The following is a 144,179-nucleotide window of genomic DNA, read 5'->3' as shown; positions in this document are numbered from 1 at the left end:
GGGAACCGGAGTTGTAGCTAGATGACCTTTAGCTCATTCAGGAAAATGAGGAGGTGATATGTAGGAACTACAGACAGGTAGTCACCCCAAAGTTGCAGGAGACAGATAGCTTGCTGACTGTTAGGAGAGGGAAAGGGATTAGGCAGCTAATGCAGAGTATGTCTTTCAATAATAAGTATACCACTTTAGAAACTGTTGGGGGTGGGGGAACAAGCTACCAAGGGAAATTTGCAGTGACCAGATCTCTGGCACTGAGGCTATGTCCACATTACACTGTATAAATCTGTAACTGAAGCTTTTTCTTTTCATTTTAACTCTCCGTTCGCACTAAAACGGTGTTTTCGTCCCCCAAAACTGGAGCTTTTCAGAAATGCTCTCCGGGGTGTGTAATTTTGAAAACGCTGCTTGGGCAGATCAGTGTGGACGGGGTAACCGGAGAAATCTGAAAATGCTGTCAGACGGCAGCGCGCCATTTCATTGTTTTCTTGAATGCAACCTAACAATTTCAGAACAGACGGCAACGAGACTGAAGCCAGAAGAGTTAGAAATGTACTCGCCAAATACTTTGACCCATAACTTACTGAATAAATAAGTATACTCAGTTTGCCCTGTTTTCTGTCCTTGCTTGTATGAAGGTGGTTTACCTATTTATGCAAGTACTTCTCTGACAATAGATGTGTAACAGCCTAATGTAACATTGTATGGAAATACAAGATAATACTGATGCAGACATGTTTTATACATTTAACAAGGTGCTTTATTAATGCAACAGAGCTAGTCAGTTTTTCAATGTTCATCATCAGCCGGGTCATACTGTCCGTGAGCTCCCAGTTTGTTGCCACCATACGCTCCAGTATTTGTTTTTTTTTAGTTTTAAATCCAACTGCGCGAGAGCCAACAGCTGCCTGTCGTTTAAGTTTTTCTAGTCTGTAACTGAACAAAATTATCCAGTCTAGTGTGGATGTAGCCTGAGTATGGCTCCATGACTCAGAAAGGAAGAGGGTAAGGTCTCATTGTAACCTGTTGAATATTGAAAGCTCTAGATAGAGTGGATGCAATGTTCCCTGTAAGGTGTGCGCATTTGCGTGCAAACCCATCTTTTGCTACTAGCACACAAAGGATTTTAAACTGCACACAAATGATTGTCATCCTCTACCTCGTTGGCATTTAAGAATATTTCACGATCGTACACAATCACATTTCCTGTTTTGGTTTCTGATGCGGAAGGTGTTGACAACGTGCAGTTTGCGATGACTTTTCTGCAGATTTTAGAACTGGCTTATTTATACTGTTTTTATTGAAGGAATTCTTCAGCACACACATGTTGCTGTCACTGGGCAAAAAATTGCACAGCACAGGATTTTTGTGCACACTAGTCATTACAAATTAGTGGGAACACGGAGTGGAAAGGGAGAGGATGTTTCCTATAGTGAGAGAATCTAGAACCAGAGGGCACACCATCAGAATAGAAGGACATCCAATTAGAACAGAGAGAAGAGGAATTCCTTTAGCCAAAGGGGTGTGAATCTGTGGAATTCATTGCCACAGGCGCCTGTGGAGGTCAAGTCATTGGCTATATTTAAAGTGGATGTTGATAAGTTCTTGATTAGTAATGGCATCAAAGGTTATGGGGAGAAGGCAGGAGAATGGGGATAATAAATCAGCCATGATGGAATGCCAGAGCAGACTCGATGGGCCACCTGAATTATATTCTATTTTCTTAGTTCCTTTGTCTCTGCAGCATCCGTTCCCAGGATGAGGCTTTCCTTTCCAGGATACCATAAACGTCCTCCTTCTTCAAAGAATGGGGTTTCCCTTCCTCCACCATTGATGGTGCCCTCACCCGCATCTTCGCCATTTACAGACATCCGCACTCTCTCCGTCTTCCCGCTGCCTTAACAGTGATAGAGTTTCTCTTGTCCATACCTACCAACCCATGAGCCAACACATCATTCACTACAAGTTCCACCATTTCCAAAGAGATCCTACCACCAAACACATCTTTACCTCCCCCAATTCTCCACTTTCCTCAGAGATCACTCCCTCTGCGATTCCCTTGTCCATTCATCCCTCCCCACTAATCTCCCTCCTGGCACTTAACCCTGCAAGCAGCCAAAGTGCTACCCCTACCCGTTCACCTCCTCCTTCATCCTCCATTCAGGGCCCCAAACAGCCCTTACAGCAGAGGCAACACTTCACCTGCCAATCTGTGGGTGTCATCTAATGGATCTGGTGCTCCCGATACGGCATCCTCTACATTGGTGAGACCCATCATAAACTGGGGACTGCTTTGTCAAACACCTCTGCTCCATCAAAAAAAAGCGGAACTTCCAAGTGTCCGACATTTTAATTCCCATTCCCATGGAGATGGCAGTCCATGATCAGTCCAGTTGTGCCACAGTGAGGCCACCCTCAGGGTAGAGGAGCAACACCTTATATTCTGTCTAAGTAACCTACAAACTAGTGTTATGAATATTGATTTCTCCTTCCAGTAACAAAAACTTTCCCTTCCGCTCCCCTCTTCTTCTATTCCCACTCTTCTCTGTCTGCCTAGCACCGCACTTCCTCCTGATGACCCTTTTCATTCCCTTTCTACGATGCAACACACACAAAATGCTGGAGGAACTCAGCAGGCCAGGTAGAATCTATGGAAAAGAGTAAGCAGTCGACGTTTTGGGCCGAGACCCTTCATCAGGACTGGAGAAAAAAGATGAGAAGTCAGAGTAAGAAAGTGTGGGGGGGGGGGGGGGAAATGCCAGGTCGTAGATAATAAGTGAAACCAGGAGAGGGGAGGGCTGAAGTAAAGAGCTGGGATTGGTGTAAGAGATAAAGGCCTGGAGAAGGGGGGAATCTGATAGGAGAGGACAGAAGGCATGGAAGAAAGGGAAGGGGGAGGAGCACCGGGGGAGATGATGGGCCGGTAAGGAGATAAGGTAAGGGAGGGAAATGTGTAGCTCTTTCACCAATACCAGCTCTTTATTATCAGACTTCCCCTTCTCCAGAACTTTATTTCTTCCCAGCTCCTTACTTCATCCCTTTCCTTCTCCTGGTTTCACCTGTCACCTGCTACCTGGTATTTCTTCCTCCCCTCCCCACACTTTCTTTCTCCGAGCTCTCATCTATTTTCCCCAGTCCTGATGAAGGGAATCGGCCCGAGACGTCAACTGTTTACTCTTTTTCATAGATGCTGCCTGACCTGCTGAGTTCCTCCAGCATTTTGTGTGCGTTGTTTGGATTTCCAGCATCTGCAGATTTTCTTTTGAATATGATCGGACCCTTTCTCCTACGGTTCACTCTCCTCTCTTATCAGATTCCTTCATCTCCAGCCCTGTATCTTTCCTACCCACCTGGCTTCACCTATCACCTTCCAGATATCCTTCTTCCCCTTCCCCTATCATTTTATTCTGCCATCTTCTGCCTTCCTTTCCATTCCAGAAGGGTCTTAGCCTGAAAAGTTGACTGCTTATTTCCATGGATGCTGCCTGACCTGCTGAGTTCCTTCAGCATTTTGTGCGTGTGTTGCTTTGGATTTCCAGTATCTGCAGAATTTTTTGTATTTATAATTCTACTCCTTTGCCCTATGACTCAGGTTACGGTTAATCATCATCTTCGATCATGTTTGGTGGACTCTTGTGTTTTCAGCACAAAGTCGCAGAGTTCAGACACTGAAGATTCAGATCAGGATTGTGAGCGGACACACAGTTCTGACCTAGAGGCAGCAACTGTTAAGCCTTAGCAAGACATAAAATGGGTAGACACTTTATTGATCGCAAAGGAAATTACAGTGTCACAATAGCACTACAAGTGCATGGATATACAAATATTAGAAGAGAAGTAAGAAAGAATAAAAAATAAGTTACCTTAAACAATCTAACAGTTGGGGGTCATTCCTTCCCCGGCTATAGGTCGACTCATTATAGAGCCTAATGGCCGAGGGGAAGAATGACCTGATATAGCACTCTTCGGAGCCGTGCAGCTGTCTTAGTCTATTACCAAAAGTGCTCTTCTGTTCAGCCAAGGAGGCATGCAGAGGGCGAGAAACATTATCCAAAATTGCCAGGAGTTTCCGTGGGGTCATTTGTTCTACCACAGCCTCCAGTGTGTCCAGTTTGACTCTTATAACAGAGCCAGATTTTCTAATCAGTTTATTGAGCCATGTTGATGCCATTGCCCCAGCACACCACTGCATAGAAGGTTGTACTGGCGACAACGGACTGTAGTACATGTGAGGGAGAGGCCTGTATACTCCAAAGTACCTCAGTCTCCTCAGGTAGTAGAGGTGAGTCTGGCCCTTCTTGTACACTCAAGTCTGTCATCCAGGTGCACAACCACTGATATGCTAGATCAGAAATGGTCCAGTGAACCCACTTAGTACTGAGAACAAAATGATAGATGCTAATTTCTGCTGGTTTAGTATTCACTTTTGTTGCTCATAGAGGGGAGTATCACCCTAATGTCTTCCCACTATAACTGTTGCAACTGTCCAATACTACAAGTCAGGACCAATTCTGAAAGCCATTTCTCTTCAGCAGTCCAGACCTTCCTCAGTCCTTAAACATAATATTCAGTCAACTCCTTATGTGGGATTTGAAGCCACAAGATGCTCACAGCAAAGCAAAGAGAACTAACAATGAGTTCAGTTGACATGCATGGGACCTACATGACTGGGTTATCTGAATTTGAAACTACACTTTTCCCAATGTATATCTGAGACAGGAAGGGAAATTCCAGAAAAATGTCTTCTGACAAAGTATAGAATAAGTATGTAGTTACACATTTGCCTCCAGGAATGTGGAAGCTGGAACAGGATTTCTGGCATATTTGTTAGAAGGCAGCAATTATGACCTTGAGAGGACCTTATGTTCTTTCAGTCCTGATATCATTAAAGGAAGCATGCTTAGCAGGATGAAATGATTTACTAGAATTCCTAGCAATTTCATTTCATTGTGACTAAGTTCCAGAAGTTGGTATATATAATATGTTAGGATTTCATCCAGGCCAATGAAAGGCTGAGGAATTTTTGACTGGCTGTATTGAAGAGGACAATCCTTTGAACCATTTGGACTCTAGAAGGTAAGGTGCCTTCTACCAGCTCTATGATACATCAATGCATTGACATTAAAGATTCATTTACTTTGACAATCGAAAGGAAACTCACCTGCCTGCTAACTGCACAATACCCATTACCTCCACTACTTATTCTAATTTACATTACTGAGAATTAATTAGAATCATTACTAAAGCTAGTCAGAAGCCAGAAATCCTGTTCTATTGATGACGATGAATCTTGACACAGAATTTACTTGCAGGTGAGTAGTAGAATCTAAAGGGACATGATGGGAATGTGGAGAGAATAAATTGACTACAGATTAATGAAAAAAGATGCCAAACAATCAATGGGTTGAAAGGCCTTTTTCCTTGTGGTATGACAATGTGACTCTATGTACATGACAAGGAGACACATTAGTCAAAAGGAAAATCTGAAAACATTAAAGACGAGAGCCTGCAAATTCTCAGAGTTTGGAAATGGGAAGTAGAACTGGCATCAAACTGTTGAAATAGTTTTTTTCATGTGGTGAATAGCTAAAAGCTCTGTGGTCTATCCAGGGATTTTGGAGAATACTCCACAGGGAGACCAAATGGGTCAGATAAACCAGCTTGTGTAAAAAAACACACTCCAGCTGCTTCAAATCTAACACCTGCTACAGGAAACAGGAACAAGAGACCAGTCACTGTTTTTAGCAACAATGCCCTTTCACCATTAGCTTAAAGGTTAGAATTGACATTCATTGCTTTACAAAAATAGCTGTTATTGTTTCGAGGAAGAAAGACAGAAAATAATTGCAATGTTGGCCCCAGTCATATCAACCAAACACATCAGGAGAAAGCAGAGTGAAGAATTGCAATTTTCCCTCTTTAAAAATATTCATATTCCAAATACTTTTCAAATTGACACAACTGAGCTTGCAATTGCAACATCTCTGCCATGCCAAATTGGATTCAATCGCCCTCATTGATTTTCTCTGCTATGGTCAACAACATGCTATGACCTCTCATATAAAACATTAACAAAGAACAATCTGCTTTCAAGAGAAAAAACAAAAATGGCTATTACTACTTCAATAACCTTGAATGCAAACTAAACATAAGTACATGTGTTAATGATCACACTGCTGTTTCCTCTTTTCATTTTAACAGTAAAACCTAACAAGAATATTTGCTAAATGCATCTTTTTGAAATCATCTAAAACATTTAGATTATACTTAATTACTGGAACAATTTTAAAACCTTAAAATACATAGAATAAATAGGCATCCAGTTTAATATATTTTCATTCATCAAGAGGGATTTCGTTATGAATATTCGATGTGAACGAAAAGTAATTGAAAGGTAGTTACTAAAACAACTGATTGTATATCACCTTGAAGCCAAGCACCTAGAGTTCCAGGCCATTTCTCTATTGCCCTCTTACAACACAGCTGTTGTTCTCTGGATGATAGGTTTAATGCAAACAGAGAGTCAGGCAGTGCATTTACACAGGCCACATCAGAAACAACACCCAGCTCATGGCCTCTTCTCATTGCTACCATCACGAAAGAGGTACAGGAACCTGAAGACACACACTCAACGTTTCAGGAGCAGCTTCTTCCCTTCCGCCATCGCATTTCTGAATTGACAATAAAACTACGTACACTACCTCAGTATTTTCAATCCCTCTTCTTTTGCACTATTTAATTAATTTAAGATTTTAAAATTTGATATATACTTATTGTAATTTATAATATGTTATTATCATTATTGCAATGTACTGCTGCTGCAAAACAACAAATTTCACTACATATGCCTATGATTTTAAAACTGATTCTCATTCTGATAGAATACTACAATATGTCATTCTCCATAACCTTTGTCATTAAGCACATCTTTCCCTCTCTCAGCCTTCTGCTTTCCATAGGAATCATTCTCTACATGACTCCCTTGTCCACTTGTCCCTCCCCACTGATCTCCCTTCTGCCACATATGCCTGCAGGTGGGACAAGTGCTACACCTGCCCTTACACCTTCTCCCTCACCACCATTCCGGGCCCCAAACAGCTCTTCCAGGTTAGGTGCTCCTTCATCTGCAGTGGTCTATACTCTACTAAATCTGGTGCTCATAGTGCAAACATGAGGAAATCTGCAGATGCTGGAAATTCAAGCAACTCACACAAAATGCTGGTGGAACGCAGCAGGCCAGGCAGCATCTGTAGGAAGAAGTACAGTTGACATTTTGGGCCGAGACCCTTTGTCAGGACGGTCCTGATGAAGGGTCTCGGCCCGAATAATTGACTATACTTCTTCTTACAGATGCTGCCTGGCCTGCTGCGTTCCACCAGCATTTTGTGTGTGTTGCTCATAGTGCAGTCTTCTCTACATTGCTGAGACCCAACACAAACTCAGATTGGAGGAACAGGACCTCATGTTCTGTCTGCGTAACCTCCAACATGATGGCATGAACTCTGATTTCTCCATTTTCTGATAATCCCCCCACCCCATCTCTCCTTTTCATTCCCCATTTGGGTGACCCTCTTACTCCTTCTCTTCTCCTCACCTGCCCATTATCTCCCTCTGGTTCATCTCTTCATTCCCTTTCTTCCATGGTCCACTGTCTGATCAGACTCCTTCTTCTTCAGCCCTTAACCCCTTCTATCTCTGCCCTCCTCGCTTCTTAGTTGATGCCCCCAGCCCCACCTGGTCTCACCTATCGCTTGCCAGTTTGCACTCCTTCCCTTCCCCCCACCATGTAATTCTGGCTTCTGCCCCCACCTTTCCAGCCTTGGCCCGAAACATCGACTGTTTATTCCTCTCCATCTGTATACTTGGGGATTTCAGAAAATTGAGGGGAGATTGGAGTTTAGAAATTTGAGGGGACACTTAAGCTCCTGAAGGGACATTATCGGTAGATGTTGTGGGAGAGCCTTGTATGAAATTGGCGAAGTTCCTGAAGGCATGATTTTTAAATTTAAGTTTTTATTTTATTGACATACAGCCCTCAGAGCCACGCTGCCCAGCAATCACCCAGTTTAATCCTAGCCTAATCATGGGACAATTTATAACGGCCAATTAACCTATATGTCTTTGGAAAGTGGGAGGAAGCCGGAGCGCCCGGAGGAAACCCACACGGTCACAGGGAAAACGTACAGACTCCTTACAGGCAGTGGCATGAGTTGAACCGGGGTTCCGTGGAATCCAGGGAGAACCAGATGGATTCAAAATTGGTTCAGAGGTAGCAAATATAGAGTGGTGGTTGAAGGATGTTTCTCGGAATGGAGGTAGGTGACTAGTGGCGTGCCACAGGGGTTGATGCTCAGACCCTTGTTATTCACTATTTATATAAGTAGTTTGAATGTGAATGCATCAGGCTTGATTGGAAATTTTGTGGATGACACAAAATTAAGAGGCTTTGTTGATAGGGAGGAAGGTTACTTTAGATTTCAGGGGAATGCTGATCAGGTGGTGAAGTGGGCCGAGAAGTGGCAAATGGATTTCAATGCTGATAAGTGTGAGGTGATGCATTTTGAAAAGTCAGACCAGCGAAGGACTTAAACTGCGAATGGTAGAGTACAAGGGAGTGTAATGGAACAGCAGGACCTAAGACTGACTACAAGTTCATATTTCATTGAAAGCAGCATCACAGGTAGACATGGTGGTGAAAAGTGTGTTTGGCATATAGGTGTTTATTTCTCTGGGCTCTGGGTATAGTGCTCAGGACATTATGCTGCAATTGTAGAAGTCATTGAAGAGACCCCACTTGGAGTACTGTGCGCAGTTTTGGTCACCCTGTTATTGTAAATGTGTAGTTACACCAGAATGAAGGCAACAACGATTTACGAGGATGTTGTCAGGCATAGAAAGCCTCAATTATAGGAAGAAGTTAGTCAGGCTATATTTTTATTCCTTGGAATATTGGAAAATGAGGGGTGATCTTACAGAAATTTTAAAATTATCAACGTTTCATGGTGACAGTTTTTACCCAGGGTAGCATCGTGCTTAGCACAATGCTTTATAGTACCAGCGACATGGGTTCAATTCTTGCCACTGCCTGTAAGGAGTTTATAATTTTTCCCTGTGAAAATGTGGATTTTGTCCAGGTGGTCCAGTTTGCTCCCACATTCCAAAGATGCACCGGTTGGATGGTTCATTGGTCAAACTAGTTGTCCTGTGATTAGGCCAGGATTAAAAATTGGGAGGTTGCCGGGCAGCAAGACTCGAAGGGCCTATTTTGCGCTGTATCACAATTAAAGAAAATAAAACAGAACTAGGTGGCATGGGTTTAGGGGGAGATGGAAAAGATTTAAAAGGGTCCTGGCAGACAACATTTTCACACAGCAAATGGTGAGTATATGGAATAAGCTGCCGAGGAAGTAGCTGAGGCAGGTATGAAAGTATCATTTAAGAAGCACTTGGACAGGTACATGGAAGGTTGGGGCTTGGAGGGAAATGGGATGAACACAGCTGGGTGGACAATGTGGTCAGCATGGGCCGTTTGGGCTGAAGAGCCATAACTGTGCTGTATTGCTCTATGAGGCTAAGTGAAGGGGACAGAATTAGAAGAAATATTCATTGCTTTTCACTCATCTTTGTGCCATTTGCACGATTTGTTCTTTGTGCGTTGGGGGTTTGATATTTTACTTTGAACAGGTTCCATGGTTTTCCTTGTTTCCTGGTTGTCAGTTGGAAGACAGATCTCAGGGTTGTATATTGCATACTGTACATACTTGGTTAATAAATGTACTTTGAATCTTTGAGTTTTGAATAGCAGGCAGTCATACAAACTGAGGCACGTCAGAATTAGGGTGATTCTCTGGACTGTGGAAGGTACGTCATATGTACTGTGTAACGAAGGGGCAAATAATTTTTTTGTAAGATCAGGGAATTGGGGTGCTGATGAAGAGGATGAGATGTGTTGAGGCCTGGAGCAAATTAGCTGAAATCATATTGAATATGAGGGGAGGCATAAGGAGCCAGCAGCTATTTTCTTGTGTTGCAGTTCATCCATATCTCCAATTCCCAATGCTTCTCCAGAGGGGTGGAATACCATCAGGGTGGGAGGTGATTTACTTGCTGTTCCACTTAATTCTTTCCACTTGATGGTCCTAATATAGCCTCAGCAAACTGGAAACCACACACAGATGGTTGGCTTTGCAGAACACACGGGCTACCCAAAGCTTTCAGTTCTATGTCATATTAATTCCTCACCCCATTTCTGATCTTTCTGTCTTTGGTATTTTACACTACTCTAACAAAGCTCAATAAAGTTGGAAGAACAACACCCCAACTTTTGACTTGGCACCATATGATCTTCAATATTGGTTTCAACAACTTCAAATAATTAGGTATGGTACTTCATCTCATATTTTCACCATGCAGTTCTTGCTTGCTGTCTCTGGCTCTGGAATTCCACATTTCATTTACCTTCCTCAGACGTATACCTCACTCAGGTACACTTTTATCATCTTCTTTCAGTCAGCAGCACTACTATATACAGCATATCAGCTCTCTTGATCCGGAACCTAACTCAGACCTCTGTTCTCTTCTCTGAAATTTAATATTTCTTTCATTTTCCAGTTCTGATGAAAGGTGATCAACCAGAAATGTGTATTCTATTTGTCCTTCTGCATTTGCTGCTTCACCCGCAGAGGTTACAGCATTTTTGGTTTTCATTTCGGATTTCCAGCATCTGCAGTAGAACTGCTTTGCAGCCAAGCATTCCATTCTCTCCTATCTAGTCTTCAGTAATGCCTTGTTCTACCCAAGGTTCTGTTTCTGCCTCTGTCCTATTCTCAGCAATATTGTTTCCCAAAAAATGTCAGCTTCAGTTTTCACATGGCTTTACTTCACCGCCATCTTGTCCTTCATTGTCTCTAACTTGTCAGCCAGTACTGCAGTGGTTGCACAGAACTGTAAGAGAAAATTTCTACCTATTATGAATTGTGAAGACCGATGCAGAAGTTGTATGCTCATTTCATTAAGTACAACTCTCCCATATTTGGCTTCAAACCTAATGTAAACTTGGTGGAACTGGATAGCAAGTGAAGAATTTTCATTGATTGGCAACTTATAAACCATGCTTCCAAAACACACAGAAGAACATGCAAAATATAAAGGTAATTTAGCAGTCAAACTTTACCCTATTCCTGTAAATGGCAGGGATCACAAGGTAATAATTAGGATTGGGAACATTGTCACTTTTCTACCCTATAGTTTAAAGCACTGACATTATTAGGCTAATTCAACACACTGACTGTCAGTCAAACTTAGTTTTTAAGCTTTGAGATGGTGAAGTATCATTGCTCTTTAGGCAAGTGGCTTGCTGATACAGCTGCGGTACCATCTGACAAGTTAGACTCATTTCTATATAAAATTCACCTGCATAAGGTGCACCAAGCATTTGGTAGTGCCTAGCCTCGGGAATAATTTGTTGTTTTTATAAGAGGAGGACAGGGGATAGGGATAATATAAGACAAAATGTTAAATCAAAAAGCTGTCTTTATAGTCAAATACAAAAAGGTCCACAAGCAGTCTCACTGGCATAGCCCCACTAGAAACTCAACTGAACCAGTCACAGGAGCAGATTTATGGAATGCAGTTCTGGGAAGTTCAAAGCTGTCAAGGCAAAGCAGCCTGCATAATTAATACCTCATCCGCTGCCATATCGTTTACTTCTTCCATCAAGGTTACAGTGTGTACAATCTACAAAATGCTTTGCAGTTACTCACCTCAGCCACTAAATAGCACCTGTAAACCTGTGACAAGGTGGACAATATTGAATAACTTGCAAATACTAATCATCTTGTCAGCTGGATAAAGAATGACCATATGGTCAAGCTGTCAGTAGCCAATCTGTGCTAGCAGAATTAAAATTTGCCTAAACTTAATGCCTTGAGGAAAAGAAGAGGAAGAAAATGAAAAGAACATGACTGGGAACTCAAAATGTAACTATAATGTATTGCAAAGTAGTGATTTCTCAGTGTTATTCACAAGTGAAAAGGACAGGAGACAATAACATAACCTCTCTTTTATTTGGAACTGTTGTTTAGCCAAATGAATGATCAAATGTACAGTTGAGCAAAACTTTATTGGCTGATTACGTATAAAGAATCCTTGATTTGAACTCAATATCTTTTGGCCAGACAACAGAGTGCTTATTTCAATTAACAGACAAAGGTGCCTTTTGAGAGATTTATAGCTAGTAATGGAACAATCTAAATATTCCTCACCAGAGTTGATTGTTTTTCAAATTCCTGCATTTTCTGCGTAATTTTTTGAAAGCTATTGGCTCCATATCACTTGAGGGAAGATAAGAGTGTGGCAAGTAAGGGAGTTTAATGTCTTATCAATGCTTGTGATGAGGGTTTGAAGGCTAATGAAAGAGGGCCCAGACAATAAAGTACTTTTGTCCAGAGCACAGCTGAACATCAAAAGAGCTATGAGTAATTTCTGAGAGGTTGTGTGTACTGGATTATCACTTTCTTGTATACTTCTTCAGCCAAGGAATTTCCACTTTTTGTTAGCTGTCTGGAATCCATAATTCTGCATTGAAGAAGTCCACACAGTCCATTATATTTATGATATTTAATTGCAAAGACAATCTATTTAGTTTTATCTAAACTTCCTTTCTCAAAGTCGCATTTCAAATTTCACCAGCTTCTCTTTTAAATGTGGGTATTAATTCTGCTTCAATTACTGTTTATGCAGGTGTGTTGCTCTTCTAATAATCTTCTTGACAATAAAAATCCATTTCAGTCTATTGCTCCATTTGATGACTATCTTCAATGTCAACCAAGGAATACAATATTCTAAATGAACTACCTCTTTGTTTTCATAGACCCATATTTACAAAATATATTCTCTTTTTTATGCTCTATCACGTATTCCTGATACTTATCTTGTCTTCATTGCTAGCTGCCACGCTTTCAGCTGTAAGACCCAACGGTCGGAAAATTCAGTCTCTAAACCTCCCACTCACTCTTTCTCTATTCCTTTATGACCATCTTGGAACTTAATCATTTGATTAAACTTTTAAACATGTGTCCTTATGTGGTTCATAATCCTCACTAGCTGTGCTTTGTATACTTTATTATAACAAACATATTAAGTAAGGCAAGTTGTTGAATTTGGTAACCTCCTAAGTTCCTCTGCTTCCTTCTTCTATTTATCCAGCAGACTATGCACTGTGCTGCATCTTGTGAAAAATGATAGGTGATCATTTCCAAGGCATCAGGTAACTCTACATGTGCATAATCACAACAGGGAAAACTGCTGAATGGCTAAAACTAAATGAATTACTGTAAGAATGCAGCTTCTTCTACTTTATACAGGTATCATCAAATTCTACCATGCATGCAAATTTTTCATATATTATGTGCTCACTTGCCAAACAGTAACGTGAGCACAAATTCTAAGTAAGCAAACTGGAAAAATGATCATGATGCCATATCAATCAAGCAGGAATTTTGCATCAAAAATGATCATTTTATTCTTTAACTTGATACATACCTATTCAAATATTGAAAATCTTGTACACTTCTCAAGTCTTCTTTAAGTGCACAGTAAATATTAACTACCTGTTAGATTTTTCATTGCAATTTATTCTGTTATTCAGGATTCATTTAGTTCATCATGGCGTTGTTCCTTAAAAAATGGCTTATTTGTTGCAATTAATCGTGTTAATTCTGATTCAATCCACTTAACTGTGTTGTGATTATGTTCTTAGTGGTTCATCAGAAAGCAGCTTTAAATTGTTGAAAGTGCTTACTGACCGAAAAGTTCTTTGGCAGAGAGGAAGGAGTATTAAACCTGTGCTACATGTTGGGGTAATAAAGGATTTCCTGAAGGTTTCCTCTGCAAAAATTTAGTGTGCAACTAAGTAGCATTATATCAATTTGATTTATTTATTATAACAATTATAAAGACTTTTTTCCTACCTGAGAATCTGAAAGGACCCTGACTTTACTGTGCAAAGGACAACACAACTACCCGGTAATAACAAAACGCTCCTTCAATACCAGATTCATGTCAATCGAATTAATGTTCTGGAGTAGGACTTAATCCTACAATTTTGTGATCAATATGCAGGAATGTTGTCACTGAGCCAATGCTGAAACTAACAGTTTCAACAAAACAGCTTATGCTTTGTAAGTGCTTTAAGCAATTTAAACTGGTTCCAATCTTCTGTCATGAGGATGGCTTTAGGCCTTTTCTGAAAATGCTCGGACGGATTCCTGACTGTGTGTTCCAAGGCTTGATTTGGAAGCCTGTTTAACGTATTCAAATCATGTAGAATGCTTATACTGAAGTTGCCAATGTATGGACAAGAAATACAAGTTAAATTGCTTTATTATTGTTGCATTTACTGAGGGACATATTGTTCAGACAGATCAATTCATTACAACGGTGCATTGAGGGAGCACAAGGTAAAACAATATCAGAGTGCAAAATAAAGGGATACAGTTACAGGGAGAGTGCAGTGCAGATAGATAATAAGGTGTAAGGTCATAACGAGGTAGACTGTAAGGCCAAGAGTCCATCTTATTGTAAAAGGGAATCATTCAATCATCTTACAACAGTGGGATAGAAGCTGTCCTTGAGACTGATGGTACAAGCTTTTGGGTTTATGGCTTCTGCCCAGTGGAAGGGGTAGCAGAGAGAACGTCTGGGTGGATGGGGCCTTTGCTTATGCTTTGTATCAAATGTAGACAGAGCCCACAGAGGGGAAGTTGTTTTCAACTGATGCAAGAAACTGCAGACAGTTGTGCTGAGCCAAGTCTTCAGTTTCTTGCAATTGCACTTACATTGATTAATTAAAACACTTCTTAACTCAATGTTAGCAACATTTCTAGGGTCAGGAAGGCATAATTAATAAAGGGTTGGCATTTTCATTCTTCCTCATGATTTTCCTTCTGGGTTGGGGGTTGGAGCTATGACGCTGACTGCAGACAGGCATTCAAATGGTGTTTTTGACAGTGGTTTGACTGTTGACGAATTTGGCAAGAATATCTCAGGTGCATTAATCTTATAGCTGCTGTGGAGATGGGGTCAGATGAACACTGGTGCTTCTGTTCTTTTCCCTCCCTTTACTTTTATCCTGCTTTGTGGTGATGATGCAATCAGATTCAACTCATCTGTGGCAAGGTTTGCGTGCCATTACTTCCTATGAAAGGGCCTTAGCCTAAGATGTCGACTGTTCTTTCCCATCCATAGATGCTACCCGACTTGCTGAGCTCTTCCAGCATTTTGCATGTGTAGATTATAAGTGACTCTGATGCTTCACTCCTCCATGAGCTCAATGCCTTTTATGCTCACTTTGAAAGGTGAACTAAACCTGTGCAAATCCCTGCAGTATCTGATAACCCTGTAATGTTTGTCTCAGAAGCCGATGTCAGAACATTTTCCAAGAGGGTGAGCCCTCACAAGGCATCACCTCCTAATGGTGCACTGAAAATCTGTGCCAGCCAACTGGCTGGAGTGTTCAAGCACATCGTCAACCTCTCGATGCTGCAGGGTTCCAGCTTCAAATGGATTCAATCATGTGAGTGCCCAAGAAGAGCAGGGAGAACTACTTCAACAACTATCATCCTGTAGCACTCACATCTACTATGAAGAAGTGCCTTGAGAGCTTGGCCACGGCTAGAATTAACATTTGCCTGAGCAAGGACATCGGCCCTCTGCAACTTGCCTACCACCACAACAAATCTACAGCAGGTTCCACCTCACTGGCTTTCCACTCAGCCTTGGACCTCAACACCAATACCTATGTGAGACTGCTGTTTATTGATTACAGCTGAGCATTCAATAGCATCAGCTCCTCTGTACTAATCAACAAGCTTCAAAACCTGGGCCTCTGCATTTCCTCCTGCAAAAGGTTCCTTGACTTTCTCATTATGAGACCAGTCAGTGCAGATAAGAAATAACATCTCCTTCTCACTGACAATTAGCATAGGTGCCCTTCAAAGATGTGTTCTTAGTCTACTGCTCTACTCTCTCTACACTCATGACTATGGCTAGGCATAGTTCAAATGCCATCTATAAATTCACTGATGATGGCACGGTTGTTGGTAGAATCTCAGACTGTGAAGTGGAGGCATACAGCCATCAGATAAATTGGCTGGCGGAGTGCTGTTGCAACAACTTTGCACTCAGCATCAGTAAGCCCAAGGAATTGATTGTGGACTTCAGGAAAGGGAAGTTGGGAGAATACACATTAAGGGGTCAGCAGCAGAAAGGGTGAGCAGCTTCAAGGTCCTGGGTCCCAACATCTCACAGGATCTATCCTGGGCCCAAAATAAAAGGAATATGAGGGTGTTGTTCCTCTAATCCGCATATAGCCCTGGACTGGTAGTAAAAGAGGCCATGGACTGAGGTCAGTGTGGAAATGGGAAGTAGAATTAAAATGGCTGGTTACCGAGAGATCCTGACTGTTCTGGTGGACAGAGTGAAGGTGCTTGACAAAGTGATTGTCCGATCTGTGTCCGATCTCATTGATGTATAAGAGGCTGCATGGGGATCTTAAAGTGAAAGTTTCTGGTCCTTAACTGTTCTTTTATAAAATTTTGTTTTCTTTCCCATTGAAGACATGAAGGCCAATTTCTATTGCTATTCCCAATTTGCGACATTTCTACAAGGAAGGAGGGGAATTTTCTCCACATTTGCTGCACACTCATTCTCTGCTATTTTGAGTAATCTGAGAAGGAAGGGAAGGCGGTTTAATTTAAATAAAGTTTTTAACCATGTGCAAAATTTTTGTTGGAACACTGTGCAGATGTAGTAGCTTGTTTTGATGTCTTCGCTTCTTTTTGGTTTTCTGGATTCATAAATCTGCTGGGGTGAAATTCAATTTTGGCAAGTTGCAAAACAAGCCTTTTTGTTATATCCAATGTAACAGGAAAAAAAGGCAGAATGCTAACAGGCAACTGATCAGTTGCCACCAACATAGCACCACCCACTTCTGGTTTTATTTTGGTCTTTTGCACATTTCTATTTTTGTGCAGCAATCTGCTGGAGCGTCAGGCAGCATCTGTGGAAGGAAAGGAATTGTTGGTATTTCAGGTCGAAACCACCCAGCTCCATCCAATTAATTCCTCCAGCAGATTGTCTTTTGCTCCAGATTCTAGCATCTTGAGTCTACTTTCTGTTTTTGTTGTCTGTGTTTATTTCTTCATTTCTTAACCATTCATGTGTTTTATTAATGCCATTATTTTTCTTCTCTGAGCAGAATTTTAAATATCATTTACTAATTTAATCTATTTACAAGTCATTGAACTCTTCAGCTTCATGAGTACAAGGGGCTGATTTGAGCCTGATTCAAACTGGCCACCTGTATTTGATGGTCCCCATACAGCCACACTTAACAAGGGTGAATGAGGTGGGTCGAATGTGCTGACAACCTTTGCTCTGCATCTGGGAAGTGCTGGTGAAGCCTCATCGCTGGATATTGCTGAGGCGCTAGCTTTTAAAAGCCCTGAAAGCATTTGAGAGGAGACAGGTTAGGACTGGAGTTTCAACCCCTGACAACTCTATCAAGGATTTGTAATAGTTTTTCCAATGTTACTGACAGTTAAGAACAGCCAACATTTTGTGTATTTCTGCTATGCACTGCATTTATGAATGATTCAGGAGAAAGAAAATATATTGGTTTGCTAATGATATTATGATGTACTGCATCATAAGCAATGTTGGTGAAAGCATAAAATTGCAAAGATATGAAAATCTACAAGAAAATAATGTACGAGGGGAAATTGATAAGTTTGTGGCCTAAGGTAGAAGGAGTCAATTTCAGAAAACCTAGCACATTTATTTTTCAACATAGTCCCCTCCTACATTTACACACTTAGTCCAGTGGTCATGGTGCATACGGATATTGGACCTCCAGAAAGTGTCCACAGATGGGTGATTGATAAGCTCGTGGCCTAAGGTAGAAGGAGATGAGTTATACAGCTCTTGTTACATCCACATGCAGGTCAACTCTTTGAGTGATTATGCAGAAAGTTTGTAGTTAATAACTCATCTCCTTCTACCTTAGGCCACAAACTTGTCAATCATCCCTGATGAGTTATTAACTTCAAACTTTCTGCATAATCACTCAAAGAGTTGACGTGCATGTGCATGTAACGAGAGCTGTATAACTCATCTCCGTCTACCTTAGGCCACGAGCTTATCAATCACCCATCTGTGGACACTTTCTGGAGGTCCAATATCCGTATGCACCACGACCGCTGGAGTAAGTGTGTAAATGTAGGAGACTATGTTGAAAAATAAATGTGCTAGGTTTTCTGAAATTGACTCCTTCTACCTTAGGCCACAAACTTACCAATCACCCCTGGTATACAAAAATGGAGTCAATATTGTGCTGCTTTGCTCATTTTCCTAGATTATTTCTAATCAATTAGTTCTTTGAAGGGATGATAGGTTTTCCTTTTGATTAAATTGACCGTGTTATGTTTGTGGTACTGGGAAGCTGGGTGTCTGTGAATAACACACACAAGATGCAGAGGTGAGGAGCAAACATGCTGTTTATTTTAATAGTAAGTCATCTACCCAGAATGCCCTCCCACATTACGCAAAATATAGGGAAGCTTGACAGCAATCTGTAAGGGTCAAAATACGTATGAATATATAACAGACAGAATTTCGATTTTCCAGGATGTTGTGAGAAAGGAGTCCTTTCCTGTACATCCATATAGAGGCTTCAGTTCCATCAACTGACGGATCTTTTTATGTCCAGAAAATGACTCCAAGTCTGTCTGCCTCTTGTAACAGCGGATAGATAGAATAAGACAATCAATTTTATGCCTTACCAAAATATTGCTAATGATTGAATCATATAGGTTTGTAACCACATGAATGAAAGCACATGCAGTGTATCCCTGAATTACAAAAGTAGGTCTTCACTTAACTTCTCTCTTATTTCTGGAATTAATTTCCTAGATAGCATTGCTTGGGATTCTGTGTCTAGTACTTAGTGATTCATATGCTAATGTGACGTCATCTGCATATATTCACTCAGTGAACTGGAGCAGGCAGTTAGCCATGGGAAAGCTTCGACCTGCCATTTTTAGAATCAGATTTTTTTCCAGATCTTTTGATGTTCACTGTAACTATTTGGAAAATTGGTGAAATATTTTCCCTTCTATGCCATCTAGTTCTTTCTATACATAATGCATAAAAAATTATTTTGCCTTAAAACTCAATATGCTGGTCAAGATAGCACCTGTGCACAATGCTCCCTCATTCAACGTCTTGTGGATAGGCCACAAAACTATTTATTTCACCTTTTTTACATCTGTTTTTCATCTTGGATGTGTTTCCGGAACTGCTGTGGCCTGCAATTTGTAGTTTGGAGATCGTTTCAGAGATCCAGTGCTTTGCTGTCTCTGAGAGTATTCTGGGAGGCAGCAAGCGTGAGCCTTATGGCGGGGAGACTGCAGGAGAGGGAGCAAGCCGATGTTCGACTCCATTTCACCAATTAAAGCTTCCATTGCTCACCAATTTAAGCGACGAGGGAGATTGATACATCAGGGCAAAGGAGGAGGGCAAGCTCTAACTAATGCCTTCTGATCACTGGTGGGATTGCTCTGCTGTCAGCGACAGGAGCCTGTGTGGCCTATTGCTGTGCCTGGCATGTAGGCCTCTGGGTCTCTCACATTCGAGATGTTGGAGGATGTTACTAAGGTTTCCTGCGATTATGGATTTGGACTATGGACTTTCTTCAGTGTTATGGTTTTTAAATTCTGTTTTTGCCTATTCTTTATCATTATTTTTGTGGAAGGGGAGTGGAGATTTGGAGGCTGATGTTCTTGTTGCATTTTGTGTGGAGGGAGAGGAGTTTTGTTGCTGTTCTTGTGTGTGTGGGGCACGAGCACGGTGGTGGGGGGGGCACCAGCGGCTGTTTCTCTCTATACCTTCTGCCCAGCCTTGTGATGATGATCGTCATCACCCATTGTCCTTCCAGACAGATGGATGCCAACCACCACAATATAGTCACTTATTGACGATGTATAGGCACAAATTTTGTGAAGTAAATGTATATATTTTATCTATTGCTTCCTTTTGGTTTGAAGATAGGCGATGCTGGTATTTATTACCCATCTTATAGATGTGCTGAGAAGGCATGAGGGAGCTTTAGTTTTGAACTGATAATGGAGACTTCGGAGAAGCCTGAGGAGACTGCAAATTTACTCTCCTTTCTTGATCTTTCTACCTCCACTGATATTTACTCCAAACATACTGACTCCTACGGTTACCCAGATCACACCTCCTCCCACTTCATCTTTACTTAGAGTGTCATTCTTTTCTCTCAGTTTTTCTATCTCCATCCAGGGCTCCAGGTAATCTGAAATGTTTTTCTGAAAAAAGGACTATCTCTCACTGTGGTTGACGGAGATCTCACCAGCGGCACTTCTATTTTCTGCACTTCTGCTTTTACACTAAGACCACCATGGAAAATGCTTATTCTGGCTCTTTAGTGGCAACTACATATTATTTACAATAATCCCAAATTATATAGTGTGCCACTTTATGTGACATTCCATTGTGTGATGCAGTTTGTCTGAAGATTCTCGAAAGAGGAATTGGTTCAGTTGCTGTGTGTGTGGCCTCTGTTGGTCGTGGTCTGGTAGTCACTGGTTTGTTGAGCAGCGTTGACAGTGGCTATTGAGGCTGATCCTGGAACGGTAGGCTCTGCCACCGCTGCAGCATGTGTAGGGCATTGTGGAATTGTTGTCCGCTGTCTGCTGTGCTCTCCGTTTAGCTCTCTGCTCCTTAAACTGACTCAGGATCACTCTTTTGCCTTGCTCTAGGTCAGGGATTCCCAACCTGGGTTTCACGCACCCCTTGGTTAATGGTGGAGGTGCATGGCATTAAAAAGGTTGGAAACCCCTGCTCTAGGTGTTGTTGAAGAGTACCTCACTATTTGTTGCAGTCTTCTGTGGTATCCTCTCAGCATTGTATCAGCGATGAGCTCCATACAAGGGATGGAAACGGACTTCTACAGAGCTACCTTATATTTTCCCATGATAAAAGCATGAAAATATGTTGTGGAACAACAGGCAGGTCACTGCTCCATAGCCATCTTCACCTGCGTCTGTAATGAAACTAAAACTAGCGATATGACGATTAGTACAGTAGGCCCTCCTTATCCGTGAGGGATTGGTTCTGGGACCCCTCGCAGATACCAAAAAACATGGATGCTCAATTCCTTATTCAACCTGTCTCAATGTGGTGGACACTAGGATCCGGCGGCAGAGATCTGAAAGAGGTGAAACGCCATTGGTCATTGGAAAAGCGTTAGGCTACATTCGGTCAACGATCGGAACAATTTTAAAGGATAAAGTGAGAAAGGCCCTGCCCCGATGAAAGCTACAATTATTCTAAGCAATGCAGTGGTTTAATTATTGGGTTTTGGGGTTTTGAGTTTTTGATCCTCCACATCAACCAGACACGGATGGACAGTGCTCGGGAGCGATCTGTCGCTGGATCGAACTTGGGAACTTTTGTTCCCGAGCCCGGCGCTGAAACATACATTCTTAAGTGTTTTATATGCATAGAAAGGTAAAATATATACTATCTACTAAGACAAGCGTTGGACTAAATGACGTTAAATAATACCGATGTACCTGTTCTGACTTACTTCGTAGGAGAACTTCCAATTTTTTTCGATCCCGATCCACGATAACCTACACACATCCTCCCATATACTTTATATCATCTCTAGATTACTTATAACACCTAATACAATGTATACTGCATTGTTTAGGGAATAATGACAAGAAAAAAAGTCCGTACATGCTCAAGCAACAAGTGCTGGAAGAGCACTTCCGTGTTTTCTCGATTCGCGGTTGGTAGAATTCGCGCATGCGGAACCCGCGGATAAGGAGGGCTGACTGTAGTAGTGTTGGCAATCTTAGTTATTTAAGCATATACAAGTGGTCAACAAAAAAAATCACCCCCGGCCTACTTCCTGGTTCTAACCAGACTAATCTGATTTAGACGAGGAGTGAATATATTACCATACAAATTCACTTCTACCACACCCAACTCAGGTGACAAATAACAAACATGTAGCACAAAATACAATAGAGACAGATGAAAATAGATACATGGCTCCTACATCCCAGCCCCTAATTATTACACTATAATCATTACAACAACATACAACTAAAAATAGGAGACATTAAATCTTAACATTCATATACATGTCCTTCTCCTTCTTTATTCTTCCAGACAAGTCATGCAACAGTTATCTAGGTCAGAGGTTACCAGTATTTAGCCCAGTACAGAGCGACTTTTACCGTCACTCTCTGTCAAGTCAAAGACATGAAGCTTCTAGAGCTGAAGCACCTCAAATCTCTGCCTCCTGTAGAAGACTGATCTTGGTTATAGGCCTGTCCAGTCAGCCGGCCTTGGTCTTGATACGTAGCTATTGTACAAATCCTCTTCTGCCTAGAGACTTGAATGTCTGTTTGCATGATCCATGAGCTTTGAGGCGCTATGTCATCAGCTATAATCAGTCTCCTGGGAGGAAATTGAGTTTTATACCCGACTATTTCTGATGTTTCTGTAGCTGTGGTAAATACCCCTTGACCCACTATTTCCAAAGCAAGTTTGGCATGTATTGGACCTGCTTACATCTGTGACAACCACAAACATCTTCCCTTTGGGATTTAAAAATTCATCTGGAAATCTCTTTCTTTGGCAAAATCCAGTGATCTCTATTTCAGCCTGTCTGAGCTCCTCCACTGAGAGGCCATCTCAGCCAATCTGACCTTTGGCCTTTTCAATTTCTCTCTCCAAAGAATACACTTGTTGCTTTTCATCTAAGTCAGACTGAGCAAGACTGATGCTTTATTGCTTCCTCTTCTTCCTCAAATGGGTACAAGATGAGATGTGATGGATTATATGTGTTAGCATGTTCAACTCTTCAATCTGCATGGCATTCATTGTAACAATCCTCTTGACTTCCAGATCATTTAGTCGAAGTTTTCCAGAACAATCTGGATTCACAGGCCATTCTCTTTCAAGCTGAAGAAGATAGTGAGACCCTGACACCCACGTCTCATTTTTCAGGAATGCCCTCACCTTCAACCCTCTATGGGTCACATCTGCTGGGTTGCTTGAAGTGTTTACATACCTCCATTGAGATGCTTGTGAGACCACAAGAATATCTGAATCTCTATTTGCAATGAAGGTTCAAAATCTGGAAATTTCATTCTTGATGTATTTTAGAACAGAAGTACTATCGATCCAAAATACTGAGTCCTGAAGCTGCATGTGCAACTCTTTCCTCCACAGTGTGTTCATATGGCTTGCCATTGTAGCAGCGATGAGCTCCATACAAGGGATGGAAACTGACTTCTACAGAGCTGCCTTATATTTTCCCATGATAAAAGCATGAAAATATGTTGTGGATCAATAGGCAGGTCACTGCTCCATAGCCATCTTCGCCTGCGTCTGTAAAGTGGTGCAACTGTGTAGCAGTAACTTCTCCAAAGTCCAAGGGTTTCAAACATCTACCATCCTTGTAGTCTTCCAACTGGCAGAGTTCTTCCAGCCAGCTTGTCCATTCATGACCCACTGATGTTGGTATAGTGTCATCCCAGCCAAACCCTTTCTTATATAGATCTTGTATGATTTTCTGTGCAGATAGAACCACCAGATTAAAGATTCCTAAAGGATTATAGATGGAACTAACTGTGTAGAGGTTTCCCTTTCTTGTGAGTGGTCTATCTCAGATTGTGATCTTAAACTTGGAAGTATCAGACTGAATGCATCACTGCACACCCAGTACTCTCTCCACCAAAGGTAGATTTCGATCCAAATCCAAATCCTTCATGTCTTTCAGTCTTTGCTCCTCCACTATGACAGCTAGCACAATATGTCTGTTGCTTATCCACTTTGTGAGTTCAAAGCCACCTTGAGCACAATTGTACACAAGGTCATGATAGGGAGTCATCGCTTCTTCCTCAGAGGACACTGACACAAGGCTGTCATCAACATAGAAGCAATGCAAAACCTTATCCACCATCTTGAGACCGAACTGTTCTTCATTGTCTTCTGCCCATTTCCTAAGAGTAAAATTGGCACAGCTTGGTGATGAAGTTGCTCCAAAGAGATGTACCAGCATTCTAAAGTCCACCATCTCTTGGCTAAGATCACCACTAGGCCACCAGATAAGCTCCAGCAGATCTGCATCTTTTGCTGGTACTTAACCTGCTGAAACAATGATTCGATATATGCCATGTTCACCACTGGTTCTTTTCTGAATCTTGTTATGATCCAATCAGTGAGCTAGTAAGATATGGTCCCAGTAAAAGATGAGAATTAAGTGATATTCCCTGAAAATTCTCTCCACAGTCAAATACAACATGAAGTTTGGTAAACACTATGATGTGGGATATACCAGACTTTCCCATCAGTATGCTTCAGATCCTCTACCTGCACTCATTTGGCATAACCTTTAGAGATGACATCCTTCATGAAAGCTATGTAGTCAGTGTAAAATATCAAACCTTTTTTCAACCTCTTCGTTAAACTTAGAGCATGCTGTTCATCAATCTTCCTATTATTCAGCATGTTAACTTCCTTATTTCTCAAAGGTTAACTAATCTAGTTGTGACCATCCACCAGTTTTGCAGAATTTGCAACCGGCTCTGTGAACTTGTGTTCTCTCGATGAACCAGGTAGTTAACACTGACTGCATTCAGGTAAGACTGCCTTGAACTGCTGCTGCCAAAGCTCATCCAAGTTCAAAACTGAGATCCTGTTAACTGTCAGCTCTGTCTGTGCAGTCTCTTCCATCACCATGATCTCCTTTCAGTGGTCCATGCACATTCCAACCCAACATCGTTCTAGTTGCATCGGGTCAGTCATTAACATCACAAATCACTTGCAATGGCTCTAATGCTTTTGGCACATTTGTCGCTCTCAGCAGCTCGATTTCTGATTCAATCTCTGGCAAATGGACATGGTTCAGCTGAGACCATCCCTGGAGATCCCTGTCATGCAATGTTCCGTCTGTGCACAGGTATACTTTCCTGCGTATAGATGTTAGGTAGTTCACAATAGTTTCACCATCTAAGCCAGCCCTTCCAGTCCTGAAACAATGTAGCTACTCACAATCTGCTCTTGATCCATGGTGCGTAAGTGAATGTGTGTCCTTTTTCCTGTGATGTTCAGCTTTCATGAGGCTCACTGTGCAGTGCATTGCTGTACTTCCTTGATCTAGGAAAGCATAAGTAACCACTGTCTTGTTAACGTATTTAAGCAGTCAATGAAAATATACCACCCCCAACCTACTCCCTAGCTCGAACCAGATTAAACTGATTTAGACAAAGTGTGAATACATAACCATACTCATTCACTTCTCCCACGCTCCAATTCATTTTACAAATTACCCATAACAAATGTGCAACACAAAATATAATACAGACAGAAAATAGATACGTAGCTCCTACACCAACACAGACCCTTGAAGAAGATCAGTAGTTACCAGCAGCCAACCATAAAAGCAACCCTTTATTTCCACTTTTTTCCTTCTGTCAAGCAACCAGTATTCAAACTATGCTGGAAGTCCCTATAATACATGGATTTGTATCCTGTTTGGAAGCCTCACCTGTGGCACTTTGTTAAAGGCCTTCTGAAAATCCTAGTATAAAACATCCAATGACTCTCCTTTGTCTATTTTACTTGTTACTTCTTCAAAGAATTCCAACAGAATTGTCAGACAAGATCTCCCCTTAAGGAACCATGCTGATTTTGGCCTACCGTAATTTATCACATGCTTCTAATTACCCCAAAACCTTGTCCTTACCAACCACTGCCCCCCCCCCCTTAAAGAATGGAGTGACTTTTGAGATTTTCCAGTCCTCTGAATCTATTTCTGAGTCTAGAGATTCTTCTAGAATGCTTCCACAGTCTCTTCAGCTACTTCTTTCAGAAATCTAGGGTGCGGTCCATTTGGTCCAGGTAATATCACCGTCAAACCTTTCAGTTTCCCAACACCTTCTTAAAAATAGTGACCATACTACTTCTGACCCCTGTCTCCTTCAACCTTTTGGCATGTTGCAGGTATCTTCCACAGTGAAGATGGTCTCAAAATACTTATATAGTCTTTCCAACATTTCTTTGTCTTCCACCAATACCTCTCTAGCATCATTTTCCAGCAGTCCGATATATACTCTTGCCTCTCTTTTTATATATTTAAGAGAAAACTTCTGTAACCTTTTTAATATTACTGGCTAGCTTACCTTCACATTTCATCTTTACTCCCTGTATTGCCTTCTGTTAGTTTTTAAAAGCTTCCAAATATTCTAACTTCCTGCAAATTTTTACAATATTGCATGCCTTGTTTTTTGCTTTTGTGCTGTTTTTGACTTCCTGTATCAACAACGATTGCCTCATTTTCCTTTTAGAATACTACTTTACAGGATGAAATGATCCTATATCATCCAAAATACTCCCAGAAACTCCAGTCATTACTGCTCCACCTCATCCCTGCTGGGTCCCCTTCCAATAAATTTTAACCAGCTCCTTTCTCATGCTTCTGCAGTTACCTTTACAGTCATCCAGTCAAAGAAAAGTGCAATCAGAAACAGGCTGTTCGGCCCATCTAATCCATGCCACAGCCATTTAAACTGGCTACTGTCATCGACGTGCACCAGAACCATAGCAATCCATACCCATACTATCCATGTATCTATCCAAACTTTGCTTAAAAGTTGAAATCGAGCTCGAATGCACCACTTGTGCTGGCAGCTCATTCCACACTCTCACGACCCTCCGAGTGAAGAAGTTTCCCCTCATGTTGCCCTTAAACTTTTCACCTTTCACTTTTAACCCATGACCTCTGGTTGTAGTCCCACCCAACCTCAGTGTAAAAAGCTTACTAGCATTTACCCCGTCTATACCCCTTATAATTTTGTATACTTTTATCAAATTTCCTCTCAGACAGCCATGTTCTAAGGAATAAAGTCTTAACCTATTCAATCTTTCCTCACAACTCAGGTCTTCCTGATCCGGCAACATCTTTGTCAATTTCTCTGTACTCTTTGAACCTGTAGGAAGGTGACGAAAACTGTGCACAATATTCCAAATTAGGCCTCACCATTGCCTTCTACAACTTCAACATAACATCCCATCTTCCATACTCAGTATATTGATTTATGAAGGCTAATGTACCAAAAGATTTCTTTACAACCCTATCTACCTGTGATGCCACTTGCAACAAATTGCGGGCCTGTATTCCCAGATCCCTTTGTTCTACCACACTCCTCAGTGCATACCTCTCACTGTGTAAGACCTGCCCTGATTGGTCCTACTGTAATGCAACACTTCACACTTGCCCGCATTAAATTCCATCTACCAGTTTTCAACCCATTTTTTCCATCTGATCCAGATCCCTCTACAAGCCATGATAGCCTTCCTTGCTGTCCGCCAAACACCAACTCTTGGTGTCATCTGAAAATTTGCTGATCCAGTTGACAACATTATCATCCAGATCGTTGATGTAGGTGACAAACAACAATGGACCCAGTATCGATCCCAGTGGCACACCACTAGTCACAGACTTCCAGTCAGAGAGGCTTACTACCACTCTCTGGCTTCTCCCACAAAGCCAATGACAGTTATTACCTCATTTTGAATGCCAAACAACTGAACCTTCTTGACCAACTTCCCTTGCGGGACCTTGCCTTAGTAATGTCCATGTAGACAACATCTACTTCCTTGCCTTCATTCATTTTCCCGGTAACTTCTTTGAAAAACTCTATACAATTGGTTAGACATGACCTACTATGCATGAAGCCATGCTGACTATCCTTAATCAGTCCATGTCTATCCAAGTACTTATATATCTGGTCCCTTAGAATACTTCCAATTACTTCCCCACAACTGATGTCAGACTCACTGGCCTCAATTATGTTTACAGCCTTACTTATACAGTGGAATAACATTGGCTATTCTTCAATCCTCTGGTACCTCTCCTACCGCTAAGAAAAATTTAAATACAGTATCTCTGCTAGGGCCCTGGCAATTTCTGCATTTGCCTCCTGTAGGGTCTGAGGAGACTTCTTGTCAGGCCCTAGGGATCTATCCACCTGATTTGCCTCAGGACAACAAACACCTCTTCCTCTGTAATCTGTGTAGGGTCTATGAAATTGATGCTGCTTTTCCTCTCTATAGATTCTGTGTCTGCCTCTTGAGTAAGTACAGATGTAGAGAATTCATTTCAGATCTCCCCATCTGTTTTGTCTCCACACATGGATTACCATTCTGATGTTCCAGAGGACCAATTTTATTCCTTGTGATCCTTTTGCTCTTAACATATCTGTAGAATCCCTTCGGATTCTCATTCACCTTGTCTGCTCAGGCAACTTCATGCCTTCTTTTAGCCCTCCTGCTTTCTTTCTTAAGTGTTCTCTGGCCTTTCTTGTACTCCATAAACATCTCATTTGTCCCTATACTTGCTATGCACCTCCTTTTTTCTCCCTCAATGTTTCTTGAAAACCAAAGTCCCCTACACTTGTTATCTTTACCTACACTCAAGTATAAAACGGATGCATCCAATTTTAGCTGCTTCCTCTCAAACTGCAGTCTGAATTTTATCATATTATGGTTATTGCCTCCTTAGGATACTTTTACGTTAAGTTCAGTAACCAAATCTGATTCATTGTACAACACCAAATTCAGAATTGACTTTTTCCTCATGGACTTGACCTCAAGCTGTTCTAAAAAGCTATCTTGTACATATTCTACAAATTCCCTCCGTTTGGGATCCATTACCAACCTGATTTTCCCAGCCTAACTGCATTTTGAAGTACTCCCATAACCACAGAATGATCAGCAGAATGAAAAGCCAGAGAAATCGCATCTGAACAATCAGATGAAGGAAATTGTCACCAGGATTGAGAAAATGATAGTCACATTTAATAAATATTTTGAGTGTGCCTTCACTCAGAATGGTACAAAGAACATGTCAGAAAGTGTGGAAAACCAGAAGTATATTTAGAATGATCAACTTCATGTAATTAAAGAGGAAATACTGGTGAAATTTCTCCTTTCCTCGTTTGTTGCAATCATCGACTCCTGAGAAGATTGAACTGGTGACTCTTGCTGTTTGCCGGCTGAGGTTTGCAATAGACCAGAGACACAGATCTATCGTTCTGCAATCCTGCTTCTTCAGCTGAATAAGTACAACAAAAATAGAAAGCGAATATCCACAAAATCAGAACAGACCATCTAGAAATTCAGGCAAATCTCACTTGTGTAATCTTCATTAGAAGTAAAAATTAAAAAGTAAGCCAATATTATAATCAAGTTGGAGAAATGAGTGGGAGATGGTGGCAGAGTCAACAGATATCACTATCAGAGGGAGTTAATTGCTGGAATAATAGGCATGCTGCCCAATAGAAAATAATAAGATGATTTGAATTATTATAAATAAGAAAAGAAATAGATTCAAGGAATAAAATTGTTCTTGAACAATTTAAAAGGACATATTAAAAATAAGGGAATCTGTATTTTGCAGAAAGAAAACAATATCTCTCAGTATTTAACTGTAGAATAGTGGTCGCCAACCCATCGATCATGATCGACTAGTTGATCTTTGTGACTTTCCCAGTAGATTCCAAAAAAAATGTAAAATAAATACACAAATACTGTTGAGAGATTGTTTCCGGGTTGCGGGGTTTTAGTTCCGTTATTTTTGCCCAGCACGTATGCGTGTATCTCCCCCACACTACACAGTGTAATTCAGTGGTCCCCAACCACCAGGCCACGAGGAAACGATATGAGTCAGCTGCACCTTTCCTCAGTCCCTGTCACACCCACTGTTAAACTTGAACACACGTGAGGTTATCAGGCACCTAAATGCAGTGATACTTTCGTGCCAGGGATCACTGGTTGGCCTCGTGTGGCCGGCGGGAAGTGCAGTTGCTACTGGCCCAGAGCGCGGACAGATGGGCGCCGCCTCTAAACCTGTTTACCACACTGAATGTTTGTGGGGAACCCAGTGCTAAAATACTCACAGATGACCTAATTCGGGCTCAGGGTTTCGTAAGTAGCAGAGCAGCTACCTCACTGCCATCTACTGAAACAAACGTTTGTCAGCAGATAGATCCTACAAGGGGGGCGGGCTCGCGTCCTGTCGCACTCCTCGCTCGGTCGGTCACTCTCTCCGGACTGCGACTGCCGGGGCCCTGGCACGGGGACCTCCGGCCCTGACCTTGTCCTCTCACCCCACCCCTGACCAGCCGTACCTGGCCAAGGCAGCGGGCAGGCGGGAGGCTGCAGTTTGGGCCCGGAGGCTGTCTAATGAGGCAATGAAGCGCTCAAAACTGCTTCGGTACCTTAAGTCCAAGCACCCTGCACTTAAAGCCAAATCCGTTGAGTTTTTGCAGCGGAAAAAAACGTGAGCAAACGGGACAGCAGCTGAGAGCCGAAAGCCGCGAAAACTAAATTGCGGAATAGACTGGACATAAGGAACCTGCTTCGAGTATCGCTGTATTCCTGTCGTGTTTAACCACCCCCTCCTGTCAGCTGGTCCGCAAGAATATTGTCAACATTAAGCCGGCCCCCAGTGCAAAAAAAAGGGTGGGGACCCCTGGTGTTCATACATTATTTTTGCTTCCACGTTGTGGGGTTTTACTTCCGGTCTTTTCTGCCCCGGTGTGCATGTGTGTAACTAATCGATTTGGGGTCGATCTTGCCTTTCACTAAAGCCGAGGAAGAGGACCTTGGGCTTAGAAAGGTTGGTGACCACTACTGTAGAACAAATAGGTTTTCAAGGTTTACTGACTCTCAAAGTTACTGAATTATGGGTTATATAGGCTGTACTCAATCAGAAATTGTTTCAATCAGCGTGGAAATTCTCAATACTACGTAATGTGCAACAGAGTCTAGCTGCCCACATATATTTGCCCCATCTATGCTAAATCATAATTTTATGCTGTTACAATAGGTGGATATTTCTGCATAAAAGTTCATTTTAACCAATTACAGTTAAGACTGAAGACAGTAACTGAAGTTCATTGTTGTCCAGTGACAACAATGAACAATGCAATACTGTATTGAGGGAAAGGCAACAACCCACACTTTGACATAATTAGCTTAAAGTACAATTCAAATACAGACTGCCCTTTAAAGAGACTACCATGGAAACAATAATTCAGATGTCAAATACTATATTTATTGCACTTAATGCAAGAATACCTGCTGGATTTAGAAGTATTATTGAACAACATAATTGGAAATGATATAATTTCCTGGCTGAGGCATATTCCTTATACCTATTGTAGTGCTTATTATTTTTCAACTTACGACTTCAGTTTTAGCTTTTAATATATTTAATGCAGGCAGCTTTAGCACAAATAGACTAACAACTCTAAAAGGTACAGAATCTATGTGGCATTTCTTATAGAATAGGAGTTGACCCAGTAGTATGTAGATGTGTAATTCAAGTTATTTAATAGCTATTGGCTAAAATCTATTACTGACCATCAATGCAGCATTAGCTGGATGGAGCGGTTTCCTATGTAGACCTGGTAATGATGAAGCACTTAGACCAGCGATGGGGCCACCCTACTGTCATTGCCAGCAGTGTTTTGCTTCTCTTTTTGAATATTGTTTTCAACAGAGGTTTTGTCTTCCAGCTTGTTTTTTAAGTGGGATTCAAATGTTGTTGCCGTGCGAAGTTGTTTAGAGGGCAAAATGCCACCATCTATGTTTATGGATCTGAAGAGACATCCTGCATCCGATTGCTTGAACGAGACAAGTGCTTGTAAGCTGCAGTATTTTTGCACCACTCAAAAGAACACAAGAAAGTAGAAACAAGAGTCGGCCAACAAGTCTGTCCAACAACATGCCTGTCCATCATTTAATATGATCATGACTGATCGATGCTGGCCTTTACTTCATACACCTTTGTTCCTTGATCTTTCAAACATTACTTGAACTCCACTTTAAATACTTCTAATGATCCGGCGTCCATCACCTGCCAAGACAGTGAGTTCTGGGATTCACCATCCTCTGAAAGTTTTACGTACTTCAATCTTAAATGACTTGTTGGAGACTATTTGGCATGAAAACATTTCAATATCTGCAAACACCTGGTAGGATCTTAAGATTTTGAATAATATCTCTCTTTATGCTTTTATGATGATCTCAATGCCTGTTTTGAACAAGTTGAAAAGGGGAATAAAACTACATCTGAGCAAATCCCCACAGCATCTGGTGTCTCTCTCTCTCTCTCTCTCTCTCTCTCTCTCTCTCTCTCAGAGGCCAATGTCAGAACATCCTTCAAGTGGATGAACCCTTGTAAGGTGTCAGGTACCGACGGTGTGCTTGGTAGGCGACTGAAAATCTGTACCAACGAACTGGCTGGGGGTATTCAAGGACATCTTCAACTTCTCACTGCTCCATTCAAAGGTAGCGCTCACATCTACTGTGATGAAATGTGTTGACAATGCTTTGGTCAAAGCTAGAATTAACTCTTGCTTAAGCAAATAACTGGACCTGTTGCAAAATACCACAACAGAACTACAGCAGATGCAACTTCATGGGCTCTCCACTCGACCTTAGACCAGCTGGACAACATCAATACCTGCATTAGGTTGCTGTTTATTGGTGACTACTGAGCATTCAACACCATCATCCTCTCAGTACTCATCAAGAAGCTTCAAAACTTGGGCATTTGTACCTCCCTCTGCAGCTAGCTCCTTGATTTCATTCTTGAGAGACCACAGTCAGTGAGAATTGGTAATAAAATATCCTCCTTGCTGATAATCAAAAGTGGCTCACCTTAAAGATATGTGCTTAGCCTAATGCTCTATTCTCTCCACACTCACGACAGCAGCTAGGCACGGCAAAAACTATAACTATGAACCATTGATAAATATGCCAGTGGCACTTCTGTTGTTGGCAGAATCTCTGATGGCATCGAGGAGGTGTACAGATCGCTGGTCGAGTGGTGTTGCTGAACATTAGCAAGACCAAGGAATTGACTGTGGACTTCAGAAAGGGGAAGTTGCAAGAATACATACAATTTTCATTGAAAGGTCAGTGGTGTAAAGGGTGAGCAGCTTCAAATTCTTGGGTGTAAACATTTTAGAGGATCTAAACACATTAATGCAATTATAAAGAAGATACGCCAGCAGCTATACTTCATTAAGAGTTTGAGGAGGTTTGGTATGTTACAAAGATTCTCAAAATCTCTATAGCTGTAATGCAGCGAGCATTTTGACTGCTTGCAACACCGCCTGGTATGGTAAAGGCAGATACTCTCATATCATTGAAAAACATATCTTGACCAGCACTTGAATTACCAAGACATTGAATGATAATGGATCAAATGCTGGTAAATGGGATTATTATAGATTAAAATTTTATGATTAGCATAATCATGGTCAAAGAACAAAAGGGTCAGTTTCTCCACTGTCTGACTCAATGACTGTATGTGCAGACAGCCGGTAAGTTTATTTGGAGTGGACTAAAGTTGTTACAACCAGGGGATTGAATAGGCATAAGTTCCCACTACCTATTAAATGCTCCCAACAGCGTGCCCCTAGCATCATACACCAGGGTGCTTGCTTCAGTTACCTGATGAGGTAACTGTGGCCTTTGGCCAGGAGCATATATTGTCAGATAATGCCCAACCTTCATAAAGTGTTTCAACCTGTAACCACTACACTCTCCAGTTGGTGGGTCAGCAGTGGTGGGCAAGTCACTGTCCATCTGCTTCCGACTTCCAGCTCAACTCCTCCCACCTGCTCCATATCCAGCAAGAGGCTCTTTCTGCTTCCTCCCCCATCCTGCGAGCTTCTGGTTTCTTGTTCCATCATTGCTGCATTAAACCACTTTCCAAGACACTTTACTGGGTTGTCCTCTATGGATGGAATGACTTCTCCCTGTACTTGAAGACTGAACTTGCTAGAAACCTTGCCCTTTTTGATCACCATTCATCTGGTCTTCCTGGCCTTGAGGGTCATCTTAGCCCAAGTAGCCATGTTGTTCAGGGTCCAGGATATCCACCTTGCTTGGACATGGGTTACAGTGGTTACTGTGACGTCATTCATCAACCCGTAAGGTTGTTATAGCCGGAGGTGGTAATGGGGAAAAACTCCTACTACCCATTAAATGGTGTGCGCCTCAAATAGCCTCTAACAAGTAAGTCCATTTCATGCCCTTCACATGTGGCTTAGCTACTAAGCACAGTGGAACCATTTCTACAAACAGGAGAAGGGGCAAAGGTGGGTTACTGGTGTCTTAAAACCTTTGGGCAAAGGTGGGGCTCGTCAGCCAAGGTTGGTAGCTCACCTAGAAGGAGGAAAACTCTGATCTCAAATACCCGCAGTCTTGTGGCTATACCCACTCATGGGGCAGGCTTTAGGAATAAACCCAGAGGGAAAAATCTGGAGCTGGAGTCCCTAAAGCAGTCCTAGGTTCAACACAGACCAGCAACTCCCGTGACACTGCTGGTGTCAAACTGTATCAGTCTCTGCCATTCCTTTGGGTTCATCAGATGCATAGGCAGCAGCTTGTTCTCCACATCGTACTGCCCGGGCTTGCATATAGTCTGCTAGAATGCAACATGCATAGTCAACCCTGAACAATGGAATCCTATTGAGTTGACTAGAACAGAAAGAAGACGTCATTATTGCTGCTTTGGGATCTAGCATAAACCTGCAGAACTATCTTTCTATGATTGCAACCAGCTTGCAGGCAGCTTTGTTTTCTCCAGTAGGATACAGATATGCCAACTGCTCTGTTCAACACAGCAGAAAGTTGTGAATGAATCCTGGTCTGTTGTAAAAACCACAATTCCTTCCATTGACTCTGTCCGTACTTCCTGCTGTCTCAGGAAGGACCCAATATAATCAAGAAAGCTTTCACACCTATCATTCTCTCTTCCCCCCACCCCCTGACTTCCCTTGGGCAGAAGATATAAAACTTGAGAACACGTACAACTAGGTACAAGTGCAGCTTCTATCCTGGTGTTACTAGCCACACAAATGGATCTCTTATACAATAAAGAAGAACACTTCATTCCTCAATCTACCTCATCACAAACTTTGCACCTTATTTGTCTGCACTGTCTACTCCCTGCTATGGTAACATTATTCCAATATTCTGCTATTGTTCTCCTTTTGTTCCACTGTGACTTGCTTATGGAATAGTCTGCTAGCATGGTATGGCATGGTTAGAACACTTTACACACAATCAGGAATGCTTACCAACACCTCCACTTTCTGAGGAGGCTGAGGAGAGCTGGACTATGCACATCAATAATCATGTCATTCTACAGATGCACAGTAGAGAGCTTGGTATGAAAACTGCACTGCAGTGAACTTGAAGGCCCTACAATGGATAGGAAGAACTGCCCAACACATCAACACCAACCTACCCACCATCAAGGACATATATACAGAAAGGTGCTGGAAAAGGGCCAGTAACATCATGAAAGATTCCACCCATCCCGCTCATGTTCTGTTTGTCCCACTGCTATCAGGGAGGATGCTGTGTAGCATCCATGCCAAAACCACCAGACTTGAAAAACTGTTACTTTCCCCAAGCAGTCAGGCTGATTAACACCGCCACCCACTAACCGACTTCTCTACACCCTACACCCCCAAACACCACTACTTTGTCATTTTTTGTCAGTCACGTAATATACAGACTCTCCAGGTGCCTAGCATCACCTTATGGACATAGAATCAATCAACATATATAAGCTATCTTGCGTACAGTATATGTACTGTTTTGTGATTTTTTTTTTGTTATTATTGTGTCCTTTATCTTATTGTGTTTTCTTTTGTGCTGCATCAGATCTGGAGTAACATTCAATACTGGAAATGGCATTAAACAATTTTGAATCTTGAATATGTGTGAAAGCTTTTCAGAGAATGTCAGTACATGTGACAATAATAAACCAACTACTAATTACCAGTACTTGGTGTCATATGATGCGATACCCAGAGGCCACTTTGGATGCTTGTGAATGAATGTGCTAAAGAAGTTTATCCTCTGCCAGTGAACAACATGATGTTGCTTTTAGAGGAGCAGCCTGTTTTGTTACTGGTCTCCTCAGGGTGCCATTTTGTCATAGCGAAACAGTATGCAGCTAAAGCAAACATGAGAAAATCTGCAGATGTGGAAATCCAAGCAACACACACAAAATACAGGAGGAACTCAGCATGCCAGGCAACATCTATGGAGAAGAGTGAACAGTCGATGTTTCAGGCCAAAACCCTTCTTCAGGGGAGAAGTAGAGAACTTCTCTCAAGTTGATTGGTGAAAGAGATAAAGGGCTGGAGAAGAGGGATTCTGATAGGAGAGGCTCGAAGACCATGGAAGAAAGGGAAGGGGTAGGAGCACAAGAGGGAGGTGATGGACAGCTAAGGAAATGAGGTGAGAGAGGGAGGTGGGAATGGGGAATGGTGAAGTGGGGGGGAGTGGAATTACCAGAAGTTTGAGAAATTGATGTTCATGCCATCAGATTGGAGGCTATGCATACAGAATATAAGGTATTGCTCCTTCAACCTGTGCGGCATCATCTTGGCAGTAGAGGAGGCCATGGACTGACATGTTGGAATGGGAATTGGAAGTAGAATCGAAATGGGTGGCCACCAGGAGATTCTGCTTTAGCTGGCCTCCAATATACAGACAGCCACACCAGGAGCACTGGATACAGTAAATGACCCCAATAAACTCACAGGTGAAATGTCACCTCACATGGAAGGACTACTGAATAGTAGTGAGGGAGGAGATATAGGGGCAGATGTGGCACTTTTTCTGCTTGCAAGGGTAAGGGACAGGAGAGAGACTAGTGGGGAGGGATAAATGGACAAGGGAGTCACATAGGGATCGATCCCTGCGTAAAGTGGTAAGTGTGGGGGAGAGAAAGATATGCTTGTTGATGGGATCCATGTGGATTTGGAGTCTGCTTTGCCAAGCACCTATGCTCCATCTGCCAGAAAAAGTAGGATCTCTTGGTGGCCACTCAATTCAATTCTACTTCCCATTCCCGTTCCTACACGTCAGTCCATGGCATTCTCCATCGCCAGGATGAGGCCACATTCAGGTTGGAGCAGCAACAACTTATTGTCCACGTGCTTAGCCTCCAATCTGATGGCATGAACATCGATTTCTTGCACTTCCGGTAATGACCGCCCTTTATCATTCAGCATTCCTGTTTCCCTCTCTCATCTTTTTCATTACCTGCCACCACCTCCCTCTAGTGCTCCACCCTCTTCCCTTTCTTCAATGAAGGGGCATCTCATTGAAACCTATCTAATGTTGAAAGGCCCAGACAGAGTGGCAGTGGAGAGGATGTTTCCAATAGTGTGCAAGTCTTGGACCAGTGAGTGCAGCTTCAGAATAAATTTAGAACAGAGAAAAGGAAAAATTTCTTTAGCCAGAGCATGGTGAATTTGTGGAATTCATTGCCATAGATGGCTGTGTGGGCCAAGCCATTGAGTATACCTAAGGGAAAGGTTGATAGCTTTTTGATTACCGTAGATTCCGTACTACAGAGCGCACCTGATTAAAAGCCGCAGACTCTAATTTTAGAAAGAAAATCAATTTTGTACTTGTACAAGCCGCACCGGATTTTAAGCCGCAGGTGTCCCACGTTGTAATATGAGATATTTACACAGAAAGATATTACACGTGAGGATTTTTTAACTTTTAATTAAATCCGTATGGTAACATAAACAAATACATATTGCAAATGCTTTTTTTCGAACCGTGCCTGTAACACGGCTACTTTTAAATATACATACGTATCGGTAACACACAAATTACGTTGGGTATACTTTTTTACTGAACAGTGCACGAACAACATTCCAATATCTCCTAACGACTGGTAAAAAAATACATACTGCAGCCTACCAGGAAAAGTTATTGATCGCCTTTAACTTAAAAGCTGCATCATCGCGCGGGTCTAATGCGCTCGTCCCCACCTTTCCGTTTATCGCAAACCGGTATTTCCCCACAAGACGCGGCGAAACCGGATGTGACGTCATAGCATCCCGGGATGTAGTACAGAAAACAAATATACTTAAAACACTTCTAACTTTAACTAGAAAATACTAACAAATGAATTACTAAGCGAAAATATTATAAACTAAATAACTGCCATAAAGGCAGCACAATGCTTTTCTTCGAGTGTTTTCCATGTTGATGAGGGTGAGTACAAATGACTGATTTACAATAATTTAATTGTGAAAGTGCGCTTGATTTATCGTACAATTTCATTGGACCTCTGTGAACTACTCAACAATTTTACTGGTCTACTGTTACGAGGCAAAATGTTTTTGGCGGCATGAAAAAAAACCATGCATTAGCCGCACCGTAGTAAAGGCCGCAGTGTTCAAAGCTGTTCAAAGTGTGGGAAAAAAGTAGCGGCTTATAATCCGACATCTACGGTAATCAGGATGTCAAAGATTACCAGGAGAAGGCAGGAGAATGGGGTTGGGAGGGATTATAAATGAGCCATCTCAATTTCTGCTCCTATACCTTTTCGTCTTAATGTCTTTTTTTCCCCAGAATCATACAAGGAAGCAGCTATGAGCCTTTAGTTATTACCGTTAACTCTCTAGCCTATTCACAGCTTGCACTCTGGTTTCAGTCTGGAAGCTCAAGAAGCCAATGTGCAACCTTGTTTAAAGTCCTAACCTCATGTTAATATTCCCTTAATAAATAACTGCTGGATAGAAAATGACAAACTGCTTTTGCTGAATTTCTTTTCATGAGCCTAATATACATGTCTTAAATATACAACAGCGTGTTAGTATTGGCTTTCAGATGCTTTATACTTTTAAGCCTTTTTAAGTCTTCTGCCTAATCCAAAGCCTCATTTGTTCAAAGTTTTTAAAAATATGTGGCTTTGCTCTTAAGAACGATAAAGCTATTTCCATTATAATAGATAGAACTCTATTGAAGTACTTTGTTTATAATGACACCTGTGATATCCTGAGGTTGTAAAGGGCAATTTATGGAAGTTTATAGTTTCATTCTGTTTCCGAGTTGAAAGTGACAATTGTCGGTGGAATGTTATGAAACCATATCTACTCTGAACTTGAATTTCCAAACACATTACAATTAAAATTCTTACAGCAAGTAAGGGAATGGATTTTTATTGTACCTAATTATAAATGGTCACACAAGAAATGAGGTAACAAAAAATGAAAATACTGAAAACACTGAATCTATAATCTAAATTAAAAAGGCTGGAAATGTTTAGAGCAGTCAGTGTCTATGCAAAGAGCAAAATGAGTTCTGTGTTTTCAGGTTCCCCTGAAGCTTTAAAAGATTCAACACTCGTTACACAAAGTTGCACTGAATAACATGCTGTAACACACGGCAGCTTTAGCATTTCAGCGTTAAGGAATGTGAGCTGGTTTCACTGTGTAATGAAGCATAATGCATGCTGTTTAATCATCAGTCATATGAACAATCTAAATCCAAACCATTTTATGCCCATTTTCATTCTCTGAAGAAACATTTCATTTCAAGCCTGCACTTTATGTTCTCTCCTTCAGCTTATGTTGTTGCTAAAATAGCTAGTTCTCCAAATCTAATGCAAGTATTGGTCTACTTCACTCAGAACAAGCCAATAAGTTGCTGACTGAATTTGATTTTACATTTTAGCAGAATCATGTTTATCATAATGTCTTTGCCATGAATCCCTGATAAAAAATATTTGATACCATTCATAAGGGTGATTAAGTCCTTATAATTTAAGGTTAATGTATGGAATTACAAATGTCTGAAAGAGTTTCCTTGAAATTCCAGTTAAAAAAAATTAGTGCTCCTCCACCTTCTTTTGGTCTTGATGAAATAAGTGGCAATCCAGAGCAGCCAACTCTTCATAGTTTTCCATTGCTTGTTTTCGGTTATGCAGAGGATGGCACACATCAACCGAGCACGGCAACATCTCTAGCATATCCCCAATTTTCATCTCACATAACACTTAACTGCAAAAACAATTAACTTGAAATTCACGACTTAATAAAATCTCAATTTGCAAACAACAGCTAGATGCTGCCTGACTGATGATATAGACTTGGCACAGAAAGATATTGATTGTTGTATCTTTACGTTTCAGTATGTTCCTTTGAGATTGGGAGTCTCATTCACTTGGCCAGTCCCTAAACAGTTTAAAAGAACTGACACTCTCTTAAAGAGACTCTGAAATGACCTATTAAAACAAGGTATGTGCCAATATGAATAATCGAATGGAGGTTTTCCATTACAAGAGTATCCAATGACTCTCATATTCAACTAAAGTTATTTGCATGATTAGGTAAAGGCTTACCATTCAGGACGGAACAACCTGTAGTACCCATCAGTGTGAAGATCAGAAAAGCGATGAAATGTTATTAAGTGCTTTTGATTTTGTTTTCAAGCAAATGCAGGTAGGCCCTCAAACCTTATCGATACCTTACCTGGTGAACTTCCCAGCATTTTGGAGGTGGCCATAATTCTAGTCTTTTAATCACAAGGGATTTCTCTAGAATGAATAATAAGTACAAATTGAAAAATAACTGCTGTGGTAGAAGTCACTCATACTTGGAGTTGGAGTCGTACTGGTTGGAGTGAACTACTTGGAGGGGAGAAGATGGGAGGAGTTCCAATGTCTGTCCAGCTAGCCCAGTTTCAAGAGTGGATCATTCTAAGCATGAAGCCAATCTGGAAAGGTCAAGAATGACATTTTGGGCAGTGTAATTGAGGTCTGAAGTGTATCTCTTGGTAGCATGTTCCAGGCCTGGAGTGATTTCCCACAGCAAGGCCTGGGTCCTAAAGCGAGGTACAATATGCTATTTGGACAATCTAAATACCAGTCTAGGTATTCTGGAAGGCAGGGTGTTGGGCAAGGTTGGATCACTCTGTGCGCTTAGCCGATTTGGAGAGGTCAAGAATGGCTTCTGCGGTGGTGAAATTTAGGCTGTGGCAGGGCCGGGTCTTAGTGTGAGGTTCAGAAAATTTCAACACTGGCCCAGATAGTCTAGGGCTCCTCTCCCTGCAATGCTAAAGCTGTGAGACTGTCCCAGGTTGCTGTGCTTCATGTCTGCAAACTTTGCAGCAATTTGCCCCGCTAATATGATGAACCGAATACTGAGGCTTTGGGCCTACTCTGGGCTGCTCCGGGGATTTGGATCGAAGGACACAATTTGGTTTGGAATGCTGTTGCTGTCACTGGCATCTATTGTTTGCATGATTTGTTTTGGGTTTTTTTCTCTTTCTTGGTGGGCACTGGCAGTTACCGTAGATGTCGGATTATAAGCCGCTACTTTTTCCCCACATTTTGAACAGCTTTGAACACTGCGGCCTTTAATACGGTGCGGCTAATGCATGTTTTTTTTCATGCCGCCAAAAACATTTCGCCTCGTAACAGTAGACCAATAAAATTGATGAGTAGTTCACAGAGGTCCAATGAAATTGTACGATAAATCAAGCGCACTTTCACAATTAAATTATTGTAAATCAGTCATTTGTACTCACCCTCATCAACATGGAAAACACTCGAAGAAAAGCATTGTGCTGCCTTTATGGCAGTTATTTAGTTTATAATATTTTCGCTTAGTAATTCATTTGTTAGTTAAAGTTAGAACTGTTTTAACTATATTTGTTTTCTGTACTACATCGCGGGATGCTATGACGTCACACCCGGTTTCGCCGCGTCTTGTGGGAAAATGCCGGTTTGCGATAAATGGGAAGGCGGGGGGCGAGCGGCGGAGCGGCGGAGCGAAAACGCTGCTTTTAAGTTAAAGGCGATCAATAACTTTTCCTGGTAGGCTGCAGTATATATATTTTTTACCAGTCGTTAGGAGATATTGGAATGTTGTTCAGTAAAAAAGTATACGCAACGTATATTTAAAAGTAGCCGCGTTACAGGCACGGTTCGAAAAAAAGCATTTGCAATATGTATTTGTTTATGTTACCATATGGATTTAATTAAAAGTTAAAAAATCCTCACGTGTAATATCTTTCTGTGTAAATATCTCATATTACAACGTGGGACACCTGCGGCCGAAAATCCGGTGCGGCCTAAAATCCGGTGTGGCCTAAAATCCGGTGCGGCCTGTACAAGTACAAAATTGATTTTCTTTCTAAAATTAGAGCCAGCGGCTTTTAATCAGGTGCGCTCTGTAGTCCGGAATCTACGGTAGTCTTACTATTTTTTAAATTGGGTTCTTCTGGGTTCCTTGCTTTGCAATTGCTTGTAAGCAAACAAATGTCAATGATGTATAATTTATACATTCTTTGATAATGAATGCACTTTGAATCTTTTTAAATCTAGAAATTACTTCTAATGATGTTAATGGAGTATGGTTCTTTTTATGGGCAATTTTAAATGTGCCTTGAGTTGAGGGGAAGCAGAAAGTCTACTCCAGAAATGAGGCCGAGTGTAATTCATCTCCTGGGCCTCACATAATTCCTACTGGTTATTGTCCACTTATAACTGTCAAGAACTGGCAGGGTGCAACAAAGAATTGTACTGGTTGTCTGATAAATCATCTCACCCTAGTTGTACATTTGGGTTAGAGATGGTCTCAGCTTTGCTTTTGGATTCTGGAGGAATACTGCCTACCTAGTAGAGTATAATGAAATCCTAAATGATGGGATCTGGGTAGCTTTGTGTTTGTAAATAACACAGGTAGTTTTAACTGCGTATGAGCAAACTGAAAGATCACATGGAGTTGGTGTTTGAAATAACGGGCAATTTATTAAAAACTGGTGCGCACCAGGAGACCAGCCAAAGCGGGTCTACCTGAGTATGTGTCTGATACATTTTTTACATTTTCAGTTGACGAGATTACTGGTAAAACTACATTTTGTTAACAGAGTGGTGGCTACTAGGAAGTCTCAATTAAGCAACAGACTGGATCCAGATTACAGAATAAAATGATCATCCACACATCTAAATCTAATTTTTTTACAACAATGGATGCATGCTATAACATAATTTAGTCAAGTTCTTAAAACTTGGGTGTCGTCGCTGCTACATTCCATGTCTCTATTTCTGTCTGTGGTTCCTTGTTACCACATTAGCATGATTCACATCCCTTTTTACTTGTTATTACCCCTCACTATTCTTTCCCCTTCAACAATGTGTATTAAGTTCCTGAATTTGCAAATCTCAGCGATGCTTTTAAAAATGCAATCCATGTATGATGTGCTGAAATTAAACTATACGGTGTAAGGACTATTGAAATAAAACTAGTCAAAATGATCACACCCAGGAGCAGTTCATATCCATTCGAAAATATGTGATGGTGAAGAGATTACATCTTATCTGAAATTCATCAAATCAGCTCACGTAGGTTGATTTTGAAAGAAAAAAAAGTGAAAACAGAAACATTTCTAAATATGAAGAGCGATTAGCACCTGTAAAAATATGAGCCATAATTTTCAGCACTGGACCATGTATTTTCTTTATCATGTTGGAAAAACAAAACCTCAAGCAATCACTTGAAAGTTTCAGTAAAGATTAAGGCAGGAAAAGGATTGATGGATGCAGCAATTACATGTGGATGATTTAACAAATTCAGTAATCAATTCATTAATTTAGAATAAAACTGCTTGATTGCATAAAAGTGATACAAAATGAAGACTTATATAAAAAAGGTTCCAGTGAATGATCATAGTTTTCAAATTGACAATTGACTGGGAATGCTGAGTTGTCATTTAGTGGCAGAAAGCTGCTAAAATGTATTACTAATTTCATAAAGAACAAGATTTCAGACCATGGATAAATTCACCATGGGTTAATAGCAATTGACTTCTGCAGTTTTACGGTACGTATCTTACTTGCATTATTGAAGTGCAAGCATGGACAGAGAAGCATAAATCACAACAGTCACACAATAATCCATCTCCAAAGAGGGACACATCCTCTATCAAGACAGCAATCAAGAACTAAAACTTCCCTATCTAAATCCATGGACTGAAGCAATTTGCAGCTTCCTACACCGTGACTTGTGTGGATGGCAGCAGAAGGCTTACTCTGGGGGTGAAGGGAATTAGATACTCACTCGTGGGTGAGGCCTGAAGTCTTCCCGGAACAATTGTAACACCAATAAGATCATTAGACCTTTCAGGAGAGAATGACATTGGAGCAAATACTGAACTGAACTTTGAAAGTAAGAAGTCTGCATGAGTAATTGATTACTCCCTTGGTAAAGTGGCCTTAATTCCATGTGAAAGTAGTTTTTGAACTTTTAGCCCAACCGTTTTCTGTGGCAGGTGTTTGGAGGTTCTTGTTACAGCAGCTGTGTCGTAATGAGCTGAATAGTTCACTGTGGACTGAAATAGCTTGCTTCTTTACGATGGGAATTAGAGAACATTTATTTGGTTGGGAACACCAGTGGCAGAAGAGTAAAAGCTGTTCTTAGTCAGGATTTAGAATGAAGTATCTGGACCATCCGATCCACTTTTCAAACAAACTCCCATTGATTATTACTTCCGGAAAATGTGGATTTTTTTTGGAATCATGCATCACAGGACCATTCAGCAAATTATGTTTATGCTAGCTCTTTAGCAGTGCTTTTCAGGACGCACTAAAAACATTGCCTGTTCAAGTACTTACATCATTCTCTTTTCAAAGCTGTTACTGAATCTGTTTCCTATATTGCTACTAGCAGTGCCTTCCAGATGCACTATATTCAGCTCAGTTTGCCAATTACCTTAAGTCTGTGTCCTATCTGAACACCAATCATCCTGTTAAGGAATTTTAATCTTAATTGCTTCATCAATCTGCTCCATGCTTTTGAACAACTCTTATTTTGCTGGTTGCTTTGTTCTGAGGAGGACAATCCCACCTTCTCCTCACACAGGTCCTCCTTTCCTAATGCGCACCCTACCTAAAATGTAGCATCCAGAATTGGACACGATGTTCAAGCTGAGATGTTTAATATAACTTACTTGCATAATGCAAATAGTAGTTCCTTTAATGATTTAACATTACCACTGAGAAATGTCAATGATCCTGTTGAGATGGGATTGCTGAGGAACATATCCATCAAAAGCACAAATTCTTGCTATGCTCTTACTGAGAACCTTGCTCAGTTTGTTGCGAGTTGAGCTAAAACCACACATTATGGCTTGCATTACCCCAGTGGTTGAATTTCTCTGAATTCCATTATTGGAAATTGCCAGTTCAATGTAACAGAACAGAATCCAAATCATTCTCTGTAATTGGGTAGGAGTTGGAAGGCTGACTTTGACAATATCAAGGTTAAGTAAATTAAGCAGTGTGTGAGCTGAGGAAGAGGCAGAGGCAGAGGCAATGTCATGGGGATAAAACAAGGCATTCTTTATGATGGAGAAAGTATGCTGTTTGAAGCAGTTCATTGCTCATACCCAAATAGAATGCTAAACTTCAGGAAATGGAATTATTGTTAGGTGACCGAGATGATGGTTTTTGGCTGTCCAGCATTAAAGATCAAGCAAAAGCCAGCCAAATAAGTTATATTGCCAATAAATAAAATGATAAGCAAAAATTGAATCCAAAGAAAATAGCGTACAGCAAGTACTTGGATAGTAGGGAATACTAAGTCAGGAAAGAAGGAAGAATAAACAACTTAGAAAGTCAAAAAGAAGTAGCCTTAAACTATTGCAGAATATATAAACAAAGCCTCCTATCAAGGCATAAATAATGAAAAAGAATAATGAATGAACTTCAACAGAAGAGAAGGATAACGAAATAACGGAATTTTGGGTGGAAATAGAAGAGCTAAATGATGAATGAAACTTAGAGGATGAAACTCAAAATCTCGGTTGATTGTATCCAAATGTACCGAGGGAAGCTGAGGAAAAGATCTGTTATATTGCATGTAAACAATAATTCACTCAATGTGGAAGATGACTTTAAGGTAAGCTACTATTAACATTACTAGTTGCAGCAAAGTACGATCTTCTGCAGGGTGAGATAGTTAACCAGGATGAATTTTAATCCCTGTCTTCATGAAAGCACATTGTGCTTGCTTGGAGATGTAACCTTTCTGCTATAATAATAATCTAAGTAAACCAGTTACTGAGAGCAGCTGCAGTTCAGGGCAAACAACACTGACTGGTAAAACAGAATTGTTATTGCAACTGCAGTGAAGAATCCTTCTACATCTGAGTAGTCAAGGAGAGACGGAAATGGAGGACCTTCACTGCTGCCCTAAACGCCAGCGGGCGTAATGTGCAGTAAGTGAGAGAAGCTGCATTGGTACTAATGCACAACTGAACTAGAAGGATTGAAGTAGAGTTAGATCGTTTAATACAATTTGTCATGGAAGCAGCATGCTGCTTTAAACCACAGCATTATACAACACAATATGCCCGGCCCGTTGAGTTCTTCCAGCATTTTGTGTGTGTTATAGAACAAGATCCATTACCTATTTTGAATGAGTTCAACTTCTAATTGTGGGATTCTGTCTCTGAAACTGGATCTGGGTTGTATTTACAGTAAGAAATGGTGTCTTGCATGAGTTTGTATCTTCAATCAAGATTTTGAAGAATGATGTTTGCCACTGTATTGTGCCTGTGCAAGTAATCAGATTGAGTTAAGCTGTTAGAGGATCCTGTCATGTGCTGGGTTGTTTCTGATATCTCTTGGCATTTTCTACATTTATCGTCTTAAGTTTGTTGGTCTTTTATTATGTATTTTTGATTTTTTTTGTGTTAGCCACCTTTTCTTTTATTGCCACAAAGAACCCTTCTATTTCTGGGAAATTGTCTCCAGCTCTGAGCCAAGCATTCAATGCTTCCTTGTCGATATCTAGTGTGCTCAGATCATGGGGATGTCTTCCATAGAGGGTCATGCTCTTCCATTGGTTAACAACTTCTTCAATAGTAATAATTTCTTCATTTTTCTGGGTTGTGCCCTCAATTAAGGTTAGTGGTGTGTGCTTCTTATCAGAATTGCATATGCTCATGTGGAGTGCTGAATCCTGTTTTCATTGATGAAAATACTGTATATCCTTTGAAGTTTTATCTGACTGGTGTGTAATTTTTAATGTCTGTTATTCATCTTCCGCCTTCTGTCCTAGGTGGTGTTAATCTAAGTGTGCTTAAGTGTACATAATGTTTTCTGAAATTTTTCATTTCGGTTTTATTTTTCCATGTAAATTTTCCAGATTGGGTTTCCACCAAGATATTATGCCAAAAGAATACATTAACATGGGTATAGCAAAAGTGTTTATTGTCTTTGTTATATTTTTACTGTTGAGCACTATTTGGCAGATTTTCTTAAGCCTTGAAGTAAATTTTGTCAAAAGTTTTCGCTTTATCACACTATGATCTATTTTCTTTGCTTGTTGATATCCCAGATACCTATATGTTTCAGATTCATCCTTCGGTTGTGTTGTATCCTGCCACTCTGCTTTGTATTCCATTAGCTCTTTTGCACCTTTCGTTATGTTTAAAGATCTGCACATCCAGTCCAAAATTCATTTTTATATCATTCAAAAGTAGTTCTACTATTTGAATTAATTGCTTTGGCTTTATTGATGAAGGAGCATATAATTTCAAATCATCAATGGATAGAAGGTGTTTCAAGATATAATTCATTTCATTGTTTCTGATTTGATACCTAATTTTCATCTGATTCAGTAAATTAGAGAGTGAGTTTAAAGCTAGACAGTGGATTTAGAGAGTTGCTCTGGAAAATGCCCCGGTTATATTTTGATAACGGTGGGTATTCTTTTTAAGATGTTAATAGATAGGGTGATTATAGTATGCCAATGCTTCATCAGACGTGGAAGGAAGTATTGGATGCAGTTTATATATATGAAGAACTTCTATTAATCACTAGGGTGAGACTGAGCCAAATAGTTTTTGGAAGTCAATACAGCAACGTCAAAGATTTCTGCTTTTCCACTGGGTGGAAAATATTATTATTATCATTTCTATCTTATGGTATTTTCCCAGTTTATTGTCTTTTGCACACTGGTTGCACACCCAGTTGGTGTGGTCTTTCATTGATTCTATTATGGTTATAGGATTTATTGTGTATGCCATCACAAAATTAATTTCTGGGTTGTAAGGTTGTTACAGCTGAGGTTGGTAATGGGGATAAACTCCATGACCTATTAAATGCTCCTAATGGTGTGCACATCAAATAACCTCTGACAGCCAAGTGCTGCTCTTGGCCTTCATGAGTGGCTTAGCTACTAAGCCCAGCAGAACCATTTCTACTGACAGGAGAGGGGCAAAGGTGGGTGACTAGCGCATTAAAACCAGTTGCTTCAGGTTGATGGGGCTTGTCAGCCACGGTTGGCAGCTCATCTAGGAGAAAGGAAACTTTGATCTCAAACCTCCGCTGCCTTGTGGCTATACGCACTCATGGGAATGGCTTTAGGAGTAAACCCCGAGGGGAAAATCCGGAGCTGGGGTCCCTGAAGCAATCCTACATTGAGTTTATCGCTGACTGGCAACTCCTGCGATGGTGCTAGTGCCAAAATGTATTGGTCTCTGCCGTTCCTTTGTGTGGAGAGGGGGAGCCTGTTCTCCATATTGTACTGCCCTGGTTTGCACATCTAGACAGTTAGGATGCAATATCCATGGTCTACGCTGACCAACGGAGGCTAAGATATGTACTTCGATAATAAATCTACTTTGAACATTGAACTTGCCTGCTCCGTACCCACAGTCCTGTGAATATTTCCGTTTCAATTCTCCGGCCAATTAACAGGCTTACAGTCACGGCACTGTGGGCACATGGTTGGTTTGCGAGTGAATACAAACGTCAAATGTTGACAGCTTTGGCAAGCAGCCTGACAACCTTATGCCTCGGTTTCCCAATTGGTCTGATCAATTGATATAAATCCAGCCAGCAGCTGTGGACCTGTACCTTAATGAAACTCTAACCCAACATCAATCAGCATTTTCCAGAAAGTAAAACATTCATTGTAAGAAAAAAAATATTGATATGAACTTCCTTGGGCTTACAGGATATGTCAGTGATAAAAATGCATCATAGTCTTGTGGTGAACTACATATACCTGTCTGGACACCCCCCCCCCGCTGACTGCTCCTGTGACTCCTCCCACAGACCCCCTGCTGACTGCTCCTGTGGCTCCTCCCACAGACCCCCTGCTGACTCCTCCCACAGACCCCCTGCTGACTGCTCCTGTGGCTCCTCCCACAGACCCCTGCTGACTGCTCCTGTGGCTCCTCCCACAGACCCCCTGCTGACTGCTCCTGTGGCTCCTCCCACAGACCCCCTGCTGACTGCTCCTGTGGCTCCTCCCACAGACCCCCTGCTGACTCCTCCCACAGACCCCCTGCTGACTGCTCCTGTGGCTCCTCCCACAGACCCCCTGCTGACTGCTCCTGTGGCTCCTCCCACAGACCCCCTGCTGACTCCTCCCACAGACCCCCTGCTGACTGCTCCTGTGGCTCCTCCCACAGACCCCCTGCTGACTGCTCCTGTGGCTCCTCCCACAGACCCCCTGCTGACTCCTCCCACAGACCCCCTGCTGACTGCTCCTGTGGCTCCTCCCACAGACCCCTGCTGACTGCTCCTGTGGCTCCTCCCACAGACCCCCTGCTGACTCCTCCCACAGACCCCCTGCTGACTGCTCCTGTGGCTCCTCCCACAGACCCCCTGCTGACTCCTCCCACAGACCCCCTGCTGACTGCTCCTGTGGCTCCTCCCACAGACCCCCTGCTGACTCCTCCCACAGACCCCCTGCTGACTGCTCCTGTGGCTCCTCCCACAGACCCCCTGCTGACTGCTCCTGTGGCTCCTCCCACAGACCCCCTGCTGACTGCTCCTGTGGCTCCTCCCACAGACCCCCGCTGACTGCTCCTGTGGCTCCTCCCACAGACCCCCTGCTGACTGCTCCTGTGGCTCCTCCCACAGACCCCTGCTGACTGCTCCTGTGACTCCTCCCACAGACCCCTGCTGACTGCTCCTGTGGCCCCTCCCACAGACCCCCCGCTGACTGCTCCTGTGGCTCCTCCCACAGACCCCCTGCTGACTGCTCCTGTGGCCCCTCCCACAGACCCCCCGCTGACTGCTCCTGTGGCTCCTCCCACAGACCCCCTGCTGACTGCTCCTGTGGCTCCTCCCACAGACCCCTGCTGACTGCTCCTGTGGCTCCTCCCACAGACCCCTGTATAAAGGCGATTGGAGGCACTGCTCCTCCCTCAGTCTCCAGGATGTTGTGTGATGGTCTCTTGCTGCTGCTAGTGCTCTCTTCAAGCTAATAAAAGCCTATCTCTCGCCTCATGTCTCCGAGAGTTATTGATGGTGCATCAATTTTATTAGCTGGAAGAGAGAGCACTATCAGCAGCAAGAGACCATCACACAACATCCTGGAGACTGAGGGAGGAGCAGTGCCTCCAATCGCCTTTATACAGGGGGTCTGTGGGAGGAGCCACAGGAGCAGTGAGTGGGGGGGGGGGGGTGTCCAGACAGGTCTATGTAGTTCACCACATTCACCCCCCCCCCTTTGTTTTAAAAGAGAGTCCCCATGGGGCGAAGTTTCTTACAAGTATATTTACAGGTTAAGTCTATCAGGTGGTCGAATCTGTCGCTGCGATCTATGTAGCACCGGCTGTGATTGCACAGGTGCCGGTGGTGATGATTGCACAGGTGCCGGTGGTGATTGCACAGATGCCGGTGGTGGTGATTGCACAGGTGCCGGTGGTGGTGATTGCACAGGTGCCGGTGGTGATTGCACAGGTGCCGGTGGTGATTGCACAGATGCCGGTGGTGATTGCACAGGTGCCGGTGGTGGTGATTGCACAGGTGCCGGTGGTGATTGCACAGGTGCCGGTGGTGGTGATTGCACAGATGCCAGTGGTGGTGATTGCACAGGTGCCGGAGGTGGTGATTGCACAGGTGCCGGTGGTGATTGCACCGGAGACGGTGGTTGTGCTGGTTCCGGCCTGACTTGAGATGTCAGCCCATTAGGCGTCAGTGATCCCTCATGCGTGTGTGAGGCACCCGGTATGGGAGTGTTATGAGGGGTCTATGTAGGGCTTGGTGTGCGCGGTGTCAGGTGGGTATACAGCTCGGTGGGTACAGGGTTCATAGTTACTGTGGAGTGTTCGGGGTAGTGGTCTGCTGCTCCTGCGGGCACCAGGTCGCGGTCTATTAGGCACTGGAGGCACTATCTCGCCGGCAAAAGGTTCACCTTGCTGACCGACCAGCACTCAGTTGCGTTCATGTTTAGCAACCAAAAGCGGGGCAAAATCAAAAATGATAAAATTTTGTGGTGGAGAATAGAACTCTCCACCTACAACTATGATATCCTGTACCGGCCTGGAAGGCTCAATGAGCCCCCTGATGCCCTATCCCAGGGAGCGTGTGCCAGCGCGCAGCTCGACCAGCTATACGCCCTCCATGCACATCTTTGCCACCCGGGGGTCACCCGATTTTACCATTTCGTGAAAGCCCGGAACCTGCCGTACTCCCTGGAGGACATCAGGACGATGACCAGGGACTGCCAAGTCTGCGCTGAGTGCAAACTGCAATGTCTACTTTCTCAACATAATCGACGAGTACTCGCGGTTCCCCTTTGCCATCCCCTGCCCCGATACCACTGCCACGTCCGTCATAAAAGCCCTGCGCCAGCTCTTCACTCTGTTCAGATATCCCTGCTATATCCACAGTGATAGAGGGTCCTCCTTTATGAGTGACGAGCTGCGCCAGTACCTGCTGGCTAGGGGCATTGCTACTAGTAGGACCACGAGCTATAATCCCCGGGGAAATGGACAGGTGGAGAGGGAGAATGCCACCGTGTGGAAGGCCACACTTTTAGCCCTTAAGTCAAAAGGGTTGCCGGTCTCTCGATGGCAGGAGGTCCTCCCCGAGGCACTCCACTCTATCCGCTCCCTGTTATGCACGTCCACCAATGCCACCCCTCATGAGTGCCTCTTTTCTTTTCCCAGGAAGTCTGCCACTGAGACCACCCTACCAGCTTGGCTGACATCCCCAGGGCCAGTGCTGCTCCGGAAACATGTGAGGAGCAATAAATACTCCTCGCTGGTAGAGAGGGTTCACCTACTACATGCGAACCCCCAGAATGCCTACGTGGTCTTACCTGATGGGCGGGAGGACACGGTCTCCATCCGTGACCTGGCGCCCGCAGGAGCAGCAAACCACTACCCCGAACACTCCACGGTAACTATGAACCCTGTACCCACCGAGGTGTATACCCACCTGACACCACGCACACCAAGCCCTACACAGACTCCTCACGACACTCCCATACTGGGCGCCTCGCACACGCATGAGGGATTACTGACGCCTAATGGGCTGACACCTCAAGTCAGGCTGGAACCAGCACAACCACCGTCTCTGGTGCAATCACCACCGTCTCCGGTGCAATCACCACCAGTGCTATGTAGATCGCAGCGACAGATTTGACCACCTGATAGACTTAACCTGTAAATATACTTGTAAGAAACTTCGCCCCATGGGGACTCTCTTTTAAAACAAAGGGGGGGGGGGGTGAATGTGGTGAACTACATATACCTGTCTGGACACGCCCCCTGCTGACTGCTCCTGTGGCTCCTCCCACAGACCCCTGTATAAAGGCGATTGGAGGCACTGCTCCTCCCTCAGTCTCCAGGATGTTGTGTGATGGTCTCTTGCTGCTGATAGTGCTCTCTCTTCCAGCTAATTAAAGCCTATCTCTCGCCTCATGTCTCCGAGAGTTATTGATGGTGCATCAAGTCTGTAGTCTAAAGAAATCCACTTTGCTTGTCTATAATATCTTTATTTCCCCAGGCCCTATTCCAGGAAGAGCCTGTCACCATGCTGTATCTATGTTAAAAACAAATAAAGAAATAAACACAAAATTACAGATCACAGATTCTGAGGGTAGATGCCCTGCAATGTTGAATTACCTTTCGGGAAGCAAACAACAGGAAATCAGTCACTCAGCAGTATCTACGTTTGTCATTACTCCTCATTCCAGAGGTTATGCACGTTCAAGCACTGGAGTCACCGGTGTGGCAGAGTAGTGCATCAGCTGAATGTTTTCGATCTGCTGCAGTATTCCTGCTGTTAAGTTTATTGCATTAAAATTATTATGAGATTTTAACACCTAATGTTTTATGGCTTAAATTACATCATCTAGGATTTAATTTATAATTGAGTCCAGGTGGAAGGTTTTTACCTAAAATATTGACAATTCTCTCCTCCCCGCCCCCATCCCCCATAAATGCTTTTCACTGAGTTCCTCCAGGGGTTGGTTTTATTTTCCAGATTCCAGCATCTGCAGTCTCTTGTGTCTTCATTTATAATTCACATGATCAGAATTCGCTTTTCAGCATTTTAATCATATTGCCCAAGTGGTTTGCAGCATACATCTGCCTTTAAAGAGACATAGGCCGATAGAATTTAACTTGGAAAAGTATGAAGTTTTACATTTTGCTAGGTGCGGGACTTATACTGTAAATGGTAGAGCCCTGGAGAATGCTGCGGAACAGAGAGGCACAGGGCTGTGAGCTCATAGTTCTCTGAAAGTGGCAATGCGGGTGGATAGGGTGGTGAAGAGGGTATTTACCATGCTTGCCTTCATCAGTCAGGGCAGCAAGTACAGAACAAGAGTTAAATGTTATAGCTACAAGATGTTGGTGAGGCCACAGTTGGAGGTTGCAAGTAGTTATGGTCACCCAGCCACAGGAAAGATACTAAGCTGGAATTGTGCAGAACTAAAATGAAAAAATAACTCCTGGCTCTATCTACCCATTATTATTTCCCTCATCTGCTTTCACCAAATTCTCACCCTTCCCCATCTGGTTCTTTCTGCCTGTCATCCTTCGTTTCACCTGCTTTTACCTATCATCTACTAAACCTCACCTCAGCTTCCTGTCCTTTACACTATCACAACCCAAAACGTAAACTACCCATTTGCCTCCACAGAGGCTGCTTAACTCACCGAGTTCCTCCAGCTGGCTGATTTTTGATTTAGCTGTCTACCCTATGAATGCCTCTCAGGTACCTCTATCATGTCACCTCTCAGCCTCCCTAGCTCCAGGGAACCAGACCTAAACCGTTCAATTTCTCCTTCTTACCCAAACCCTCCAATTATCATATGCACATTATATGCACACTGCATATTCAGACAGAGATGTAATGTAAAGATTTTTGCTCCTCATGTATGTGAACAATGTAAGAAATAAAGTCAATTCAATTCGAGGAAACATCCTTGTGAATCTTTACTGAACTCACACCAGCTTAATCACAGTTAATTATATTTTGAAAAGTAGTTGTAAAATATAGACCACATTACTATATCCTCAACATCCACTCTTACCCAGCATCTACACTCACTTATTTTCTCCCTATGCCCTATTTTCTTCCTTCCTTGCTGCTCGACAGCCGAGAATTCCCTGCTCCTTTCTTGTGACTCTGGCTCCATCCTTCCTACCACTCCTTCCCAGCCTGAGTGTTTCATACGCTGGAGGGAAATTTCTCTCTCGATGCCTTAAACAACAATTGCTGGTGACCCTTTCACCCTTCCCTAGCCTCTAACTACTTACAGCCCAGTGTGTATTGAGTGCCCTATCAGTTGGTTTTAAAATGGTGAAAAAGAGCAAACCAAAGGTTAGAAAGGGACTGGGTGAATGACAAAGAAGAGAATGAAGGGGAATATAGATTCAGCAAGAGGAGGAGAGAAAGTGTCAACCAATGGAGCTTAAAACAAATCAAAAGAGACAGAAAGAAGATGAAGTCTAATCAGTTTGTTGACAGAAAGTTGTAAGTAGAGAGAGAACACAAAAAGTAAAAATAGAGACAGGGGTAGGATATTTGTCCTGATGTCAACTGTTCAAAAATATCAGGGAACTAACCTCATATCCATTCATACCCTTAATGTCAAAAAAATTATCAAACTCTGTTTTGAAGATGCTGAGCAACTGACTTAACATTGCGCAGTTAGTACAGAATTCCAAAGATTCAACTCCCTTTGATAAGACAGTTTCTCCGAATCTCAGTCCTTAATGACTCATACCTTATTGAAAGAACAGGTACCTAGACCTACTCGGTCATACATTGGAAGAAGGTGAAAGCAAATATACACAGAGCATGGGAATTCCTTCTGAAGGAGAGGCTCCACTATAGCCACATTTTCTGAAACACAGCCAGAACATTCCTGCAAATCCCATTTTTTAGTTGCTATCCAACACAGGGAGATTGATTTGGACTTTGTAAAAAATGCTGCCAGGTCATCAACCCTAACTTCATTAACCAGTAATCTCTTCACTCACATTAGTTGATCTATAACTGAACTTGCTGCATTCTGCCTTCTTAGCCCAACTCTGTCTCCTGAAGTTTGGGAAAATCTCCCTTATTATACAATGGGACCGCGTAACTTTGGAAGACAGCAACCAGTGCACCAATGCTCTCCATAGTCACTTCAAATCTTCAGATGCTGGTAATGCTAATGAAAAGGAGCAGGGTGGTATCGAGCTTCTAAATGTGAAACAAAAGAACAAAGTCATAGGAAGTCATGACAAATGAGTAGTAAAAATGTGACCAAAATTCTGACACCAACTAGTTAACATGCATTATTAATATTAGCACACTTTTTTCTTAAAGGAAAGGAACTAATCACAGAGGTGTTCTGGTTGTGTGCTAGAAGATGCAGCTATAATAGAGCCTCTGCTTCATACTGAATTCCTGTGTTTGGTGGATACAGATAAGGCAGTGTCTTACCATGGAGAATTTGAACTAAATGCATACGTGTGTGTATTTGTGTAACTATCTTTCCATTAAAGAACATTTGCAAATTATACTTACAACATTTATTTTTCACACTGAATATTTCTGTCGGTCTATGAAAGAAGGGTTCCTTATTTCATTGGAAAGGCCAGCCAAAATCAAACCAAATGGTCTCGTGATCCAAAGGAGAGAGATTCTCCCCAATAGTCAGGGTTGGGCTAAGAAAGTAGAGCATCGCAAGTTCAGACATCGGTAAACTGGTGCAAGTGAAGAGATTATGGAGTTAGGCTTGCTGGCCTGTGAGAATTTTTCAGTTAATTCCAATCAACCCCCTTTTATTGGACAGCAATTTTAAAACAATGGAATTTGACATTTATTTATAGAGAAAGTGAATAATTTTTTAAAATTGCTTCCTTAGGTAAGCACTGCCACCTATTGGAGAAAGTTCACTCAAGTGCCATTTAATTTCTTCCTTGAAATAATTTTTCACATAGGTAAGTGCTGATGATCCATGGCATCAAATTTTCTCTTATAGCAAAATACTAATTCAAGAATAGTTTCTCTCTGATGAAATATGCCCAGGGAGAAGTCCAATGTAGGCTCAAATCCAGATCACAGTGTTGCCTGCATTACTATTTCCAAACCTTGATAAGCAAAGTAATAATAAAATTTTCCATTATTCCTAAACCAGAACACGGGCCAAGAAAACAGAAAATATGGAAACATGCCACAGGTCAGACAGCATCCCTGGAAAAAGTAACTGTTCCTGTTTCAGATATGGGTCTCTTTATTAGAACTGGGAAAGAGAGAAAAATCACATGAAAACAAACCAAAGCCTCTCAGAAACTAAGCAAGCACGGGGGTTGATACCGAACAACACACTATCCACAGTAACAAAGTTCCAAAGTTCAAAAGACTTTATTAAGAAATCAGCAAAGACCAACGATCTTAGAGTGATAAAACTACCAAAACTAAAACTAGCGATATAATGAAATAACGGTTTAATAACAATGTAATGGTCTACAGTTAGTATTAGCTGTCAACAAAAACATATTATTCTGGTTGCCCCTCTGGCTCTAACTAGACTAAACTGAATTTAGACAAAGCATGAACATGTAACTATACTCATTTGCTTCTACTACGCCCCAACCCATATGACAGACTATCCATAATAAATGCGCAGCACAAAATACAATACAGACTGACAGAAAATAGATGCATACTCCTATAATTAGGTTCAGCTAAAAGAAAACGACAGGGCAGGAGGAAGGATTAGAACCTTTGCTGTCCACTTTTATCAGCTTACAATGGTGCAACTAGCACTGCTGCTGCTTTACAGAGTCAGTGACCCAGGTTTAATTCTGTCCCTTAGTGCTGTGACCATGGAGCAACCTCCCTGTGACCATGGATCCACCTCCCTGTGACCATGTCACCTCCCTCCAGCTGCTCCAGTTTCTGTTCACATCGAGAGGCACGTGGTTGGTATGTAAAATGTCCCTGGTGTTTAGGCAAATTGTAGAATCTAAAAATAATTGATAGGAATGTGGGGGAAAATAATACAGGGAAAAGTAAAGAAAATGGACTTGCTCTGAGAGCAGATATTGACTCAGTAGGTCGAGTAGTCTCCTTTGAGGTCCAAGGGAAATATAAACAACTGGGTGTATCTTGAAGGATCATGTCCAGTATATAATGACAGATTATGTGCAATAACATTTTATGATCCAGGTTTAAATATAATCGAGGAAAATATCAAAGTCAGTGTTTCATGGTATATTCTAGCTCGAATGATTAATTTACTGAGTTGCAAAGATCCATGAATCATTTTTTCTCTAAATCCTAGAAGTTGTGCCTATGAAAGACTCACTCAATAAATATTTAACAGTATACAGGTGACCATGTCATGGCCATTAGGATTACAGAAAATTTCCTTTACAAACATTTGAGATAAGAAATAAGATTCGCTCTCACGGAATTTATGTGAAAAAAATAAATAATGTTTCCTGATGCATGCACAGATGACATGGCTTCACATTATGGAAAATTGCGGTATGGGCCATTTTCTCAGAACACAAACCTGTAATGTGGGGGATAGTTCTTATATATTTTTCATGTATACACATCTTAATTTTGATCTGTTTGCCACAGTTCTTACATTTTCCATTAGGTGGCATCTTGTTGCTGCCTAAAACTGTACTAGAAATTATAAATAAGCATTGAAGTGAATGGAATATTTTTTGAAAAAGACTAAGTAAGTGTTCTCTTAAAGTTGAAAGGTAAAGGCAAATGATTTCTGGATCCTAAATTATAGTGGTTGCCAGCCGGTGGTGTAGTATCATCCGCACTGGACGTTGAGGCAAGTGGTCCCGGGTTCGAATCCAGCTGGCTCCTTGCATGCTTTCCAGCCATGCTGGGTTGAGCATCGAGCGAGCAACTCGGCCTCATGAAAAACAGTCAACAATGCTAAGGAAACAGCAAGGTTGCCGGCCAATGTGCCACAAGGCACAAAAAGGAACAACAACAACAAGTAACAGCTGAACAAAAGTTAATCCACAAATTGCAGCCTTTATTCGCCAACTGATTACCATCATTCCTTTTTTTCAAAATAATGAAGGGAACATGACTATGACTTCTATTTATCAATAACCTTCACCAGTATCTACACAACAATGCTGTTCTGTTTGCAAAACAACAGCTAAACTCCAGATATCAGCACTGCCCTGAAACAAATAGGTGTGGCGACCCACTTTCTATGCAGGCGAACCAGCTCACAAAATGGCGCACGCGTCTGCAGAGAGGCCAGCCTCAAAATTGCGCTGGGCCTTTTTCTTCACCAGCAAGGGGAGAAAGTCCGCACATGGGAGGAGACTTTTGTAATGCATCTTTGATGTAATTTCTGCCCGGACAGGGTGGGAACGGAACTGCGTAAAAGCCAGTGCCGCGAAGTTTGAATAAACTAGTCTGGAGTGCAACTTACCGACTGCGTGTCGTTATTTCTAGCTCTGTGAGTAGCACATCGCTACATTGGTGACCCGGATGGTCCAAACGGGATTTGGACCAAAGATGATCGACTTATCTGTTCACGCAGTGTCGCTAAAACTGCCATCTTTCTGGACGCTGTGACCACGCGTATGGTTTGACCAAGCAGAAGCCCAGTTCCAGATTTTGCAGATATCTTCTGATACCACGCGTCACTATTAGTTTGGGAGACAGGCCGCCGTCAGCATTAATGAATGAGATGCTGACCTTGGCTGAAGGACACAAGCCCTGCCTCATGTTTGAGCAGACGTACCTAAAGCAACTGCCTGAGGACATACATCTGCTACAGGCCGACGCAGATTTCAGTGACCCCTGGAAGGTGGTGGCCTGGGCAGACGTGCTGTGGAAAGCCAAGAGGGAGAGCGGGGCATCGGACAGATTACCACGCGCCCAACAGCAGGCCAGACCAGGCCCGGCAACGGAGCACACACAACCCAGAGGCAGGAGTGAGGAGGCCAATGAACAGTGGTGTTTCTACCACCAGTGGTGGGGCACAGAAGACCCCATTGTTGCCTGCTCTGCAAGTTCCCGGGAAACGCCAGGGCCAGCTGCCGCTAATAGCTATGGTGGCTGGCCACCAGGACAGCCTCTTGTATGTCTGGGACAAACAGTCAGGACACCGCTTCTTGGTTGACACCGGAGCGAAAATCAGCGTCTTACCCCCGAAGGGGTACGACACCCGCAACAGGGAGCTGGGACCCACCCTGAGGGCCGCAAACGGCAGCACGATATGGACCTACGGCACCCACACAGTGCAGCTGCAGCTCGGTGCCAGCCGGTTCACGTGGGACTTCACACTGGCCGCGGTGGCCCAACCACTCCTGGGGGCGGACTTCTTGCGAGCTCACAGCCTGCTGGTCGACTTGCAAGGGAAAAGACTGGTACATGCCGAAACTTTCCAGACGCTCTCCCTGGGTGAAGCCAATTTGCTGGCCCCACACCTGGACTCCATCACGCTGTCTGACAACGAATTCACCAGAATCCTGGGTGGACTTTCCATCGATTCTGGCACCGCAGTTCACGGCAGCCATGCCCAGACATGGGGTACAGCACCACATCCCGACCCAAGGACCACCCCTCCACGCCCGCACACGAAGGCTCCCCCCGGACAAGTTCCGGCTGGCGAAGGAGGAGTTCAAGAGGATGGAGGAATTGGGGATCATACGGCAGTCCGACAGCCCATGGTCCTCCCCCCTGCACATGGTAACCAAAGCAGCTGGGGATTGGAGACCATGTGGCGACTACCGCAGACTGAACGAGGCTACCACTCCAGACCGCTACCCCGTGCCGCACATACAGGACTTTGCAGCAACCCGGCACGGGGCAAGAATCTTTTCCAAAGTAGACCTCGTCCAGGGGTACCATCAAATCCTGGTGCACCCCGAAGACATCCCCAAAACAGCACTCAACACCCCGTTCGGCCTGTTCGAGTTCCTCCGAATGCCGTTCGGCCTGAAGAATGCCGCACAGACATTCCAGCGGCTAATGGATGTGGTGGGATGTGACCTGGACCTTGCGTTCATTTATGTGGACAACATCCTCATAGCCAGCAGTAGTCGTCAGGAGCATCTGTCCCACCTCCGCCAGCTCTACTCCCGCCTGAGTGATTTCGGCCTCGTGATCAACCCGGCCAAATGCCAGTTCGGTCTCGATACCATCGACTTCCTGGGCCACAGGATTACCAAAGACAGGGCAACACCTCTGCCCGCCAAGGTAGACGCGATCCGCCACTTTGCCCGGCCCAACACGGTCAAAGGCCTACAGGAGTTCGTTGGTATGGTGAACTTCTACCACTGCTTCCTCCCCTCAGCAGCCTGTATCATGCGCCCTTTGTACACCCTGATGTCGGGTAAAGGCAAGGACATTACTTGGGACGAGGAGGCCGCGGCCGCTTTCGTTAAAGCCAAGGAAGCCTTGGCAGATGCCGCGATGCTGGTGCACCCCAGAACGGACGTTTCGACCGCCCTCACAGTGGACGCATCCGATACAGCAGTCAGTGGGGTGCTGGAGCAGCTCATTGAGGGGCACTGGCAACCCCTGGCGTTCTTCAGCAGGCACCTATGGCCACCCGAACTCAAGTATAGTGCCTTCGATCGGGAGCTGTTGGCACTGTATCTGGCAATCCGGCATTTCAGGTACTTCTTAGAAGGCAGGCCGTTCACCGCGTTCATGGGCCACAAACGGTTGACCTTCGCGTTCACGAAGGTGTCCGATCCCTGGTCGGCTCGCCAGCAGTGACATCTGTCCTACATCCCCGAGTACACGACGGACATCCAGCATGTCTCGGGAAAGGACAACGTCGTGGCGGACGCACTCTCCAGACCAGCTGTCCAGGCCCTGTCCCTGGGGGTGGACTATGCAGCACTGGCGGAGGCGCAGCAGGCAGACGACGAGATGCCCAGCTACAGGACCGCAGTCTTGGGTTTCCAGCTGCAGGACTTTCTCGTAGGCCCAGGTGAGAGGACCCTCTTGTGTGAAGTGGCTAACGGCCAACCTCGCCCCATCGTCCCCGTAGCCTGGCGGCGGTGAGTTTTCAACTCCATACACGGCTTGGCCACTCAGTTCACCTCCAGCCTGTGGTCGGCTGTGGCCAGCCTGTTGGGAACGCAGCTACACCCCACTACTGCCTACCACCCACAGTCGAACGGACTAGTGGAACGCTTCCACTGTCACTTGAAGTCGACTGTCATGGCCCGCCTGAAAGGGCCTAACTGGATGGACGAGCCTCCCTGGGTCCTGCTTGGAATCCGCACAGCGCCCAAAGAGGATCTGCACGCCTTGTCGGCCGAGTTGGTGTACGGTGCACCCCTGGTCGTCCCGGGAGAGTTCATACCAGCCCCAAGGGGGCAAGAGGAAGAACTTGCAGCAGTCCTGGACAGGCTACGCGAAAGGCTTGGCAACCTGGCCCCTGTACCGACTTCACAGCATGGACAGATCCTGACCCATGCACCCAAAGGCCTGCAGAACTGTAAGTTTGTACTTATACGAAGGAGCGCACACTGGGCACTGCTACAGCGGCCGTACGAGGGGCCGTTCAAGGTGATCAAGAACAACGGGTCCACGTACACTCTGCACATTGGGGGGAAAGAGGACGTTTTCACGGTGGACCGACTCAAACCAGCCCATGAGGACTTGGTGCAGCCGGTCGAGGTTCAGGCACCGCGGTGCAGAAGCAGACCGCCCAAACAGAGACAGATCCAGACCGTGGACATTGGGGGGTGGGGTGTATCGCCGGTTCTGGGGGGGGGGGGGGGGGGGAGGTTATGTGGCGATCCACTTTCTACGCAGGCGAACTGGCTCACAAAATGGCGCTGGGCCTTCTTCACCAGCAAGGGGAGAAAGTCCGTGTGCGGGAAGAGACTTTTGTAATGAACCTCTGATGTAATTTCCGCCCGGAGAGGGCGGAAACGGAACTGCATAAAAGCCAGTGCCGTGAAGTTTGAATAAACTAGTCTGGATTGCAACTTACAGACTGCGTGTTGTTATTTCTAGCTCTGTGTATAGCACATCACTACATAGGACTTTTGCCAAAACTTGCTGTTGAGCTGACCAGATCATCCAACACAAGAAAGGCTACGTATCAATCTGAGAACCTTCTGAGAATTATTGATCTATTCTGTACAGTCTGAATTGAACAGCTTCATTGCTAGAGTCAAAGGTAGAGTTATTATTTGCTGGCCTCTCTCTATTTTGTGTAATTATGGGTTAATAGCTTTATTGTAAACTTCAGATGTTGAAGACAGGTATTTGGAGATGGGTTGCTAGACTGTATCATTGTAATATCATCAAGGCGGAGATATAGGAGCCTGAAGACACATACAATGTATTGCACTGTACTGCGGCAGCAAAACAAAAAATTTCATGACATGTATCAGTGATAATTTATCTGATTCTTAATTTACCTCAAATTTTGCTTTAATTTAGCTTAAATTTGTTTTATTTGATGTAAGCCAATTAACATGACCCCATTGTCATACATTTGGCTGATGCATATGAAACCGAGAAGGTCGTTTAACTTTGCAAACCATATATTATCTGACAGCTTTCTGCTGTTTGGCAAACAGCCTGTGCTCTGTAGACAGTCTGTTTGCAAATCTTTCCTCAACTTCAAACCCATTATTACTTGCAACTACCATTAAAAATGAATTCTTGTTTGAATTAATATCTGCTATATTCACATAATTTCATAAATCCACAATAATCCCTAACAACATACCCCCCTCCCACTATCTTCTTCTGCCCATCATCCCTCAGCCCTCCTCAGTCTTCTTATCACCTAATTCTCACACCTCCCCCTCCCTTCTTTATATTGGCTACCATTTTTCTCCAATCCCAGTCCCAATGCAATGTCTCCAACCATAACAGTGACAATTCCCCTCCTCCACCCCTGCAGATGCAGCGTCACCTGTGAAACTCCTCCTAAATTGTTTTTTGATCCGGAATTGAGTTTTGAGAGTTGGGTGGGACATGGAGTGATATTCAAGAACATTAACTATTTGAATTAGTAACTGCAGTTTGATAATCAGATCTGACATTCTTATGCAATATCCCAACACATTGTCAAATTCTTCTATCTTCTTCCGGAATGATAGTGTTTCCTGTATGTAAGCCAGTGCCATTGTTAACTGATTGTAAAGAACAACTGCATTAAATATTCAACAGTAAATGCTCATAATAATTTACCGGCCTTGTTTTCAATTCAGAAACGTGACATTTTTTCAACAATCAAATTGCAACATAAATTTCAATATCCAGACTGCAAGCAATATTGGAAAAATTCTAATGTGTGGTTTCCCCTTCAATTTACGTAATGACATTTGTTCATGTTCCTTATATTTAGCAGACATAATGCCACATGAGACATCAAATTTCACCTATGACATAGAAAATTAGAGTTAGCAGGATAAAGCAGCAAGCAATTTCTTATTTTATTGTGCTCACTGAGAGGCTGATGTTGAAAGGTCAGGGAGGAGCCTTAATTTTCATTAAACTGTGCTTCAGATTTTTAGTACTCTGTGCGACATTCATACTGGTTCACCAGTTAATAACTAGTCTGAAGAACCTTTCGTAGTATAACAGAATTTCTCGTGGAGTTGACAATCAGTTGTATAATATATTTGAAGCATGGACGCTAATGCATAAGCTGCTCCCAAAAGCTGAGATAATTTTCTGCTTCAGGCTTACTGGATGAAGTTAGGTGCAGGGGCTGGTAGTGTTGTGGAAGCAGACAGGCTACAGAAGGACAGACAGATTAGGAGAATGGGCAAAGAAGTGGTAGATGGAATACAGTGTCAGGAGTGTACAGTGATGAACTTCCGTAGAATAAATAAAAGTGTAGATTATACTCTAACTGGAGAGAGTTCAAAAATCTAAGGTGCAAAGGGATTCCTTGTGTAGGACTTCCTAAAGGTTAATTTGCAGGTTGAGTCAGTGGTGAGGAAGTCAAATGCAACGTTAGCATTCATTTTGAGAGGACTAGAATAGAAAAGCAAGGATGTAATATTGAGGCTTTATAAGGCACTGGTGAGATCTTACTTGGAGTATTGTGAGCAGTTTTGGGCCTTTTATTTAACGAAGGATGTACTCACACTGGAAAGTGTTCAAATGAGTTTCACAAAAATGATTCCAGAATTGAAAGACTTAACATATGAGGAGTATTTGATAGTTCTGGGCCTATACTCAGTGGAATTTAAAGGAATGAGGGAGGATTTCATTGAAATCTATCGAATGTTGATAGTCCTCAATGGAGTGGATGTAGCGAGGATGTTTCCTGTGGTGGAGGAGTCTAAGACTATAGGACACATCCTCAGAATAGAGCGGCATCCATTCAGAACAGAGATGAATCTGAATCAGAATCAGGTTTATTATCACCGGCATGTGATGTGAAATTTGTTATCTTAGCAGCAGCAGTTCAATGCAATACATAATCTAGCAGAGAGAGAGAAAAATGAAACATAATAATAAATAAACAAGTAAATCAATCACGTATATTGAACAGCTTTTAAAAATGAGAAAAATCAGAAATATTTAAAAAAACAGTATATTAAAAAAGTGAGGTAGTGTCCAAAGCTTCAATGTCCATTTAGGAATCGGATGGCAGAGGGGAAGAAGCTGTTCCTGAATTGCTGAGTGTGTGTCTTCAGGCTTCTGTATCTCCTACCTGATGGTAACAGTGAGAAAAGGGTATACCCTGGGTGCTGGAGATCCTTAATAATGGACGCTGCCTTTCCGAGACACCGCTCCCTAAAGATGTCCTGGGTACTTTGTAGGCTCATACCGAAGGTGAAGCTGACCAGATTTACAACCAAGTGAGAGCTATGGCCATAAAACCATTTTGGGTTGTCTGACCAAAACTTGTCTAGCATACTTACAAAACCTTCCAGGTTATACTGTCCATGATGTTGGATTCATATATTATTCTAAAACGTGATGCTATGGTGAGTGGAGATATGAAGGGGTTGTTTGCAGACAGTGAATTCTGTGAATACTTTGGAAACTGAAGTGTCTGCAAGGTGGCCAAGTTGTAATGTCAAGATGCAACACTGAATTATGTCTCATTTAGCAGAAGGCTTTATCCTGGCAAGGGAGCTGAAACATTTGGTAGGAAAGGCTGTCGATATCATAAAGGATTGACAGGAATTTGTCCCTCAGCTTCATTAAAGAACTCAAAGCTAGTTTTGTAGTACACTTCATTTATCAACCTCCTTAAAAGCTAATGGTTAAGAGGTTTTTAAAAAGTCACTGCTGAGAACTTCAGATCTTCCTTTCCTGTTCATTTTCTGATAAACATCAACTACACTCCATTTAAAGAGGACTTTTGGGACACACCATGAGATTTTTGAAATGATGATTTTTGGTTTATATCTCCTTAGCTATCTTTGCTTAACTCCCCTTAAGTAGAAATAAAAATGATATGCAATTCTGCCATAGTTTCCATGATAACTTCTTATAATTTAAATCTTGGAATTCAAGAAGAAAGACTGTCTTTAATCACAAGTGAAGGACTTATTATCTGTATGTTGTATTCATGTCCTTTACATATAAATTTATTAGAATCCTTGGAAGAGTACGTTTACAGCTCCATGCAACTGTTGGCCAATCCTCATGCATTCAGTTGGCACTGTAGACCAAAGATGAATTTCTTCTTCCAAGTATCATAAATTACTTTCCACCTCATTTTGAGGTCTATCTACCTTTTTTCCTAGGGTAATAGAACTGTTCACATTTCTCTAGGTGTGGTCTAACCAGAACTGCAGTTATCTGCCACATGATTTCTAACCTCTTGTATTATAAACCATGAGGTATATGGCTCAGTTTTCCACTGATATTTTACATCTTTTTCTGTACTGTGATATATTACAATCTTCAAACTTCGAACTTCTAGCCTTTCACCAGTGAGAAAGTGTTATAGTTTATTATTTTAAGAACCCAAGTTTTGTATTCATTTGCCTAACTGAAATATTTTAGACAAATAAATAGATTAGTGAATTCAGTTAATCTGTTCATTACTTAAAGTGCTACTTATCAGTATTTTAAAAAATTACAGAAGAGCTGGTCATTGACTTCAGGCAGCGGGGGCGTGACTACATGAACAACGTCGAGATTGAGAGGGTTGAGTGTTTCAAGCTCATTCGTGTAAACGTCACTAATAGTCTGTCCTGCTCCGACCATGTTGATACCACAGCTAAGGAAGTTCACCAACATCTCTACTTCCTTAGGAGGCTAAAGCGATTTGGCACGTCCCTATCAACAGCCTGCCAATTTTTTATTAATGCTCCATAGAAAGCATGTTGTCTGGATGCACAATGGGTTGATCTGGCAACTGCTCTGTAAGTGACTGCAAGAAAATTGCAGAGAAAGTGGACATGGCCTAGCACATTGCAGAAACCAGCCTTCCATCTATGGACTCTGGTTATGCTTCTCACCAGCTCAGTAAAGCATCCAGCATAATCAGAGACTGCACCCACTCTCTCTTCTCCCCTCTCCCATCAGACAGAAGATACAGAAGCCTGCAAGCAAGTACCACCAGGCTCAAGAACAACTTTGATCCCACTGTTAGCAGAGCTCTTGTACAGTAGAATGGACTCTTGGTCTCACAGTCTACCTCATTATGATCTTGCACTTCATCGTTCACCTTCACTACAATTTTTCGGTAGCTCTTACACTTTATTCTGCAGTGTTATTGTTTTACCTTATAACACTGTGCTCATGCACTGTGTAATGAATTGATCTATAATAAACATGGTGGTGATGAATCAGTAGGCAGGAGGGAGATTGAAAATTTGGCAGAGTGGTGCCACAACAACAACCTCTTACTCAATGTCAGCAAGACCAAGGAGCTAATGATTGACTTCAGGACGAGGAAACCAGAGGTCCATGAGCCAATCCTCATCGGAGATCAGAGATGGAGAGGGTCACAAATTTAAATTAATTGGTGTTATAATTTCGGAGGACATGTCCTGGGCCCAACGTGTAAGTGCAATTATGAAGAAAGCACGGCAGCACTTCTACTTCCTTTGGAGTTTGTGAAGATTTTGCATGACATCTAAAACTTTGACTAACTTCTATAGATGTGTGGTGGGAAGCATATTGACTGGCTGCAACACCATTGCCCTTGAATGGAAAATCATATAAAAAGTAATGGGTGGCCCAGTCCATCACAGATAAAGCCCTCCCCACCATTGAGCACATCTGCATGGAACGTTGAAGCAGGAAAGCAGCATCCATCGTCAGGGACCCCAGCACCCAGGTCATGCTCTCTTCTCACTGCTGTCACAGGAAGGTGGTACAGGAGCTTAAATCTATTTCTCTTTCCATGTTGAAGTAACTGTCATTGGCAACATATCCTAGTCCCAATGCAGCTATAAAGGAGGCAAGACAATGGCGATATTTCATTAGCAGTTTGAGTAGATTTGGTTTGTCACTAGAAACACTTACAAACTTCTGTTGATGTACCATAGAGAGCATTCTGACAGGCTGCATCACTCTCTGGTATGGGGGAGGGGGCTAGTGTATAGGATTGAAAGAAGCTACAGAAGTTTGTAAAATTAGTCAGCTCCATCTTGGATACTAGTCTTCATAGTATCTAAGACATCTTTAAGGAGCGATGCCTCAGAAACGTAGCATCCATTAAGAACCCCCATCACCCAGGGCATGCCCTCTTCTCATTGTTACCATCAGGAAGGAGGTACAGAAGCCTGAAGGCACACAGTCAGTGATTCAGGAACAGCTTCCTCCCCTCTGCCATCTCATTCTTAAAAGGACAATGAATCCATGAACACGACATCACATTTCTATTATTTATGTTTTTGCACTATTTTTAATTTAACTATTTAATATACATATATATACTTAACATAATTGATTAACTTATTTTTTTCTATGTTTATCATGTACGGCTGCTGCTAGGACAACATGACATATGTCGGTGATAATGAACCGGGTTCTGGTTCTGGGTCCAGAACACACACACGCTTATGACTCAAGCATTTTTAAATCTTGTGCACAAAGGGAACAGCATGGGCCCTGTCACACACACTGTTCTGAAGTCTGAACAGAAAACTGCCGTTTTTATACAGAATTGGCCTGACAGTTACAAATATTAATCATTGTAAATTGTACATGTTTGAATTCCTTACTCACAAGATCAATTGAATCAATTGAAACTTCGACTGGGCAGCCAATGATATTTTGAAGTTAGTAAAACAACAATAGTTGTTGAGTATGTTTCACATCCCTCCATTACGCTAGCCTTGTCTGGATCCAGTACCCCTTTTTGCATAAAGGGATGCTATGCCTCAAGAAGACCTTTCCGGAAAAGTCTCACTACAGAGGCCTCACACATCTGGCATGAATACACACCTCCGCAGTCAAACCAGCCTACCTCATCTGTAGCAGTGGTGTCTCTGGGGTCTCACTTGACTGAAACTTCCGCAGGCTATCCTTGTCTTACTGCAACTTCCACACTCCCTTCTCTTTGTCCTGCCAGTGAACAACATAAATCTTACTGAGCTTCAATAACACAGAGTCTCTGAAATTCCATCACAGTTTCATCAAGGACAGTTGGCCGTTGATATCAGGGACATAGAGCATGTGCAGCACAGCTGGCCAGTAACTGTACAAGTGTCACCTCGCTCAGACAGGCTATTGCTAGTTGATTTTGTGGTGGTGGTGGGGGGGGGGGGGGGTGTACAGAGCAGATTGCCAGCATTTCGACTGCAATGTCATCAATGGCCTGACTCCTGTATCATCAGATAGAGGAACAGATATGTATGCAGATCATAGAAAGAAAGAAGTAAAACAGGGTAAGCTGTGTTAGTAGCTAGTTTCTCTCGCAGTGCTGAGGCCATGTTAATGCTCTGGCAGGTTCCCAGAATGGGGATGCTCAGGTCCTGTAATCTTCCTTTGATGGCTGCCCCACACACTGGGATGAGGGGTGGGAGAGAGAGAGAGGAGAGAGCAGAGAGCAGAGAGCAGAGAGGAGAGAGGAGAGAGGAGAGAGGAGAGAGGAGAGAGGAGAGAGGAGAGAGGAGAGAGGAGAGAGGAGAGAGGAGAGAGAGAGAGAGAGAGAGAGAGAGAGAGAGAGAGAGAGAGAGAGAGAGAGAGAGAGAGAGAGGAGAGAGAGGGGAGAGGGAGGAGAGAGAGGGGAGAGGGAGGAATGAGAGAGGGGAGAGAGAGGAGAGAGAGGAGAGCGAGAGAGGGAGGAGAGGGGAGAGGGAGGAATGAGAGAGGGGAGAGAGAGAGAGAGAGAGAGAGGAGAGAGAGAGGAGAGAGAGGAGAGAGAGAGAGAGAGAGAGAGAGAGAGGAGAGAATGAATTATAATTACAGAACCTGAGCATTTCTGGATAATAGCATCCCCATTCTGGGAACCTGCCAGAGCATTAACACGGCCTCAGCACCGCTATGGAAGCTGGTTACTAACACAGCCGTAGCACTACATGACAGGAGTCAGGCCATTGATGACATTGCAGCTGAAATGCTGGCAATATGCACTGTACACCCACTCCCCAAAAGCAATATCCTTTCTGTTGTCTAAGAGAGGTGATACTTGTGCAATTACTGGCCATTACTAGCCACTGCAGATGATACGTCTATGGTGCTAGTAATCCAAAAAACAACCCCTTGCTTCAGGCCAAGATCGCATTTTAGAAGGTGTACTCCTGGCAACCACTGTTAGGACTGTCAGCCACGTCGTCCAGACAGGATTTGGAATATCACCAGTCGTATAGACGTTGCAAGTCTGGACCCGTACCTTTATGGTTACAGTAACATATCCCCAGGTAGCAGTTTCAGAGCAAGGGGTGTTATGCAATTGTTGTAAGGGGTTGATATACCGTTGCCTTGGCAAGAGTCATTCCCATGGGCAGTGCAGTCCTGTTGCTCCTTTTACAGTTCTGATTTCATTCTTGAAGTTTCAGATGCAGAATCAACCTCATTATGATCCAGACACTCTCCAGAACACACTCAACAACCTGACTGGCTAGTACACAGTACATATCTATAACTAAGGCAAAGAAAAGTGTTAGGAGCATTAATGCCATTGGATACTTCTGCATTTAGGCAGAAAATAGATGTCCCGATTGCCCAAAATGTATAAAGTGATTACTTTAGGTGGCAAATAGCAAAGATCAAGAGTTGAGTCCAACAGTCCTTACCATCAAAGTTCGTCTGGCCACCTGTCTCTGGTGCTGGCTTAATGAGTGATGTAGGTATCCACATTGGCTTTCCTTTAAAGAAGTACAGTATATGTGGTCAGCAACACTTGGGATGGACCTTCCCAGCAAGGCTCCAGGCCATTCTTTCATTGGTAGGCTCTCACCAATCTCCCGACTGGTAGGTCTGACACACTGCCACCAGCATGATCTTCTGGGCTTTAAGTATCTGATGACAGAAACATTTAAGAGCTTGTGCCAGATACGGCAGTGTCTTTCAGGATTATGTCTCTGGCAAATACAATAGAACTTTATTGTCATTGCTCAAGACAACACGATTGTGGTGTTCCTCCAGTCCATGTAAAACAGATATTTACAAATCATATAGTTGCTTCTACCTTTCTTGCTATGGTTGAGAATTTCCATTTTTGATTATACCCATCATCCTTCATAGTTTTGCAAAGTGTACTTTAGTTCATGAAATCCTTTCAACCTCTGACACATCACGTTGTAATTGTATTAGTTCATCAAAAGAATTGGCAGCCTAAGCACATTGGAGTGCTGTGTGGCTGTGTTGCTGCTTCAGCTTGTTTGTTCCCTTTATAGTTATTTCATCCTTCCCGTTAGTATGAGCCACATGGTTTATAAAAGCAATTGCAGTAAGTAATTTAAAAGCAAGAAAAGGTTCGTAGTGAGTTCATTGTGTTTTATTGGAGTTCTGAGGAGGTGAGAAACCTGTAGTTTCCATAATTGTCCATTGTCATGTGCTGCTCCTAATGCGTAAGAAGATTCAGTGCACCAGCTACAGGGATGAAGGCTTTTGTTTTGGCAAAAAGGTTCGCTGCTTGAGCAGAACAGGAAGGAAGGTAGCTGTGACACCTCAGCTGCACACACCGTAAATCCACCACAATATTCCACTATTTTTTCAGTATCAGATCAAGAGGAAAAGCTGTCAAAGAAAAATTTTGCTTGCAGACTTACATCAGGTGGCATTTTACAATGGGCAGAATTAAAATCGTACAACTACTTAAGTTCATTTCGGGAATGGTTTATTTAAACTTCGTATGCGTTGTCGGTAGTGCTGGTGGTGGTGGAGGTGGAAATAAGTTAGAATAACATTCAAATAGTGTAAGACAGCTATTGCAATACTTTAAAATAATGTTCAATATTGCCCAGAGATACAGTGAAGCAGCCGGGAAGTCTCACACAAGTTTTGCCCCCATTTAACATTGTTTAACATTGGTAGCTGAGCGAAGGGCGCTGAGTAGGCTACGGTCAATTATGGATAACTCTGAACATCCTCTACATAGCACCATCCAGAGACAGAGAAGCAGTTTCAGAGACAGGTTACTATCGATACAATGCTCCTCAGACAGGATGAAGAGGTCAATACTCCCCAATGCCATTAGGCTTTACAATTCTACCGCCAGGACTTAAGAACTTTTTAAAAGCTATTATTAATGCTTTTTGAGATAGTGATTTAGATGCATATCATATTTTTTACTGAGTTAAGTATTGTATGTAATTAGTTTTGCTACAACAAGTGTATGGGACATTGGAAAAAAAGTTGAATTTCCCCATGGGGATGAATAAAGTATCTATCTATCTATCTATCTATCATTCCTCAAACAGGTTCAAATAGCTGATGTTGAAATAGCTTTTGGCAATATTGTAAAACGCTTGACAATTTTACTTAACACTTATCTCACGCAAGTAACAGTCTATGTTTTTCCTTTAACCTAACTGGCAAATTACTTACATTAACATTTACTAAGACGACCATCCCTGCTTGTAGATTTAATCTGGATACTTTTGAAAACACTTACATATCTGTTCAAAATATTCATTAACGCCATCATCTTCTGTCCTATACTGTTTTTTGAAGCCAATCTACAGTGCGATGAAAACATTTTCTTTGAACTGCAACTATATCAGTTCAAGGTACATTTAAATCAACATTTTGCTCATCGCTCTGCATCTCCTGTATCCCGTAGAGCTCCGGGGAACCACTGTCTGTGGCTGGGAGCCGGCCTTGTTGAAACAGTGCCTGAGGAATGCGGGGATTCACCCTCAGACTCTGCTGCTGATTTTTGCTTAAACCCTGAGGTAGACACTATCATAATTTGCCTGTTCTTTTTGTGTCTTTTCCTTCCTTAACTGTATTTTCTCTGTATTTTTACAGGATTCATCTAACTGTTTTTGCTTTTCACATCTATGGTAAAAAAAACACAGACCACCTCAGAGTCTTCCCACGTTTTCCTTTATCTAACAACACATCTGCAGACACTCACTTAGGCCATTCCACCAAACAATATACCTCCCAACATACCTCATGCTTTCTGGTCCATAATGTATAAACATGCACACTACCAGAGTCCTTTAGCAGTCTGGATTAGGGGACTTTCATGTTACCATTCACGGACAACCAGTCCGCACACACAGACACGCATATTTTGGAATTCCTTTTTTTAACACCACACTTATTGAATTTTCCTGTGCTTCACGCGGGACTCCTATCTGGACCACAGCAACACCTCATGTGGGTTCCAACTGAGACCAGAGCAACACCTTTTGCAGTCTCCAAACTGGACCACATCGACCTTGTCTTTCTTTTTAACGCTGCAGCTTTATTATTTTACATTTAATATTAGTCTGTGGACAATAATATTGCCTTAATGCTGTCATTCTTTTAATATGGCATCATATGACAAATTGCTTTATTGCAACACACTTTGGTGAAGAATGTTCTAAAAGCAGTCTGGACAAAAGCCAGAGTAAAAGATGTTGTCTGACACTCTTAAGTTCTTTCATTGTTAATTGTCAAAGTACCTCACTGTTAATTTAAACAACCTTCTATATGGCAAATAAAGTTGATTCTTGATATTGCAGTATATTAGAGTCATTGAGGAGATCCCAAGACACCAACTATCAGCCTTCATATGTAGACTTCCTAAAAGAAATCTGCATCTGCCACTGCAGCAAAGCTTTCACTTCCTTTCCTTTTGCCCTGGCCACAGACCATTGACGCCTGGCTGGCTATACTTGTTTCAAGCAGGCAAACAAAGATCCACTAACGTGCAATCCCCCATTCTCCCACTGGCTCTAACTCTTGCATCTCAGTGACAGAACTCAGACCTGCTTTCATGGGGGTGAACCCTTGGAAGGAAGCTGGCCCAGATGGAGTGCCTAGATGGGTTCTGAAATCATAGGCCGATCAACTGGCCACTCTCTTTACTGCCATCTTTGACCTCTCACTTCCATAGTCTACTGCTCCTGTTTGCTTCATGGAAACCTCCATCACTCAAGTCCCCAAGAAAATTAATGTGTCATCTCTCAATAATTCCTGACTAATACCCTAAAGCTAACCATAGTGAATTATTTTGAAAGACTGGTAATGGCCCTCATCAGCACCAAACTCCTGGACAGCCTGCAGTTTGTGTATAGGAAAAATAATTCTACAGAGGATGCCATCCCTCTGCACAATGTTCATTTCTGGATCACCTAGACAATAAGAATCTATATGATAGGATGTTATTCATTGATGACAGCTCTGTGTTCAACACCATAATACCTAATAAGCTTATTTCTAAACTTCTGATGCTTGGCCTGGGGACCCCCATCTGCAACTGGCTTTTAGTCTTACAGACCAGCAGACTTCGGCCAGTTAGAATTGGTCATAACAGTTCATCAACCCTGGACTTTAATACTGATGCTACCCAGGGTTGTATTCAGAGAAAGAGTTCAGGAAGGAGACCATGAAGTCTGTGTCATTCTGTCAATCTTGCTGCTCTTCCATGCTTTTTCACAAGTTAATTGTTTTAAGGAAGTTGGGATACAGGGGAGATAGTGGTTGATGGTGAACATAACCCCGTCTTTATCAACACCATTACAAAGTATCCTGACATATTACATCTAAGCCTGGTATGGCAACTGCTCTGTTCTTGACCGTCAGAACTTGAAGAGAGTGGTGGACACTGCTGCCATGTTTTGTCAATCAAAGCGAGTAAGAGGCATTGAGCTCATTGGGCATGAAACCTTATTTTCATTTATTGCAAGCACCCTCACCATTCTTTTTTCTTTCTACCTTCCAGGAGAAATTAAACAAGCTTGAAAGTCCATTCATCCAGACTTGAGAACAACTTCTTCTTCACTGCTATCAGCCCTGAACTAATCACATCTTTCAAATCTTCTTCCCAATGGTGCTGCCATGTCCTTGTAGCATGTTAATTCTATCTCTCTCCGTTATTCTATGATTACTACTTTTCTTTCCATACAACTTCAGATTACAAAACAATTTTTGCACCATTCTGCTGTTTTGTGGTCTTCATTATTTTTAGTACTGTATATACTGTTTACTCTGTAAACCTCATATGAACAAGGAATTTCATTGACTGCTGCTGTATATGACAATAAACTAAACCAATCCAGTTATTTTTTTGTGTATAGATCCTGTCCCCGTGTTTCTACTTACAAGGGGTGATTGATAAGTTTGTGGCCTAAGGTAGAAGGAGTCAATTTTAGAAAACCTAGCACATTTATTTTTCAACATGGTCCCCTAGAACATGTACACACTTAGTCCAGCGGTCGTGGAGCATACAGATCCTTTCTTTGTAGAAGTGGTCCACGGCAGGGGTGATTGATAAGTTTGTGGCCTAAGGTAGGAGATGAGTCACACAGCTCTCGTGACACGCACGTGCAGTTCAACTCTTTGAGTGAAAATGCAGAAAGTTTGAAGTGAATAGTTCATCTCCTTATACCTTAGGCCACAAACTTATTAATCACCCCTGCTGTGGACCACTTCTGGAGGTCCAAGATGCCGACTTCTACAAAGAAAGGATCCGTATGCTCCACGACCACTGGACTAAGTCTGTAAATGTAGGAAAAATGAATGTGCTAGGTTTTCTAAAATTGACTCCTTCTGCCCCAGGCCATGAATTTATCAATCACCCCTCGTATATCCTATCTAATGTGGGCACGTCCTAAACCAAGTGAAGCTCTTCCTTCAGCATCCCCACGCTTTTGGTACTCTTCCATGGCAATCCATACTTAAACCATCAGCAGCATGTCAAGGAGGTGGGATGCCAGTTAAGAGAGATAGGAATCACAATGCCTACAGCATTTATTTGCTGCAGAGTAATGTAATGTTGCAATTAGATAACATATCCACAAAACAATGGTGTTAAAAACTATACACACCATGAATACGACTCTGAGTATATTTGTAATTAAAGAAGACATTCAGTTCTCAGAACCTCTACCAAATATGACCATTTTGTTGGTTGGCTATTCCTATGGCAACAGCGAGGTGCATTGATTTGATCTGCAATTGAATGAAAATACTGTCAGTGGTGGACCAATGAGAAAATGGCAATGTTTTGAGATCATTGATGTGTAAGACTGATAAGAAAACACGTTTAATAAAAGGAAGGTTTGTATGACATGGGTAAAAAAAATCCTAAGGAAGTAAAAACCTAATTTCCACAATAAAGAAATAAGTCTTTTGGCCCAATGGGTCTGTAGCAGTTACTTGAAAACAAAACAAAACCACTAGTATGTTCGATCCCCTTATTAAGAAACCAACAAACAATCTTGAAACAATAAAAACTAACAAAACTAAAATTAGCAATATAATGAAATAAAGTCTTAGTGTATTTAAACAAACTTAAGCCAAGCATTCTTAAAAGTATTTAAGAGTATTCAAGCGTTTTTAAGTGGTAAGCAAAATGATATTGCTCCCAACCCACTCTCTAGCTCTACCCAAACTAAACCAAACCAAAGACAAAGCACGAATACGTAACTAAACTCTTCAATTCTACCACACCTACTGCTATTGTGATTCTTATGATTAACTACTCATAAAACACATAATAAACAAGGAACACAAAATACAATACAGACAGGCAGAAAATAGATAGTTGCTCCTACATTGCTGATGCTTATGCTCCATTTTGTGTTGAGCCTGCTCCTTCATTAGAAATATTTCTTCCATCTTCATTTTTTAAGTACATTAAAATGATTTGTCTCAATCCTATACTATAATGTTAAATTCCAAAGGTTAACCACAAATGGAGAGTAACTGAGCTATTCCTGCATTCCATTTGCATCTATTGGAAACCATCTACATTTATGGAACCTGAACATTTTCCCCTCTCTGGAATTAAAATAAAAATATAGTGCAGGTTGCTAAAGGATAATTGTTGCTTTAAGGCTGCTACCTATCTTGGTTGATTGTTCTAAGTGCAACATTCTGAAGTCAACAAAGCAGAAATTTCGTAACTAACAAATCTGGACCTCTGTTCATTTGTTTAACACAAGTATCAAACAGAGAACACAAAAAATTTGCTAGTGATAAAAAACAGGCTGTGAAAGTTGAAACAAGGGGAAGTGAGACTGGGTGACAAAAGAAAAAGCATGCCAATTACAAAAGGCATACCTCAGTTTACAAGAACAGGAAACTGAGAGTGAAATCAGACAATACCGAGAGAAGCACAGGACTAGCAGTTCTATATTCCAGGGTTTATCTGTTTCAGACATGGCATAGAGGGATATAAAAGAGGTGGGGAGTTGCACTACTGATTAGGTAGAATGAGAGGACATCCTGGAGAGTTCAAAACAATAAGGCTATTTGGGTACACTTCAGGAAAAGAAAGGTGCATTAACTATGAAGGGGTTATACTATACACATCCCAATAGCCAAGGGAAGATAGAGGAACAGATATGTATGCAGATCATAGAAAGAAAGAGGTAAAATAGGGTGTTGTCGTACTCTGTATATAATTCCCCCCATATTCACTGGGGCCCCTTCGGGCCAGGGGCTTAGATTTGACAGAATCTGTTAGATGCATATTGAAACAATATGTAGATAGTCCAATCAGGGGAGGGACTGTACAAGACATTGTATTGGTGAATGATGTTGACCAGTTGATTGAAGATTCAGTGGGAAAACATTTTGGGAACATTGATCATATTTCCATAAGTTTTAAGATAGTTAAGGACACAGACAGATTTTCCCGTGTGTCAAAGTGCTAAACTGGGGAAATGCTATTGACAACATTGTCAGGCAGGAACTGGGAAAAGTAGATTGGGAGTGGATATTTGGGGGTAAAGACAGATAGTTCAGAGTTCAGAAATAGTATGTTCCTGTGAAGAGCTAAGATAAGGATGGTAAGATTCAGGAACCTTAGATGATAAATTTAGTCAAAAAGAAAAAGGAAGGACATTTAAGTTTTAGGAAGCTTCAGGGCCTTTGATGACTAAAAAGGGATCAGGAAATAATTTAAGTAAGGAATTAGAAGGGTTAAAATGGGCCATGAAAAGTCCTTGGCAAATTGGATAAGGAGAATCTAATTTTTGGAGCAGGAGGGTAGTGAGGTACACAAAGGAGGGAATTTATGTAGGGACAAGAGAAAATGCATGAGCTTCTTAATCAATACTTTGCATTGGTTTTCATCAAGAAGAAAATGGATGATAGCTAGATAAGGGAGAGATATGCTGTTAATCTAGGAAATGTTGGTATCAAAAAAGAAGTGGTGTTATGGCTCATGAAAACCATTACATTGGATAAGTCCTCGTGGACTGCTGGGATCTATCACAGGAAACTAAGGAAGGAAATTGGTGCCTTGACAGAGACCATTGCATCTGTTTCAATCCCAGGCTGGCTGAAGGTAGTCAAATACAACTGGACAGAGATTGTCAACCTGGTATCATGCATCCTCATGTGACAAGATTCCAAGATAATACAAGAATATAGTCAATGATTCTTGCAATGTTGATGAAGAATAGAATGCTGATGTTTGCAATCAGCAAAATGGAAAACACCTGTAAATGTGGACCTAGTCCAATGCCCTGTGAAGAAAGACCAAAGGAGCTGCAATAAACAGCATAACAGGTGAAGGTGCACAAGAGTGTCTGGGAAGTACCGATAGCTCTGGTTCCTAAGTCTGTCAGGAATGTCCATCTCTGTGGCAGATAAAGAACATTCTGAAAAGTTGGATGAAAAGTATGTCCTGCCTACATCATAGGATTTATACAGAGACTTGTTGAAGGGCAGCATTTTTTAACTCGATTTGTCTCAAAGTCTGTACACAAGATGAACATTACTCTTTATACATTGAAGACTGCATGGCCAGATTCTGCTCCAGTTCCACTGGCAAGTTTGCAGATGATATCACCATAGAGGGCTGCATCTCAAATAATAATGAGTCAAGACAAATAGTACAAATTAAAAAATATATAATTAATACTGAGAGCATGAGTTATAAAATCCTTGAGAGTGAGTCTGTAGCTTGTGGAATCAATTCAGCATTGAGGCAAGTGGAGTTATTCGTACTGGTTCAGGAGCCTGATGGCTGTATGATAATATCTGTTCCCGTACCTCCTGTCCAATGGTAGTAGTGAGAAGAGAGCATGACCTAAATGCTGGGTATCCCTGATGAAGCATTCTGCTTTCTTGTGGCAAAACTTCTTATAAATCTGCTCAGTGGTTGGGAGGGTTGTGCCTGTGATGTACTGGGCTGTAGATCTTTCCATTCTGGACACTGGTGTTTCCACTAGAGGCTTTGATGCAACCAGTTAGGATGCCTTCCACTATGCGTCTACAGAGCTTTGTCAAAGTTTTGGGTGACATGCCAAATCTATGCAAACACCTAAGAGTTTAGAGGAGTTGTTGTGATCTCACTTGCTGTTTCCAGGTCAGATCCTTTGATATGATAATGCAAAGGTGTTTAAAGTTGCTGACGTTCTCCATGACCAATCCTCTAATGACAACTGGCTAATGGACCTCCGGCTTCTTCCTCCTGTAGTCAACAAAAAGCTCTTTGGTTTTGCTGACACTAAGAGATTATTGTGGTCCAATCTCCCTCCTATATGTCGATTCAGTACCACCTTTGATATGGCCACCAACAGCGGTGTTGTCAGCAAACTTCAATATGGCACTGGAGCTGTACTTATCCATACAATCATAGGTATTAAGCGAGTAGAGCAGGGACAAAGCACATAGCCTTGTGGTGCAATTCTGCTGATGGCAATTATGGAGGAGATGTTGTTACCAATCTGTATTGACTGGTGTCTGCAAGTGTGGAAATCAGGATCCAGTTGCACAAGAGGTATCGGATGCTAGGTCTTGGAGCTTACTGATTAGTTTGAGGAAATTATAGAATTGAATGCTGAGCTGTAGTCACTGAAGAGTATCCTGATATGGGCATCATCACTGTCCAGATGTTCCAGAATGAATGGCCAATGAAATGGCATCTGCTGTTGTCCTTTTGTGACGGTAGGTAAACTGGAATGGATCCAGGTCACTCCTCAGACAGGAGTTGATAGGTTTCATGACTAACCTCTCAAAGTACTTCATCATGGTGGATGTAAGTGCTACGGGATGATGGTCATTGAGGAAGGTTACCATCTTCTTTTGGGCACCACTATAATTGAAGTCTGTTTGAAGCAGGTGGGTACCTCAGATTATTGAAGTGAGAAGTTAAAGATGTCCTTAAACCTCCAGCCAATTGATTAGCACAAGTCTTCAGTACTTGGTCAGGTATGCAGTCTGGGCCAGATGATTTCCATGTATTCATCCTCATGAAGGATCTTTAGTTGGTCTCAGAGACTGAAATCACAGGTTGTAGGGAGGCAGTAGGGGTTTGTAAAGGTGCCTCTATGTCCTGTTGGTCAAAGCAAATATAAAAGGCATTGCGCTCATCTGGGAGCAAAACCATAGTGTCTTTTATGTAGCTCAATTTTGCGTTGTAGGAGGTGATGGATTCAAGCGCCACCACAACTGTTGAGCATCATTCTGTGTTTCATGTTTCATTGTATTTGCCACTTTGCATGTGAGATGGCTTCCTGGAGTTCATACCTGGACCTGTTGTACTTCCCTGGATTGCCATACCCAAACACCACTGATCTAGCTCTCAGAAGATTGTGAATCTCCAAGATTTCTGGTTGGGGAAGACACTGAATGATTTGTAAGGACACAGTAATCCATGAGTGTTTTATAGAGTCTGTGACAGCTGTGGTGTATTTATTCAGGTCCTCTGACGGGTCCTTGAACATGGACCAGTCCAATGGATCAAAACAGTCCCATACCTGCTCCTCTGCCTCACTTGACCACCTCTGCTGGCTTGCTCTTTAGTCTCTGACTATATGCAGATAGGAGGATGATAGGTTAATGATCAGATTTCCCAAAATATGGTTGAGGGATACCACCAAGAGTAAGGGATGCAAGAGTAAGCATTCCTGATGGTGGTGTAGCAGTGGTTGAGTTTGTTAGGTCCCCTGCTGTTGCAGGCAGAGATTTGTTGTTGAGTGGCTCCTGAGGTGGCTTGTTAGCATGCAGATGTCTCATTACCCAGCTAGGTAACACCATCAGTGCAACTTATTAAGAAGCATACAACGTCCAGCCAAGCTGGTCACCCTACCCTACATCAAGAATGTATCAGAAATGACCAATAGATTTCTACAGCCATTTGGCATCACAGTAGCACACAAACCTACAGCCACACCACACCAATGTCTATCTAGAATAAAAGTCCCCCTACCTAGGACGCACAGAACAAACACCATATACAAAATTCCATGTGCTCTTGACAAGTGCAATGACAAGCATTATATTGGACAGACTAGTAGGAAGCTATCAACATCAAAAGGCATCATGATCAACTTTCCCTTATACATTGTGACAGCGAAGAACATCAATTCGACTGGACCAATGTCACTAACCTAGGCCAAATCTGTCGACAACAAGCCTGAGAATTCTTAGAGGCTTTGTTCTCCACACAGAATTCTATCAAGAAGCACGTCAAAATGACCCCAGTTTACACCCCACTTCAGCGTCTTCAATCCAGAGCCAAGAGCCAATTTACACCTGATTACATGTCTCAATCAATGAAGATGACATTAATCTTACACAATGGTCGACTAACACAGCCCAGACAACAATTGTCGCCTAATTAACGAGCCAAATGTGATCACATAATCAGTAACCAATAGAAATGGCACATAAACCACCCCTCCCCCCCCACACACACAAACAGACTAATCACAGGACACATAAAAGATGAACAATGTAGGTCAACAACATTTCATTTGAAGTTGCACTGACGATGTTACCTCGCTGGGTAACGAAGAGTCTGCCAGCCACAACGCCGGCTCGGCGAGCCACTCAACAACAACATCCTCCACCACCCAAGCTACAAACCCTTTCCAACATTTCAAATGGGCAGAGGTTTCCTCAATTTAGCCTGACTGAAGTCCCTGACAAGGATGTGAAAAGCATTAGGTAGTGTTTCTTATTTGTTAATCATGGCATTCAATATATCCTTTAACGTTTCCCACCCATCTGGGTTCACCTATCACCTTCTAGCTATCCTCCTTCCCCTTCCCCACCTTTTATTCTGTCTTCTTCCCCCTTCCTTTCCAGTCCTAATGACAGGTCTCAACTGATGCGAGGAAATGATCTGCATGCAAAAAGAATACTTCAGACCAAGTGAAAAACAATTAACCTATTTACCAATATTAATGAAGTTCAAAAGTTCAAAGTGAATTTATTATTACTCCTGACGAAGGGTTTCAGCCCGAAACGTCGCCACTACCTCCTCCCATAGATGCTGTCTGGCCTGCTGAGTTTTGCCAGCATTTTGTGTTTTTATTATTAAAGTCCGTACATATTACCATATATCACCTTTAGATTTAAGTTTCCATATACTACCTTGAAATTTATTTTCTTGCAGGCATTTGCAAGGTAAAAAGAAATACAAAAGAATTTTTCAAGACTATACATACACATGCAAAGACTTTCATACACCAACGTGCAAATAAAAATAATACCGAGAGCATGGGTTGTAAAGAATCCTTGAAAGTGGGTCTGTAGATGGTAGAATCAGAGGTGTGGTGATTGTGCTAGTTTAGGAATCGGATGGCTGTAAGATGATCACTGTTCCTGAACCTGGTGGTGTGGGACCTACAGCTTCTGGACCCCCAGCCCAATAGTAGTAGTGAGGAGCGCATGGCTTGGATGGTGGGGGCCCTTGATGATGGCTGCTGCTTTCTTGTGGCAGTGCTGCATATAAATGTGCTCAATGTTGAGAAAGGCTTTGCCTAATGATGGATTTGTCTGTATTTTCCACTTTCCGTAGCCTTTGCCATTCCCGTGTTTCCATACCAGGCTGTGATGCACCCATTTAGAATACTCCCAGAGAAGTTTGTCAAAGTTTTTGATGACATACCAAATCTACACAAACTTCTAAGAAAGTAGAGGAACTGTCATACCATCCTTGTGATGACACATATGTGCTGGTCCCAGGACAGATCTTCTGAAATGTTGACACCAAGGAATTTAAAGCTACTGGCCCTCTTCATCTCCAGTCCTCAAATGAGGGCTGGCTTATGGACCTCTACTCTACCCTATGGTTGATAATCAGCTCTTTGGTTTTGCTGACATTCAGTGAAAGGTTGTCGCTTTGTCCCTACACAACCGGATTTTCAATCTCCCCTCTATATGTTGATTCATCACCACCTTTGAATCAGTGGTGTCATCAACGAGCTTAAAATACACTTTGGAGTTGTGCTCAGCCACACGTTCATATAAATTGAGTAGAGCAGGGACCTAAGCACATCGCCTCATAATGCACCTGTGCTGATAGAAGAGTGCAAACAATACCTGCTCCTTTTTTTTCAAATTACAGGATAGAATAAGGGAAGTGGACAACCAAGTTCTTTTTAATATATTTTTCAGGTGTTTTGTCTGTTGCCAAGCTTGTTGCTAGGTAGAGTGACATCACAACGGAATCAATGCCCACTTGTGACACAGCTTTTATTGAGTAGGTCAATTACTTCACTCTTCTAAGTACATATTGTCAGTCTGGCTGTTTCCAAGTAACCGAGTGCTGCTGATATAAATTGTTTTAGATTTTATCATTCTGTCTTTGAGAATTAACATTTTCCCTCCATTTTATATCTTTAAACTTCAACTGATTTTGCAAGTTCTTATACTTTTGCATCACTTGCGTTTATTTTTAAAGTGAAAGCTGACTAAGAGGATGACATTAATGCCCTTGCAGAGATTTAAATTTTTAGCATACAGATTAGGATATAAATGAATGCTGTGGACAAATGTTTATTTGGGTTTTGAATCAATAGAGGAAAAATGTAAAGCTACTGGGATGGATAAAGTCTTAAATAATAAAATAGTAAATTAAATAATGTATAATCATGATTGTAAATAATGAAATCATGGAGAAGAGAAAATGGAAGAACATGAAGAAGTGAAAGATAGTCCACATTGTAAAGGAATTATTCTTAATTCTGATTCAAATACTTTAAGTGAGACAGAAGAGGAGAAAGGTATTAACAGTATTATGAGATACATAATATGAAAGAAAATACAAGAAAATAAATAATATAATTATATATGTACATTAAAGGGCACAAAATAATGAAGATGAAATAAACATGAAAACTTACATTTGGTTCATGCGCATGAAAGTCAAAGCAATGATACTGACTGATTTTAGCTGACCTAAAGTAAGTTGATTAAAATAGGGAACCTTTTTTTAAAATGATTCCTTCCTTCACTGCTGCTGGTCCAATGTGGATAGAATCATCTTTGATTTTGTTCCAGGAAGTAAATAGGGCCACCTAACTGATATGAGAGCAAACTGTTGGAAACAATTACATTTTAATAAAATTAAAGGACAGTGAATACCAAACCAAATCAAGTTTTTTGACAAGTGCACAGGTGCAAAAAAAAAACCCTTCATTGCAGCAACATTACAAGCATATAACATTAGAGGCACAGCATTTACAAGGAAATCAAAGTGAAATATATATTATACAAAATTATACAAGAAATGGCACAGAACAAAAAAGTCCATTGCAGCAAAGTAATCAGAGTGAGGTAATGATTAGGTCTAGGCATGTTGGTTCAAGGATTGAGTGGTTGATTGGAAGTAGCTGTTTGGACCAGAAATTCAAGAGTGTCGGGGGCAGAAATGAATGTGGTTGCTATTACTAAAGAGAAGTGATTGGGAAGCTGAAAGGTCCAAAGGTATATGAGTCACCTGGCCCAGATGGATAACACCCCAGAGTTCTGAAAGGGGTAGCTGAAGAGATTATCACTTGATTCTGGAATGGTCCCAGAGAACTGGAAAATTGCAAATGTCACTCCACTCTTAAGAAGGGAGGGAAGCAGAAGCAAGGAAATCATAGGCCTGTTAGCATGACTTCAATGATTGGAAAGATGTTGCTGTCCATTAAGGATGAGGTTTCAGGGAGCCACATAATAAATTGGGCCAAAGTCAACATGGTTTCCTTAAGGGGAAATCTTGTCTGAGAAATCTGTTTGGATTCTTTGAGGGAATAACAAGCAGGATAGACAAAGGATAGTCATTGAATATTGTATACAGTACTTGGATTTTCAAAAGTCTTTTGACAAGGTGCCACACATGAGGCTGCTGAATAATACAAGAGCCCATGGAATTGCAGGAAATATACTAGCATGGATAGAAGATTGGCTGAGTGGCAGGAGGCAAAGAGTGTGAATAAAGGGGGCCTTTTCTGGTTGGTTGCCAATAAGTAGTGTTCAGGGGTCAGTGATTGGACAGATTCTTTTCACATTATACATCAATAATTTCGATGATGGTCTGAATGGCTTTGTGAGCAAGGTTGCAGACAATACAAAGATAGGTGGAGGGGCAGGTAAAATTGAGGAAACGGGGAGTCTGCAGAAGGACTTGAAGAGATCAGGAGAATGGGAAAGAAGAAGTAGGTGGAATATAGTGTTGGGAAATGTATTGTCATGTAGTTTGTTAGAAGGAACAAGGCATAGACTACTTTCTAAATGGGGAGAAAAATTCAGAAATCAGAGGTGCAAAGGGACTTGAGAGTCCTGCTGCAGGATTCCCTGAAGGTTAACTTGCAGGTGTCAAGGAAAGAAAATGGAGTGTTCAAAGATTCAGAGTACTATAATTATCAAAGTACATATGCAGTATACAACCCTGAGATTCTTCTCCTTCACAGACCATCAGATATAGGAGCAGTAGTAGGCCATTTGGTCCATTGAGTCTGCTCCATAATTTCATCACTGCAGATCCAATTTCCCTCTCAGCCTCAATCTTCTGTCTACTCCCTGTATCCCTTCATGCCATGACCAACCAAGAATCTATCATCTCTGTCTTAAATATACAGAAAGAATTGACATCCTCAGCTGTCTGTGGCAAGAAATTCCCCAGATTCAGCACTCTTTGGCTAAAGAAATTCTTCCTCATCTCTGTTGTAACAGGATGTCCCTCAATTTTGAGGTTGTGTCCTCTGGTCTTAGATTCTCCTGCCATAGGAAACATCCTCTGCACACACACCCTAGCAAGGCTTTCACCATTTGATAGATTTCAACTCCATCACTTCTTCTGAATATCAGTGAATAAAGGCCCAGAGCCATTAAACTGTCTTCATATGACAAACCGTTCAACCCTGAATAATTTTCATGAACCTCCTTTGAGCTCTCTCCAGTTTCATCACATCCTTCATAAGGGACTCAAAACTGCTCTCAATACTCCAAGTGAGGCCTCATCAGTGCTTTATAAAGCCCTCAGCATTACATCCTTGCTTTTATAGTCTAGTCCTCTTGAAATAAATGCTAACATCGCATTTGCCTTCCAGACAGTAATGAGCCATAAAACAACCCATTCAAAGAAAAACATCAAACATCAACTGCCCCGCCCCAATACACAAAAAAATCACACAACTGGCAACAAAAGAAAACACAAAATCAAAAGGCATATTTCAGTACAGTTCAGCTCAGTGTTCGTTATCCGAAGGCCACCCCCGATTCTAAAATTCCCCTAAGTTGGTGACAGGAAAGAGCAACAAGAACTAGAGCTGTAATCTAGAACACATCATATACCTGAATTAGAGTCCAAATCTACAATCTGCGTCGGTTAAACCTTGCTCCAGCCCCATCCACTGAGGTCACTTGAACACAAGGAGCAGCCAGTGAGAGACCACCATGTACAGACGCCTTCTCTGGGGGCAGCGAGTGAGAGGGGGGCAGATGGCGCTGAACACTTGCTTGCCCTCCGCACCCGCCTTGATGATTTCTAATCAGTGAGAGGGAGCTGATCATGACCCCGTGCCCCGTACCCTGGCTTCCATGCCGCAAGCTTTGGTCACAACTTCGTGGAACATTCTCAGACACAGCAATGTACTACATCAGCCGACTGGCTCAGAATCACACTGCCATAATGTCGATAACAAGCTCTAACAGTAGCAGAACCATATCTGAAGTAAAAAGAAAATGTAAAAGAAGTGAAAGGAAATGCTTTGTGAACTGGCTTGAGGATGTCACTCGGTGGTGTTGTTTACTAGCGCCACCTGCTTCTGCAATATTAGCATTCATTTCAAGAGGACTAGAATTTAAAAACAAGGATGTAATGCTGAGGCTAAATTTATAAGGCATTGGTAAGAACACACTTGGAGTATTGTGAGCAGTTTTGGGCCCCTTATCTAAGAAATGATATGCTGGTACTGGAGATGGTCCAGAGGACGTTCATGAGAATGATCCTGGGAATAAAAGGGTTAATGTATGAGGAGCTTGGGGCCTGTACTTGTTGAAATTTTGAAGAATTAAGGGGCATTTCATTGAAACCTATTGAATACTGAAAGACTTAGGTGGATGTTCAAAGGACATTTCCTACAGTGGGAGAGTCTAGGACCAGAGGGCACAGACTCAGAATAGAAGGACATATATTTAGATAAGAGATGAGGAGGAATTTCTTTAGCAAAAAAGGAATAAACTTGTGGAATTTATTGCCATAGCTGGCTGTGAATGATAAGTCACTCATTATATTTAAAGTGGAAGTTGATAGATTATTGATTAATCAGGGTATCAAAGGTTACAGAAGGCAGGAGAATGGGGTTGAAAGGGGTAATAAATCAGCCACAATGGAATGGTGGAGCAGATTTGATGGGCTGACTAGCCTAATTCTGCTCATATGTCTTATGGTATGGGACTTCAGGCTTCTGTACTTCCTGCTCAATGGTAGCTGTAAGTAGAGCCTAATGATTATGTTACTGTACTGGGAAAAAAAAAGTCTTATCTGTAAGAAAAAGTTGACCCATCCCAATTACCTGAACAGAAAACCTAGCGGTCTGTCAAACAAGCTGTAAGAGATTTTCAATCATGAATGATTTAGAAATAAGAACTAAAGAAATAGGAGCAAGAATGGGACAGGCGGCCCTTCGAGCTCATGGCGGATCTACCTCAGCTCACTTTCCAGTACAATGCTCAAATCTTTTCATTCTCTTAATGTCTAGAGATTTTTTTCTGTTCTGAAAAAAAAAAGCATAGCAACTGCGTTTCTGTAGTCATCCAGAGTAGAAAATTTTACAGGCTCAGTGTGCTCTTAATGCAGCTATTTCTCTTCATTTCTCTATTCTCTTTGTTTCCTGATTCTAGTCTTCTCAGTTAGGAGAAGCACCCTGCCTGTCAAGTTCTTTAAGAATTCAAAGAAGTGTAGATATGGTAGCTAATATATATCTAAGAGTAATGCTAAAAAAAAGTGTCTCAATGAAAGGCATTGCTCAACTTTCACCTGTGATTAAACATTGGTAAAATTTTGGATTATGTAAGAAGTGGATAGAGTGACTAACAATATAACAAGGAGATACAGGGTACTGGAGGGTGAAAACACCAAGAATCTGAATGAACGGTTTGCAATTATCCTATTCATGACCATTTTTTCACTGAATCACAACGCAAAATTTTCTTTGTAGGCTTCTGATTTGTAAGTAGCACTTTTAAAGAATCCCCTACTATAAAAGTTTATCTCACAGGTGAACTTAAAGATAATAACACAGTTATGATTTCACTGTAAATATATCTCAGAAGCTGCTGGATTCCTTCATGCAGAGTTCTGGATCATACAGCCTCTCATTTTCTGTTCATCATAAACACTGGCTGCATTGGCAAAAGGAAAGTGAATGGCTGTTTAAAATCCTGCTAAAATAATATTCTGCAGCCAAGGGATGTCATAATGTCAATTTAGCGAACTCATCCACCAAATAGTTACTTGAGATAAACAGGCAGAACTAGAGTAAGATTAAAATTTACAATTGCTGCATTTGTCTTTTTTGATTTCAAAGAATGCACTTTCAGAATTGAATCAGGCTGATGCACCTTCACAAAATTGAGGAGGGCCAGGATTTTTCTCGCCATGTTTATGTCATCGCTCATAAGTTTGCCTGTGTGTGTATCTCTATCTATCCATCTATACACTCATGTGAATTCATGCACAGTGAAAGAAGGATGTGCCAGAAATCTGCTGCTGTCTGTTCATGATTAGAGTACAGCAACAGTATATTCCATTTATTCAAGATACAATGCTTGCATAGAACAGATGACCTTGTTTTTTTTCATCATTTCCAGAAACTGTGTTCCATGTATCAGCTTGAGACTTGTGGAAATTACATAATTTCCTGTGCTGTATTTGTAGGAGCTTTCATGGCAAAGGGCTCAAGTTCTTTTACATTGTATATTTTGTATGTTGAGGGAATTAGCTTATTAAAAATTTTTGTCTAATTTTTAAAATTGCCGGTGATTGCTATTGTCTGAAAGCATTTCGAAGTAAATTTGAAACTCAACTATTGACTGCTTCAGGTTATCAAGGTAATAATATACTCTGATTAGGGATCGACACAAATTTATAAGATCAGAATTTTAAGGGATATTCTCTTAAAAATTATTTGCTGTTTTGACATGCAAGTGATTAAAAATGTAAAAATACAATGACATTGATCACAGCATTTTCAGGATAACCATCTTATTATGCTCCAACCTCTGATTTTCTATACAGTACTAGGAGTGCATTATCTCAGTAAATACTGAGATAGATTTTTCTGCAAGTGGCTATCAAACATTTGTTTTGAAATGGTAAATAATGCTTTTAATAAACACAAGAGATTATGCTGGTGCTGGAAATCCAAGCAAAATGCTGGAGGAATTTAGCAGGTCAGGCAGCATCTATGGAGGGGAACAAGCAGTTGACATTTGGGTTGAGACCCTTCATCTGGACCAGTATTTAAGGGGAGACTGGAAAAAAATCCAGAACCTGTACTTTGGGTAAAGTCAAAGAATAATTTAAAAATGATCATTAGTAATACATCACATACACACCTCCATTCATATATATACACACATTCTCTGTTATTCACACAAATGCACAAACCTGTTCCCCCTCACACATGCAAGTGGCCTCTATTGTGCATGTGCAGTATAGAGCATGTGTGTATGTACACAGCATGTGTGTATGTATATACACACACACACACACAATTGCGGCTAGGAGGAAACACACAAAAAGACAAAAGTTCAACTGGAGGTACTGACACATCCAAATTATTGACAGACAACGTAAAAAGAATCAGTCGCAACACAGACCCCTGTGGAACACCACTAGTCACTGGCAGTCAATCAGAATAGCCTCCCTTTATTCCCACTCTTTGCCTACTGCCAAATAGCCACTGCTTTATCCATGCTAATACCATGGATTTTTAACTTAAACAGTTTCATGTATGCAGCAACTTATCAAAGGCCTTCTGAAAATTCAAGTACACAACATCCACCGATTTTCCTTTGGCTATCCTGCTTATTACTTACTCATGTAATTCCAACATATTTGTCACGCAAGATTTTCCCTTAAGGAAATTATGTTGACAGCAGCCTATTTTATCACTTGCTTCCAAGTACCTTAAAACCACATCCTTATCAAATTGATCCCAACATCTTCTCAAACACTGAGGATAGACTAACTGGCCTATAATTTCCTCTCGTCTGTCTCCTTCCCTTCTTGAAGAGTGGAGTGACATTTGCAACTTTCCAGTCCTCCAGAACCATGCCAGAATCTAGTGTTTCTTGAAAGCTGATTACTCATGCTACCACAATCTCTTTAGCTACCTCTTTCAGAACCCTATGTGTACACCATCTGGTCCAGGTGATTTATCTAACTTCAGACCTTCCAGTTTTCCAAACACCTTCTTCCTAGTAATGGCAACTTCACTCACTTCTGCCTCCTGACACTCTTGAACTTCTGACATATTGCTAGTGTCTACCACAGCGAAGAATGATATAAGCTAATTATTCAGTTCATCTGCCACTCCCTTGTTTCCCATTGCTACCTCTCCAGCATAATTTTCCAGCAGTCTGATATCTACTCTTGCCTCTCTTTTACACTTTATGTATCTGAAGAAACCTTTGGTATTCTCTTTAATATTATTGGATTGCTTACTTTCATATTCCATCTTTTCCCTCTTTATGACGTTTTTAGTTCTGCTGGTTTTTAAAAGCTCCCCAATCCTCTAACTTCCCACTACTTTTTGTTCTATTACTGTATTTGCCCTCTTTGGCTTTTATGATGGCTTTGACTTCACTTGTCAGCCACCGTTGGGTCATCCTGCCTTGAGAATACTTCTTCTTTGGGATGTCTCTATCCTAGGCCTTCCAAAGTTCTCTCAGAAACTCCATCCATTGCTGCTCTCCTGTATTCCACTGTAATACTGATAGATCTGACTTTAGCTTCTCCCTCTCAGATTTCAGGATGAATTCGATCATATTATGATCACTTACCCCTAAGGTTTCCTTTACCTTAAGCTCTCTGATCAATTCCAGATTATTGCACAACACGCAATCCAGAATAGCTGATCCCCCAGTCGGCTTAACACGAGCTGCTCCAAAAAGCCATCTTGTAGGCCATCTTTGGATCCAGCACCATCCTGATTTTCCCAATCTACCTGCATATTGAAATCCCCCCATGACTATTGTAAAACTGCTCTTTTGACCTGCCTTTTCTATCTCCTATTGTAATTTGTAGCCCACATCTTTTCTAATGTCTGGAGGCCTGTATATAACTCCCATCAGGGTCTTTTTACCCTTGCAGCTTCTTAGCTCTACACACAATGATTCTACACCTTCCAATTCTTTATTACCTCTTTCTAATGATTTGATTTCATTTTTTTACCAACAGATCCACCCCACCACCTCTGCCTACCTGCCTGTCCTTTCAATACAACACGTATCCTTGGATGTAAAACTGCCAGCTATAATCTTCATTCAGCCACAATTCAGTAATGTCCGCAATGTCACACATGCCAATCTCTAACTGTGCCAGAAGATCTTATTTCGTATACTGCATGCATTCATGTATTTGTCACCCTTTTCGATTTTGTCCCCTTTTTACATTGCAACTCATCCCGTTGAATGAAGTTTTGCCCTGTCATCAGCATGTCCTTGCTAGCAGTGTCACTATACACTGCCTCTGTTTGTAAACCATCCTCAGCCTTATCATTCCGGTTTCCATCCCCCTCCAAATTAGTTCAAACCTTCACCAACTGCTCTTGCAAACCTACCCATGAGGATAATGATCCCCCTCTGGTTCAGGTGTAACCTGCCCTTTTTGTACAGGTCATACCTTCCTCAGAAGAGATCCCAATGATTCAGAAATCTTAACCCTGCCGCCTGCACCAAATTCTCAGCCACATATTTACTTCCCAAATCATCCTATTCTTACAGTCACTGGCCTGTGGCACAGGCAGCAATCTAGAGGTTACTTCTCCGGAGGTCCTGCTTTTTAGTCTTCTACCTTGCTCCTTAAAATCTCTCTTCAGGACCTCCTTGCCTTTTCTACCTATGTCATTGGTGCACGTATGTACCAAGACTTCTGGCTGCTCGTCCTTCCTCTTTAGAATGCCGTGGACCCTATCTGAGACATCCCCTGACCCTGACACCTCAGAGGCAACATACTGTACCACCTGGGTGTCTCTATCGTGTCTACAGAATCTCATCTCTATTCCTCAACTATCACTACTGCAGTCCTCTTCACTTCTCTTTTCTTCTGAGCTGCAGCACCAGCCTCAGTGTCAGAAGCCGGGTCACTGTGGCTCCCCCTCAACAGCATCCAAAATGTTATGTTTATTATTGAGGAGAAAAACCACGGAGGTAATCTGTACTGGCTGGCCATTTCCCTACCTTCTCCTGACACTCACCCAGTTACCTGCCTCCTACAATCAATAAGCCACTACCTCCTTGTAGCTCCTATCTATCACTTCCTCAGTCTTCCGTTTGAGCTGAAGGACATGTTCTCTGAGGAGCTGCAGCTCAGTGCATCTGGCGTAGATGCAGCTATCTGGGAGGCTGAAGGTCTCCCAGAATTGCCACATCTCACGCAAAGAGCACAACAGAGCCCCTGGAGTCATTCCCACTGCACTAACTCTGCCCTAACAGACGATGAATGAAAAATAAAGAAGAAACAACTTATCAGATACTTACTTCACCCAAGCTTGATGATCCAAAGCCAAAACTTCCCCACTCTAACATTGGCTGATTTACACAATGGCCGCTTCATTTGCACCTGCCTTATTTTTATTTGCTTATGCTAATGAATCCCATTCATTGATTGGGCACAGGTCAAACTCCGAAAACAGCCGCGAACCACTGCTTTTTAAAAGTTTCATTCATGGATCTGAGTGAAGTCACCTCTTCTTCTCGCTCTTCTTGTCACGGTCCGGTCCGTTGATTCCTCATTTCAGTTACTTACTTTTTCCATGTGTTCTACCAGGCTCCTTGATTAGGGCACCTGGCAGCATAAAATCTCCAGCTTGCATCTACTTAGTGCTAGATTGTCACCTCAGCCAGAGTGGGAATGTACGTCCCGGGCCGCCGGGAATGCTGGACTGTCACCTGAGCCAGTGCGGCAATGTACGTCCCGGGCCGCCGGGAATGCTGGACTGTCACCTGAGCCAGTGCGGCAATGCACGTCCCGGGCCGCCAGGAATTTTGGACCGTCACCTGAGCCAGTGCGGCAATGCACGTTCTGGGCCGCCGGGAATTCTGGACCGTCACCTGAGCCAGTGCGGCAATGCACGTTCTGGGCCGTCACCTGAGCCAGTGCGGCAATGCACGTCCCGGGCCGCCGGGAATTCCGGACCGTCACCTGAGCCAGTGCCGCAATGCACGTTCCGGGCCGCCGGGAATGCTGGACCGTCACCTGAGCCAGTGCGGCAATGCACGTTCCGGGCCGCCGGGAATTCCGGACCGTCACCTGAGCCAGTGCGGGAATGTACGTTCCGGGCCGCCGGGAATTCCGGACCGTCACCTGAGCCAGTGCGGCAATGCACGTTCCGGGCCGCCGGGAATTCTGGACCGTCACCTGAGCCAGTGCGGCAATGCACGTTCCGGGCCGCCGGGAATTCCGGACCGTCACCTGAGCCAATGCGGCAATGCATGTTCCGGGCCGCCGACAATAGTGGGCTCTAAGTCGCTTCACGAATTCTGTTGTTTTCGAGGCCAGCTGAGGACTGCAGGCTGTTTGCTGCTCCTCTGAGCGTAGATACGAATTGTCTGTCGTTGTTGGTTTTGTCGTCCTGTGTCCACGTTCTGGGACCCGGCTCTGTGTCCAAGTTCCGGGTCCCGGCTCCGTGTCCAAGTTCCGGGTCCCGGCTCCGTGTCCAAGTTCCGGGTCCCGGGTCAAGTTTACATGCTCTCGTTAAATCCACAAGACCCTGTCCGCACTTGCTTTAAACTTATTGGGGCCCTGGTTCTTATACTTGCTTTAAACTCTGGTGGGGAAATCTATACGACTGCTCTTTAATATCTGAGACAGAAAAGTGAATTCAAGGTCTATTGGGAATAATATCTAATGGTCTGGGAAATCTGTCTATCTGGAGTCACTACTGTCCCAAAGGTGCTGTGTTAATGGAATTTTATGTGAAAAAACATCACAAAGTTTCAAATCAAAATGATTAAACCCTACTCCATATCACCACCCAGTGGCCAGATTCCTTCAGTATTTTTGTCGATTCCTTTTGTGCAGGTCAGAATTAGAATCAGGTTTGTTATATTACATACTCACAGTATGTTGTGAAGTTTGTTATTTTGTGGCAACAGCACATAACTTGCTACAAGTTACTATAAAAGTAAGTAAATAGATAGTACAAAAGAGAAATAGTGAGATGGTAATCATGTAATCTGATGCAGAGGGGAAGAAGCTGTTCTTAGAACCTTCTCCAGGCTCTTGTACCTCCTCCTCAATGGCAGTAATGTGAAGAAGAGGGTCTTTAATGGTAGATGTCAGCTTCTTCAGTCTCTGCCTCTTAAAAATGTTTTCAATGGCAGGGAAGGTGGCACCTCTGATGGGACTGGCTGAGTATAAACCCTTTGCAACCTCTTGCAATCCCATGTACCAGGCTGTTATGTAACCAGTCAGAATGCTCTCCACCATACATACAATTTGCAAGAGTATTCGGTGACCAACAAAATCTCATCAAACTCTTAATGAAAAGATCAACAATAGAAAACATATTTTATATGGAAATTCTTGCTACATTGCCACATACAGTTAGAAATGATACAGCAAGTGAATACAATTGTCATTAGAAAGTCATGAGAAATGTTTCAGGTGACAAAAATTTTCAAATATAGCAGGCTGTAGACAGCTGCCAGATGAATGGAGGACAGTGTATGTGCTATCTTCGTTCAAGGACAGCAGTAGTTGGAGATCAGTGACTAGAAAAATACTTCAAAGGGACAGGATTAACCTACAATTGGAGATGCAGGGTTTAATCAAACATAGATGGCATTTTTTTTAAGGGGAAACACTGTTTGACTAATTTGATTGTTTTTTTTCAAAAAGGGCACTAATCATATTGATGAGTCTTGTGTGGTTTTCATAGTCTACTTAGATTTCACTGAGGCCACATTGGGAACATCCAAAAAGTAAAGAATAATTTGAGGGCAAGGAGAATTGGGAGGGATTATGTAGGATTCAGGGAAAATTGGATCTAAAATTGGTTTGGTGATAAGAGGCAGAGGGTGATGGTTGTGGGATTGTGTTCTGAATTCTGTGACCAGTGGTGTACTATAGGGATCAGGGCTGGGACCCCAACAGTTTGTTATATATACCAATGATGTGGAAGTGAATTAGTAGGTATAATTAGTAAACATGACTCAAATTCTGGTGGTATTTTTTATGGTGAGGAAGATATAGAGCAATGTTGATGAGTTGTGAGATGGGCAGAACAATAGCAAGTGAGAGGCGATATGTCGTATGTAGTGTATGAATGTATTTCTTTTAGCGCAATGACTCCCCTTAGTACTAATAACTTTCGCATGTGTATTGATTTGTTGCTATCTCTGCAAAGTGAATATACAAATTAATTTCACCTCCGAGTGTGTGCCTTTATTTATTTGATATGTAGATGTACAGACACAACAAATTGGTGATGAGTACGAACCTGAATGTCAGCGAATATCACCAACTGCACTGACAGTTATGAGATAGCAGAATGCGGAGGAAGGGAGGGAGACAGAGTGAGAGGATAAAGTGAACCAGTACAGAGAAGGTGCTCATGGATGCTAGAAAAGGGCACATAAGTACCAATGCACAAGACACAGTGAGAGACGCACAATTGGCAAAGTTAAAGTAAAAATAATGTGATGATGGCCTTTGGATGTCACTGACAAACTTAATAGTGCTAATGAGGACTGGGAATCATATATCAAGAGGGCTGAACTGTATTGCAATGCTAACGTGAGGTAAAGAAATTCTCAACACTTCTTAGCTTAATGGATGCTGGAATGTACAGCCTCTTACGTAACTTGGCAACTCCTGAAAAGCTAGCAAGCAAGATGTTCAATGAAATTGTTGCAATTTTGGGAAATCACTTGATAGTAATAGCTGAGAGATTTAGATTTCACAAAAGGAATCCTTCAAAGGATGAAATCATTTCTGAATACATTGCAGAATTACACAGACTTTCCGAGTACTGTGACTTTAGAGATGGACTTTCTGATGCATTAGGAGATGGGCTTGTATGTGGCATGCATAGTCAAAGTACTCAAAAGAGGCTACTGTCACAAAGAGACCTAATCTTAGAACGGGCATTGACCACTGCAATATAGCTGGAGACTGCATCAAAGGAGGCATCACATCTACAGAAAAAGAGTTTAGAATATGAATCACACAAAATGTCTCTGAATGGCACAAAAAGCCAAATATGTTAGCTATTTGGCAAATCCTCCCATGATGCAAATGACTGTTGGTTCAAAGAAAAAGCTTGCAGGAAGTGTCACAGACAAGGCTAGATAGAGAGAGTGTGCAAGGCAGACAGAAAATATAAATAAAAAGAAAAAAACACACCGAACGAAAAAACAAATGCATAAAGTGACTGAATCAGACAACACAGAGTATGACTAAGATGAGCTGTCATTCCTAGAACTGTATTAGCATTACTGAAGCAGGTCATAAAATCATATGGATCACAACAGATGTGTCTGGTGTAAAACTGAAAATGGAGTTGGACACAGGATCAGCTTTGTTTGTAATTTCAGAGGCTGACTACAACAGATTGTTTTCTAACCTACCATTAGAAAAAACCTTGGTGAAGCTAAAGTCTTACACAGGCGAAGAAGTGTCTTTCCAAAGGCAAACTGAAAGGGAACGTGACGTACGAAGGCAAACCACAGCAGTCAGAGCTTTATTTATTTAAAAAATGGAGGGTCAGCTCTTTTCAGATGGGAATGGATGCAAAAAATCCAACTAGAATGGCACAACATCAAAGCTCTCAGTGAATCATCAACAGACAACTCCAGCCAAAATGGTACCACTAACCAGAGACTGGCACAGCTGCTCAATGCTAATGGGAAGGTGTTTGAAAAGGGTATTGGTAAACTCAAAGATACGAAGGCCAGAATTGAATTGGATGAAGCAGCAACAGCAGCATTCCATAAAGCAAAGCCAGTGCCTAATGCAGTACGTCCTAAAGTGGATGCTGAAATTCAGAGCTTGAGGGAATCTAGGATTTTCTCCAAGGTTGAATGGAGTGATTGGGCCATGCTGTAGTCTTGGTGATCAAGAAAGGGAAGACTGGAGCTATTTCTATATGTAGTGTCTTCAAAGTGAGCATCAACCCTGTGCTACGTACTGTGCAGAATCACCCGCCATGAATAGAAGGCCTTCTTTGCATCTTTGGCAGGCAGGCAGGTTTCCAAATATTGATTTGTCACAAGCTTATCTACAAATGGAGATTGAGGAGTCAAACAGGAAGTTCCTCACAATCAACACTCACAAGGGACTGTTCTAGTATAATTGACTTGCCCTTGGCATAACATCAGTTCCAGCAATTTGGCAAAGAGTAATGGACCAAGTGCTTCAAGATCTCCCAGGAATATAATGTTACCTTGATGACATCACAGTAACTGACAAAAGTGATGAAGAGTACCTCCAGAACCTTGGTGAAGTGCTTACCATGCAAAGAGAGAGAAATGTGAACTTTTCCAAAAATGAAATCTCATATTATGGATATGACATTGACAAGTATGGCTTACATAAGTCACAAGAGAAGACTGAAGCAATGCTACAGGCACCCAAACTGGGAAATGTGCCAAAACTCAGGTCATACTTGTAAACAACTATCATAGGTTTTTTCCGTATCTTGCCACAGTCCTACACCCATTGAATGCATTGTTGCAGACAGGAGCAAAGTGAGAGTGGCCAGAAAGATGTGAAAGAAAATTCAAGGAAACAAAGAGACTAATAACATCTGATGAACTGCTCACCCATTATGACCCGCCTCTGCCCATCAGACTGGTATATGATACATCTCCTCATGGCACTGGTCCTGTTTTGTCACACACTATGAAAGATGGATCTGAACATCTGATTGCATTTGCTTCAAGATCGCTGGTGAGTTCAGAACGCAACATGCACAGAATGACCAAGAGGCCCTTAGTCTAGTATGGGGAGTAAAGAAGTTCTACCACCACCTCTATGGACAAAATTTTACTCTAGTGACAGACCATCAGCCCTTGTGTTCATTTTCAATCCCAGGAAGGGAATCCCAGTGATGCCTGCTACACAGTTGCAATGTTGGGCACTCTTCCTAGGAACCCACATTTTTGACATAGAGTTCAAGGGTACCAAACAACACAATAATGCTGATGGCTTGTCATGTCTTCCACTGTTGACAACTGAAGTAGAAAAGTCTTTATTCTGTGACCCAGCAGAAGTGGCCTACACAGCACTGGTGGACCAACTGACAGTAACAAGTTCTGAAATACAAGAGAAACAAGGAATGACCCACCGTTGTCAAAAGTCTATGACATCACTGTGCAAGGATGGCCAGCTCGTGGTAATCCTGTTTTTCCAGAGCTCTCAGTGAGATGAGACTGAGTGTCTGTATGTTAAAGAACGCTGATGTTGTGGTTCCCTCTAAACTACCCACCAGAGTGTTAGAGAATCTGATGAAGGACATCTGGGTATAATCAAGATGAAGAGTTTTGCCCTGAGCTATGTGGGGTGGCCGGGAATAGACAGACAGATTGAAAATTTGACCAGAAGTTGTTTGAGATGCTTCAAAGTTCAAAATACACTTCCACAGGCACTTTCACGTCTGCAGGATTGGCTGTCTTCACCACGACAGAATGTATATTGACTTTACTGGGCCATTCCTGGACTTCATGTCCCTGATTGCTGTGGATGCGCTTTTGAAGTGGCCTGAAGTCAACCACATCAGAAAAGACTGTTTCCTTCTGAAGACTGTCTTCTTCAGAAATGGCTTATCAGAACACATTGTGAGTGACAATGGACCACAATACACGTCAGAAGAGTTCAGATTATTCATCAAGAAAAATATCAAACATTTCAAGTCATCTCCTCACCACCCAGCAACAAATGAGTTTATTGAAAAGTTTATTCAAACCTTCAGGAAGTCCATTAAAGCTATGGACAAAGAGGACATTTCTCTTCAGCAAAGCAGGACAACTTCCTTTTAGTGTATCGGAACTCTGTTCATATGACGACAAATCAAACACCTGCAATGCTGTTCACGAGCAGGAATCTGAGATCCTCAAAACCAGATATATGGAAGTGCAGAATAAAAAGTTCAGCCATTTGCTAAGTAAATCAGCAAGGAACTTCAGGTTAGACAGGAAGTCCTGATGCATGATTACTGAGAGGACAAGTGGAGACCTGGATCATATATAGAGATGTCATGTGTCATGAATTGTCTGAACTCTGACATCCAAAGAACACACCTGAGTCGACTGCATCCAAAGAAACAGACGCATTGTAGCCTTACCTCTTAGTGATGATAATGTCACCTACAGCAATGCGAAACCTGCAACAGAGAAAATTGTCTTTAATAAGACACCTGCCAAACCTGATGTCACTCTGTAGGTCCAGAGACGCTATTTTGAAAGAAGCAGAGCGCTACCCAAAAGACTGGATCTTTAGTATATTGAAGTTAGTTATGGACTGTTATTTATAAAAAAAAGAAAACTATCAATGAAGCACTCTTATTGTTAAAGCATATTTATTTGAACATGGTCTGTTGAAGGGAAGTTTAATGTTTTGTTACATATACAGTTTTATGTTACGTTAATCTAAACGGGGAGGAAGCGTAGTGTACGGATCTATTTCCTTCAGCGCAATGACTCCCCTTAGCACTAATTATTGACTGATAACTTACAGATGCATATTGATTAGTTGCTCCCTCTGTAAGGTGAATATACAAGTTAGCTTCACTTCTGAGTATGTGCCTTTGCTTATTTGATATGTAGCTGTACAGACACAATGACTTGGGAGGAAAGAAAAGGTCAGGAGATGGACAATGAACAATAGGACTGTAGGAAGTACTGAGAAACAGAAAGAAGGTGGTGTATCTGTCTAAGGAGCTGTGAAGACAGCAGCATGGGTGGATAAGGGTTAACAAGAGGAAACAGAGCAATTGTATGCCTGTGTCTAGCAGTCTTCCACGAAGCTTGATGCTGGGATCCTTGATGTTTGTAACACGTGTGAAAGACTGGGAGGGGCATGATCAATACATTTGCAGATAACATAAGTATTGGCTAAGTCATTAATAATGGAGTAGGTAATCTTACATGGCAGAGAGATATCAATGAGGTGGTGAAATGGGCTGGAAAAAATGGCAGATGAAGTTTAATCCGGACAAATATGAGGTGATTCATTTGGTTGTGCTAATGAGGCTAGGATATACACCACAATTTTCTCCTCAGTAAACATCAAGTAGAAATGAAGAGGGAACTAAATATATTGATGAGGCTTGTGTGGTTTACTTGAGAGCTAGCACATACTGAATGAGCTGATCCATTCTGTTTGACTCTTTGACTTGATGACAAGTTTGATAATTATTGCACAACATGCCAGGAGCACACACTTTATACTCCACTTCTAAAATACAGTTGTAGAAGGAAAGTATAACAAGCAGATGCTCCTGTTTTCTGCCTTCATCACTATAGCTTGGCATAAATTTCTTCCCGGCTGACTTTAATAGTACATTAGTTGGACAAGACCTGCCTTTATTAAATCCATTCCTCTCAGGTTTGATTAATACACATTGTTCTTTGTTACTTTGATCTAATTTTACAAATATTTCAAGTTTGTCCACAGCTGAATTTCAATGAACAGGCCTGTGCTTAGCTATTTTCTGTTCTCCTTGCCCTTAAGGAGTAGTCCACTTCTATCCATCTATCATACTGAAAATATTAAGCCAACACAATTTCAACAGGAAGGAGATGGAAAGCAGTTATCCTGGAGTGTAGTCTCAAATTAAACCTTGAGTGCTGGACAAAAGGATGCAACTGGCAAAAGGTAAGTTCAGAACCAATGTCAGGAAGCACTACTTTATCCTTGCAAAGGATTATTAAACAGAGCAGTCCTTTCATTGGGTCATAATGAATCATTTAAGAGGCACTTGGACTTTTTTTTTGGAACTTCCATGTGTCTGTGGAAAGCAAATCATGAGTACCTATAAAACATTTTATTCTGGATTCACCTTTGAAATCTTTTGAAGAGTAAAGAATAGTGAAAGAATTACAGACACAGGACAGTGGAGTCAAAGGTAAAAATATTAAAATTTATTTATTTTTTTCTCAACCTAGTGCTGGATAGGATGAACTTAAATTATGTTGTGTGATAGCAAGAAGAGTTTCCTCTCCAATTGATGTACTGTAATGCTGTGTAAAAATATCTGTATGAACCAAATTTATTGTTCAGACTGAACTTGACAGGTAGTTCAATAAATGCACCAAATAAAAGTCTGAGGATGAATTTTGTGAAATTCATAGTTGTTCATAGAAATCACCCCTCCCCCAAAACTGGGGAATGAGCATTAGCTGCCTTTTTGTGAGTAAATAAGTTATTTTACTTCATTGAATTTTGAGCACATTTGGCCAATTCCTGATGTCAAATTTCCTTCCATTCTCTTAACTAAAATGATTGACAAAATTAAAGTGCATTTACACTGCAAGATTATCATTGCCAAACTGAAAAATGTGAATCTGGAATGAAGCCGTGAAAGAGCACCCAGAGGCAATAATCTTCCATCACTTCAGTTTGAAACCACATTGTGTTTCATAATTGTCAAGATATGGTAAGGTAACATCTAAATTATTGAAGTCAATTTTGGTCAAACTTTTAGATTATAAAAGCAACCATTATTATAAGATTAGCAGCTTAATGTCTGAATGTAAAGAAAGTTGTCTAAATATAAAATGCAGTCATAAACTCCAAGCCTTTATTAAATCTTGTCATAGTCAGGGATTGTCCTGTAGATTTATTCCAGTATAATCCCTCATGTATTTACCAAACCCAGGGCCCTGTTAGGTAAAAGTATATGAAGAGATAATATTGTCTCTAAAATGTGTAATTTACTTTTATTTCTAACTAATCCTTGCATTTTATTTTTAGGGGAAGGCAGAAGAGTTCTAAAATGAGGGATTAAATTTTTAATAATCCAGTAATAATAAAAAAACATGCCTTTACCTCATCAATCATCCTTTTTTCTTTGTTTTGATGGCTGAGTAAAGAAGTTCAGCTTGAGTAGTGAGAGATAGAGTAGCAAAGTAAACCTTTGTGTTTTTAGAGAGAAGAGAGCCTCTGATTATATGTGTTCAGTGTGCACGAGGTCCGTTTTTCTGCAGGCAGGCAGCTGGAGTTCAATTATCTTTTTTTGGGAAGGATCAGATTAGCTTATATATTTTAAAGTAGGTTCTGTGTTGGTAGAAGGCTAGGAAGAATTATTCAAATTGTCGAGCCCCTCCATTGCTTCTTTCCATCTGGTATAAGAACATTGGTAAGATTTTATTCTATTTGTAAACAGATGACGAGGCTGTGTGTTAAAAAACTGACTAGCTTTACTTGCAGCTCTCCATCAATGTGATGAGAGACAGGCTTTTGTGGATGGAAGATGTGTACTGTTTTCACCTGATATTAACGGTAAAACACAACCTGCATGATCCTACTAAATCTGTCACCACACTTGAGGGTGATATGTGTGCGGTGACGTACTTAAGCTAAGCAGGTCACAGAGGTTATTAGCAAAGAAGATGAGATGTGTTTGTCTAGTTGGAAAGCTCCCTCCGAGTTTCTGCAGCAGCTCTCTGTGGTTGTAGGCAGGAAAATGATGAAACTGTCTCACCAAAAGCTCAGAAGATTCTTTATAAAGAGGGTAAGTAAAATAGTCCTTTTTTCTAAGATAAGTTATGACATTGCTTTAACAATTGATATTTATTTTAGAATTTTGAGTTGGCTTAATTACAGGCAATGTGTAAGTGATTATTTGGCTATTAATTCTTTTGGTACTCGTTGTTATATTTCTTCACCAAAAATACAAAGGGAATAAATATGATTGAATTATAGAGACAATGTGTGAAACCAGGTTAGTTAACAGATATGGCTAAAATACCAAAGATTCAATAACAAAACTCATGATAAGACATGGTTATGCTGTGTGAAATTGTCAATTTCGGTTGTTAGTAAGATTGTAGTCCTGAAATTATACAGATTTAGAAATTACAGCATTAATGGAAATTATTCAACATTGCATTAATCCTTCAAGTAGAACTAAATAATTCAATTTAATATCACTTCTTTCCTGTTAAAATACTTCTTGCTCCAAATACTCAGCTAAATATGGGTTGAATAGTTTCTATATATAATTGCTCCTGGATAGAGTGTTCATGAAAGATGGGGAAGGAATGATAAGTGGGGGAGTGATTGTATTAATTAAGGAAGAATTTTGCAGTAGAACATAAAACATAGAACAGTACAGCACAGAAACAGGCCCTTCGGCCCACAATGTTGTGCTGAAACAAATTAGAAATTAAATGGCTAACTAAACTAATCTCTTCTGCCTACACAATGTCCATATCCTCCTATTTTCCTCACATTCCTGTGCCTATCCAAATGTCTCTTAAGCGTCTCTAATGTTTCTGCCTGTACCACCACCCCAGGCAGGGCATTCCAGGCACCAACCACTCTGTGTGTAAAAAAAAAACTTGCTCTTCACATTTCCTTTGAAAATACCCACCCCCCCCACACCTTAAATGCACACCCTTTGGTATTTGACATTTCAATCCTTGGAAAAAGATATTGTTTTTCTACTCTATCTATATCTTTCATAATCTTATACATCTCTATCAGATCTCCCGTCAGCCTCCACCACTCCAGAGAAAACAACCTAAGTTTGCCCAGCTTCTTGATGTAGCACATGTCCTTTAATCCAGGCAATATCCCAGTAGATCTCTTCTGCACCCTCTCCGAAGCCTCGACATTCTTCCTACAATGAGGTGACCAGAAATGTATGCAATACCTCAGATGTGGCCTAACTAGAGTTTTATAAAGCTGCAAGATAACTTGCTGACTTTTGAACTCAATGCCTTGACTAAAAATGGCAAGCATTCCATAAGCCTTCTTAACCACCCAATCAACCTGCGTAGCCACTTTCAGGGAGCTATGAACTTGGATCACAATACCCTTCTGCTCATCAACACTGTCTTTATATTTGACCTACTAAGGTGCATCACTTCACATTTGGCCGGGTTAAACTCCAGGTGCCATTTCAGTGCCCATATTTGCAACTGATGTATATTCCGTTGCATTCTTTGCCAGTCTTCTATGCTATCTGCACCACCACCAATCTTTGTATCAACTGAAAGCTAACTAACTCACCCATCTACTGTTTGATCCATGTCATTTATATACATCACAAATAACAGAGGTCCCAGTACAGATCACTGTGGAACATCACTAATGGCAGACCTCCAGATCAAATAAGTCCCTTTCACCACTACCCTCTGTCCTCTATGGGCAAGTCAGTTCTGAAACCAAACAGCCAATTCACCATGGATCTCATGGATCTTAATCTTCTGAATGAACCTTCCATGAGGGACTTTGTCAAACACCTTACTAAAATCCATGGAGACAACATCCACAGAGCTACCTTCATCAAACACTCTTGTCATCTCAACAAAAAACTCAGACAAGTTAGTAACTTGCCCTGTTCAAAGCCATGCTGGCTCTCTCTAATTTTATCACAGTTTTTCCAAATGTTCATAGATCTAATCTCTAAGAATTCTCTCCAATAACTTACCTACCATTGACGCGAGACTCACCGGTCTATAATTTCCAGGATTATCTTTTGTTCCCTTCTTGAATAATGAAACAACATTAGCTACCCGCCTGTGGGTGGAGAGAACATGAAGATATTGGTCAAAATCCCAGAAATCTTTTCTCTTACCTCTCCCAATAACGTGGGGTATATCACATCAGGTCCTGGGGACTTAACCACATTAATGTTCTTTAAGAGATCCAGAACTATTTCTCCTTTCCCTTTAAATGCCTGAGCATATCAATATACTCAGCACTGATTTCTTCATCCTCCATGTCCTTCTCTTTGATAAATACTGTGTAAAGTATTCATTAAGGAGCTCACACAAAATTCTGGAGGAACTCAGCAGGCCAGGCAGCACCTATGGAAGAGTACAGTCGATGCTTCAGGCTGAAAGGGTCTTCGCCCGAAACGTCAAATGTACTCTTTTCCATACATGCCGCCTAGCCTGCTGAGTTCCTTTAGCATTTTGTGTGTGTTGTTTGGATTTCCAGCATCTGCAGATTTTTTCTTTGTCATTAAGGACCTCATCCATATCCTTCGTATCCAAGCAAATGCTCGCCCCGCTTATTGGATTATCTACATATTGATTTAAGAAACCCACCTGGATGTAACTAACAAATTCTGCTCCACCTAACCTCTTGCACTCAGTAGGTCCCAGTTTATATTACGGAAGTTGAAGTCCATCATGACCTTTTTCTGGTGCTCCTCCCCCTTCCCCTTCTTGATGGTCTTCTATCGTTCGTATCAGATTCTCCCTTTTCCAGCCCTTTATTTCTTTCACTTATCAGCTACCGAGCTCTTTACTTCAATTCTCCCCGTAGTTTCACCTATCACCTACCACCTTGCACTTCTTCCTAGCCCCACTTCTTACTCTCACTTCTCATCTTTTCTTCCCAGTCCTGAAGAACGGTCTTGACCTGAAGCGTCGACTGTTCACTCTTTTCCATAGATGCTGCCTGGCCTGTTGAGTTTCTTCAGCATTTTGCGTGTGTTCCATGACAACAAATCTATTGGTTTTACTCCTTTCTTGAATCTGCCTGAATATTTGTTCCTCAATGTCCTAGCGGCTGTTGGGACGGTCTGTAGTATAATCTCATCAGAGTGACTGCACACTTCCTATTTTTGAGTTCTACCCATGTAGACTCAGTTGACAGTCCTCTGTTATGTCCCCTCTGAGTGCAGCTGTAATACTGCTCCTGATTAGTAGTACTATTCCCCCTCCTTTTTTACCTCCCTCTCTATCTTTTCTAAAACATCAAAACCCTGGGATATCAAGCAACCATCCTTGTCCCTCTCTCAACCAAGTCTCTGTATTGGCCACAACATCATAGTTCCATGTAATGATCCATGCTCTAAGTTCATCACCTTTATCCATAATACCCCTAGCATTAAAATACACACAATTCGAACTATCAGACCCATTATATCATTTACCCTGCTCCTGCCTGCTGCTTACTGGCCCTAACATCTACCTTCCTCTCCATCTCTTCACTTTCTGACCTGGTGCCCTGGTTCCCATCCCCCTGCCAAATTAGTTTAAACTCTCTCAAGTAACACCTGAAAACCTCCCAGCCAGGATATTGGTTCCCCTCCAGATTAGGTGCAACCTGTCCCTCTTGTACAGGTCACTCCTGCCCCTGCACCACTTCCTCAGCCAATCATTCTTAGGTATTATTATCCTATTCCTACCCTGACTCAAACATGGCATTGGAGTAATCCAAAGATGACTTCTTTGGAGCTCCTGCTCTCCAGCTTCCTCCCTAACTCCCTGTAGTCACTGCACAGGACCTCTTCCCCCTCTCTACCTATGTCGTTGGTGCTAATGTGCACCACGACCTCTAGCTGCTCATCCTCCCTCTTGAGAATATTCATCAGCCGATCTGAGATATCCTTGACCATAGCATCTGGGAGACCCCACATCATCCTGGCATTTCTTTTGTGGCCACAGAATCTCCAGTCCATTCCCTAACTATTGGGTGTCCTATCACTAATGCTCTACATGCTTTGCCCTTCCCTGCTGAGTCTCAGTGCTGGCCACAATGCTACTGGCCTTGCTGTGACTGCTGTGTCCTGATAGGACATTCCACACCCTCCTCCCTGCCCCAGCATTATCTATTTTTTTGCTGAGGGTAATGGTTACAGGAGAACCTTGCACAACTGCCTACTGGTGGTCACATATCTGCTGGCTGAAGCCTGCACTCTGGGTGTGATCACCTCTGTAAAAGTCTCATCTATGAAGTTTTCAGCTTCCTGGATGATCCAGAGTACATCCAGCTCCAGCTCCAGCTCCTTTACCTTGTCAGTCAGGAGCTGAAGTTAGGTGCACTTCCTGTAGATGTAGTCATTAGGCAGACCGTTAGCTACCCTGCAATCCCACATCTTACAGGAGGAGCATTTCACTACTTTAACTGCCATCCTGCCTACACTTATACCTTCGGCTCTAACTTTTTAAGGTTAAAATCTACTATTAACTAAATGATAACAAATGACTCCATACACTTAGCTTCCACTTGTTCTCACCAAAGCCTGATCACTCCAACACTGGCCCACTCCAACAATGGCCACTCCCACATGGAAAGTACTGGAAAGGCTCTCCTGGAACAATTCAGGACAAAATAATTTATTCAAATGAACAAAAATGAGATGTGATTTAGTTACTAGAACTATTCTGAAGCTGCAAATTGTGGGAAGGACATTGGGCAGCAAATTTTTCAGGATGTTAGGCATATACAAATTTTATGGTGAAGGACATAAACTATAGAAGTATAGATGGTGAGAGCAATAAAATAAGGAACAAAGTTTAGAGGAAAGGAATGAGAAATTCAAGAGATTCTGCAGTTGCTGGAAATCCAGAGCAACACACACTGGAGGAACAAGTACTGGAGGAACTCAGAAGGTCAGACAACAGCTATAGAAATGTATAAACAGTCAATGTTTCTGGAGACCTTTCATCAAGACTGGAAAGGGAGAAGAACAGAATAAGAAGGTGAGGGAGGGGAAGGAGTACAAACTAGAAGGTGATGGATGAAACCAGATATGTGGGACAGGAGGGGATGAAGTAAGAAGGTGGGGGATGATAGGAAGGAAAGGTAAAGGGCTGGAGAAGAAGGAATCTGACAGGAGAGGAGAGTCACCCATGGGAGAGAAGGAATGAGCTTCTGAAGTGCAAATGAAGGCTTGCCTGACAAAACCTCAAGGCTTTTAAAGTGAAAAAGCTTCAGTTAAAATGAATAAGTACATTACCATAGGGGAGTAGGGTGTGAAGTGAAAAATAGAGTTCCTTGGATGATCCAAAAGTTTAAAAGTAAAATATAGCAGAAAAAAGAGTGACAGATGCCAAACTTGTTACTACAGGTGAGAACCAAAAATATAACAGAACCCCTTCAATCTACTTCCTGTTTATTTGTCTGTTTAAATATCACTTAATTGTTGTTACAGTTGATACCACCACTTACCTTGGCAGTATTTTCCATGCACCTACCACACTGTGTGAAAAATGCTTATCACTAAAATCTCCTTTAAACTTTCCCATTTTCACCTTAAAAGCTATTTCCATTCATGTATGACATTTCCACCCTGGGAAAAACACTATCTACCCTTTCTATGCCTCTTAGAATTTTTATACTTCCATCAAGGTTGCCTCTCAGCCTCCAGAGAAAACTATCACCAGTTTAGAACATAGAACACAGTACAGCTCCTTCGACCCAGCATAATGTGCTGACCTTTTAACCTATTCAGATCAACCTCACCCTTCCCTCCCACATACTGTAGCTGTCCATTTTCCTGTCATTCATGTGCCTATCTAAGAATATCTCCAATATATCTGCATCTCTCACCAGCCCTGGCAGCATGTTCCATGCACCCCCACTCACTGTGTAAAAAAAACTTACCTCTTACATCCCCCCTACACTTTCCTCCAATCACCTTAAAATAATGTCCCCTCATATTAACCATTTCTGCCCTAGGAAAATAGTCTCTGGCTAGCCACTTGATCTATGCCTCTTATCATCTTGTCACCTCTATCAAGTCACCTCTCATCCCCCTCGCTCCGAAGCGAAGAACACAAATTATCTGACCTCTTTTTACAGCTATACAGCTAATACTCTTTGTTGCCTGTGGCTGGAGAAGATACAAAGATCTCTGTCAAGGCCCAAGTCTCCATACTTGCCTCTTTCGAAAACCTGGAATAGATCCTTTCAGGCCTCGGGACCTTATTAACCTGAGACCTAACACTCCATCCTTTTTGATAGTAACTTGCTATGGAATATCAAAGTGCCATTCCCTGATAGAGTCATTGACAGGTCCTTCAGCCCACCTAGTCCATGCTGAGTCTTTTAAACTGCCTACTCCATTGGCCTGTACTAGGATCATAGCCCTCCATACCCCTACCATCCTTGGACCTATCCCAACTTTTCGTAAGCATTGAAATCGAACTTGCATGCACCACTTCTGCTGGCAGCTCATTCCACACTCTCATGATCCTGTGAGTGAAGATGTTTCCCCTCATGTTCCCCTTAATCTTTTCACCTTTCACATTTAACCCATGATATCTAGTTGTAGTCCACTCCAACATCAATTGAAAAAGCCTGCTTGCATTTACCCTATCTATATCCTTCATAATTTTGTATACCTCTATCAAATCTCCCCTCAAACTTCTACATTCTAAGGTATAAAGTCCTAACCTTTAATCTTTCCATATAACTCTCCGGAACCAGCAAAATCCTTGTAAATTTTTTCTGTACACTTTCAAACTTATTTACTTCTTTCTTGTCGGTAGGTGACCAAAACTTCACACAATACTCCAAGTTAGGCATTACCAATGTCTTATACAATTTCAACATAACATCCCATCTCCTGTATTTAACACTTTGATATATGAAGGCCAGTGTGTCTAAACCTTACTTTATGACCCTATATTACTGTGATGCCACTTTCAATGAATTATGGGCCTGTATTCCCAGTTCCCTTTGTCCTACCGTACTTGTCAGTGCCCTACCGTTCACCAGGTAAGGCCTACTCTGGTTGGTCCTATCGCAGCACACCACCCACTTTTATTTGCATTAAATTCCATCTTGACATTTTCAGCTCATTTTTCTATTTGGTCCAGATCCTGCTACAAGCCACGATAGCCTTCCTCGCTGTCCACTACACCCCCAAGCTTGGTGTCATCCACAAATTTGCTGATCCAGTTAACCACATTATCATCCTAATCGCTGATATAGATGACAAACAACAACAGATCCAGCACCAGTCCCTGCTGCACTCTACTAATCAGACCTTCAGTCAGAGAGGCAACCATCTACTACAACTCTCTGGCTTCTCTCACAAAGCCAATGTCTAATCCAATTTACTACCTTACATTAAATGCCAAGCAATTGAACCTTCTTGACTAATTGCCCATTGGGGGATGTTGTCAAATGCCTTACTAAAGTTCATGTAGACAACATCCACTGCCTTGCATTCATCAATGTTTCTGGTAATTTCCTCGAAAAACTCTATAAGATTGGTCAGACATGACCTAACGTGCATGAAGCCATGCTGACTATCCTTCATCAGTCCATGCCTTTCCAAATACTCATATCTGGTCCCTTAGAATATTTTCCAATAACACTGGACAACTACTTTTTTTTTGAAGTGTTGCCTCCTCAGAATTTTTTTTTTTACGATAGACTGTTTGAAGCTGAACACAAATATAATTTCAGACTATGTGTATCATGCAGGAATTTGGAGAAACAAGAAGTTAACTTCTATTGAATATAATGTGTTTAATTGCATAATGGTGCTGACGCTTTACAATAGTTTGTCTAAGCTAAAAACGTTTTGCTGATGATTTTCATTTGTTCTCAGTGTTTGAGGCTTCTCACTTAAGGGTTCAACAATGATTAGCCAGCATTGATGGATTCCAGCTGTCCTGATACCATTTCTCCACGACCGCAATGTCCTGGTGAAACCTTTCACCATGCTCGTTACTGACACTACCAAGGTTTGCAGGGCAGAAGTCTAAATGGGGATTTAGAAAATGAAATTTTAGTGACATGTTGCACATCATCATTCTGTAAGCTTGAAGCATGTTGTCAACCAGCTGAATGTAGTTTGGTGTTTTGTAGATGCCAAGATAATTTTCAACATCCTTGAATGCCTTCCATGTGATTTTCTCCAGTCCCACTATATGTTCTTCAAGTTACCTATCATTGATGACCTGTTTGATTTATGGATCAATTAAAATGCCTTGCTTAATCTTGGCATTAGTTATTCTGGAAACTTCTGTCTCAAATATCGAAATCCTTCATAGAAATTTATAGCCTTTCTAAAAACCTGTCCTGCCATGCAGCATCCTCCCTGCCTGAACATGCCCAGGTATGCCTGGACACGATAAAAAATATCTCAGCTTACATTGTCGGCAACATCTTAATTGACTTGAATTATGAATTGAAATAACAAATATAGGCGATTTAAAAAAAGTGCATGACAGGGGAAATTCTTGATGATTTCCATGAGAGCAGCCCAAGATCATTTAGATAAACACAAAAGTATTCAGGAAGCAAAATCTTTGTTGTCCAGTGAAACTTTCCTACTATCGATGTCAAGCTCACCGGCCTATAACTTCCTGGTTTATTTTTGAGCCTTTCTTAAACATTGTCTGTCCTCCATCCTCTGGCACCTCACCTGTTGCTCAGGGCAATTCAGATAGCTCTGCTAGAGCCCCAGAGATTCCTGCACTTGTCAAGCCCTGGGGACTTATCCACCCTAATTTGCCTCAAAACAGTAAAAACCCCTCCTCTATATGTATAGAGTTCATGAAGTTCTTGATTGTTTGGGGCATCAAAGGGATGTGGTGAGAGGACAGATGTATGGGGTTGAATGGGATCTGGGATTAGCCTTGATAGAATGGTAGTGTGACTTAATGGCCTGAATGGCCTAATTCTGCTACTATCTGTTATGGTCTTATAGATGGTGTTTTGCCTTACTTCTATAGACTCTGTGCCATCTCCCAAATAATTATAGATGCAAAAATGCATTTAATATCTCCCCATCTCTTTTGGCTCCACACATGGATTAACATGTTGATCTTCCAGAGGACCAATTTTGTCCCTTGCAATCCTTTTGCTTCTAATATATCTGTAGAATCCCTTAGGATTCTCATTCACTTTTACTGCTAAAGCAATCTCATGCCTCTTTTTAGCCCTGCTTATTTCTTTCTTAAGTGTTCTGTTGCATTTTTTTAATACTCTATAAGCACTTCATTTGTTCCTACCTTCCTATAGCTGCAAAGTACCTCTTTTTTTCTCTTAACCGGTGCCTCAATGCCTCTCCAAAACCAAAGTTCCTTACACATGCAAGAGAAAATCTGCAGTTGCTGGAAGTCCAAGCGACACACACAAGATGCAGGAGGAACTCAGCAAGCCAGGCAGCATCTATGGAAAAGAGTACAGTCAACATTTCAGGCTGAGACCCTTCATCAGGAACTCCAGCATTTTCTGTGTGTTCCCTACACCTTTTATTCTGACAGGCATATACAAGCGTTGTACTCTCAAAATTTCACTTTTGAAGGCCTCCTCCTTAACGAGTACATCTTTGCCGGAAAACAGCCTGTCCCAATCCATTCTTGCCAGATCATTTCTCATACCATCAAAACTGGCCTTTCTCCAATTTAGAATCTCAGCTTGTGGACCAAACCTATCTTTTTGCATATTTACTTTGAAACTAGATACAAAGCATTCACCTACACCAACTTCTGTCACCTACCCTGCTTCACTCCCTCATAGCAGATCAAGAAACACACTGTCTCATTGGGATTTCCATGTACTGATTAAGAAAACTTTCCTGAACACATTTGACAAACTCTATTCTATCTTGTCCTTTTACAGTACAGAAGTCCCAGTCTATATGTGGAAAGTTAAAATAACCTACTATAACAACCTTATGTTTCTCTCTACAAACCTCTGCAATCACTCTACAAATTTGTTCCTCTAAATCCCTTAGACTGTTGGATGGTCTGTAATATAGACAATTAATGTGGTCATACCTTTCCTATTAATCAGTTCCACCCATAATACCTCACTAGACGAGTTCTCCAGTCTGTCTTGATTGAGCACTGCCATGAAATTCTCCTTGACTAGTTATGCCACCTTTAATTGCCTCCCACACTGTTGCGTCTAAAACACTGGAACCCCAGAATATTGAGCTGCAAGTCCTGCCCCTCCTGCAACCAAGTCTCACTAATGGTGACAATATCATAATTCCAGGTATTGCTCCATGCTCCGAGCTCACCTGCCTTTCCTATCATACTTCCTGCTCAGGACATTAGTTGCACCATGCTCAACCTTTTGATTCTTGACTTTATCTGAGGTTTTAACAACATGTCTCCACATCATCTCCACTATTTGTTCTATTACTCTGGTTCCCATCATCTGCAACTCTAATTTAAATCCCCTTGTGCAGATCCCATTTTCCCTGGAAGAGAGCCCAATTATCCAAAAAAACTGATGCCCTCCATCCTATACCAACTTCTTAGCCATGTGTTAAACTGTATAATTTCCCTATACATGCCCTGAACAGCTTGTGGCACAGGTAGCAATCCTAAAATCACAACTCTGGAGATCTTGTCCTTTAACTTAGCACCTAACTCCCTGAACTCACCTTGCAGAATCTCATCATGCTGTCATTGGACCATGACCTCTGGATGGTCACACTCCCACTTAAGAATGCTAAGGACTCAATCCAAGATATCTTGGATCCTGGCACCCAGGAGACATCATACCATCCAGAAATCTTGTTTTTGTCCATCCAGAGAACCACCTTTCTGTTCCCCTAACAAACAAATCCCCTATCATCACAACTAGCCTCTTCTCCCCCTTTCCCTTCTAAGTCAAAGAGCCAGACTCAATGCCAGAGACCTGACTGCTGTGACTTTCCTCTGCTATGTTCTTCCCCCACCCCTGAATAGTATTCAAAGTTTCATTGAGGGGGATAGCCACAAGGGTACTCTTGCACTGGCGGTTTAACTTCTTTCACCTTCCTGACTGTCACCCAATTTCCAGTGTCCTGTACTTTAAGTGTAACTATCTATCTATATGTCCTATCTATCACCTCCTCAGCCTCTTGAATGATCTGTAGTTCATCTAGTTCCAGCTCCAATTCCTTAACATGGAGCGTTAGAAGCTGCAGCTGGATGCACTTCTCGCAGGTGTAGTCTTCAGGGACACTGGAAGTCCCCCCACCTTCCCACATCCTGCAAGAGGAGCATGCCACTATCCTGCTTGGCATCTCTACAGTTCCTAACTGAGCAACTGTAAAGAAGAAAAAACAATAAACTGTGTGGGGGGGAACTCAACCTACAGCTTCTTTTGCCTTCTCTCACTCAAACTTCTCCTCACTGAAGCCCCAAAGAGCGAAAACCTCAAAAACCCCATTCTAATTCTGACCACTCCAATGATGGCCATTCCTCTTGCCCCTGCTTTATATTAATTTATTCTTGTCAGTATATCTCAAGCACTGGTTAGCTGCTGCTCAAAGCACCAAACTGCAGCGAGTTGCTTCCTTTTCTACTCAGTCGGCGAACCTGAGTGAACTACGTCTTTTCAAGCTTCCTATTTCCGGCTGGGCCCTGCTCAAACCTCCAAACTGCAGCGAGTTGCTTCCTTTTCTACTCAATCAGTGAACCTGAGTGAATTATGTCTCCTCAGCCTTCCAATCTTCAATTGGGCCCTGCTCAATGCTATTCTCTGCTTTTCAACCTTTATAAAATGCTAGCTTGGATATAACTAAAATATTGCATACAGTTCTTTAAAAAGAGCACCACACTTCAGAAAATTGGCAAAGATTTTAGAAAACATGCAGAAGAGATTTACTGAAATGATCCCTGGGATAAAGCATTTTAGTCATGTGGATAGACAGAAGAACCTGGAGTTGTTCTCTTTGAAAACTGGTTGTCAGAAGATCTGAGATGTATTTAATATTACGATTATATGGTCAGACTGAGAAAAGAGCAAACGTTAATATTGCTAGCGAAGAATCACAACATGGAATAAAGGTAACTAGCAAAAGACCCAAATATAATGAGCAAAAACTCTTTTTTGTCAATGAATAGTTAGGGTCTGCAATGCACTGCAAAATGTAATAGTGGAGGTGGATAAATTTTGGAGTTCAAAATTCTTTTCAGCTAACTGAAAGAATTTTGTAGGGCTATGAAGAAAGTGTTGTGGAATGTGACTGGCCTGATAGTCATTATAGAGGCAGTATGGACTTAGTGGGCCAAATGGTGTCTCCTTCTATGCTGAAAGCACTCTGCATTGTGTGAAGTAGTACCAAAAACTTCAATTTATTAGATATTAGATTCTCATTGCTAAACATTTTGTGTTTTAATTATCATTGTGAAAATACTGTTTTAAAATCATTTTTCTATTGCTTTTCTGGTATTGGGATCCATTTCATATAACTTTACCCACTGAAGGAAACTATAGTTTTTAATCACTCTGTTGGTATTTTCATTTTCAGAATCTTTGCCAAATTACTCTTTATCTTTGTTCCCATAAGATGTCACATTCTAGAGATCATTATTCTTTCCCTGGCTCTGGTTTCCTTTATTAGGTCTAAGACATTGGAACAGGTTGGTACTTAATGTGAATATCAATATTTCTGCATTAAGAATTGTCCTGTTGTTCTGGTTTCTGCCAATATACTGTACATGACGATAGGAACTTTAGAAATAGAAATGCAAGGGATTTGAATTAGTAAGTCTAGCCTGTACCATAACTCCATTTAATTGCCCATGTTCCAAATTCCTTGATGCAACTGGAAAAGAAAACTATGCTAATCTCAGTATTAGATGTGTCGGTAATCGTAGCATGCACACTGGTCGGAAGTTCTGAACATTGATTCTGAACATCCTTCTCAGTTCACTGACAGAAATTGATTCCACTGGTTTTATATAACAATCACAGCACGGAAACAGGCCATTCCGGCCCTCCTAGTCCATGCCGAACTCTTAATCTCACCTAGTCCCACCTACCCGCACTCAGCCCATAACCCTCCACTCCTTTCCTGTCCATATACCTATCCAATTTTACCTTAAATGACACAACTGAACTGGCCTCTACTACTTCTACAGGAAGCTCATTCCACACAGCTATCACTCTCTGAGTAAAGAAATACCCCCTCATGTTTCCCTTAAACTTTTGCCCCCTAACTCTCAAATCATGTCCTCTCGTTTGAATCTCCCCTACTCTCAATGGAAACAGCCTATTCACGTCAACTCTATCTATTCCTCTCAACATTTTAAATACCTTGATCAAATCCCCCCTCAACCTATGCTCCAATGAATAGAGACATAACTTGTTCAACCTTTCTCTGTAACTTAAGTGCTGAAACCCAGGTAACATCCTAGTAAATCGTCTCTGCACTCTCTCTAATTTATTGATATCTTTCCTATAATTCGGTGACCAGAACTGTACACAATATTCCAAATTTGGCCTTACCAATGCCTTGTACAATTTTAACATTACATCCCAACTTCTGTACTCAATGCTCTGATTTATAAAGGCCAGCGTTCCAAAAGTCTTCTTCACCACCCTATCTACATGAGACTCCACCTTCAGGGAACTATGCACTGTTATTCCTAGATCTCTCTGTTCCACTGCATTCCTCAATGCCCTACCATTTACCCTGTATGTTCTATTTGGATTAACAAATATTGCATCATTGTAACAATCTCCAATAGGTTCAAGGTGGCATATCTGAATATTTGCTTAATACCCTAAAGCCCCACACCACCATGTTCAAGAACAGCTACCTTCCTTCAAACATTCATTCTTGAACTAACCAGTAAAACCCTAGCACTACAGTTTAGCAAAACAATAACTACTTTGAACTAAAATGGACTTTATTTTTGATTCTAATTATATTTTCTTGTAAACTCAAGTATTACTGTATATTTAATTCATATTTTTCTTATGAATGCTGCTTATAAGATGCTACATGCCTGTGATTGTCATTGCACCTGTGCATTCATTTACTTGTGCATGTGACAATAAACTTAAGAATAAAATTTACTAATTGTTGGGCAGATTAATTCCTTCCTGACCTAGTACTGATATTAATTTCATTGGAAGCGAGATGATTTTGTACTGCTTTGGAAGCTGGAGGTTTATAGCCTTTAGATATTATGAGGTTAAATACCTTAACAGAATGTAATATGCCTGAAGATAAGGTTTGCTAAAGTCTACATGTTTAGATTTGAGGCCAAGCGTTAACAATCCTGCACCTCTGCCAAAGATGTGCTGAAATTATAAAGGGAAAACTGTCCCTCGGGGACTTGTCATCTCTTCAAGTGCCAGTGCCGAGAGACGGGCGTGGACGAGTTTGCAGAAATTCCAATGGTAAACATTTGTTGAGCATAGGGTGAGTTTCCATGACCTCAACCCGAAATCTAAGCGATGAGTCTCGATGATCAGGCAAAATCAACTCCTGATGACGATCGGAAGTTGTTCACCTCCACCCTCTAACAGTTACGCCTTGAACCCATCGGCGCTCATGTGACCTGCTGCCACCTTTGATGATTACATCAGCATCGTAGGCTCTCCCCAAACCCAAATTTGGCTTTTCAACCCGTGAAGGAATTAGAAGGTCTGGTGATATGTTCATTAACATTAACTTTGGAGCCATATATACTGTGGCGAGCATTTGGTCCATAACGACAGACGAGGAAGCTCTTTAACTCAACAACCACCTTATTGTGATAGACAAAAAACAGACCGGCCACCATGACCGAGAGAGTGAACCCAACCAGTCTCACACATTCGGGGAGGTGACCATCACACACCCCGGTTACAGTTAGGGTGACCCGCAAATACACAAGCAAATAACTGTATAACCCAAGCATTTTAACAAAAGAACAATACACAGTACTGGTCAGTAGAAATGCAGGGGCGGGCTGTCGATGACGCCCTCCCCCCCAGAGTGTCACAATACAAATATCAGAAAAGTCTTAATGTGTCGGTAGCTGACACAAATGATCAGAAAGTAACTGAAGTTTTTATACTGCAGTATAAAGATCTGAATCTGATTTAATATCATGGGCATATGTCATGGTTTGTTGTCATATGCAGTAATACATTGTAATCCATAAAACTATAAGATATATGTATTAAAAAGTTAAATAAACAGTGCAAAAAATATAGTGGGGTAGTGTTCATGGGTTCAATGCCTGTTCAGAAATCAGATGGCAGAGGGAAAGAATCATTGTGTGTGTGCCTTCAGGCTCTTGTACCTCCTCCCTGATGGTAGCAGTGAGAAGAGGGCATGACCTGGGTGATGGATACCACCTTAATGATGGATGCCATCTTTTTGAGGCATTGCTCCTTGAAGATATCCTGGATGATGGGGAGGCTAGTGCCCATGATGGAGCTTACTGAGTTCACAACTTTTTGCAGCTTATTTTGATCCTGCGCAGTAGCAACCCCCCACCCCCCCCCCATACCAGACAGTGATGCAGCCGGATAGAATGCTTTCCACAGTACATCTTTAGAAATTTGCAAGGGTTTTTGGTGACATACCAAATCTCTTCAAACTCTTAATGCAATATAGCCACTGCCACACCTTCTTTGTAACTGCATTGTTATGCTGGGCCCAGAATGGACCCTCAGAGATAGTGGCATCCAGGAACTTGAAATTGCTCCCCCTATCCACTACTGATCCCTCGATGAGGACTGGTGTGTGTGTCCTTGTCTTATCCTTTCGGAAGTCCACATTCAATTCTTTGGTCTCACTGACATTGAGTGCAAGGTTGTTGCTGCGGTATCACTCAACCAGCTGATCTATCTCACTCCCGTACGCCTCCTTGTCACCATCTGAAACTCTGTCAACAATAGTTGTGTCTTCAGCAAATTTATAGATGGCATTTGAGCTGTGTCTAACCACACAGGCATGGGTAGTAAGAGTAGGATAATGGGCTAAGAACACATCCTTGAGATATGCGAGTGTTGATTATTATCAAAGTGGAGATGTTATTTTAGATTTGCACAGGCTATGATCTTCCAGTGAGGAAGCTGAGGATCCAGTTGCAGAGGGAGGTACAGAGGCCCAGGTTTTTTAGCTTTTTGATCAGAACTGTAGGAATGATTGTGTTAAACACTGATCTATTGTCAATGAACAGCAGCCTGACAAAGGTATTAGTATTGTCCAGGTGATCCAAGGCCACGTGAAGAGTCAATGAGATCGCAGCCTCTGTATTGTGATATAAAAGTTGTAGTGGCTCCAAGTCCTTGCTTAGGTAGGAGTTGATTCTAGCCATAACCAAACTCTCAAAGTACTTTATCACCATAGATGTGAGTGCAACTGCATGATAGTTGTTGAGGTAGCTCACTCTGAGGCACCAGTATGATTGTTGACCTTTTGAAGCAGGTGGAAACTTCTTTTTGTAGTAAAGGGAGATAGGAAATGTCTTTGAACACTTCTGCCAGCTGGTTGGCACAGGTTTTCAGAGGCCTACCAGGGACTCCATCAGAGCCTGTCGCCACACAAGGGTTCACCTTCTTTAAAGCCGTTTTGATATTAGCCTCCGAGACAGAGTTCATAGAGTCACCGGATGCTGCAGGGATCCTCATAGCTGTAGGTCTACTCTCCCTTTCAAAGCTTGCATAAAAGGCGTTGAGCTCACCTGAGAGTGAAGCATCACTGTCATTCATAATGTTAGGATTTGCTTTCCAGGAAGTAATGGTCTGCAAACCCTGCCAGAGTTGACTTGCATCCAAATGTGCCTCTAATCTCAATTGGAATTGTGCCACTAGTTGGGATTAGGACATTTGAAATGTAGTTTAATTGTTTTGAAACTTTCTGACATGAACCACAACACAGTTAAAATAGGTTTCGTAGAATGTTTTACACACAATCTGATCTGATAAATTAAATTCAGAAAAAAAACAGCCAATTTGGCAAAAACAACAAATACTATGACTATGCAAACACGAGAAAATCTACAGATGCTGGAAATTCAAGCAACACACAAAATGCTGGTGGAACACAGCAGGCCAGGCAGCATCTATAGGAAGAAGTACAGTCGATGTTTTGGGTTGAGATCCTTGGTCAGGACTAACAGAAAAAAGAGACAGTAAGAGATTTGAAAGTGGGAGTGGGAGGGGGAAATCCAAAATGTTAGGAGAAGACAGGAGGGGGAGGGATAAAGCTAAGAGCTGGAAAGTTGATTGGCAAAAGGGATACAAGGCTGGAGAAGGGGGAGTATCATAGGACGGAAGGCCTTGGAAGAAAGAAAGGGGGAGGGAAGCACCAGAGGAAGATGGAGAAGAGGCAAGGAGTTATTGTGAGAGGGGAAGAGAGAGAAAAAAATTAGGGATGGGGTAAAGAAGGGGAGGAGGGGCATTAACAGAAGTTAAGAGAAATTAATGTTCATGCCATCAGGTTGGAGGCTAACCAGACGGAATACAATCCTCCAACCTGAGTGTGGCTTCATCTTGACAGTAGAGGCGGCCATGGATTGACATATCAGAATGGGAATGGGACGTGGAATCAAAATACTATGATTAACCTGATCTTACAGAATCAATGTTTTTAATTAACATACATTGCTGCACAATATCTCCTCACTTGCAGACTGCAGTCAGTTCGGATTGGCAACAACATCTCCTCTATAATCACCATTGACACAGATACACCACAAGGCTGTTGCTCTACTTACTTCACACTATTGATGTGAGGCTACATACAACTACAAAGCCATATTTTACGTTTGCCTATGACACCACTGGCTGTTAGATTCTGTTTGAGGTTTGGATGTGGGGGTGGGGAAATGCAATGACAGTGTACTTTTGGAGTCATGTATAAATGGGCTCGAAATGAACAACCTATTCCCCAAGGATAAACTGACATTGGGTTTTTTCTTTGGAGGAAAGATAATTGAGTTACCTTCAGCAATAAAAACAGAAAATGCTGGGAAACTCAGCTAGTTGGGTAGAGAAACAGCCAGCCTTTTGTCAGAAGTGGGAAAGATCTGCAAGCTTTCAGAGCAGAGAAGTGGACTGCTCTCTGCATTGAGCTTCTAGGTCTTTGTAATGAGTTGTTAATGATAGGCTGGTGGGATTTCTCCAGTAGGATCAACCTTTACATGAGGTGTAAGAAAACTGAGCCAATATGATATAAAAACAATAAATTAAAACTGCTCAAAAATCTGCATCCTCCAGTGTTAATATTTAACTAATGTCCATTTTGTGGAATGCGGTCCACCATAAACCATAATACAAGGACACTATTTAGAACAATCATATTAATACATTATTAATTTTCTAAGAAACTACACCAAGTCTTAAATACATAAAGACAATATTTTCATAGTAGAATGACCACTTAGCCTCCCATCATTTACTAAGCTCATGGTTTATCTGACTAGAACCTCAACTCAGCATTCCAATCAGCAACCTTTCACTGCCTGACATATAAAGTATCAGCATTTATCATCTGTAAGAACTCTGCTTCCATCACTCTTTGAGGACTAAGATTCCAATGATGCACACTTTGTTGGGAATCTGTTTTGCCCTATCTCAGTATTCAATGATCTCTAGAACTAGATTCTCCTACAAGAGGAAGTCTCCTTCATTAGGCTGACCTAAACTGATTCATCAAAGTTGTAAATATACTTGGGTAGAAACTCAAATCATAACATGACTTCAGAAAAGCAGAACAATTTTTTTGCTATTTGCACTCAAAGCAAAAACTTAACAGTCTTTTCTCCAATCCTATCAAGTTGAAATAGTTTGCAAACTTCTTAAAACTTGAAACAATAACACTATTTAGATCTCCATTCTAATAGTCAATTCTTGAAATATAGTTTTTGTTCCTTAATCTCTGGTGTTGATTGAAGTGTTAATTGAAAGCAAGCACAGTTTTTTCAGAGTTAGTTCCAGATGTTGGCTGTTAACTAAGTTTTTTGAGGTACTAATATTCAATTTACCTTTGGTATAAACTCTTGCAGAACAGTATATCCTGTTGCATCTAGGTTTGGATGTATTTGATCTCTAGCCAATAGACTCACACCAATTAATTCAGTGTGATAGGGTATCCTAGCAGCAAAGTACGATAGACTGCTTCACATGAAAAACATTGGAGGAATTAATTACCAATTGTCTCTTTCTCTTCTCCATTCTCTATGTGATTTGTTCCTTAACACTGATCAGTTCTCTCACCTGTCTCCATTCTAATAATTTGAGCACAAGCAAGCAGCCAAAGTCCTGCGGAACTGCATCTAGCAACAAAAGAATAGGGGTTTTCCTCCCTTTGTTAACCATGGGAATGATACCCTGTTTGCATTCAGTGTGTTTCCTTTGTTAATGTAGAATTAAGCATAATTTAAGCCCTGTGTACAGTCATCCTGAATCTTCCATCTAATCTACTGTACATTTGATTTGTATTATAGAATTAACCTTAGCACTTAGTACCTATAATTTACAATTTGCACATCCTAATAGATCAAATCCAGATTAGAACTGAGCTTCATAGAAACATAGAAATCAACAGCACATTACAGGTCCATCACCCACAATGATGAGCTAACCATGAAACCTACTCTAGAAGCTGCTTAGAGTTTTCCTACCGCATAGCCCTCTATTTTGCTAAGCTCCATGTATCTATCTAAGAGTCTCGTAAAAGACCCTATTGTATTCACCTCCACCACTGTCACTGGTAGTGCATTCCATGCACCCACGATTCACTGTGTGAAAAACTTACCTCTGACATCCCCCTTGTACCTACTTCCAAGCACCTTAAAACTCTGCAGCCTTGTGTTAGCCACTTCAACCCCAGGAAGAAGCCTCTGGCTACCCACATGGTGTTTCTATGATTTGACTGGAAAATAGTTAACTTTGTTCATCCAATCTACAATCTTGCCTCCATCTGTTTTTAACAGGCTCACATTCTTCTTACTATTCTCTTTATTTCAAAATATTTGAAAACCTTTTGCTGTTAATTTATAATACCTTGCAAATTTTTTTGGAACTTTTGTTACTTTATTTATATCTTTTTGTAACTGATGATGGCTATTACTGTATATCTGTTTAAGCAAAATTTGTACTTTCTCATACTTTTTGACCTACTGGGTTTTTAATTATCTATTCTCCTAATTTTGATTTGTCCTCCCTATTTCGTTTATGCTTTCTGCGGGGACATTTGTATTTCTACTTAAAATAAATTTAAATCTATATTTAAATATAGTAGTACAAGAAATCCTTCTTTCTACTACCTTTTCATCCTTGTCTCTCCCTCATCTTAAAAACAGGCAATCCTGAGGTAAATAATTTGAAGGTAATATGTCTTTTAGTAAAATTTCATACCTTGAAATTCTCTTACTGTATCTCAAACCTACTTTGCTTCTCTTGCCAGCCATGACCTTTAGCTGATGCTCTCCCACTTCAGAAGTTCCAATTTTCACTTTCTGATTATTTAGGATGCAACATGTTATACAGGAATTTGAATCACATCTATGAAAGAAGTTGTCCATACCCTGTGTGTAGAATTCTTTTTAATCACTAGAATTCTAATGATTCTAGTTGTACTTCCTTCTCATCAGAAGTTTTTTTCTGGTTACTTACCTTTGTATCATTTCTTTTATCTATTTCTTTTGTTCACATGCTGGTTTATCTATAAGACAACTGATCCCTTTTCACCCTAACCCTATTTCTCTTTGCTGGCCCGAAACATCGTCACTACCTCCTCCCATAGATGCTGTCTGGCCTGCTGAGTTCTGCCAGCATTTTGTGTTTTTATTGACTCCTAGACTCTCCTGTCTCTGGTCCCAGTAACCTCTGTTCGCCTTTGCATGCATCATCATCAAAGTCATGATGACACCTTTGTTACTACTTGCAACATTGGAAAAAGTGGTTGGTAGCAAATTTCAGATAGTGAATGCACAGAAAAATCAGGTAAAATAGAATGCAGGAAAAAGAGAAAATAGAATTAATGGACAAGATGCCGAGCATCATGGTTTCCAAATTATACTATTTGACTAAAGGTCAAAGAATCATCAAGCCTGAATATTAATAATGCTTTTGCTTGCCTTTTGATGGCAGAAGTACTGATAGTGCAACTTGTATCTTCACAACAGTGGTTATTATAGTAAAGCGGTGACTGTAGGAGATGTGTATATAGAGGACAAGATATAAATAGAAAGTCAGTACAAACTAAGACAACACTATTTACATGGAATGTATGGATTCAAGGTTGCAGAGGGTAGAATGGTTAGAGGCTTCAATTTTTCAACTTCAACAATATGAGACCAATGCAAAAGGACAGGAAAACTGCATGTGTTATTCAGACAGAAGGGAAGGAAGGCATCGTGCTCTCAATTGCTCCAAGATCATAGGATTTACAGTGAAGAATCACAAAGCAGCCTAACAAAGCAAAACAAATGCAATGGAAGTAAATCAAAGTTTAAAAGGCATACTGAAATGATGATACAGTTAGTTTCAAAGCTGGAGGACTTGCATTTGCAGCACACTCTACAGTCTGGAACTCAAGGGATATTTAATTTTGAACAGCTGTGAAGATCCACACTTTGTGTCTGAAAATCCCAAGGTTTTCAATTTAAGAAATCCAGCACTGCACAGCATAAGATTTGTGTAGAGACAGGTTCATGGGTAAAATGCAGCTGATTCTTATCAGTCTCTTCTTTAGTGACAAGTGTAGCTATGACATCAAAGAAAGATTTGTATTGAATGATGAGCTAGCTAAAAAACAAAAAATAAAATTCCTGCAAGACGGAATATTCAACTGTTATAAAAGACTTCCACCTGACATTCATAATTAATAAGGTTAATTCCCAACCCTTGCTCACTTCCACAGCCCTCAATGTTGAATTCTGAAGCCCCGCTTTACATCCAAAATATGACATCTGCATATGAGCTACAAATCAGTATCTCACTCAACATAAATACATCTGAATATGCAGATAACAACATAAATACCAACGAGTCAACATCAAGATCAGTCTTTTGCAAAACACCATACATTAAAATGATAATGGAAAATTCTGTTATAAATTAAGAGGTTGTGAATTAATTCCATACAATAGCAAATTGCTGTTCAATTACTCAGCAGCACTTTCCCTACTTTCTATGTCACTGATGTTGAAAGAACCTTGATGCAGAACCCCTGGAAACATGGTAGTTTTAGTTCCTATGGCAACCCTACAGCTGGTTCCCTGGCCTGAAAGCCTTTAGACATGTTCCTTAGGATAACAACATTCTGTAGCTCTTCTATATAATCCTGCAAAGTACTGTATTTACTCATAAATATTTAAAAATGTCAAAATAGATGCAGCCAGGATACAGAAATCCACACCTACTGAGAGCTAAGTAACACTAAGAATAAATTCTGCTCTGGTTTAGTTTTTATTCAAGACTTAAGATTCAAGATTGTTTGTTGTCATTCTTCAGTACACAAGTGTAAAAAGGGAACAAAATGATTGTTACTCTGGATCTGCTGCAGCATAAAAATACAATTAGTATAAAGAACAGAAAAATAAAACAGAAACAAACACTAATTCTAAAAGGAACCCTGTGGCGACCCACTTCCTAGCGCACTTGAACCGGCTCACAAATAGCCAGCGTGCAGGCACAAAGGCCAGGTCCGCAATAAAGGCAAAAAGCCTGCGGGGGTTTGTGAGTACGTGTCCCTTGGACCATCCGTGCCCGGGGAGGGCGGGATGAGGGAGGCTTTAAAGCAAGGCTGTGAAGTTCGAATAAAATATTCTTTGATTGCAGTTTACTGACCCCGTGTCGTTATTTTAGCGCTGCGTGTAGCACACCGCTACAATTGGTGACCCCGACGGTCCAAATGATTTTTGGACCGGAGATGAACGACGCCGCATCTGTTCATGCGGTTTCGTTGAAACTGCCAAGCTTCTGGACGCTGCGACCTCACCTATGGTTCCAGCAAGCAGAAGCCCAATTCCATGTTTGGCAGCTGACCTCAGAGGACACACGTTACTACTATGTGGTGAGCTCCTTCGACCAGGACACAGTGGCCCAGGTTGCGGAGTTCGTACAGTCTCCCCCGGCGGACGGCAAGTACACGGAATTCAAAGCCCTGCTCTTAAGGACTTTAGGACTCTCACGGCGCGAGCGGGCTGCCCGTTTACTGCACCTGGATGGTTTGGGAGACAGACCTCCATCGGCTTTAATGAATGAGATGGTGTCTTTGGCTGGCGGACACAAACCCTGCCTCGTGTTTGAGCAGGCATTCCTGGAGCAGCTGCCCGAGGACATACGCCTGCTGCTGTCTGATGCGGATTTCAGCGACCCCCGGAAGGTGGCAGCCCAGGTGGACTTGCTGTGGAACGCCAAGAAGGTGAGTGGGGCGTCCATCGCACAGATCACCAGGCCACGCTCCCAGCAGCAGACCAGACCAGGCCCGGCAGCAGAGCCCACTAGCCCCAGAGGCAGGGGTGGGGAGCCCAACAAACACTGGTGTTTCTACCACCAGCGGGGGGGGGGGGAGCGCAGAAGCCCGCCGCTGTCGCCCACCCTGCAAGTTCCCGGGAAACGCCAGGGCCAGCCGCCGCTGATGGCTACGGCAGCTGGCCGTCGGGATAGCCTCCTGTATATGTGGGACAAGAGGTCGGGACGCCGTTTTTTGGTCGACACCGGTGCCGAGATCAGCGTCTTACCTCCAACAAGTTACGACACCCGCAGCAGGGCACCGGGTCCCCCCCCCGAGGGCCGTGAACGGCAGCACGGTAGGCATCTACGGCACCCGTACGGTGCAACTACAGTTCGGCTCCAGCCGGTTCACGTGGGACTTCACACTGGCCGCCGTAGCCCAACCGCTTCTGGGTGCGGATTTCTTGCGGGCTCACAGCCTACTGGTCGACCTCCCAGGAAGAGACTGGTCCACACCGAGACCTTTCAGACGTTCTCCCTGGGTGCAGCCCAGTTGCCAGCCCCTCACCTCGACTCCATCACGCTGTCCGACAACGACTTCACCAGGGTCCTGGCGGATTTCCCATCGGTTCTGGCACCACAGTTCACGGCAGCCATGCCCCGACACGGCGTACAGCACCACATCCCGACCCAGGGACCACCCCTCCATGCCCGCGCTCGGTGGCTTCCCCCGGACAAGCTTTGACTGGCAAAGGAGGAGTTCAAGAGGATGGAGGAATTGGGGATCATACGGCGGTCCGACAGCCCATGGGCCTCCCCCTTGCACATGGTGCCCAAAGCGACAGGGGGCTGGAGACCATGCGGCGACTACAGCAGGCTGACCAAGGCTACAACACCGGACCGCTACCCTGTGCCGCACATTCAGGACTTTGCAGCAAACCTGCACGGCGCACGGATCTTCTCCAAGGTAGACCTCGTCCGAGGATACCATCAAATCCCGATGCATCCGGACGACGTCCCCAAAACGGCTCTCATCACCCCGTTCGGCCTTTTCGAGTTCCTCTGCTTGCTGTTTGGCCTGAAGGATGCCGCACAGACGTTCCAGCGGTTAATGGACGTGGTGGGACGCAACCTGGACTTCGCATTCATCTATTTGGATGACATCCTCATAGCCAGCAGCAGTCGTCAGGAGCAACTGTCCCACCTCCGTCAACTCTACGCCCGACTGAGTGAATACGGCCTGACAATCAACCCGGCCAAATGCCAGTTCGGGTTCGACACCATTGACTTCCTGGGCCACAGGATTACTGCAGACAGGGCAACCCCTCTGCCCGCTAAGGTAGATGCGGTCCGCCATTTCCCCCGACCCACCACGATCAAAGGCCTTCAGGAGTTCGTAGGTATGGTCAATTTCTACCACCGCTTCCTCCCTTCAGCTGCCCGAATCATGCGCCCCCTGTTCGCCCTGCTGTCGGGTCCGGGCAAGGACATTGCCTGGGACGAGGAGTCCGCCGCCGCTTTCATTCAAATGAAGGATGCCTTGGCGAACGCCGCGATGCTAGTGCACCCCAGAATGGACGTCCCTACCGCCCTCACAGTGGACGCCTCTAACACGGCAGTCGGTGGGGTACTGGAACAACTTATCGGGGGGCGCTGGCAACCCCTGGCATTTTTCAGCAAACACCTGCGGCCACCCGAGCTCAAATACAGCGCTTTCGACCGGGAACTGTTGGCGCTATACCTGGCAATCCGGCATTTCAGGTACTTTTTAGAAGGTAGGCCCTTCACTGCGTTCACGGACCACAAGCCGCTTACCTTTACGTTCACAAAGGTGTCCGATCCCTGGTCGTCCCGCCAGCAGCGCCATCTGTCCTACATCTCTGAATACATGACGGATGTCCGGCACGTCTCGGGTAAGGACAATGTCGTGGCGGACGCGCTCTCTCGCCCTAACATTCATGCCCTTTCCCAAGGGGTAGACTTTGAGGCACTGGCAGAGGCGCAGCAGGCAGACGAGGAGATCCCGAGTTACAGAACCGCAGTCTCCGGTTTGCAGCTCCAGGACCTCCCCGTAGGCCCAAGTGAGAGGACCCTACTCTGTGACGTCGCCACCGGCCAGCCCCGTCCCGTCGTCCTGGCACCTTGGCGGCGACGTGTTTTCGACTCCATTCATAACTTGGTGCACCCCTCCATCCGCACTACCGTCCGGATGGTCTCCAGCAGGTTTGTTTGGCACGGACTCCGCAAGCAGGTCCGTGACTGAGCCAGAACGTGCATGCACTGCCAGACGGCCAAGGTGCAGCGACACACCAAGGCCCCGCCGCAGCAGTTCCACCCCACCCACCGGCGTTTCGACCACATTCATGTGGATATCGTGGGCCCCCTGCCAGTGTCGCGGGGAGCGTGGCACCTCCTGACTATCGTGGACCGGTTCACAAGATGGCCAGAGGCGATCCCGCTCACCGACACCACCTCCGAATCTTGTGCCCAGGCACTGATCGCCACCTGGGTGTCCCGCTTTGGTGTACCGGCCCACATTACCTCCGACAGAGGCGCCCAGTTCACCTCCAGCCTGTGGTCAGCTATGGCCAGCCTTTTGGGGACACAGCTGCACCACACCACTGCCTACCACCCACAGTCGAACGGACTAGTGGAGCGTTTCCACCGTCACCTAAAGTCGGCTCTCATGGCCCGCCTGCGAGGAGCTAACTGGGCGGACGAGCTTCCCTGGGTCCTACTCGGCATCCGCACGGCGCCCAAAGATGATCTGCACGCCTCATCGGCTGAGTTGGTGTACGGCGCACCCCTGGTCATTCCCGGGGAGTTCATACCAGCCCCAAGGGGGCGAGAGGACAAACCCGCAGCGGTCCTGGGCAGACTACGCCAGAGGCTCGGCAACCTGGCCCCCATACCCACTTCGCAGCATGGGCAGAACTCGACCTGCGTACCCAAAGACCTGCAGAACTGCAAGTTTGTGTTTGTACGAAGGGGCATGCATCGGCCACCGCTGCAATGGCCCTACGAGGGGCCGTTCACGGTGCTCAGGAACAACGGGTCCACGTTCGTGCTGGACGTTGGGGGGAGAGAGGAGGTTTTCACGGTGGACCGACTCAAACCGGCCCATGTGGACGTGGCGCAACCGGTCGAGTTTCCGGCACCGCGGCGCAGAGGCCGACCTCCCAGACAGGGTCCGGCCCAGACTGTGGACATTGGGGGGGTGTATCGCCGGTTCTGGGGGGGGGGGAGTTTTGTGGCGACCCACTTCCTAGCGCACTCGAACCGGCTCACAAATAGCCAGCGCGCAGGCACAAAGGCCAGGTCCGCAACAAAGGGAAAAAGCCTGCGGGGGTTTGTGAGTACATGTCCCTTAGAGCATCCATGCCCGGGGAGGGCGGGATGAGGGAGGCTTTAAAGCAAGGCTGTGAAGTTCGAATAAAATTATCTTTGATTGCAGTTTACTGACTCCGTGTCGTTATTTTAGCGCTGCGTGTAGCACACCGCTACGACCCTATAAAATACCTGTTCTATACAGAGACTGATTGTACTGTAGGTGATGTGGGTTAATGGGTGAAGGTGCTGCTCACTCTGATGGTTTGGTGACATGAGTCTAATAGTCCTGGCACGGATGCTGCGCAGTCCAATTCCTGACTGGACTGAGGCAAACGGTCCTAAAGCATGCTGAGTGGGATCCTTAACAACATTTGCTAGCTTTTTTCTCCCAGTCTCTGTTTGCATATACAGTTACTGGCAACATTATTAGGTTCACCTGTATGCTTGCTTATTAATCCAAATATCTAATCAACTAATTATGTGGCAACAACTCAATGCATAAACATGATCAAGAGGTTCAGTTGCTGTTCAGACCAAACATCCAAATGGGGAAGAAATGTGATCGAAGTGGCTTTGACCGTGGAATGATTGCTGGTGCCGGCTAAGTATCTCAGAAGTGACTGATCTGGGACTTTCACACACAGCAGTCTCTAGAGTTTATGGAAAATCGTAGGAATAACAAAAAAACATTCAGTGAGAAGCAGTTCTGTGTGTGAAAATGACTTGTTAATAAGAGAGGTTAGAGAAGAATGACTAGACTGGTTCAAGCTGACAGAAAGGAAACGGTATTCAATCACGTGTTACAATAGTGGTGTGTAAAAGAGCAGTTCTGAATGCAGTGGATCAGCTCCAGCCGCAAAAGACCACAAACATACACTCAGTGGCAACTTTATCAGGTACAAGGGATATTTAATAAAGTGACCACTGAGTGTACATCTGAGTAGTATCTAGGTCGTGCTGCATGCAGATTTAGACTGCTTCATTTGCTGAAGAACTGTGCATGAAATTGAAAATTGTGAAGTCCCCAGTGAGCATACTCCCTCAAGATCGAAGGAAGGAAGGTGGTTGGCCCAAGATTCCGCCATGAGGACCTCATGCCAGGACGATTGACTTCCAACAGTAACAGATATCTTCCTTTGTGAGGTATATAATTCCAACCATTGGAGTATTTTCGTTTTGGTCTTGGTTCTAAAATCTGCAGCATTAGAATGGTTTGATGAACTTCAATAAAAAAATAAATTACAAAAAAAAGAGCGATTTTCTCTGGTCTTGTCAAATTTGCCATATTCGGGCTATTTTGTTGCTATCACATGGAATGAATCAAATTGGCTGAAAATACCTGGTATAGTGAGACACAAGGAAGAAGCCAAAGACTATTGTCCACTTCGCACTTCTGGGGGTATAAGAATTGCCCTGTATGAGTAGTGAATAAAAGATTGCACCACTAGGAAGCCATCTAAAGCCTTCAAACCCAAGCACCCACTTGTTTCAATTTCTAAATCATAGGAGATATCCACATAATCTCCAGACCTGGCTTACAACCCAGCAATCAGACCATTTTGTAGACTCGGAGATCCAAAGTACATTCCTGGCAGTGGTGGAAACTATAACATTGACTGTAAAACTGAGCTGCCACGTCCAGCAGGAAGTAGGTCTTCTTCTGCGTCCACCAACATGACAGCCTAATCTTCCTAAAGCAGTTAGCAAATTGAGGTTCTCTATATTATCCATATTTCTATGGTGGTGCCTGTTGCATCTGTTGATCCCCTCTCAATCACTGATTCCTTGTTTACTGTTTCTCTTCCTCCCATGCAATCACAGGTAGTCAATTAGCTTCTGCACTTCCCAGTAATACTGCACTGACTTCTCTGGGGTCCAATCCATAATTGGAGAAGATAACAGCATCTGTCAATCAGAAATTGGAACATTTTGATTCATACTGGGAAAAATGGTTTAACTACATAACACCCCATAGACCTGATCTTATTCTCACAAATCAATGATTAAGTTGTAAAAAAAGATCTCTCCCTACTTGTATATAGTTTTCCTTTTGTTAGTTCTTTCTTTTCTATAAGTGTATACCTCAGATAAATACTACGTGGAGATTTGTGGCAAACATGATATATATACGCACACATACACAGTATCTAAAATACATCTTATGGAAATGTTTGTATAATGCTGAATTTCAATAAAAAAATCACAAAAAAATCAAGAAATGCAACCAAGCTGGCCTCCACAGCTGCCTGTGGTAACAATTTCCACAAATTCACCACCCTCTGGCTAAAGAAATTTCTCTTCAAGGAGCTGTGTCTCAGAAAGGCAGCACCCAGGGAATGCCCTTTTCTCACTGGTAGGAGGTACAGAAGCCTGAAGGCAAACATTCAACGATTCAGAAACAGCTTCTTCCCCTCTCCCATCGATTCCTAAATGTCATTGAACCCTTGGACACTACTGCACTTTTTAGATATATATTATTTCTGTTTTTTGCATGATTTTTAATCTATTCAACATACATATTTATTTATTTATTTATTTATTATTATTATTTTATTTTGTTTATTTTCTTCTATATTATGTATTGCATTGAACTGCTGCTGCTAAGTTAACAAATTTCACAACATATGCTGGTGATAATAAACCTGATTTTGATTTTGATTTTGATTCTGATTCTAAAACTGTTCACAATACTCAAGGTGAGGTCTCACCAGTGCCTTATAAAGTCTCAGCATCACATGTCTGCTCTTGTATTCTAGACCTCTTGAAATGAATGTTAACATTACTTTTGACTTCCTCACCACTGACTCAGCCCTCAAGTTAACCTTTAGGGTGTTCTGCACAAGGACATTCGATACCCTTTACATCTGAGATTTTTGGATTTTCTTCCCATTTAGAAAATAGTCTGCAGGTTTATTTCTACTATCAAAAGAGCATAACCATGCATTTTCCATCATTGTATTTTACTTGCCACTTTCTTGCCCAGTCTCCTAATCCGTCTAAGTCTTTCTGCAGCCTACCTGTTTCCTCAACACTACCTGCCTCTCTATCAATCATTGTAATATCTGCAAACTTGGCAATAAAGCCAAATTGTCTATAATATCCTTCCTGTCTTAAAGAGTGGGGTGACATTTGCAATTTTCCAGTCCTCTGGCACCATGTCAGACTCCAATGATTTTTGAAAGATCATTACTAATATGACCATAAAACATAGGAGCAGTATTACGCTATTCAACCCATCAAGTCTGATCTGCCATTTCATCATGGCTGATTCTGGATCCCATTCAACCCCACACACCTGCCCTCTCAACATAACCCTTCACATCCCAACCAGTCAAGAATCTATCAACTTCCTCTTTAAATATACCCACAGACTTTCTTATAAGATCATAGGATTTTATCCTGTTGAGCAGCCTCATGTGAGGCATCTTATCAAATGCCTTCTGAAAATCAAAGTAAATGACATCCACTACCTCTCCCTTATCCACCCTGCTTGTTACTTCCTCAAAGAATTCTAATCGATTTGTCAAGCAAGATTTCCCTTCACAGAAACCATGCTGACTTTGCCATATTAGTCTCCAACTACCCTGAAACCTCGTCGTCAATAATGGACTCCAACACTTTCCCAACCACTGAGGTTAGCCTAACTGGTCCATAATTTCCTCTTTTGTCTTCCTCCCTTCTTAAAGACGAGTGACATTTTCAATTTTCCAATCCTCCAATCCTCCGGGACTATGCCAGAATTAAGTAATTTTCGAAAAGTCATGACTAATGCACCTGTTATCTCTTCAGCACACTCGGTCAGGACTCTGGGATGTAGTCCATCTGGTCCAGGTTACTTATCCACTTTAGAAATATCAGTTTTCCCTGCACTTTTTCCCTTTTAATATCAATGGCACTCACTCCTGCTCCCTGACACTCACGGACCTCTGGCATACGGCTGATGTCCTCCACAGCAAATAATGAAGCAAAGTGCTTATTAACTTCATCTGCCGTTTGTTTGTCCCCCTTTACTAACTCACCAGCATCATTTTCCAGTGGTCCAATATCAACTCTCACCTCCCTTTTATTCTTCATATAACTGAAAAAAATTGTAGTATCCTGCTTTATATTGTCAGCTAGATTGCCCTCATATTTCATTTTTTCCCTTCTTATAGCTTTTTTGGTTGCTTTTTGTTGGATTTTAAAAACTTCCCAATCATCCAACTTCCCACTCACTTTTGCTACCTTTTATGCCCTTTCCTTGGCTTTTATGCAATCCTTAACTTCCTTGGTCAGCCACAGTTGCCTAGTCCAGCCATTTGAGAACAACTTCTTTTGTGGGACATATCTATCCTGTGCCTTGTGAACTATTTCTAGAAACTTCAGCCACGTCTGTTTTGCCGTCATCCCCACCAATTACTTTCTCCAATCCACCTGGGCAAGCTTCTAACTCGTGCCTCTGTAATTTCCTTTATTCCATTGTGATACTGATAAATGTGAGTTATGCTTCTCCCTCTCAAATTGCAGTATGAATTCAGTAATTTTATGGTCACTGCCTCCTATATACTTGAAAAGGCTTTTACTATTCACTTTTACATTATTTGCTAGCTTGCTTTCATATTTCTTTTTCCTCCTAAAGATTCTTTTAGTTACTCTCTGTAGGTTTTAAAAAGCTTCCCAATTCATATCTCCCCACTAATTTTTGTTTTGTTGCATGCCCTCTCTTTTGCTTTTACATTTGCTTTGACTTCCCTTTTTGGCCATGGTTGTACTGTTTTGCCATTTGAGTATTTCTTTGTTTTTGGAATACATTTATTCTGCACGTTCCTCGTTTTTTTCCAGAAACTCATGCCATTGCTGATCTGCTGTCATCCCTGCCAGCAGCTCCTTCCAATTTACTTTGGCCAACTCCTCTCTCATATCACCGTAATTTCTTTTACTCTACTGAAATACAGACTTTACCTTTACCCTATCAAATTTCAAGATGAACTCAATCATATTGTGAACACTGGCTCCTAAGGATCTTTTACCTTAAGCTCCCTAATCACCCCAGTTCATTGCATAACACCCAATCCAATATAACTGATCGTCTAGTAGGCTCAATGACAAACTGTTCTAAAAAGCCATCTTGTAGGCATTCAACAAATTCATTATCTTGAGATCCATCACCAACCTGATTTTCCGAATTGACCTGCATGTTAAAATTTCCCATGACTATCATAACATTGTCCTTTCGACACACCTTTTCTATTTCCCATTGTAATCTGTGGTCCACATCCCAGCTACTGTTGGGAGGCCTGTATATAACTGCCATCAGAATCCTTTTACCTTTGCAGTTTCTTAACGCAACCCACAAAACATTCAACATCTTCCAATCCTATTTCCTACTGATTTGATGCCATCTTTACCAGCAGAAGCATGCTGCTCCCTCTGCCTACCTTCCTATCCCTCTGATACAATGTGTAACCTTGGACATTCAGCTCCCAACTACAACCATCCTTCAGGCATGATTCCATGATAGCCACAACATCATATCTTACAATCCGTAATAGTGCAACATGTTTATCCACCTTATTCATTATACTCCGTGCATTGTGAAATAACACTTTGAGTACTGTATTTGCTACCCTTTTAGTTTCTAGAAACATAGAAACATAGAAAACCTACAACAGCACAATACAGGCTGTTCGGCCCACAAAGTTGGGCTGACTATGTCCCTACCTTAGAAATTACTAGGGTTACCCATAGCCCTCTAATTTTCTAAGCTCCATGTACCTATCCAAAAGTCTCTTAAAAGACCCTGTCGTATCCGTCTCCACCACCGTTGCCGGCAGCCCATTCCAAGCACTCACCACTCTCTGCATAAAAAACTTACCCCTGATATCTCCTCTGTACCTACTCCCAAGCACTTAAACCTGTGCCCTCTTGTCAGAATCAGAATCAGAATCAGAATCAGACTTTAATCGCCAAGTACCTATGCACATACAAGGAATTTACTTCTGGCAGATGTTGTCTCTCTGCTCATAACAATAATAATGATAAATGTAAATGAAAATATAGATTATACATACAGGTAGTGCAATCCAAGTAATAGTTAGCCGACAGTTAATCGGCAGTTAACTGTTCAGCAAAGTGACCGCAGTAGGGAAAAAACTTCTCCAGTGCCTATTAGTCTTAGTCTGGAGGGATCTGAAGCGCCTACCAGACGGAAGCAGATCAAACAGTCCGTGCGCAGGATGGGAGGAGTCCTTTATGATGTTCCCCGCCCTCTTCTTCAACCTAGAAGAGTACAGGTCCACAATAGAGGGCAGGGAGGCTCCAATAATGCGCTCGGCAATCCTCACTGTGCGCTGTAGTCTGGTTCTATCCTGCTTGGTGGCGGCTCCAAACCACACAATGATGGAGGTGCACAGGACAGACTCAATGACTGCAGCAGCAATTCCTGAGGCAGACCGTATTTCCTCAAGAGCCGCAGGAAATACATCCGCTGCTGGGCCTGCTTCAGGATGGAGCTGATGTTCTGCTCCCACTTCAGATCCTGAGAGATGGTGGTTCCCAGGAACCTGAAGTTCTCCATGGTGGACACAGGGCTGCTGAGGACTGTAAGGGGAGGCATAGTGGAGGAATGTCTCCTGAAATCCACTATCATCTCCTTTGTCTTGAGCGTGTTCAGCTCCGGATTGTTCCGACTGCACCAGAGCGCCAGTTGGTCCACCTGCTGTCGATTTGCAGACTCATCACTATTCTGGATGAGAATGGATTGTGGCAGCTATTTCAGCCCTGGGAAAAAGCCTCTGACTATCCACGCTATCAATGTCTCTCATCATCTTATATACCTCTATCAGGTCACCTCTCATCCTCCTTCGCTTCAAGGAGAAAAGGCCAAGTTCACTCAACCTGTCTTCATAAGGCATGCTCCCCAATCCAGGCAACATCCTTGTAAATCTCCTCTGCACCCTTTCTATGGTTTCCACATCCTTCTTGTAGTGAGGCGACCAGAACTGAGCACAGTACTCCAAGTGGGGCCTGACCAGGGTCCTATATAGCTGCAACATTACCTCTTAGCTCCTAAATTCAATTCCACGATTGATAAAGGCCAATACACCATACGTCTTCTTAACCACAGAGTCAACCTGCATAGCTGTTTTGAGCGTCCTATGGACTCGGACCCCAAGAGCCCTCTGATCCTCCACACTGCCAAGAGTCTTACCATTAATACTATATTCTGCTATCATATTTGACCTACCAAAATGCACACTTATCTGGGTTGAACTCCATCTGCCACTTCTCAGCCCAGTTTTGCATCCTATCAATATCCTGCTGTAACCTCTGACAGCCCTCCACACTATCTACAACTCCCCCAACCTTTGTGTCATCAGCAAATTTACTAACCCATCCCTCCACTTCCTCATCCAGGTCATTTATAAAAATCACGAAGAGTAAGGGTCCCAGAACAGATCCCTGAGGCACACCACTGGTCACTGACCTCCATGCAGAATATCTGATAATTCTGCATACATTGATACTCATCCTACTGGCTGCAATTTTGTCTTATCATCTGCCTGCCCTTCCTGACAGTCTGACTGCATGCTATCTTTGCTTTTTCACCATCCATCCTGTTCTGAGTCCCTTTCACTCCAGTTCCCAGCACTTTTGTACAGGTCATACCTCCCCTAGAAAAGATCCTAATAATCAAAGAACCTGAAGTCCTGTCTCTGCACCAGCTTCTCAGCCACATATTTATCTGGCAAATCATCCTGTTTCCACCCTGACTGGCGTGTGGCCAACACCACACATAATCAAAAGCACCCCATCCCTACACTGTGAAGTATGGTGGTAGCTGCATTCTGGTGATGCTTCACTGCAGCAGGCCCTGGAAGGCTTGTGAAGGTGGGGGATAAAATTAATGCAGCAACATACAGGGAAATCTTTCCAGGAAGACAATGACCTCAGGCATAAAGCCAAAATTTGTGGCTGGACTTGAAGAGGGCCGTTCACTCACGATCCCATGCAATCTGACAGAGCCTGAACAGTTTTGTAAAGAAGAATGGGGAAAAATTGCAGTGTCCAGATGTGCAAAGCTGATAGAGACCTATCCACACAGACTCAAAGCTGTAATTGCTGCCAAAGGTGCATCTACTAAATAGTGATTTGAAGGGGGTGAATACTCATGCAATTAATGATTTTGTCTTTTATATTTATAATTAATTTACATCACTTTGTAGGTATCTGTTTTCACTATGACACAAAAGAGTCTTTTTCTGTTGATCAGTGTCAAAAAAGCCAAATTTGGGACAACTCTTAAAGAGCAAAGACTAATCAAGAAGACAGCTGGTTATCTGGGACACTATGCAATTTAATTGGGGCAGGAGACTGTTGCCAAACAGTTTCTAACTGATGTCAGGCATGTGCACATATATTAGACACTACACTGTACTTAGTGAACAGTTTTTTAATAGTATCAGTTGCATATGCTTGTGTTAAAACAAGAAGGATTTTTGTCACTGGATGTCGGTGAGAAAGAAGCAGTAAGATATTTTAGAACTGTTTTGCTCACTGTGGTTTCCAGCACTCAGGCTTGGAGATGACTGAAATGGCTAGGAGTAAACATGAAACAATTTCACTACTTCAACAAGTTTGGAGCTACAAAGAATTTGAAGGTAACAACAATCATCCTGAATGTTACAATGAAAATTATTTGGATGACGCAATCATCGATAGCATTGTATGAAGGTAGTCCATTGTCTACACTAGGTGCCTGCACTGATTTTGCAATTTTACAGTCAATCAAACAAACTTGGCAGTGTACATGAATCCCTCTGTTGATAACTATTAGGAATACACAGTTTTGTAAAGTTCACAGTAAAGTTATTATCAAAGTACATATATGCCACCACATACAAGCCTATGTTCCATTTTTTTTGTGGGGATGCTCAATAAATCCAATAACCACAATAGAACCAATGAAAGACCACATCAACACCATGGCCAACTAGTGTGCAAAAGACAGCAAAATGTGCAAAAACAAAAAGAAAGAAAAAAAATGACCATTATTAATAAATAAGCAATAAATATTGAGAACATGAGATGAAGAGTACTTGAAAGTGAGTCCATATGTTGTGGGAACAGTTCAGTGAGGTTGAGTGAAGTTATCCCATCTGGTTCAAGAACTGTAGTAGCATTGATTGTGTTCTCATTTGTTCTGTATTTCATTTAACTACATAATTTGTTATTCAGTTAAGCAGCAGTTTATCTTTTTTAATACCTTTTTAGCTATTTCCATGATACTTTAGCTAATTGGGGTAGCTGCTTAATTGGGCCAAAAGGTACAGGTCCCAATGTGCCACAATTAACTGAAATCTACTGTATATATAAAGACACACACACACACACACACACACACACAGACACACACACACACACACACACACACACTCACACACACACACACACACACACACACACAGACACACACACACACACACACACACACACACACAGACACACACACACACACAGACACACACACACACACACACACACACTCACACACACACACACTCTCACACACACACACACACACACACACACACACACACACACACACACTCACACACACACAGACACACACACACACACACACACACATTACTCATGACAACTGGAGGAAAGAAAATCCGTTGGCAATATTTCATTGAGTATTTTGCCCATGGTTTTATTCCATCCTCACAGGACAAAAACAATGCCACCATGTCTAATTTGTATGACTACACTTTAATGAAAGGCTGCAGGAAATACTTGGAGACAGCAAATAAAGACAAGAAGGACAAGACACTGGATTACTTCAAAAAACTACAGTACAGGATCATTTTTAATCAAGGCCAACAGTAAAGCAAATGTTTCATGGAAAAAGCAGCTAAGATAGATCAAGGTTTACTTGCATCCTGTGAGATTTCAACCTTAATTGCAAAAGCTGGCGAGCAACATAATAAAGGTGAATCATTGATTCTGCCTGCAGTTTCTGTTGTAATCTCTGTTGTTATGAAACAAGCCATCCTCTCGAGCAATTCATCAGTATCAAGTTCTCTCTTGTTCATCAGTATCAAGGTGTATTGATGAAATGTCAGATGATGTGGAAAAACAACTAGTTGCACAACTTCAATTTAAGAACTTTGCCCTGCAGATTGCTAAAAAGCACATTACGTGATAATGAAGTCCTTCTGATGATATATGCTAGGTTTTTCAATGATGATCGAGCCAGTGCGGAAATGCATTTTGCCCAGCAGTTTAAGACAGATACCACAGGTGAAGTTATTTTTGAAGAAGTCAAGAACTATTTTTTGTAAAACAATATTCTGCCGGAAAATATAATGGCTTGTGCAACTGATGATGCTGTTGTGCATACAGAACATGCTACAAAATCATACAGAGGTCTGATGGTTATCAAAAATGTGATGGCAACGGTGGTGGAGGTGGATACGATGGGGTCTTTTGAGAGTCTTCTGGATGGGTGCATAGAGCTTGGAAAAATAGAGGGCTATGGATAACCCTGGATAATTTCTAGGGCGAGTACATGTTCTGCACAGCATTGTGGGACCAAAGAGCCTATATTGTGCTCTAGGTTTGGTTTTCTATGTAATTGTCTTCATCACTTTGTTGTACTTTGGGATAGTATTGTAGCATTTCTAAGCTATAAGCAGCTTGGAGAACAAATTGTTGCTGCTAAGTCTGACATATTTTACCTGTCAGATATATTTGAAAAATTGAACTTACTAGACGGCGACAAGGAAAAAAACAATCACATATCACGTGAAGAGGCTATTACTGCTTTCCTTGGAAAATTCAAACTTTTCAGCAGTAATATTGGGTGTCATGAGTTCATGCTATTTCCTTCACTGGCCACTCTTAAAATAGAATTGGAAGATGATGATCTGATTGTATATCTTGATCATTTGAAACAAGTGCACACTGAGATTCAGACACCTGCTGGAGATGCATATTCCAGATTGGTGGATCCATTTGTGGTGAATGAGAATGATGTTGACATGACATCCCAAGAATGTCTTATTGAGCTGCAGGGTGATATAACAGCTCAAGCAAAATTCAAACACAGTCAGCAAAATGTCTGGATAACTGCTGATACTCAACATAAGCTCTGGTAGAGACCAGCGTTGGATTTAATTGGATTTCCCATCTCTTCTCTAGTTGAATATTGTCTTAGTCAAGCTCTTCATCTTCTATCAAAAGCTTGTAACAGTCTTGACGTTGTCTAAAGAGGTGATCTTCAATGACCTTTAACTAAGTTGCAACCAGATATTCAAAAACTCGCTGGTTTGTATCAGTCACAATGAGCTGACTAAGTACCAAAAGTAATAACATTAAATGCTTTTTCATTGCTGGTTGGAAGAATATTATATATATTATAAATAAAGTATCCTATTCAGAGCTTTGAAATAGTTTTATTTTCTATATATTTATCATATAATAATACCTATAAGCTGTCAAAACATAAATATTGACTGTATATTAGAAAAAGTTTAGCAATTAATGGAGATATGGAGGGTGGAGGCCACAGAGGTAAATGGAAGTCACAGCTGGGTCACGATCAGAAAAAGGTTGAGAACCACTAATGTAATGAACCAGATTTTATTAGGGAGCTGAAGGTAAACAAGCTCTCAGGAGGCGGTGATCATCTTATGATAGAATTCACCCTGCAGTTTGGGAGGGAGATGCTAAAGTCAGAGGTATCAGTATTACAGTGGGCTAAAGGGAATTACAGAGGCATGAGAGAGGAGCTGGCCAAAGTTGATTGGAAGGGGACAATAGCAGAGATGATGGCAGACTGGGAAAGGCTGGCATTTCTAGGAGCAATTTGGAAGGGACAGGATAGATACATCCCAAAAACTCAGAAATATTCTAAAGGGAGGATAATACAATTGTGCCTAACAAGGGAAGTCAAAAACAAAAGAGAATGCATATACAGTGCCTTGAAAATTAGATTTATGACATATGTTCTGCTCAGTGTTGAGGCCAAAAAGTTCCACTTTAATCTCAGCTGGCCACCAGACCTTCTTCCACACCTTTACATTATCCTCTAAGTGATGTTTTGCAAAGTCTTTACGGGCAAGGGTATGCTTTTTCTTCAGTGGTACATATGGCATAAATAATACTGTGTATCATCTAGGTAAAAGCATCCGGCTGTAAAGTGTGGTGGAGGTAGAATCATTCTATGGGGATGCTTTTCAGCAGCAGGGACTGGAAATCTGGTCAGGATTGATGGGAACATGAATGCTGCTAAATATAGAGAGATCATGAATAAAAATCTGCTAATCTCTTCCAAAAAGCATAAACTGGAGAGGAAGTTCGTCCTTCAGCAGGACAACGATCCCAAGTACATTTCCAGAACAACCATGGAGTGTCTTCAAATGAAGAAAATTTATTTCCTTGAGTGGTCCAATCAGAGTTCTGACCTTAACCCAATTGAACATCTCAGGCAAGACCTCAAGATTGCTGTCCACTGCCGCTCCCCAACTAACCTGGTACAGCTTGAGCAATTTTGCAAGGAGGAATGGGCAAATTTTACTCCTTCATGTTGTGCAAAGCTAGTAGACTTATCCAAAAAGACTACTGACTGTAATAGATGCAAGAGATGAGCAAAGGAGGATGAATACTTTTGAATTGCTGAAATTTTGGTTTTTGAATATTTAGTTTTTCATGCTTTACAATTTTCGCTGTTGTTTGGGCTCTACTGTGAAAAAAGGAGCACGTGATTCACAAATAAAAATTCTCAGTTAAATTGATCAAAGTGCCTGATTGTAATACTCATTTATAAAGGTTTGGGTGCTGAATAGTTTTACAAGGCATTGTAAAGGGAGCCTCATTGGCTACAGGTGTTGGTGTTGGGACTGCTTCTTTTCACGTCATATGTGAATTACTTGGATGATGGAGTTGATGGTTTTGCGGCCATCTTTGTGAGAGGCAGGCAGTGTTAAGGAAGCAGAGAGTCTGCAGTAGGACAGACAGATTGGGACAATGGGCAAAAAGTTGGCAGATGGAATATAGTAGGGAAGTGTATGGTCATGCATTTTGGTAGAAGGAATAAAGGCATAGTCAATTTTCTAAACAGGGAGAAAATTTAAAAAAATGAGAGGTGCGTAGGGACTTGGGAGTCCTTGTGCTGGATTCCCTATATGTTAATTTGGAGGTTGAATAGGTGGTAAGGAAGGCAAATGCGATGTTAGCATTTATTTTGAGAGGACTAGACTATAAAAGCAAGGATGTAATGCTGAAGCTTTATAAGTCATTGGTCAGACTTCACTTGGAGTCTTGTGAGCAGTTTTGGGCCCTTTATCTCGGAAAGGATGTACTGCATTGTAGGGGGTCCAGATGAGGTTCATGAGAATGATTCCAGGAGTGAAAAGACTAATCTAAGAGTAGCATTTGATGGCTCTGAACCTGTCCTCGCTAGAGTTTAGAAGAAAGACGGGCGACCTCATTGGAACCTATCGAATATTGAAAGGCCTAGATAGATTAGATCTGAAGTGTATGTTTTCTGTCGTGTGGGAGTCTAGGGTTAGAGGGTACAGCCTCAGAATAGAAGGATGTTATTTTGAATGGAGGTGAGGAAGAATTTCATTAGCCAGAGGGTAAAAAATCTATGGAATTCACTGACAGACAGCTGTGATGGCCAAGTCATTGGGTATATTTAAAGTGGAGGTGATAGTTTCTCAATTAATCAGGATATCAAAGGTCATGGGGAGAAAACAAGAGAATGGGTTGAGAAAGATAATAAATCAGCCATGATTTAATGACAGAGCAGACTTGATGGGCCAAATAGCTTAATTCTGCTTCAATGTCTTATGGTCTAAGAGCAGGGTGACCTGCCTCAGTGACTATCATCCTGTAGTACTCCACTGTGATGAAGTGCTTTGAGAGGCTGATCATGGCTGGAACTAACTCCTGCCTGAGCAAGGACATGGACCCTCTGTAATATGGCAACCTCTACAACAGGTCTATAGCAGACACAGTCTCACTGGCTCTCTACTTGGCCTTGAACCACCTAGACAACAGCAATACCTACGTCAGGCTGCTGTTCACTAATTGCAGTTCAGAGTTCAAAACCATCACCCCCTTAGTATTAGTCAATGTGCTTCAATACCTGGGCCTCTGTAACTCCCTCCGCAACAGGATGCTTGACTTTCTCACTCACGGATCTTTCGGTTTGAAATGAGAAATAATGTCTGCTCCCTGAGAGTCACCACAGGCTTACCTCAAGGTTGTGTGCTTAGTACTCTGCACTAAGTGATAACTGTGAGGCTAGGCACAGTTCAAATGCTCCCTGTAAGATCGTTGAATCTCAGATGGTGAAGAGGCAGTGTACAGGAGTGAGACAGATTGGATAGTTGAGTGGTTTTGCAACACCAACCTTGCACTCAATGTCAGTAAGAACAAGGTATTCATTATGAACTTCAGGAAGGGAAAATCAGGAGAATACACAACAGTTCTCATCTTGGCGTCAGCAATGGAAAGAGTGAACAGCTTCATGTTTATAGGTGACAATATCTCTGAAGATCCAGCCTGGACCCAATATATAGATGCAATCAAGACGAAGACATGCCTGTGGCCATTATTTCGTTAGGAGTTTGAGGAGCT

The sequence above is a fragment of the Hemitrygon akajei genome, chromosome 7 (genome assembly GCF_048418815.1).
Source record: "Hemitrygon akajei chromosome 7, sHemAka1.3, whole genome shotgun sequence".
NCBI classification, from domain to species: Eukaryota; Metazoa; Chordata; class Chondrichthyes; order Myliobatiformes; family Dasyatidae; genus Hemitrygon; species Hemitrygon akajei.
The sequence above is the reverse complement of the archived record's forward strand: the minus strand, read 5'-3'. Positions refer to the sequence as shown.